Raw genomic sequence first — 111,564 nt, 5'->3', positions numbered from 1 at the left:
TGCATGAAATTACTCAAAATAACAGAAAAGATTTTCTCAGACATTATAGACGACAGTATTATCATTGCTTTAGGACATTCTTGAGAAGAGTTAAGAAATCAACATTTAGTAAAATGACCCACATTTTCACAGTTAATAATTAAAACAGTTGTCATTTTCTACAAAAATGCGAACTCTAAATGACATTCTCAAATAAGATCTTTATAGAATAAACCAAATGTGAGCATTTCACTCAAACCTGTGCCTAAAATCTCATAGAAACTGAGAATTGTCTTTTTCAAGTTGCATGCATGTATTTTGTCTTACCACATTAGGGTGTGTGCTGTCTGCCACAGTGTTGCGTATGACGTGATCCCGCTTCTCTCTGCTCATCCGGATGCACCGCACCACAGTGAATAAGGTAACAGCCAGCAGGATCAGACACACCCCTGCCACGCCCTCTGCTCTGCCTACGGTCTCGCGGCTGTATGGATGCCCCACCCCCAGTGGGCCCTGTGGGACTTACAATGCATTTGCTGTTTATTATTTATTACATTATGTGACAAACATTGTTTATTATAATGACTTGAGAAAACAACGTTTTGATCGACTAGTAAATTTGATTCTTTCAAAGACAAATTTTAAAATGCATCTCCTCCTAGAGCTTTCAAACTATGTCCTCCAAATTTGGGTCAAACTTGTGAACTGTTCTGACTTGCTATGCTATATATATTCTAACTGATCACATTTATGGCTTCCACAAATTATTTGATCGGATTTGTTCAGCAATGTGGAAGTAAACTCTTTTCTGGGATTTGTTTTATGACCTCTGATTCATTTGTCTATGGGGAAATGACTAGGAACTGCAGTAAACAATCAAACCACCTGCTCTACGAACATTTTACGACATTACATTGAAATAATATAATGGAGAAAATACCAGTTTGCAACATCAACCATCTTGATGAGCTGTTTTTCATGGATACAAATCAATGGAGGTCAATAAGGTGCTCTTACTTTTACATTTAGTCATTTATCAGAAACTTCTGCAGCTTACAATTGAATTGAATTGAAAGAATAAGGCCAATGGGGTCTTGAAACTTTTAAACATTTAGTCTTAGGGCTCTATCATACACCTGGTGCAATAAGGCGCAGGACATGTATGGCGTGATTTCTTGCTATTTTCAGACCAGCGCAACACTAATTTTCATGTTTTACCCCACATTGTTTAAATAGAAAATCCATTTGCCCCAGTTTGTGGACTCATAAGTGTGCCAGTCTATAAAGGAAATGTGTTAAGCCACATTGTTGGCGCGTTGCTATTTTTTAGGAACTGAAATAGACTGCACCATTGACCAATAAAAAGCTGGTCTAAAGTCCAGCGCAGAGCGCGTTAGTTATGCGCCTATGCGAGTCCAAATGCGTACACATTACTTAATACACACAGGATGTACAGCAATACACAAATATCTTTACATCTGAAAAAAAATGGATTAAAATGTTACAAAATTTTGTAAAGTTTGCTGGAAATTAAAACTGAATTTAGAAGATTTTCAAATCTTTGAGCTTAACAAATGAAATTAAATATGTAGGCTAATGGATGTCTTCAGTGGAGTGAGTTTCCACTATTTCCTTACTCCACAAAAGTAAAGGTGTAAAAGTAAAGAGGCTGAAAGGAGGAGGCTCGTTCTTTATCCTTGCGCTGCAGATGTTTTGTTTTCTCACTAGTAAAGCGTTCAGTTTTGCCACTTACAAAGTCCGCCAAGTAAATAGCAAATGTGTCACGGCGTGACGCAACTGACTCTTAAAGGGAATGGGAGATGAGACTCTGATTGGTTTAATACATGTTATGCTCAAAACACACCCATAACTCATTAAGAGAATAAGCGCAACCCTGTTAGACCATGTTCCACACAATCGATTTGTGTTAGGACGACATGAAGGAATCAAGTTAATTTTCATTTTTACAAATTTGAGTGTATTGAACATAAAGGAATTAAGTTGTCCCAAAAAATCTCAAGAATTGTGTTGATTCAGCTCATCTGAACAAACAACACAATTTTTTATTCCCACTTAAAAGATTTTGTTATACCTGATTGGCCTCTTTGAAGAACTTCCACATGCAATGTAGCTTTAACACTATCTCCTGATTCCAGGTCAGTGGCCAGAACCTGCAACACAGTTGTCAAAAATATGCAATTGTAGTAAAAATTATTATTACCACATTGCTTATGAATGGTGTTGGTGCCATACCTCTAGGAAGTATTTGTGTCCGGGGTGCAGCTGGCTGGTTTTAGCGATGAGCAGAGCTTCTTGTGTAATGTAAAAGAGCCGAGAGCTGTTGATTTGGGAGTTTAGAGAATACTGCAGTCTGGGATTGAAGCCCTTTAACCCACAAACATAAACAAACTCTATTTCTTAGGCTTAAACTGGAACATAAATCTTTATTTGATGCAACGAGTGTCAAAACAGTGGCTTTGTGGTGTTGAAACTGGATGTTGTCAGTGTGTGTGTGTGGTTTTGCAGGAACGTACGTTGGTAAAGTCTTGATCTGTAGCCTCTAGGATGAGTAATTTGTTGGCGTACGTCATGACGAGTGAAGCCGGACTTGTGCTCTTGCTGACGAAGCCACGATATGCTGAACGGCTGAATTGTGGTGGAAACTTGTTTTCTGCAAGAACCCTTACCAGAACTGTGGCAACTGCGTACTTCAGAGGGTCATCCGTCTGAGCTGCCTGAGCAGAAACATCACAATGCTTTCTAAATGTAATAAAGAAAACCATACTTTTTTATTATTATTAAAAAAATCTATATAAACGGTACTGTGCAAAAGTTTTAGGCCAACATTAAATCTGTTGTTTTACTGATGGTATAATGGATATATGTGATATGTGATATATATGTGATATATTTATACCCTTTACAATAAACCACTCATAAGTGTACATTTCCTTGTAAGTTTATTTAAAATTGAGATCTATACAGAATGAACAAATGATCTTTCAGTTGATGTATGGTTTGCTAGGATAGGAGTTAGTTTAGAGTTTGAATTATCTTGGTTTTATTGTTTAAGACTTGTGAAAGGCAATGTTGGAGAGAGGCTGTTTGTCCCGGTTTGAGCTGAATTTTTACCAGTGTTGTTAGCACATATGGTCTAAATTGATGGAATTGTGAATGTAGAAAAGTACAGATAGGTTTTAATCCATTATGCCATTCCTACTGGAAAGGACTTCAGTGGTAATAGTCTTAATTTTCAGCATGATAATGATCCGCTAACTGCAGTGAAATCCTATTTGGAGAAAGAAAACAGCTGATGACACACAGATGGTCATGAAATGGCCTCCACAGGGTCCACACCTGAATATTATATGAGATCACCTGGACAGAAAAAGAAAGATATGAGACTCTAAACCTAAAGAAGAGCCCTGGAAAGTGCTAAAAGAAGCCTGATACTGTGTGTGTATATATGTATGTATGTATGTGTGTATATATATATATATATATATATATATATATATATATATATATATATATATATATATATATATATATATATATATATATATACACTCACACACAAACATACACATACATACATGCATGCATACATATATACATACATACATACATATATATACAGCACATTATTTCAGAAAATGTCAGGACATTTAGAACAAAACAGTTCAAGCTGTGCTTGGTGCCGGGGGACGCCACATTAAACAGACTTTAGCTTAAAGAGGAAATGTTGTGCTGTTGTTGTTGTTTTTTTGTACACATTTCCTGTATTTTCTGTTTGTTTTTAATAAAGAGACTGATTGATTATATATTGTGCAAAAGTATTATGCTAACAAAGCTGGTATAGTGCTTAGGACTTTTGCACAGTACTTGTATGTACTATTATAAATGTTTTATTATTTTTTATTAAATGTATTTAAATATTTTCTTGTTGTTATTCTTGTTTTATAACATCTAAAAAGTTATATTATATATTATTATTATTAGGTTTGTTTTGCATTTTGTTTTTCCACTTTCTTTTTCTTTGACACACCATAACACGTAGTCTCAGTGTCGGGATCAGCAGCCTGTTCTTCACACATCTGGTTAACCTCACCTCTCCAGAACTACTGTCAATTACAAATCTGCCATTGTCTGCCCCTGTGTTACAACATACACACACACACAGATATATACACATTATGACTGTTATTTTTTTCAGGAGTTTACATGAGGATCATTAGTAGAGGATAGCCACCTGACAGGATGGTGTATTTTATTGGCGTTCGGAGACCCTCATCCCCATCCACAGCTTGAATTGGTCCCGGAAAGAAATCCAAGACGATGTCCTATGTGGTGAAATAAAACTTCTGTGGGTAAGTAAGGCTTTTATGCATTAATGCATTAAACTGGTTAAAAGTGACAATAAACAGATCCTATAAACCTACATCCATCCTAACAAATCCTACAAATAATTGTAAGTTTACATAAGTTTCTAACAGCAGAACAACTATCATTTAGATTGATAAGATTTTTTTCTCAGTCAGTTGAGTATGTTTTTCAAATCATTCTCAATCTGTTTAATCCCAATTTTTTTTTGCTATTTGAGATTATGCATTGTACTCCTTAACCCTTCCCCAACTTCACAGCTCCTTTGATATTATCTTGGTCAAAACAGTGACTGTGACTTAACTGACAGTGAGTGGTAAACATGCACACAGTAACATCTTAAATTGCATCGCAGTTCAATTGTTAACAGTTGAACAATTGTGACCATTCAAAGATTTCCATTTGTTTCGTCTACTAGATGTACAAGCAGAAAGTATGTAAACTGATCCTGTCATGTGACATATATAGTATTTTTTTTTTTCATTTAAAAGATGAATTTCTTGCCCAAGCCAGGATTTTGTGTGTATATATGTTCTATAAACAATATTTATATATTATTTATTACACAGCTCTCTGTCTGGAATACTTGATTCCGATTGATCAATCATAACATTTCAAGATAAGGTATTCTCTAATAACAACAAATGAAACTAATAAGACCGGCTTATCTGGAAATCTTAATCATCTTGATCAAATATAGCATATAGTATATGTATATACACTATATATTTAGGTTTATCTGTCTATTGGAATCTTAAGACTGATTAATAATATAACAATAATAAGTAGGGGGTGTCACAGTGGCGCAGTGGGTAGCACAATCGCCTCACAGCAAGAAGGTTGCTGGTTCGAGCCTCAGCTGGGACAGTTGGCGTTTCTGTGTGGAGTTTGCATGTTCTCCCCGGGTTCGTTCTGGGTGCTCTGGTTTCCCCCACAGTCCAAAGACGTGCTATAGGTGAATTGGGTAGGCTAAATTGTCTTAAGTGTATGTGTGTGAATGAGTGTGTATGGATGTTTCCCAGTAATGGGTTGCAGCTGGAAGGGAGATACTTTGAAAAATGTTGCAAACCTGTAACCATTGACTTCTATAGTATTTGTTTTACTATGGAAATCAATGGGTTTTCAGTTTTTCTTCTTTTGTGTTCAACAGAAAAAAAAACTCATGAAGGTTTGGAACCGCTTAAGGGCGAGTAAATAGTGAGTAAATTATTATTTTTAATTAATTTTAATTATCCCTTAAGATAAATTTTTCTTTCTGCAAGCATTGATTTTAATTAAAGAGCTAGTAAATGATTACACCTCCAATCAATGTTGAATGCCTAATTGTTTCTTTTTTGGTGTTTAGTTTTGTTTGTTATAAGCAGGGTAATGTACATCCAGCTGCTTGTTTCTTCAGTCTTTTATTGATTTATGATGATTATTTACATAAAATTCTGCACAAATATTTGCAGGTCTACCTGCTCGTTCTCTGTGATGTTGGCAGTGTACAGTGGGTTGGCACAAATGCGCTTGCTGTGATTGGCCGAGAGAAGAGTGCAAGGCTGGAATTGTGGGTACTGGTCGTCTCCATCTGTCACATTGATGATGACCGTTGCTGTTGTGTTGTAGTGCTCTTTAGTGTTGGTCTCCTAAACGCATCAATATTTGAGTTAAAAACAATTCTTTATCATCAGTGCCAAATTATTATTATTATATGTACAGTTGAAGTCAAAATTATCAGCCCTCCTGTGATTTTTCTGGGAATATTTCCCAAATTATGTTTAACAGAGCAAGAAATGTTCCACAGCATTTCCTATAATATTTTTTCTTCTGGATTTGTTTAATTTCGGCTAGAATAAAAGCAGTTTTAAGGTCAATATTATTAGCCCCCTTAAGCAATATTTTTTGTCGATTGTCTACAGAACAAACCATCGTTATACAATAACTTGCCTAATTACCCGATCCTGCCTAATTAACCTAATTAACCTAGTTAGGCCTTTAAATGTCACTTAAAGCTGTACAGAAGTGTCTTGAAAAACATCTAGTAAAATATTATTTACTGTCATCATGGCAAAGATAAAATAAATCAGTTATTAGAAATTAATTATTAAAACTATTATCTTTCGAAATATGTTTAAATCTTTTCTGCAATAAACAGAAATATATGAGGGGTTCATAATTAAGGAGGGCTGATAATTCTGACTTCAACTGTATATGTTTTACCACTGCATAAAGCGTCAGTCGGAGCTGCGTTTTGATCTCATAGTCCAGTGACTTGTTCAGAATCACTTTGCCGCTGTTGGGCAAGTCCACTCGAAAATACCTGGCGTCAGGCTGGAAATAGACAAACAGATGTGATTATCAAGTAGACTTTTTGAGGCAGAAGTATAGGACTAGCAGGATGTTTGTTTGGTTCACCTACTGATGATTCTTCAATGATGTATGTGAGTGTGTCTCCATCAGCATCTGTGGCCTGGACTGTAAACACTACAGAGTTCACTGCTGTCAACTAAACACACACACACAAAGCAGAAGAAGATGAGACACTCTTAGCAATAGAAAGTATATACAGTTGAAGTCAGAATTATTAGCTCTCCAGAATTATTAGCACCCCAATTTTTGTTTAACGGACAGAAGACTTTTTTCAACACATTTATAAACATAATAGTTTTAAAAACTATTAATAATCAATTCATTTCTAATGACTGATTTCTTTTATCTTTGCCATGATGACAGTACATAATATTTTACTAGATATTTTTCAAGATGCTAGTATTCAGCTTAATTTGACATTTAAAGACTTAACTAGGTTAAGCAACTCGTTGTATAACGATGGTTTGTTCTGTAGACAATAAAAAAAAAAGCTTAAGGAGGCTAATAATATTGACCTTAAAATGGCTTTAAAAAATTAAAAACTGCTTTTATTCTAGCCGAAATAAAACAAATAAGACTTTTTGTCCAGAAGAAAAAAATATTATAGGAAATACTGTGAAAATCTCCTTGCTTTTAAACTTTAACTGCATATTTAGTCATGGTCAAAAACACTCCCAAAAACGTTAGGTTATTAATTTGACCAAATTGTAATGGTTAAAAATTAGGTCATTCTTGAAGGGACAGTAGACACACTCCAAATATTTCTATATTTTTATTTCACTGGAAGGTTTGATTTTTGTGAATTTATTTGAACAAAAGATATCAAACATGTGCTAATTTATTTTCACAGCCCTCTTTGCTAATATTCATCTGCGGTGCCAATACTTTTGACCATGACTGTATATTGAACAATAGCATATCACTCTCAGAAATAAAGGTACAAAATCTGTCACTGGAGCGGTACCTTTTCAAAAGGATAATTTTTGTTCCTAACAGGTTTATAAAGGTACATATTAATAGCTAAAAGTAAAAATGTGTCATAGATATATACATTAGATGTTGTTTACGCTGTTGTTGTCTATTGGAAATAAGGCATCAATAGAGCCGCCATTTTAGTACAGGGTAGCGCTCCTTTGTAATGAATGCGGGATCAAGGTGCAGTGGAGGACTGGCCATCCAGAACCATAGATATATACACATATATACATATATCTATGATCAGGAGTTTTTGGTCAGTATGCAATTATTTTTTTTATTATAATTTGACATCACTTTTCTACATTGATGGATAAGTGAACGCAAGGGCATTGTTGGCAAAGAGCGCGTGTTTGTGTGCATGTAAATGTATTATCCTCCCTCCCTGTTAAATTTGATCTAATCCATGTCCTGAATCACACCCCCTCTCCTGCTTTCACTTTTCATGCTAACGGAGGGAGCGATTCGTTTGTGAATGAATCTCCGTTATGAACGACTCGTATGTCAATATCCCTGCATCTCAATGTGCTTATCCACCTTTCTGATCTAAATGGTATATAACATTTGTAATATTCAATAATTTAGGGTGGATGCACATTGAGGCACAGGCAATGTTATGTTATCAGCCACCCTTATATTCAAAAACTAGCTGCTACTCACTTAGCCGAAAAGAATAAAAAATTTGAATAAACATCATACCTATGAAATGTTATGCTTTGTTTGCTCGTTACTATACCTGTACACAGTGCTAAAGTCCAGCATCTTCAGATTGGCTTTAGTCTTGACTAGTGCGGTTGAATTACATTTGTGCTGGGAGAACTGTACAAATGTGGCGGCGGGATTGACACATGCTCGGGGTCCGTATACGATATCTAGTGCATATATCTATGCAAATGTGTACCTCATAGTACTTTAAAGGTGAATCTTAAAGGTAAAAAAGTAAATCTTAAAAGTATGAAAGTGGACCCTAAAGGTACTAATGTTTACCTGTATGGTACAAAAGTGTACTTTTTGAAAAGGTACCGCTTCAATGACAGATTTTGTACCTTTATTTCTAAGTGTGTATGCCAAGAAAATTGAAGAAAATCTATGTTGTTGTGTGTTTTGTTTGTGTTTTACCTCGCTGAGCTGCACTGGTTGTGTGGAGCTTTGTAGGAACTCAGGTTTGTTGTCATTTTCATTCAGAACCTCCACCATGATTCTATGTTCAGCCTGACAACAACATTACTTTTAGTTGACAAATGCAAATTGTATAGAGAAATCTTACAGATAATTAAACATACCTGTAGCACTTTATGTTCATAACACCTTACAGTTGCCTTTAAAACTGAGCCGTGTGTCTGTAATTTCCACAGATGATTTTAATAACTTATTCAATATCAAGGCAGAAGATGACAGTATGTTAGTATGAGATATAGTTACCTCTCTGTCAATAATCCTTGTTGATGTTGAATTCAGTCTGATGTTTTTCCCCTCCAAATAAAACCACCCAGCATCTTTTCCAGAAAGCCTTAAGTGTATGCGATTGGCTGATGGATCTGCTGTAAAGCTGAGGTTGGCAATAAATGTTCCCATCAGGCTGTTCTCTTTGACTTTGGCAAACACGTCATGACCACCATCACATTCACTGGCTGCTGAAAAGACATTTAAACAGCATTTCCATGTATTTATTAGAGCATTTTCTTCAATATAAAATTGATTGATTTTCATAAATTGTTTAAGTGAATTATAACGGTGTCGTTTTGGACTGTTATTATATTTAAAAAGATATATTTTAAAATAAATGTTCTTTTATTCATTTCAAGTTTAATTGTACAGCGCTTTTTTCACAATAATTATCATGCAAAAGCAGCTTCAAAAAAGGTGCACGTTATTACATTACAGTCAAATTCAGAAAACGAGTCTCCGCTGAGGCCAGCTTCCAGCCTCCGTCGCTGAGACTGCAGCTCTGCACAAGACGTTTGGCCAGCGGAGAAATTAAAATGGTCGTGCCCAACTGAGTCTGGTTTCTCTCAAGGTTTTTTTTTCTTCACTTTCGCCATTAGTGAAGTTTTTTCCCCTCTCCTCTGTCGCCACTGGCTTGCATGTTTCGGGATCTGTAGAGCTGCGCATCGTTAGATTTGCTCTTCAGTGTTTGGACTCTCAGTAGTGATTATTAAACCACAATGAACTGAGCTAAACGGAACTGAACTTGAACACTACAAACTGAACTACACTGTTCCAATTTACTATGACCTTTTATGTGAAACTGCTTTGACACAATCTACATTGTAGAAGCGCTATACAAATAAAGGTGAATTGAATTGAATTGAAAGAAAAGTTAAGGAGTTGTGCAAAGGGCTGGCGGTATATAAATGTATTTAACTTGCAGTTATAAAGTAAATACAGTGGGGAAAATAAGTATTGAACATATTGTCATGTATTTTCCTGGGAATAATATTTCTAAAGGAGCTGATGACATGGAATTGAACCAGTTTTGTGTAAAACCCCAAACAATAGAAACATAAAAATAAAACAAAACAAACAAATCTGAAAAATTTGTTATGTGTAATAACAATGATTTGACACAAGGAGAAAGTCCTGAACTACTGAAATGTATTTAATACTTTATATAAAAGGCATTTTTGTGATGGCCGCTTACAAACGCCTCTCATATGGAGAATGAAGTCATGCACAGTGAACATGCATTGCTCAGGTGTAAAAATCTTGTTAGTTCTGTGGGTCTCCTCTATCACATCTGATCTTTAATTTGTATTTTATATTGGATTCGAGTCAGGTGATTGGCTGGGCCATTCTACAGCTTGATTTTCTTTCTCTGAAAGCATTAGAGAGTTTCCTTGGCTGTGTTTTGGATCATTGATTTTGTTGAAATGTCCACTCTGGTTTCTTCTTCATCATCCTGCTAATGTAGATGTTGGACTGAAGCAGCTATTATTCATTTACATTGAAGAAGGGCAGGAGCTTGCTGAAGAACTGCTGAGACATTTCAGCTACTGTCCGAGCTTTCACTGCCTTTTCTACGCCTCTCTTTCTTCGTGTGTTCAATACTTTTTCGCTGCATCATTTTATTTCATTACACATAACTTCATTTGTAAACTAATTAGATTTGCTTTCTTTGCATATATGGATTTCTTTGGTTGTTACCTACATTTGGTGAACATTTCTAGTCAACGACACCTTTAGAAATAAGTTTTCTGAGGAAAAACTGTAATGTGTTCAATACTTATTTGAACGGGGAACAATGTCCCTATGGCCAGTCTGCCCCTGTTTACATACATGGAAGGTTTGTCCACACAACACTTAAAAATGTACTTTTGCTGCTTGTTCCATCTACTTATTTAAAATGGGTTGAATTGACGCAATTCTTTTGTGTTTTTTTTGGGCACAACTTTATTGTTTTATGTTCAATCCACTTAAATTTGTAAGTTTACTTAATCGATTTGCATTGGGACAAACTGAAGTAATTGTGTGGAACGCATCATTTTTTTACAGTGAATAATAGTAATATCTAATTTTATTTTTACCTTACACTGATATTTTTGGTCCATCTGAGGAAACCAGATCATTAAACTTAAACAGTGCCTTTGAAAATGTGATACTGTAGCAAAAAATAATATTTCTGTGAAAAATTTCCAGAAAACATGGAAACTCAATGTCTGTGTGATTTATTTATGTGGTTCACGGGGAAACAAAATTGTGTACTGCTTCAAAAAATAAAGGGAGTACTTAAAACAACAATGTAATTCCATGTGTGAGCAGTATATAATGACATGAGCATGATGACCTAGTTGTACTCGATTAAGGATGTTTACGACATTTCTTGTGTCCTTGTAATTCAAAATGCTTAAAAATCATCCTCAACAGGTTCTTTTGCCGTTCAAAATTAAATATTGCCACCGGGTTGTGTTTAGGGCTATGGTAAGGCCATATAGTAAGCGTTTTTTTTGCAGTATAAATGGCATTGCTCCTATGGAGAGTCATTGTAAACTATATGCAAGTATGTATGTGCATGTGTGTGTGTGTGTTTATACCAATTACAGAATTCCGGCTGACGGCAGAATAAAGGTGACAGAATATTAAAATCCTCCACAATGGCTGTTTCCTGAAGATCAACCTCAAAACCATCTCTCACTGCCAGGAGAAAACAACACAAGTATGTTAAAGATATTTCAATATCTTATTTATTGCATATTAAAGCTTGCAATGTTACTGAAAGCTCAAATTCATTATGATGACATTATATATTGCGTCATTACAGTACACTGTGAAAAATATATATAAATAACAGTTTTCATGTTTATTTTCTTTATTTATTCATGCTTTTGAATTGCATTATATGGCCTTGATCTTTCCTCCAACCAATAATGTTCTTTAAAAGTTTAAAAATGTGACTTTTATTGACATTTTTAATAATTTGAAGTGATATATGGTTTTAAATTATAATTCAGTATCTTTGTAATAAACTGCCAATGCTTTTTCTGTTATTTTACAGACTTAATTATATATATATATATATATATATATATATATATATATATATATATATATATATATATATATATATATATATATATATATATATAATTTCTTATACATTATATTATGCAAACTACTAAGATATCAATAAAAGTCAGAGTTAAATTGTCAACATCAGAAGTCGACTGAGAAGAAATCAACATCCCATAATACAATCCATAACTCTAAATAAACAGAAAACACCTGTGAATGACAAAATACAGAAATTGTTAATGAACAGTTATATTTTACAGAGTATAGCTTGTTTATTTTCCCTCAAAATAAGCACAGACATTGTTTTCATATTTAGGCACTCCGACATGGAGTAACATGAACTGTGAATGTACGACCCAAAGGAGGCTTTGACAGAAGGCCCTGCTTTTGTTTAAGGGCTGTAAATCTCCTAAAGAGGCTCCTGGCAGACAGTTAAGCCTCCTTATACCAACAAACACCCAAACACACTCTTACTTACACACTCAAGCTGTGCTAAACAATCTTCATTCATCCAGAATATATTTCAATGGGGAAATAAAGCAAACTTGAATATTTTTAATATGTAGGATAATTTAATATAATAGAAGTAATGAGGATGTGGTTATAAAATTAAAGTTTTACTGGATTTACTACTTTTTTTGTTCCATAGGGTTGTAAACAATTTATTTGTTTGTTTAAATTCAACCCATATAAATAGTTGCGACCACTTACCCATACATTTTTTTTCAGTGTATGGGGAAAAAAACTGTAGACCACATGAAAAATTCTTCATTTTTTTTTTTGGATTTACGAAGGTGTTTGAGTAAAATATTAATATTTGTTTTATACAGGTGCGATAACATGAAATATTGTCATTTATAGCTTTCTTTTCATGCTTATTCCACCACCTTTTGCTTTATTGCTTAACTTAAAGTTAAATCAATGCAATTGCGTTGTCTAAATGTGAGTATAAACATCTGAAAGCATGGCTTTTTTTATTTTGGACAATTATTATTATTATGCTTTAAACGACAAGATTTTATTACAATTTTTGAAGAAATGTCATCAGTTGTTTGCTGAACAGAAAATTAAAATCTTTTATTGTGTAAAGCAATTAACCATAAATCCAAGTGGAAATTGAAAAATGTATAAATGGGAACAATTCACGGTTCATTTGTAAATTTATTTACATTAGTTAAACGTATTGTTTAACACGAACTGACTTTAAAAAAAAAATAAAACATTTGAAGTCACAAATACATTATTATTAAAATTCAGAGTTGTATTCGTTAACGTGCGTTAATGCACTGACCTAATTTGAACTTTTTTTTAACAAAATTTTATGAATGCTTTAAATATATATAAATATATTGTTCATTATTAATTCATGTTACATATTGCATTTTGTGTGTGTGTGCATGTGTATGTCATAATTAATAATATTAAAATGGTAACACTTTATAATAAAGCTCCATTGGCTAATGTTAGTTAATGTATTTACTAAAATGAACAAACTATGAACAATACATTCATTTCAGTAATATTCATCTTTGTTAATATTAAGGAAAGAAAACAGACATTCATTGTTAGTTTGTTAACTCACAGATCATTAACTAATAATAACAAACACATTTTTAATAACGCATTAATAAGTATTGAAATATTAATAAATAAATATTAATAAAATGCTGTACAAGATTGTTCCTCCTTAGTTCATATCAGTAAATACATTAACTAATGGATCCCTACTGTAAAGTGTGAACAATAAAACAATATGTCACATCTTTCTGGTAGAACATTTATATATATATATATATATTTTTTTTTATTATTATTTACTAATAAACTATAACTTAATCAAATAATAATCAACCTAAATTAATATGATTGAATATAATACATTAATAAATATTCTCATCTTAAGCAAATGAAATCATTTAAGTAATTTGTGTACTACTGTATACACAAACTCAAAGCATGCAAAAACAAATATATATATAAATAGTAACAATAATTAATCATTTTATGTAAAACAATAAATAAATAAATACAAATAGTAAAAATAAATAACAAACTGCATTGAATCATTTTTTATTTAGTGAAAAGATTGACATAATATCTTCATGTAAAAATTACACTCCAGTTTTAAATAGTAAATTAATGTTAATATTAATAAAAATACATGTAATTAAAATATTTATATATTATATAGTATATTAAGGTGTACAGTGAACACACACATTTATAATAATAAAAAAATAACATAATATAATATAATATAATATAATATAATATAATATAATATAATATAATATAATATAATATAATATAATATAATATAATATAATATTGTTTTGTCCCAAGTTATACAAGACTATTACACAAGTCTTTTAAATACTCTTATTGACACTAAAAGACATGCCAAAAATAGATTTCAGCCCCATTTCAGCTTACAAAACCTGGTCAGGGTAATTATTGTTACTGTTTGGACTACTGTAGTGCCTATTAATAAAATGAGAAAGCATGTCAACTCACCAGTCCCATCTAACTGTATACGGTCCAGGTTTTCTCTCCAAATCTACATTATTAGCATTGGGACAGTTCTTTCGTCGGATGCGGGAGTGTAAAAGACAGCCAGGCCACAGAGTTGTGTGTGTTTTGCGTCGGAGGACGAGTGGATTAGTCTGAGGATCAGAGCCATGTGAAGAGGTCAAGTCAAATAGCACAGCCAGGACTAACCATCAGCCCAGGTCTAACCAATGACATCACATCCCTGCTGGCCAATCAAATTACAGCATTCTAAGAAAACTACCACATAGTCAATCGATGGAGCACACAGAAGTCTAAGGTCACAATGATCATTAAAAATGTGAGAATGAACAGAAAGATAATTAATTTTGAAAAATGGGTCTAATTATAATTGTTTAATTCTGCATAATGTCTAAATCTGTCTAAACATAGTAATGTTGTATGCTATAAATACAGCATAGAAACATAACATATTAAAACATAGCAAAGTCTTTTTGAAATTCATCTTCAAGTCAACTTTCAAATGGTTGTGCATTTAATACAATTTGCAATGACAAATTTTTATTTAAATATTAACATTAAATTTAAATATAATAATTATATTATTAAATACTTTCTTGTCTTATCTTTCAATCTGGAGTTTGACTTTATTAATTTTTATGTTTCCTGTCATTTTAATTTTAGTTCGAAATGCATGTGTGTGTGTGTCTGTACGTGTTTTTGTGACATAACAGGACACAAATCTGTATAATGACATAGGTATGACACAGGTATTACAAAAAGGAGGTGAAATATGAGGACATTGGTCACATCCTCATTTCTCAAAGCTTATAAATCCCACAGGATGAGTTTAATCAGAGAGTAAAGCTGCACACTGTCTCCTGTGATGGTTGGGTTTAGGGGTAGGGTGGGGCGAGGGCAATACAATATACGGTTTGGACAGTAAATAAATTGAATGAAAACATATGTAATGTACCCAGTGTGTGTGTGTGTGTGTGTGTGCGTGTGTGTGTGTGTGTGTGCGTGTGTGCGTGTGTGCGTGTGCGTGTGTGTGTGTGTGTGTGTGTGTGTGTGTGTGTGTGTGTGTGTGTGTGTGAGTTGACATTGCATGTCATGATCGCATTGTGAATATTACAGCTAAAGAAGTGAACAGAGGCACCTATTTTACCCCCTTTTCAAGTCTTTTGTGTCTCCAGAATTATTCAGATTACATCAGATTATTTATTATACCTTTCAGAATGTTGGAATTTTCTGCTCTGGACACAATATAGCTGTTTTTATTGCCTGTGTCTTTAATGCTAGTCTTTCCGGCCCACCGTTCCCATGTGCCTTTCAAAGTGTGCCTCAATCTCCGGCTGCGTCAGATAAACAGCACAGTGACAGACATGAAGGAAGCAGATCTCACTTAACGTTTGTGAGAGATACTACAGTAAGAACTTTCCCAATTATTATTTGATGTATTTGTTGGTGGAGTTGCAACGATGAGTCACACACAATGTTGTTACAAAGTTCATACACGCACACACAAACAGCGGACACATACACAGCGTGCACGTTTAACTTTGCACTGTTTTTGCACAGCAAAATATCCAGTTAATATCCACTGCTGTATGGATATCCGTTATGTTAATGTACAAAATAAACCTGATTTAACGTCCACAAACCGGGATTGAAGCATCTTTTATAATTGTACTGACATGCGGCTCTGCTGATTGACGGTAAAATTGCTGTAATTCATTACAAACATGCACTGTTTTAAAAACAGATTCTTGTCAAACTCATTCTTGAATACATTTGATGATGATTGATGATCACAGCGAGCTGAACTGATCTTGTAATCCCAGTTGCTCTGCGCATGCTCTGTCTTGTTGATATGATTATACGCTCTACTATGGAGACATGTTAATACGTGGCTGTCAATCAATTTGGTGGGCAGGGAAACCGCACTCCTACCTCACGTTGCAGTCAGCCTCAAAATGGGAGGGATTTGGATCCTATTTTAACGTTAGGAAGTTTGAAAAAAGAGACTCATTGTCTTTATATCACCCCAATATTTCAATAGTTCTGTTCAAACTGCTTTAAAAAGATGATTTTCATCATAGGTGCCCTTTAATGAGACTGTATGTTCGAACTGGTTTTCATCATTGAACAGTAATTCACATGTTTTGAGATCTGTCATTAGAGATTTCCCAAACACTTCTGATATTGTAGCTGTGGGTGAAGCATTGAAAAGCATTCTGATTATGGATATAGGCTGCTGTTTTGACGCATACATGGATTTGTGCTATTCAGAAAAAATGCTAAAATATCAACCATTAGCAAATGCTCTGAAATTGTGTGACTATAACACAAAGCGAGTTGCTTTAATTTATGGTAGTCTAGGACACGTTCATAAACTGTGTGTGAGAGGATTACAAATTGCTGGACCCTAAACAAATTGTCAAAAACTGCTCTGTGTCTGCAATAATAGGCAGTCTGCATGTTTGGAAAAGGCGATGTCATCTCTATCCTTAATTTAGAGATATCCCTTTATGTATTAATTATTTACTTCCTCGTGTAGAGCTGATTTGAGTGTTTTAATATTGTCCTGTAAAAGATATTCAGTGATTATACTTATTTGCACATCGCTTGCACTCTGAAACATAATGGGCTCTTTGTGATTATTTGGATGCTGTGTTGCTTTAATTATTATTAGTCATTCCAAATAATATAATCGTGTGTGTGTGTGTGTGTGTGTGTGTGTGTGTGTGCGCGCGTGTGTGTGCGCGTGTGTGCGCGTGTGTGTGCGCGTGTGCGCGTGTGTGTGTGTGTGTGTGTGTGCGCGTGTGTGTGCGTGCGCGTGTGCGTGTGTGTGTGTGTGTGTGTGTGTCTTTATTTTATCTTTAAAATAGAGTTTGATTTAAAAAAAATTAATTTCCTGTCATTTAATTGTAGTTTGTGTTTTGCGTGTGTGTGTGCGCGCTTGTGCATGAGTGTGTGTGCATGTGTCTGTGCGTGTTTGTCCTTATCTTCATCTTATCTTTCAAATTGGAGTTTGATTTTATTAATTTTAACGTTTCCTGTTATTTTAATTTTAGATTAGTGTGTGTGTTTGTGTTTGTGTGTTTGTGTTTCTTTAGTTTTTTTTATATATGAAATGTGTTCAGTTTTTGTTACATTTTGTTTTGATTTTTGTTTAGTTTGTTTTGGGGGCTTTTTATTTTTAAAAAATTAAAGTTAAAATACATTTACATTCTACATTTTAAAAAGTAACATTTAATAAATAATTAGTTTTCATTTAGTTTTAGTTAACTTTAACAAACCTGTCCGCTGACTACATTAAATGTGGAAATTTGCCAACAAATCAAACATGTTGTCAGTGTTTCAGGGTCCTGTTGGTAAAGTGTAACAGCATGTGTCTTGTGTGTTAATCTGGGCTATTTCTGTCTTGTCCTACAGTATACCTTATATGCTTTAATAAAACCTGACAGAGGAGCTCACACACACATACACACACTGAAGCACGCTGTAATTAAGACAGAGATTAGGAGGCTGAAATAGTGTCCTCGCTTTAACCAAGACATCGGAAACAAAGGTCATCTGAGTGATCTTTTACACCAGTGACACACAAACGAATTCAAGCTACTGAAATTACTCTGTTTATTTCAGTCAGATCTCTGTGTGTTGCTTTCTAATAAAATAGACTAGTTTTAGTAACTAGCAAACCCATATTCAAGATGTAATGCAGTATAAATGGTTAAGGCTTAGTTTATATACACTCACCGGCCACTTTATTAGGTACACCTGTCCAACTGCTCGTTAACACAAATTTCGAATCAACCAATCACATGGCAGCAGCTCAATGCATTTAGGCATGTAGACAAGGACAAGACGACCTGCTGCAGTTCAAACTGAGCCTCAGAATGGGGAAGAAAGGTGATTTAAGTGACTTTGAACATGGCATGTTTGTTGGTGCCAGACGGGCTGGTCTGAGTAATTCAGAAACTGCTGATCTACTGAAATTTCAAGCACAACCATCTGTAGGGTTTACAGAGAATGGTCTGAAAAAGAGAAAATATCCAGTGAGCGGCAGTTCTGTGGATGCAAATACCTTGTTGATGCCAGAGGTCGGAGGAGAATGGTCAGACTGGTTCCAGCTGATAGAAAGGCAACAGTAACTCAAATAATCACTCGTTACAACCGAGGTTTGCAGAAGAGCATCTCTGAATGCACAACACGTCTAACCATGAGGCAGATGGGCTACAGCAGCAGAAGACCACACCGGGTGCCACTCCTGTCAGCTGAAAACAGGAAACTGAGGCTACAATTCGCACAGACAAGATTGGAAAATCTGGACAAAATTGGAAAAACGTTGCCTGGTCTGATGAATCTCGATTTCTGCTGCGACATTCGGATTGTAGGGTCAGAATTTGGCATCAACAACATGAAAGCATGGATCCATGGTGGTGGAGTAATGGTGTGGGGGATATTTTCTTGGCACACTTTGGGCTCATTAGTACCAATTAAACATTGTGTCAACGCCACTGTCCACCCCTTAATCACCACAGTGTACCCATCTTCTGATGGCTACTTCTAGCAGGATAACGCACCATGTCATAAAGTGTGAATCATCTCAGACTAGTTACTTGAACATGACAATGAGTTCACTGTACTCAAATGGCCTCCACAGTCATCAGAACTCAATCCAATAGAGCTTTAAGATGTGGTGGAACGAGAGATTTGCATCATGGATGTGCAGCCGACAAATCTGCAGCAACTGCGTGATGCTATCATGTCAATATGGACCACAATCTCTTAGGAATATTTCCAGTACATTGTTGAATCTATGCCATGAATGATTAAGACAGTTCTGAAGGCAAAAGGGGGTCCAACCTGGTACTAGTAAGATATACTAACCGAAATATATATATATATATAAATATACTAATTATATTTTAGTAGGTGTTTTCTAAAAATCATGGTATGAATGTAGGATATTCATTATTGTTTGCTCAGAATTGTTTTTTATTAATTTAAATGAGATGCATTTAATGAACAGAGAGATATTTAAACTTTCTGCTTAAAACATCCAAAGTTACCACCGAAGACAAAATTGTTGGCCATTTTGTGAAATTGTAATTCTTTTTCAGATATTTTCTAAGTGATTTTTACAAAAAAAAAAAAAAAAAAAATCCTAAGAGGGCTAATAATATTGACCTTAAAAGTATTTCATATTTTATTTTTGCTATTTCTTTTAGTTTGGTTTGAAATAAACAATATTGACAAAAATATACTGCTAAGGTCAATATTATTATGTTTATCAGATTGTCTACAGAACAAACCACTTTTATCCAATAACTTGCCTAATTTACTTATAACCTACACTGTAAAAAAATATCTGTTATTTAAGAGTCTTCATATTATATGATTCACCAGATTCAAGTGTTTTCCGTTTATTTACAGTTGTGAATTGCATTATGGGATGTTGATCTCTGTTAACTTTTGATAATGAAAATTCAGTTCTACAGTTTAACAAAGTGACTTTTATTGACATTTTAGTCGTTTGAAATAATATAGAGAGAAATAAGTATTTTACAAGGTTTTTGTAGTCCAACATACAACACCAACCCAGACAATATATCACTTTAAACTATTAAAATATTCATAAAAGCCACTTTTTCTAACCTCTCAAGGTTAAAAGTTGTTGGAAGAAAGATCAAATTACCACAATGCACCTGAAAGACATAAATAAACTGGAAAAAAATCTATCTATCTATCTATCTATCTATCTATCTATCTATCTATCTATCTATCTATCTATCTATCTATCTATCTATCTATCTATCTATCTATCTATATACACACACACACACACACACACACACACACACATATATATATATATATATATATATATATATATATATATATATATATATATATATATATATATATATATATATATATAATTTATTATCTTTTTTATTATTATTTACATATTAGATATTTTTAAGAGTGTAGTTAAGCTTTTAAATTGAATCTTAAACTAAATAGTAACTTGCAAAATAACTAGTAAAATAATGTTTACTAATGTCATGGCAAAGACAAAAGTAATTAGTTATTAAAACTATTATGTTTAAAAATGTGTATAAAACAAATCTCATAGGGAAATATTTGTAAAAATCAACTATTTCACAGGAGGGCTAATCATTTTGTCTTCAGCTAGACTGTATATAGGCCACATATATGTTTGTATTGTTTTAATAATATTTACATAATTCATACCCAGCTTTGAACACGTGATATCTTGAGCATTTCATAGAAACCTTTAACATTTTAATGAAGCGGCTTTGAGGGCTTCAGGCACTCGAGGAGCCGGAAATCCGGAAATGTTCACAAGTTTTTCTTCATTGGCCGCAGAGGAGGAGGAGAGAAAAAAAGCCTCCCAACCTTCATTTATATCCGAGCGAAAGCAACCAAACTTTGCCTTGTTTTCGTTGGAAGCGGCAGGAAAACAGCAAAACCCCCCTCAGCTTCAGCCGAAAACAAGTCCAGATGTTTCATGTCTGAGGGTCGCTGTCATACAGACCAGACCCTTAGAAGCTGCCTATATTTTTTTTTTCTCTTTTAATGTATGTTTATCATTTACAGTATGTTTACCTCGGAATAATGAACGCGGATTCGTCCCTCCTGAAGACTGTGAGGCAGAAGTGAACTGTTGTGGCTGTGGAGAATGGAGTGTTCAGTTGGAGAGTTTCTCTTCTTCTTGAGTTTTCTCTGGAATGTTTGGTTTGTTCAGACTCATCTGGACGCGAATTTCCCGCGCGGCGATGACACCGGTGAGCAGCTGTCAATCAAACACGTCATATGCCGCTACTTCATTGATATAAGCCGCCGCTGCTTTCTATTACTGATGCGGTAAAGCGTGTGTGTGTGCGTGCGTGCGTGCGTGCGTGTTTAATGTTCGCAGTGTAGGTGCAGTACAGACTATGTGTAAATACGTTTGTTTGTCTATCTGCTTTTAATTTTGTATAATTATATAGGTAGTTTATCAGAATATGTGAGACAACGTGGTATGTTTAAATAATTGTCTCCATAGTACTAGTACTGTAAACTTAAAACATCTTTTATTATTATTATTGATATTATTATCATTATTATTATGGTGATGATGATCATGATTATCAGTATTATTATCATTAATAATGTTATTATAATTTTTTTTAAAGAGTAACTGTTATGGTTAGCAAAAGAATAAAAAACAACCATCAAATATTTGATTCTAGATGGTTAAATAATTATGGTTGTTACAGATTAACCCTGGACATCTTTTTTATTGTTATTGCAATATAAAAGCTTTTAAAATGCTTTATTTCTTTTGTATTTGTAATTTTGTCAATTATAGACAATTTTTTCCCGTACATTAAACGTTTGGATTAAGAATAATATTTAAAAAGTGTTTTATGTTATAGTTTCTTACGATTATTGCAGACTAACCATATTCATTATTTATTAATAATTAATAAAGCAAAATCTAAGTTTCATAATTATTTATTCATGAAAAGGACTCATCTGTAATGGCCATGCATACAAATGAAACTTAAATTTGAAAATAATAATTTAATTTAACGTTTATTACAGTTTTTATACGATTAACTTTTATCAATGGCATAATTATAAAAATAATCCTATGTTTACAGATAAATAAAAAATTATTGTTATCACATTTATAGATTAACCTTATATATTAGGACTGCACTATATAAGAATTACACATTGCAATATTTTTTATTTTGCGATTATATATTGCGATATAAATACAATTTCTATAGATAAGTTAGATAAATGTTTGTAGAGAATCTCTAATTTTAGATTGATTGGGAAGATTCTATAGGGAGTGCTTAAATGAGCAGTATCACATGAGTAGCAGTGCGATATGGCTGTATATAGGCACTGGTGGAAGGTGTGCCTTTACAGTATACCTTTATAAACCGAGTGCCTTAGCGTCCCAACGGTGTCTATATTCAGGAATATCACACTGCTACTAGTGTTTATACTGTTTATACAACAGTTTGATAGCATAATCGTGAATATAAAAAAGAAAATCAAACACGGAGAGTCTAAAAATCCTTTTGTATGCATTCATTCACATCTGCAGCTGACGTCAGAACAGCAGAAGCCGTTACTAATTCACCAATGTCATTTTAGAGCTAGTGTTTGAAATGTGCTAGTGAAATGAGCTAGTGTTCTAAAATAATGACAAAGCAGGTGATTTTGCTCACATTTTTAGATTATAAAGCTGAACGGCATGAAATGCCATCAGTCTACAGAGATTTCCCAGTATTTCTCTGTTGCAGTCTGTAGATCACAATAATAAACTCAGAAAAAGCCAAAGCAACGCAATCACTTCCAGATCACTGCTGTGTTTGCGAGAAGGAAAAATGCTAAACACATGCGGGCATTTCTTCTTTCTTTTTACTGAACTAGTCTGCAGTAATGAAAACAGCTGACCCATTAGAAACAAACAGATGGCCAACCAAAAAGTAACTCAGTGTTATTTAAGAGTGGCCAACACAAGTATGAGTCCCATCTCACACTCAAAACACAACAATTACTATGGTATAAACACAGCACTGCAACATAAAAAAGAGAGAGATCGACTTAAGCTGTGTCTCATTTCAGAGGCTTCATCCTCCGAAGGATGCAAACTTCAAAGGTGAGTCCTTTAAAGGCCACACAGGTGGAACCAAGCATTTATATAATAAGCAGTAATAAATTTTGTATTGACTTTTTTTCAAAGTGATTTTAAAACTTATTTTAAGAGATCTGAGGGCTAAACAAGGTTTACAGATCCTGGAAATATATTTCCTTAGACCATGCATGTACACATAAACATGTAAACTGACTATAAAATAATTTTTTAGCAAGACATGTCATGCTCTTTTTGTTTTTTTAACATGTGTTTAGATATCCAAATAAAATAAAACCTAATTCATACATTTAATCCAGAGTTTTCTTTTAAAAACGTCCTGGCGTTATCAGCGCGCAATGAATCTTGGGACATTCGAGGTCGCAAAGGAGCCATTGGCTGTGTCTTTCATTACCTGGGAAACGAAAAAGGCATTTTGAGGCTGCATTCGAAGGAGCCTTCGAATGTTTTTTTTTAAATGAGACAGCCTTCGTCGAGCCACGATAACACAGCACACTTTTAATGCATACTTTAGAGGATGCAGCCTCTGAAATGAGACACAGCTTTAAAAAGCCACTTACCAGTTTTAAAATGATTTGATCAGCTGTAGTTTGAAAATACATCGAACTTTTACATTTACATTCACATTTAGTCATTTAGCAGACGCTTTTATCCAAAGCGACTTACAAATGAGGACAAGGAAGCAATTTACACAACTATAAGAGCAGCAGTGAACAAGTGTCAGACAAGTTTCAGGTGTGTAAAGTCTAAGAAGCAAAGCATTAGTAATGTTTTTTTGAGAGAGAGAGAGTACAGTTAGTGGTATAGCCAGAGAGGCAGTTACAGATAAGGAAGGAAAGTGGAGACTAAATAGTTTAATTTTTAGTCGTTTCTTGAAGACAGCAAGTGACTCTGCTGTTCTGATGTAGTTAGGGAGTTCATTCCACCAACTGGGCAGATTGAATGCGAGAGTTCGGGAAAGTGATTTCTTCCCTCTTAGGGATGGAACCAGGAGGTGACGTTCATTCACAGAACGCAAGTTTCTGGAGGGCACATATATCTGCAGGAGTGAGAGCAGATAAGGAGCAAAGCCAGAGGTCGCTTTGTAAGCAAACATCAGAGCTTTGAATTTGATGCGAGCAGCAACTGGCAGCCAGTGCAAAGGGGTGAGTAGCGGAGTGACATGTGCTCTTTTCAGTTCATCAAAGACCACTCATGCTGCTGCATTCTGAAGCAGCTGAAGAGGTTTGATAGAATTAGCTGGAAGCCCGGCTAGTAGAGAGTTGCAATAATCCAGTTTGGAGAGAACAAGAGCTTGAACAATAAGTTGAGCTGCATGTTCAGATATGAAGGGTCGGACCTTTCTGATGTTATAGAGTGCGAATCTGCAAGAGCGAGCAGTTCTAGAAATGTGGTCAGAGAAGTTTAGTTGGTCATCAATCGTTACTCCAAGGCTTTTTACTATTTTGGATGCAGTAATGGTTGCCCCATCCATCTTGATTGAAAAGTTATGGTGTAGAGTCGGGTTGGCAGAAACTTCAAGCATTTCCGTTTTCGCGAGGTTAAGCTGAAGATGATGATCTTTCATCCAGTGTGAAATGTCTGACAGGCAGGCTGAGATGCGAGCTGGAACCGAGGGATCATCAGGGATCTTTTCGCCTCTAAGGGGTTATTATGCGGACTCTGTCGCCATCTTGTGGATGGACAACATCCTCTTGTGGATGGACAATGACAGGCTGATGTCTGCCGATGTGCTGTATCTCAGAAATTTTAAATATTTAAAATAAGCACTATACTTATAAATAAAATGCGTAGTTTCAATCTAAACTACTTCATTCTCACCTGAAAAAAAACCTGAAAAGTACATTATGTTGTCCAGCTGCAATATTTGTCAAACTGTAGTGAGTTTATTGATCTGCTGTCACTCTATGTGGGCGGAGTAATACACAAGGGGGATGAGGCTGTACGAGTTCTGATATTGCAGAATATTGCCTGACTATCAGCCAATCAGATTCGAGAACCAGACAGAACTGTTGTATAAAATATAATAAACATCTACAAGCACAGAGAAATTCAATAAAGAAAAACATGAAAGTTAAATAAATATTTTTATAGTTTTCCGACTGCATGGTCTTCGTTTTATAAACCATTCAATAAAATAATTGTTATTAATTTTTCTAAGTTAAAAATGGTACACTTTCTTATGCCTGAGTGCTTTTTGAACCCTCACACAGTCACAGGCCTCAAAAAACACTTGCAAAATGATCAATTATAATCCATACTTAGCATAGCGTATACTTGCGATGACACTATTGCGAATGATCACGTTGCGATATCCATGCTGAAACGATATATTGTGCAGCCCTACTATATATGTTATTTTGACTTCAAGCTTTTCCTCACAGGGAATTCTTGATTGTGATTTTTAGATTGAGGAGATGATTTTTGCCTTTATTTATTTGACGGTTTCTGCTTTCTGCCTCATGCAGGTTTATTTCGCTTGACTGCTGTTTTGAGTTTTGTGTGCGTGTTTGTGTGTGTGTATGTGTTTTAATTTTCAAAGGACCATCATACTTCACATAACCTTTGTTTTCATCCTTGTCTTTCTGTGTCTGTGTGCCCTTTTAAGTTCCTGTTTCTTATCAGTTATCTTATTCTGTTTGATTTCATACAGAAATACCTGAGATACAGATTGTGAGAGAGTGTGTTTGTGCATGCGTGTGTGTGTGTGTGTTTTGAGCTGCTTTGTCCTCAGGGAGGAACAGTTTGAAACTGTAAAGATCCAAGGAAAAGGAAGTCATTAAGAGTATTTTCCTCACTCGTCATCATTGCTCTGAGGGTTTTTCCCCCTACATATAATTACATTCTCATTTGTCAAAAAGCTTTTTATTTTTAATTTGTATTAATATGATAGTGGATTAATTTTATTGTAATTCATTTCTGTTCAATATTTGATTAAATATACTGTGAAGGATATTGTGAAATAGTGTTTCAATTGAAAAAGAATGGCTTTTAATTGTACTATAGTATAAAACCTAATTTATTCATGTGACATGAAGGTGAATTTTCAGCATCTTTACTCAAGTTTTGAGTGTTGTGATTGTACAGAAATCCTTCTGTCATTAGGAACCATTTATTAATTTTATTATTGTTGAAAACTTTGATGTATTGCAATCCAAAAGTTTGGGGTGAGCAGGATTTTTAAAAAGAAAGTCATTGTAATGTTTGTTTTGAAGTATTGTATCAGAAATTAGGGATTTCTATAAAAAAATATATCCCTTAAATCCCTTAATTGAAATTTTTTTAACCAAAAGGTCAATTTTTGATAATTCCTCACCACTTCGTGTCACTGTGCTGAAACCGTGTACACAAACTTACACAAGGCTCTAGTTGTCCAAACGCAGACCAATTTGGTTTAAAAACACTAAACTGCAGCAAAGAAATATTCTATAATATTAAAACTGTAAAATTCACAATGTTACTGGATGTTTAATTAAACTGAAGTGATACAAAAGAATTATTATTTTTATTTTTGCCTTACAACAGGATAGAATGTAGGCAGAAAGCAATGTTAGAGAGAGAGAAGCTCTTATTGAGAACTTAATGAAACATTTTATATAGGATAGCCATGGTGTCAAATACCACATTACTTTAAGGATTGATTACCGAAGATAAAATGTGCACTGTAATATGAAGCTATATGTAAAATTAACAAGTAAACTTTATATATATACTAATATATATATACTTATAATAATTAATATAAGTATATATATATTTAATTATACAAGTTAACTTTTTTCTTTAAAAAATCAGAACACCAGTTCAATTAACCTAGCAAATCCAAGTTCTGGCAGCTTCAAATGTTATGTCTATTATGTCGATTTAAGTCTTATTTACTAACATACACACAGGTGTCTCTCATTAACTTTTGCTGTGTAAAATCAAGCCAGAACTATTCCTTGATTATTAAGCCGGAAAGTGAGTATGATTCTTCAACACAATCTCACGGCAATTCATAACTTTTTGATTTAGTGAATAATTGGTATGAATTTGTACAATGTCATTCGTACGATTTAGTATGATTTGTGCATCCACCAATGACGGTTGGGTTTGGTGCCACGTCTTCTTTTAAAAAAAAATCATACATTTTCGTACGACTGAACTTGTATTAGCCACTAAATTGGCAAAACGTAACATAGTTATGTTTTCTCGTGCGATCAAGCTGAAATCTTAGCCATATCCACCAAGGCAATAGCAACTTTTCATTTTCAGTCGGTGTTAGTACACGATGTAACTACAGAAAAGTCGAGCTTTAAATAGGAAATTTATTGAAACTTTTTTTTTTTGAGCGAGATGCTAATGGTCTAATCTGATTCAATAATCTATGCTAAGCTAAGCTAAAAGTCCCCAATTTGTGCTTAGTGGAAGATTTTTTTCAACACATTTCTAAACACAATACCTTTAATAACTTATTTCTAATAACTGATTTATTTTATATTTGGCATGATGACAGTACATAATATTTTACTAGATATTTTTCAAGATACTAGTATTCATCTTAAAGTGACATTTAAAGGCTTAAATAGGTTAACAAAGTTAATTAGGTAAGTTAGGGTAATTAGGCAAGTCATTGTATAATGATGGCTTGTTCTGTAGACATTCGAAAAAAAAAATATATATAGCTTCAGGGGGCTAATAATAATGACCCTAAAATGGTTTAAAGAAAATTAAAAACTGCTTTTATTTTAGCCGAAATAAAACAAATAAGACTTTCTTAAGAAGAAAAAATATTATAGGAAATACTGTGGAAAAATTCCTAGCTCTATTAAGCAGAATTTGGGAAATATTTGGGCAATAAGCACAGGAGGGGGAATAATTTTGACTTCAACAGTAGTCACATTTTTAGTTTAATCCATGTATCTTTTGAAGTGATGGTTGTTGAGCCAACTAATCTTTTTTTATATCAGTGTGGCTTGTTAATGTCTTCACATCACTAATGTCATTCTTCATTTCATTCATTTCCTTTATTAGTAATCAACCTCCTGGAAGCTCTAAACATCACTCGCTCTCCTCATGGCGTGTCTAAAGTCAAAGGATCTGACCCAGAGACTCCAGCCTGGCGTTTACGTTCATCCACACATCTCATATTACCTCAGGACTTATCCAAAAAGCTCTTTAGCACGTCACAGGGCGTCCTGGGTTTGCATCTGGTGGGCCGACAGACCAAAAACTCGGAGGTCACCCTAATTTCAGTTTCCAATCAGCAGCATGATAGACGCCCCCTGCTGGAGCTCGTCTCTAATACGCAGTCAGACTGGCTGCAGATGCGGTTCAGGTCAGGAGACGGTCTGCAGACGGAGGTGTTGAAGCTGCCCGGCAGGAGTCCGTTTACGGGTGGAGGGTGGGTGCAGATGGCCCTCGGTGTGGAGCCCAGGCAGGTGCAGTTCTTCGTGGATTGCCAGGAGGCCGTGGTGCTCAAGCTGAAAGGAGGAGGACGGATACTAAGTCTGGATTTTACACATGATCTGCAGGTCACGTTCTCCAGCGCTGCAGGAAATAAAACCAGCAAGTTTAGTGTGAGTTTATTTTAAATGTATGTACATTACCTACATGCTTGAGTCTTTAAACAAGAAGAGTCTCCTTTTTCTGGACCACAAAACCATAAATTTGGAATATATTAAGATTTGTACATTAACTGAAATGTGAATGAATAAGCTCTCCATTTATGTATGCTTGTTGGGACAGGACGATATTTGTCTGACATGCAAGATGAATTTGAAAATCTAGAATTCGAGCTAGCAAAAAATAAAAAATATTGAGAAAATCACCTTTAAATTTGAACAAATAAATTGTTTAGCAAGGCACGTTACCAATCAAATTGATATTTTAGATATTAATGGTACAACATTTACAAAATATATTAATGGAACATGATCTTTACTATTTTTATATTTTTTATATTTAATTATTTATGGGATAAAAGGAAAATCAATCATTTTGACCAATAAGACAAATTTTTGCCAATTGTTAAAAATGTACCCTTGCAACACAAGGCTGGTTTTGTCATCCAGGGTCACATTTAGACACTTGCGTAAACGTAAAATTCAGCAATTTTTGAAGTTATCCAAAAGGTGAATTTTTTTAAATATGTGTCAGTCAAACTCTTTTTTTTTTTTAGACTTTCAACATCCTTTACTTTATGAGCCAGAATCAAACAGCATTATGTGAACTGTGTGGTTTTTAACACAGCCTTGTGTGTGTTATACCGTTTTGTTTCAGAATCAGAATCAGAAAGAGCTTTATTGCCAGGTATGTTCACACATACGAGGAATTTGTTTTCATGACAGAGCTTCTACAGTGCAAAAGGATTACAGAGACGGGACAAAAAACAGATAATAAATATATTAAAAAAAAATAGAAGTAGTGAGTGCAAATATACAGATTGACAAGTGTATACGTGTTTATTGCTATATACAACGTTATATGTGCAGCTGTTATGTGCAAATTGGCATGTAAAGTGTGTTGTTAAATAAGTGTATATGTGTATAAAAGTGTATAGCAAGTAGTGATGTTGGTTCCACACTTATTATCATCAAGTGTTCATGAGATGGATTGCCTGAGGGAAGAAACTGTTTCTGTGTCGGGCTGTTCTGGTGCGCAGTGCTCTGTAGCGTCGACCAGAAGGTAAAAGTTCAAAGAGGTAGTGTGCTGGGTGTGAGGGGTCCAGAGTGATTTTGGCAGCCCTTCTGCTCGCTCTGGATAAGTACAGTTCTTGGGGAGTAGGAAGGGTTGTACCAGTGATTCGCTCAGCAGTCCGAACTATTCGACGTAGTCTTTGGAGGTCGTATTTAGTAGCTGAGCTAAACCAGACAGTTATTGATGTGCAGATGACTGATTCAATGATGGAGGTGTAGAACCTCCATCATTGAACCTTTTCAGAGAACCTTTTAACAATATTTGAAATTAACAAGACATTAAAAACACATTCAGATGTTTTATTTGTTGATCCTGGAATAACTGAGGCACAAGCTGTAAAGGCTCTGCCCACTTTTGAAAAATAGAGGTCAGAAATAGCGAGCCTATTTGCAGATTTGCAGACGCACATGAAAACAGTGTGTTTTCTATTTCTAGCCATTTTAAAGTGTGGTATCATAACAAATTATCTGTAAAACATTATCTTTTTTAATGAAAACCTTGCTGACATGTTATGATGACACCTGCATAGCACTATTACATATGGTAAAAATAATACCATAAAAAATAAGAGTCTTTTTAATATAAAAAGTATCAATTCAAAACCACATTGCATCCAAACACCTTTTTTGTCTGTAGAAGTGTGCTGTTTTTAAGCTAAAATTTTCTTAGGCACAACAAGTCTGTATTTATTTGATCAAAAATAAAGTATCTATATAGTTGTCTATATATCAAACATGGGATTTATTTCTGTGATGCAAAGCTGATTTTTTTAGCATCATTACACCGGTTTTTAGAGCCACACGATTCTTCAGAAATCAGTTTTTAATATTCATCTAAGGCTCTTCTAAACATGTTGCTATGAGAATGAATTTGTAAAGCAATTACTGCTACATATTTTAGAGAAGCGATCAAAATCAAAACCAGCTGGAAAAATAACCGCATCAAACATTATCTGTGAGAGCTGAAACATTTTTTCACATTTCTCAGTTTTTCCTGAATTTTCTGACCCTTTCTGTTCCACCAGCAGGGGCACTAATCCCCAAATATTACAAATTATATATTAAAATTCAATTATGGTTAATGCTACAGTAGCTGTGCAATAACTTTGTGCAATACCTGTTTTGCGCAGCTTTGTTGCAGTTAAAGCTTTCTATAGTGATTGTGTGTGTGCGTGCGTGCGTGCGTGTGTGCATGTGTGCGTGTGTGTGTGAGAGAGAGAGACATTGCTTATGTGTTTTACGATGTTACTGTCATGAGTTTGCAATGCGTTTCCATGACTCCAAACTGACTGTATGTATTTTCTTGTTGTTTCAGGGTGCTTGGCAGATTGCTGAACTCTCCACAAAGACATATGAGAGACGTCCGTGGTTCTGTGACAACATTACAGGCATGAAATCTATCTAAAAAAACATTTTAACATCTGAATCGCATATACAACTGCAAAAATCTCAGAGGGTTAGAACGTTTTTGTTGTTAAAGTTAGCTAGTGTTTTTCATCATTTTTGGTATTTATTATTAGGGATTCTTTGGCAAATGATTTGCGAATTGTATTATTTATTCTATTTTATTTATTTTATTTATTTATTTTATTTATTTTATTTATTTTATTTATTTTATTTATTTTATTTTTTATCTTTTAATTTAATTAATTTAATTTAATTTTGTTTTGTTTTATACAACATTTTAAGAAAAACCAGAACATTCAGTATTAGGGATTCTTTGCCAAATGTTTTTCTGTTTTGTTTTGTTTTGTTTTGTTTTGTTTTGTTTTGTTTTGTTTTGTTTTGTTTTGTTTTGTTTTGTTTTGTTTTGTTTTGTTTTGTTTTGTTTTGTTTTGTTTTGTTTTGTTTTGTTTTGTTTTATACAACATTTTAAGAAAAACCAGAACATTCAGTGTTAGGGATTCTTTGCCATATGTTTTTCTATATTTTATTTTATTTTATTTTATTTTATTTTATTTTATTTTATTTTATTTTATTTTATTTTATTTTATTTTATTTTATTTTATTTTATTTTATTTTAAGAAAAAACAGAACATTCAGTGTTAGGGATTCTTTGCCAAATGTTTTTCTGTTTTGTTTTGTTTTGTTTTGTTTTGTTTTGTTTTGTTTTGTTTGTTTGTTTTGTTTTGTTTTGTTTTGTTTTGTTTGTTTTGTTTTGTTTTGTTTGTTTTGTTTTGTTTTGTTTTGTTTTATACAACATTTATAAAAAACCATAACCAGAACATTCAGTATTAGGGATTCTTTGCCAAATGTTTTTGTATTTAATTTATTTTATTTTATTTTATTTTATTTTATTTTATTTTATTTTATTTTATTTTATTTTATTTTATTTTATTTTATTTTGTTATATATTATTTTATTTTATTATTTACTTATTTATATATTTATTTAATTATTTTGATTATTGTCTTAGTGTTTCCTTTATACAAGGTTTTAAGAAAAAAACAGGCCACAAAAATGAGAAAAATTTCCTACAAAATCCTGGAGAGGCTGAATAAAGGATTCACTTCACACAGACAATTGAAAAAATGCATTTGTCAGATCAGCTCAAGGCACCCCACTTACTTAAAATTTCAGCTTAATGTGCAGTTTAAAGGCTTAACTAGGTTGACTAGGTAAGTTTGGGTCATTAGGCAAGTCATTATATAATGATGGTTTGTTCTGTAAACAATCGACAAAACAATATTGCTTAAGGGGGCTAATAATATTGACTTAAAAAAGGTTTTACAAAAATTAAAAACTGCTTTTATTTTAGCCGAAAAAATACAAATAAGACTTTCTCCAGAAGAAAAAATATTATAGGAAAAACTGTGAAGAATTTCTCGCTCTGTTAAACATCATTTGGGAAATAATCATAGCAGGGAGAATAGTTTTGACTTCAACTGTATGTGTTTGTAATACAGACTCTCTTCTGGACACCATCCAACCGACCCATCCCGCTGTACCTGCAGTCCCAGACCTTTCTATGATGCGTGATGAGGCGGGTCGTGGAGATGGCATTTTGAGCACAACCGGCCCCAGTGAGTCTGACGTGCGGTTTGGAGATCTGGAGAGAAACCTGCACGGCATCATGACCATGCTGGAGATGCTGAAGAGACAGGTACATGGAGGACACACTGCAAAATAAGCATTCTGGTACTGTGATTGTTATTTTTAACCTGTATCACAACCACACTGCAAAACAAATTAGTGTTGACAAATTTATTTAATTTAAGATCATTTTCACACAGAAATTGCAAGTAAACTACAAATAAATAACAAAGTAAATAAAGTGTCACGCTGTATTAAGCATGAAATTGTGAAGGGAAAGTTGAAAAATTTGAAGAAGAAATTATTTGGAAATAAAACACTTTTTTTAAAACAAATTATTTTTATAAACATAAAAATGTATCTGCACAAAATTAAAACAGCAGACATGCTGAATAAAAATGCTAATTCATTTTCTGCCTTCAGGTGGTGCTTCCTTGGTTAGTGCTTTAAATGAAGCTACACTAGATTTAATATGCATTAAACCAAGATAAGCGGCATGGTGGCTCAGTGGTTAGCACTGTTACCTCACAGCAAGAAGGTTGCTGGTTCCAGTCCCAGCTGGGTCTGTTGGCATTTCTGTGTGGAGTTTGCATGTTCTCCCCCTGTTGGGGTGGGTTTCCTCCTGGTGCTCCGGTTTCCTCCACAGTCCAAAGACATACGCTATAGGTGAATTGGATGAACTAAATTGGCAGTAGTGTATGTGTGTGAATGAGTGTGTATGAGTGTTTTCCAGTACTGGGTTGCAGCTGGAATGGCATTCGCTGTGTAAAACATATGCTAGATAAGTTGGCGGTTCAATCCGCTGTGGCGACCCCTCATAAATAAAGGGACTAAGCCGATGGAAAATGAATGAATGAATGAAATAAATAAAACTAATGAATTTTTATTTTATAAATAAAAATAAAATATTATAATTAATATTAAAGTAAATATAAACTTTAAGTTCCATTCTTTTAACTAGTCTAATAAAAGTAAGTAAGAAATGCAAATAAAAGTGTAATATGTATGTGTATATGTCATGTTGCCTTGGAAAAGTAATTTATATACCATTTATTCATTTTCTTTTCAGCTTAGTCCTTTAATTAAACGGGGTCACCACAGTGGTATGAACCGCCAACTTATCCAGCATGTTTTACACATCCCGCCGCAACCCATCACTGTGACACACCCATACACTCTCATTCACACACATACACCTCGGACAATTTAGCTTACCCATTTCACCTATAGTACTTGTCTTTGGACTGTGGGGGAAACCGGAGCACCCGAAGGAAACCTACGCCAACACAGGGAGAACATACAAACTCTATACAGAAATGCCAACTGACGCAGCCAAGGCTCGAACCAGCAACCTTCTTGCTGTGAGGCGATAATGCTGCCCACTGCGCCACCATGACGCCCTAATTTATATACATTTTTTATATATGTTTATATTTATATATAAAATGTTTTATTATATATGAATATTAAATGGTATATAAATTATTAAATAAAATAAAGATAATAGTACAACAACAAAAATAATATTAAATCAAATTACTTCAGATACCATCATTTTATCATGGCACTTTTTTGTAAGGGTAACAAATAGATTTCTTTCTTTCCTTCTTTCTTTCTTTCTTTCTTTCTTTCTTTCTTTCTTTCTTTCTTTCTTTCTTTCTTTCTTCCTTCTTTTCTTTCTTTCTTTCTTTCTTTCTTTTCTCTCTTTCTTTCTTCCTTCTTTTCTCTCTTTCTTTCTTTCTTTCTTTCTTTCTTTCTTTCTTTCTTCCTTCTTTTCTTTCTTTCTTTCTTTCTTTCTTTCTTTCTTTCTTTCTTTCTTTCTTTTCTTTCTTTCTTTCTTTCTTTCTTTCTTTCTTTCTTTCTTCCTTCTTTTCTTTCTTTCTTTCTTTCTTTCTTTCTTTCTTTCTTTCTTTCTTTCTTTCTTTCTTTCTTTCTTTCTTCTTTTCTTTCTTTCTTTCTTTCTTTCTTTCTTTCTTTCTTTCTTTCTTTCTTTCTTTTCTCTCTTTCTTTCTTTCTTTGTTTCTTCCTTCTTTTCTCTCTGTCTTTCTTTCTTTCTTTCTTTCTTTCTTTCTTTCTTCCTTCTTTTCTCTCTTTCTTTCTTTCTTTTCTCTCTTTCTTTTCTTTCTTTCTTTCTTTTCTCTCTTTCTTTCTTTCTTTCTTTCTTTTCTCTCTTTCTTTCTTTCTTTCTTTCTTTCTTTCTTTCTTTCTTTCTTTCTTTCTTTCTTTCTTTTCTCTCTTTCTTTCTTTCTTTCTTTCTTTCTTTCTTTCTTCTTTCTTTCTTTCTTTCTTTCTTTCTTTCTTTCTTTCTTTCTCTCTCTCTTTCTTTCTTTCTTTCTTTCTTTCTTTCTTTTCTCTCTTTCTTTCTTTCTTTCTTTCTTTCTTTTCTTTCTTTCTTTCTTTCTTTCTTTCTTTCTTTCTTTCTTTGTTTCTTCCTTCTTTTCTTTCTTTCTTTCTTTCTTCCTTCTTTTCTCTCTTTCTTTCTTTCTTTCTTTCTTTCTTTCTTTCTTTCTTTCTTTCTTTCTTCCTTCTTTTCTCTCTTTCTTTCTTTCTTTTCTCTCTTTCTTTCTTTCTTTCTTTCTTTCTCTCTCTCTTTCTTTCTTTCTTTCTTTTCTCTCTTTCTTTCTTTCTTTCTTTCTTTCTTCTTTCTTTCTTTCTTTCTTTCTTTCTTTCTTTCTTTCTTTCTTTCTTTCTTTCTTTCTTTCTTTCTTTCTTTCTTTTCTCTCTTTCTTTCTTTCTTCCTTCTTTTCTCTCTTTCTTTCTTTCTTTCTTTCTTCCTTCTTTTCTCTCTTTCTTTCTTTCTTTTCTCTCTTTCTTTCTTTCTTTCTTTCTTCCTTCTTTTCTTTCTTTCTTTCTTTCTTTCTTTCTTTCTTCCTTCTTTTCTTTCTTTCTTTCTTTCTTTCTTTCTTTTCTCTCTTTCTTTCTTTCTTTGTTTGTTCCTTCTTTTCTCTCTGTCTTTCTTTCTTTCTTTCTTTCTTTCTTTCTTTCTTCCTTCTTTTCTCTCTTTCTTTCTTTATTTTCTCTTTTTCTTTCTTTCTTTCTTTTCTCTCTTTCTTTCTTTCTTTCTTTCTTTCTTTCTTTTCTCTCTTTCTTTCTTTCTTTCTTTCTTTCTTTCTTTCTTTCTCTCTTTCTTTCTTTCTTTCTTTCTTTCTTTTCTCTCTCTCTCTCTTTCTTTCTTTCTTTCTTTCTTTCTTTTCTCTCTTTCTTTCTTTCTTTCTTTGTTTCTTCCTTCTTTTCTTTCTTTCTTTCTTTCTTCCTTCTTTTCTCTCTTTCTTTCTTTCTTTCTTTCTTTCTTTCTTTCTTTCTTCCTTCTTTTCTCTCTTTCTTTCTTTCTTTTCTCTCTTTCTTTCTTTCTTTCTTTCTTTCTTTCTCTCTCTCTTTCTTTCTTTCTTTCTTTTCTCTCTTTCTTTCTTTCTTTCTTTTCTCTCTTTCTTTCTTTCTTTGTTTCTTCCTTCTTTTCTTTCTTTCTTTCTTCCTTCCTTCTTTTCTCTCTTTCTTTCTTTCTTCCTTCTTTTCTCTCTTTCTTTCTTTCTTTCTTTCTTTCTTCCTTCTTTTCTTTCTTTCTTTCTTTCTTTCTTCCTTCTTTTCTTTCTTTCTTTCTTTCTTCCTTCTTTTCTTTCTTTCTTTCTTTCTTTCTTCCTTCTTTTCTTTCTTTCTTTCTTTCTTTCTTTCTTTCTTTCTTTCTTCCTCTTTTCTTTCTTTCTTTCTTTCTTTCTTTCTTTTCTCTCTTTCTTTCTTTCTTTGTTTGTTCCTTCTTTTCTCTCTGTCTTTCTTTCTTTCTTTCTTTCTTTCTTTCTTTCTTCCTTCTTTTCTCTCTTTCTTTCTTTATTTTCTCTTTTTCTTTCTTTCTTTCTTTTCTCTCTTTCTTTCTTTCTTTCTTTCTTTCTTTCTTTTCTCTCTTTCTTTCTTTCTTTCTTTCTTTCTTTCTCTCTTTCTTTCTTTCTTTCTTTCTTTCTTTCTTTCTTTCTTTTCTCTCTCTCTCTCTTTCTTTCTTTCTTTCTTTCTTTCTTTTCTCTCTTTCTTTCTTTCTTTCTTTGTTTCTTCCTTCTTTTCTTTCTTTCTTTCTTTCTTCCTTCTTTTCTCTCTTTCTTTCTTTCTTTCTTTCTTTCTTTCTTTCTTTCTTCCTTCTTTTCTCTCTTTCTTTCTTTCTTTTCTCTCTTTCTTTCTTTCTTTCTTTCTTTCTTTCTCTCTCTCTTTCTTTCTTTCTTTCTTTTCTCTCTTTCTTTCTTTCTTTCTTTTCTCTCTTTCTTTCTTTCTTTGTTTCTTCCTTCTTTTCTTTCTTTCTTTCTTCCTTCCTTCTTTTCTCTCTTTCTTTCTTTCTTCCTTCTTTTCTCTCTTTCTTTCTTTCTTTCTTTCTTTCTTCCTTCTTTTCTTTCTTTCTTTCTTTCTTTCTTCCTTCTTTTCTTTCTTTCTTTCTTTCTTTCTTCTAACACAAGAGTAAATATTTGGAAAGCCATTAATGTTCATAGTATTTTTTCCTACTATGGATGTCAGTGACAACTGATTTTCCACGTTCTTCAAAATATCCTCTTTTGTGTTAAAATCATAAAAGTATATAACCACCTAGAGTTGTGAAAATGATGAGTAAATTAGTACATTTTCATTATTGAGTGAACTATCCCCACAAGGATACAACCAAGTGTTGTTATCCAGATTATTCTGATATCGTTTTTTGTGTATGCAGAACACAGAGCTGCAGGCGAGGGTTGAGTTTTTGGAGACGTGTGAGTGTACGAAGCGTAAGTGTGTTTGGGAAGGCCGTCAGGTGGACGAAGGCCATCATTGGTCTCCTGACATCCGCACCGTCTGTTCCTGCTCCTATGGAAGAGTTCAGTGTAACCGCTCAAGTGGTGAGTAAACTAACATCCATTACATGAACACTAAGAAATCAAGTATTCATTTCTCATTAAACTGGTCTGTTGAATGCTTGATTCTGATTGTAAAAACTGCAAAACTTAAAATTGCTAAAAAGGTGGCACAATGGCTCAGTAGTCAGTTGGCATTTCTGTGTGGAGTTTGCATGTTCTCATTGTGTTGGCATAGGTTTCCTCCAGGTGATCCGGTTTCCCCCCACAGTCTAAAACATGCTCTATAGGTGAATTGAATAGACTAAATTGGCCATAGTATATGAGTGTGAATGAGTGTGTATGGGCGTTTCCCAATACTGGGTTGCGGTTGAAAGGGCATCCGCTGCGTAAAACATATGCTAGGATAGTTGGCGGTTCATTGCGCTTTGGCGACCCTTGATAAATAAGGGACTAAGTAGAAGGAAAACGCTATTGATAAAGTAATTGGAAAATTGCTAAAAATTGCTAACAAACTACAAACATGGCAGATGCTTAAGACAGATGGTTAAAGTCAGCATGAAATGGAAGTTAAGGTTGTTTATTCCCCCATCATGACGTATATCAAATTGAAATGGTTTCTGAAATGAGGATGAACAATGCTATATCATGGCAATTCTCAACGTTTTGATTCATTGGCTAATTCATATGAATTTGTACAATCTCAATCATACAATGTGGTATATGCACACAGACTTTTAATTTCAGTCAGCCAGCCTCAGGGCTTCTAGTTAATTGTCGTCCCATACAAAATCAATCTGATTTCTTAAAAAAACAGCGATCTTCACTGCCTGGCTGAGATGCAATATAAAGTGGGTATCAGACCAGACAAGAAGCCCTGCATTACATTATATATTTCCACGCCACGTCTTTAAAATATGGAAATGTATTTTACCCCTGTATTTTTGGAATTTCTATGCTCGCCTGCTGCTAATGACGGCGCTAGTGGTTACACCAGTTTACATCTCTTTTTACGCTTTAACAACCAAATGAAAGCTTAAGTCTATTTAACTGATTATATTTGAATGCATTACAACATCAATGCTGAAAAAAGAAACCTTATGAAATTGAAAATATTCACATATAAAGCTTTCACCGGAAGTTCATCATTGGCTGAAAAACACTAGCTGTGCATATAGCTCATTTAGTACCATTTGATAATCCCCCAATGGCGGTTGTGTTTAGGGGTAGGGTTTTGTGTCGCACATCCCTTTAAAAACCATATGCTTTTCGTATGACTGAACTCATATGAATTAGCCACTAAACTGACAAAACCTAAAATAGTTGTTTCCTCGTGAGATCAGGCTGGAAAGACATATACATATGCATTAAAAGAAGATTAAAATAATATTGCATATAATAAAATCTCTTCATAATACAGTTTTTCATAATCATAATCAGATTTGGTCTCAAACTTCCGTTCAATCCCATTTTCCACAAGGAACCCCATGAACTGCTGTTCAGACTCATTTCAGACATCTGATGTCTGGAACAGTCTTTTGAAAAATCTCTCATGAATACTCAGACATCTTTTTGAGTTTCTTTGGTAAGATTGGATCAGATGTTGGCAGGATATATGATTACACACACACACACACACACACACACACAATCACACACACGCATACGCACACTTGTCCTTTCTTTGGTTTATCTCCCAGGCTTATTTTCATAGGGGTTTATCTTTATATCTTTCCATGTCTCTGTTTGCAGAATGCAGCTTTCAAGGCAGCATCTACAGCGATGGAGACGTTTTCAGCCCCGACGACTGCAGCCGCTGTAAATGTGAGGTATGACATCTGAAGATTAGTTTTAGATCTTCAGTTTTCTCCTCTGCTTGAATTCATTTATTGTTTTGTGTCTGTGTGTGCTTGTCTTGTAGTACGGAAGAGTGGCGTGTGATGTGAACCCATGTCCATCGCAGACCTGTGAGGAACCGTCTGTTCAGAGACCGTGCTGTTCTGTCTGCCAAACAAGTCTCAGTAAACACTACATTTTTACGTTTTTGTGCATTTGGCAGATGCTTTTATCCAAAGCAATATGCATAGCATTGAAGGTGCACTTTTGATTAGATCTTACTTTCAATGGGAGTTCATCCCACATCCTTGCCGCTATAAAAAATGCTTTTCTTACTAAGAGTTTTTGTCTTGTTTCTAGTCCAAAATCTAAACATTCTTAAATCAAGAAGCATTTTCCAGACAAGTAAAAAAATGTTGCCTTGTTTTCAGAAAATTTTTAAGTGAAGTTTAGTTATAAACTAATTTCGAGAGGATCACGTGCTTATGATTGCTAGCGGCTGGATCCGCATTATCCAATTCTCAATGCACCAATCAGACGACTTCTAAGCTACTACAAATACCCTGGGTTACGTACCACCGCTATCTTTGTTTTGAAGAATCCCCCCATCCACCCCTACTCCTCCTCCTTCCTAGATGGGTGACACGGAGGCCCAGTGCTTAGCACTGTTGCCTCACAGCAAGAATGTCTCTGGTTCTAGGCTTTACCAAACCAGCAGACATTTCTGTGCTGAGTTTGCATTTTCTCCCCGTGCTCACGTGGGTTTCCCCCGGGTTTCCCGGTTTCCTCCCACCGTCCAAAAAAACATGCAACATAAGTTAATTGACTAATCCAAACCGGCACTATAGACATGCTCTTAGTAAATGGTTATCTCTCAAGAGCAATCACTGGCTGTTCATTGGTTATTACAGCGGGGGAGTTCTCGAGATCTACCTGAGCTCAAACTCCCTTCTCGCCTTGCAACGGGAGGGAGCCCCGGGCTCGAGGATCTTATGAGCTCAGGGCTCTCTCCCGGGACAGCATGCCAAACAAGCTTATAATTAATCATCAGCTAAGTGTGAACTCTTGAAAGTCAATTTTAAGCAAGTTTTTATTTTAAAACAAGCTAAATAATCTGTCAATGGGGTAAGCAAAATAAACTTGTTATTAGGTTATTTTACTTGCACTACTGGCAGATTATGTAGCTTGTTTTAAGGAGAAACGCACTTAATTTTGCCTTCTTTTTTCTGAAAATTTTGACTTGTCTGGAAAATGCTCATTGATTTAAAGGGCACCTACATTTGCAAGCTGTCTGGACAGAACTATGTGTAGGTATAGTGTGTCAACTGTCATACTGGAGTGATAAAAACACAATAAGTCTCTTTTTAATTTCCTGATGTTAAAATAGGATCCAAATCCCTCCCATTTTGAGGATATATATATACATATATGTATATATATATGTATATATATGTATATATGTGTATATATATATACACATATATATATATATATATATATATATATATATATATATATATATATATATATATATATATATATATATATATATATATATATATATATATATTTATGTATATATATATATTTATGTATATATATATATATATATTTATGTATATATATATATATTTATGTATATATATATATATATATATATATATATATATATATATATATATATATATATATTTATGTATATGTATAAGTATGTTTGTTTTTGTTTTTGTTTTTAGGATGTGAACATGAAGGTCAGGTCTATGAGAATGGTGCTGAGTTTGTGTCGAGATCAAACCCTTGCCTCAGTTGCATCTGCTCTGTGAGTCTCTCATTGCTGGGATAAAAAAGGGCTACATAATCATAATCTCACAATTAATCTAAAATATTCCAGATGTGATAGAGAAATATATAGTGAACATTATTGTATATGTATGAAATGAGGCCTTTTTTACAGTTTGAGCCTGATGAATCTTTGCACTAATGTAATATATAATAGGATATAATTTAAATTCATGTTTTTTAATTAATCTCAGTTTTATTGAATGCTCATTAATGAGTGTATGAACACAAAAATCAATGGTAACGAGAACAAGTTGCTTACCCAAATATTTCTTTTTTTATTCAATAAATGATGGCAGAATTTAAATCTTTGCATAAACTATCAATAAACAACCCCTTTGCAACAAGGAACATTCCCCTAACGCTAGTATTTGGTTTGTTTTTTAATTTATTTAAAGATTCAGAAAATTGGTTATATTAAAGTTTTATTTTGGCAACCATAAAATAATATCTACAGATCATTGCAGGGAGGTTATTTTTACATTACCTAAACGTAACTCATGCAGAACATCCACTATTGGTAATTTATTACTCTCCCAGATTGTTTTGAGAACCAACAATTGTCAGCTGAGTTTATAGATAAAGTATTTGTTGACCAAAAATTATTGACCACATTATTACAGTATTACCTTGTTATTCATTCATTCGTTTACGTTCGGCCAACATATCCAGCACATATTTTTCACAGCGGTTGCCCTTCCAGCTGCAACCCAGTACTGGGAAATATTTATACACACTCATCCACACTCATACACTACGGCCAATTTAGTTTATTCAATTCACCTAAAGCACTTTGGACTGTTGGGGAAACCGGAGCACCCGGAGGAAACCCATGCCAAAACGGGAAGAACATGCAAACTCCACACAGAAATGCCTACTGGCCCAGCCGGGACTCGAACCAGCGACCTTCTTGCTATGAGGTGACCTTTCCAACCACTCAGCCACCGTGTCGCCCTACTTGTTATTTATTGAACAATTGTTTAAAATATATAAAACACTTCCATTTGTGCTATTCTGGACAAAAACACTACTGGTCTTATCTAAATAGTAGATATATGATATAAACATGAGAAAAAAAAACATTTATTCAGTAATATCTTGAATTTTAGGCAAATATAAATGTATTTTGCTGGCTATATTACACATTCTTATCTTATATTTATCATTAATAATCAACTTACAACTAATAAAATAAACAATGTAAATGAAATGCCCAAATTTTAACAAGTTAATGTTAAAACATTAACAACTGTGATGCCTGTGTCTGTTTGCAGAACAGTCAGGTATCTTGTAACACCATTCAGTGCTCGTCAACCCCTTGTCCAAACCCCTACAGGAGACCTGGAGAGTGCTGTCCTACATGCTCAGGTACACAAGCACAGAAACTGCTCTGCTTTCGCTTTATTGTGATTTTTAACAATTCTGGAATGGTTTAAATTGTCATTTTATTGTGTGTTTTTCAGCATGTGATGTGGACGGTCGGCCGTACAATGGCTCTTTCAGCACCGTTGATGGCTGCCAGACCTGTACCTGTCAGGTGCTTCACTGTCACTTACGCTCACAATATACAGTTGAAGTCAGACTTATATATGTATATTTTTACCCCCCCCCCCCCCCCCCTCAATTTTTGTTTAACAGAGATTTTTTCACCACATTTCTAAACATAATATTTTTAATAACTCATTTCTAATAACTGATTTCTTTTATCTTTGCCATAATGACAGTACATCATATTTTACTAGATATTTATCAGGAGACTAGTATTCAGCTTAAACTGACATTTAAAGGATTAACTAGGTTTATTAGGCAAGTTGGAGTAATTAGGCAAGTCATTGTATAATGATGGTTTGTTCTGTAGACAATCAAAAAAATATTGCGTAAGGGGGCTTATAATTTTGACCTTAAAATGGTTTCTTTTTAATTAAAAACTGCTTATATTTTAGAAAAATAAAACAAATAAAACTTTCCCTGAAGAAAAAAATATTATAGAAATACTGTGAAAATTTCCTTGCTCTGTTAAACATAATTTGGGAAATGTTTGGAAAAGAAAACAAAATTAACAGGAGGGCTGATAATTTTGACTTCAGCTGTACAGAATATAACGAGAAACAATACATTTCAAACATGAGTACATGAAAACGGTGTTTATTTATTTCTAGACTGCAGGGATGTTTAGTACTTGTTTCTGATTGGCTGATAAAAATTCTAAAGTGTGCAATTATGTTCAAGGAATCACACAGGTAGCTAAAGTAGTTCCAGTTAAGTCTTGAGCGTGAAATTATGCAACATAAAAATGTATCTGCACAAAATTAAAACAGCAGACAGGCTGAATAAAAATGCTAATTCATTTTCTGCCTGTAGGTGGCGCTTTCTTGGTTAGTGCTTTAAATGAAGCTACACTAGTTTTTAATATGCATTAAATGGAGATTAGTGGCATGGTGGCTCAGTGGTTAGTTCTGTCGCCTCACAGCAAGAAGGTCACTGGTTCAAGTCCCAGCTGGCATTTCTGTGTGGAGTTTGCATGTTCTCCCCGTGTTGGCGTGGGTTTCCTCCGGGTGCTCCGGTTTCCCCCACAGTCCAAAGACATGCGCTACACTGAAAATCTTTTTAAGTTAAGTGGTTGTAAACAATTTATTTGGGCTGAATCTAAACAAACAAAATTAAGCTGAACTTTACTACATTTAATTTATTTGTTTAAATTCAACAATTCAATTTTAGTGTATAGGTGAAATAAATAAACAAACTAAATTGGCCATAGTGTATGTGTGTGAATGAGTGTGTATGTGTGTTTCCCAGTACTGGGTTGCAGCTAGAAGGGCATCCACTGCGTGTAACATATGCCGGAATAGTTGGCAGTTCATTCTGCTGTGGCGACCTCTGAAATAGAGCCGAAGGAAAATGAATGACTGAATAAGGGAGACAACATCTAAACTTTTCTGAAGATAGTGGGTTCGTTAAATATAAAATGAAGGTCATTTATAGTACTCTATAAATGTAATCTAGGATTAGATAGAAATTTTCACCAATTAAATAAAATTTATACAGATCTCCTAAATACGAGCTGTAATGAAAACTGTCCAAACAATAAAGTCTTATCTGTACGATCTTTTTATTTAATGTTAAAGACAACACATAGTTGTGTTAAGTATGAAATGAACATTTTAACTATAAATGTTATAAATTCTGAATATGTCTTTGTTGTTGTTGTTGTTGTTGTTGTTGTTGCTGTTGTTGCTGCTGCTGTTTACTCATACTCAAGGGGCTCAAGTTTCTTTTTTCTCTTCAACACACAAAAACATGATATTAGATATAAGAACATAATAAATCAATAGAAACATGAAATAATGTTGGAAAAAGTAACCATTGACATCCGTAGTAGAAACAAAAAATACAATGGAAGTCACATTTTCCAACATTCTTTAGAATATCTTCCTTTGTGGTCAACAGAAAAAAGAAATTCTAGTGGATAATGAGTAAATGATGACAGAATTTTTGGATAAATTTAATGTTTCGTTTACACAATTTGCACTATAAAATCAGATGCCCCATCAAATTGATGACCAACTAAACTTCTCTGACCACATTTCTAGAACTGCTCGCTCTTGCAGACTCGCAGTCTATAACATCAGAAAGGTCCGACCCTTCCTATCTGAACATACAGCTCAACTCATTGTTCAAGCTCTTGTTCTCTCCTAACTGGACTATTGCAACTCTCTACTAGTCGGGCTTCCAGCTAACTCTATCAAACCTCTTCAGCTGCTTCAGAACGCAGCAGCACGAGTGGTCTTTGATGAACCCAAAAGAGCTCATGTCACTCCGCTACTCACTCGTTTGCACTGGCTGCCAGTTGCTGCTCGCATCAAATTCAAAGCTCTGATGTTTGCTTACAAAGCGACCTCTGGCTTTGCTGCTTCGTATCTGCTCTCACTTCTGCAGATTTATGTGCCCTCCAGAAACTTGCGTTCTGTGAATGAACGTCGCCTCGTGGTTCCATCTCTAAGAGGGAAGAAATCACTTTCCCGAACTCTCACATTCAATCTGCCCAGTTGGTGGAATGAACTCCCTAACTGCATCAGAACGGCAGAGTCACTTGCTGTCTTCAAGAAACGCCTAAAAACTCAACTATTTAGTCTCCACTTTCCTTCCTAATCTGTAACTGCCTCTCTGGCTATACCACTAACTGTGCCCTCTCTCTCACAAAAAAAAAAAAAGCCATTACTAATGCTTTGCTTCTTAGACTTTACAAACCTGAAATTTGCCAACAGCACTTATTCACTGCTGCTCTTATAGTTGTGTAAATTGCGTCCTTGTCCTCATTTGTAAGTCGCTTTGGATAAAAGCATCTGCTAAATGACTGAATGTAAATGTAATGTAAATGTAAATGTAAAATAATTGCAGTACAGTTTATCTGCAAGTTTATGTTTGCACATGTTCCATGAAGCAGTGTTATGTTTTGTATCTGGATCATCAGGGTGGGAATCAGGAATGTGTGGACGTGCAGCGGTGTCCTCAGACCTGTCAGGATGGGTTAAAGCCACCATTTGGCTCCTGCTGCAGAGATTGTTCCCGCTGTAATTTCGATGGCCAAATTGTCTTGGACGGCGTCTCTTTTAAAGACACAAGCGACCCCTGCAAACACTGTGTGTGCAGTGTAAGGCTTTGCTGGAATTTTGGACATTCTAATAATTTTTTTCTGCTGTGTTTTACACTCCAAAAAATAATTTGCTGCTTGTTCAAACTACTTATTTAACTATGTTCAATCCACTTAAATTTGTTAAAATAATTAAGTTGACTTAATTGATTTGTGTTGGGACCACATGAAGGAATGGGGTATATGCACACAGACTTTTAGTTTTTAGTCAGCCAGTCCAAGCGCTTCTGGTGAATTGTCATCCCATACAAAATTGCTGCGTTTAAGATCTGATTTCTTTAAAAACCAGCAATCATCACTGCCTGGCTGAGATACGATATAAAGTGGATATCCAACCGGACAAGAAGCACTGCATTAAGTTCCATTTTCCGCGTCATGTCTTTAAAATATAGAAATGTATTTTACCTCAGTCTTTTCAATGTAGTTTCAATGTTCGCCTGCTGCTACTGACAGCACCTGCGTTTAAACTGTCTTTCATCGCTATTTACACTTTAACAACTACTGTGCTTAAGTCTATAATTACATTACAATATTAGCTGTGTTTACATCCAAAGATGCAAAATAAATTTATGTGCACAACTGGAATATTGCATAAAAGATGTGCGAATAAAGCAGCGTTTCCACCCAATGAGTCAAAGAGAACAAAATCGTCACTTCCTGATTAACTGGCACCAAATATCAACAGTAAAGACGGAATTTGCTGCAGTAGGAGAAGCTGCGAGAATCTTTTCTTTATTTAATAAATGACTTGCACCTCACAAGACGATGCCGACACCTAATGAACACGTGATGGCGTTTGAAGGCGTGAGACGGTCATTAATAATATTATAACACTAATACTGAAATGGTTAAGGTGTTTTAGAATGACCAAACAACATTTCAGATGCTTTACAATGTGCTCAGCCTGCTGGTTTGTCCATTCACACACATTTTTATCACCACATGATCTCTTCTAACAAAATCACATACATTTTTTAAAGCACGTACTGGAATTTGCTCGGTAAAAGTGTTTCCATTGTAGTTTATGCACATCTTTTCAGATCGAATAAAAAGTTTAACCTATTCAGTTAGGCACATACAGTTTTTGTTATGCACATTTTCAAAACTTATGCGCATCTTGGCACTTCTATCAACCGATTTTTATGCACATATCCAAAATGCGCATTAAAAATAGTTGGATGGAAACATAGCTATTGATGCTGAAAAAGGAACCTCATGAAATTGAAAATAGTCACATAAACCTTTCACCGGAAGTTCATCAATAGCTGAAAAACACTAGTTGTGCATATAGCCCATTGTGTGTAGCCCAGCATTTTTTATAGTGTATCTAGTTTTATTTATATGTTATTATTTTATTGTTTATATGTAATATATTGACCCTCACTGTCAAAGAAATGTTTTGGTAGTTTATAGTTGAAGGTAAAATGATTACACCTTCTGTGAAATTTTAATTATTTTCCAGATATTTTTCCAAGTGATGTTTAATAGAGAGTAAAGTTTTTTTAACACATTTTTTAAACTTAATATTTTTATTATAATATTTCCAACAGCATTGATTTGGTCACTGATGACAGTACATAATATTTAGCTAGTTTTTTACTATAAAGATACTAATATTCAACTTATAGTGCAATTTAGGTTAATTAGTTCAACTAAGCGAGTAAGGTTAATTAGTCATTGGACAACATTGGTTTTACCTTAAATATAGTATTTATTTTTATTCCCTCCAAACTAAAACAAACATCACTTTCTACAGGAGAAAAGATATTATCGGAAATATTGTGAAAATGTCCTTGCTTAGTTGAACATCACTTGAAATATTTGGAAAATAATGCAAATTTCACAGGAGGGCTAGTCATTTTGACTTCAGCTCTATTGAGTTTACTATTTGTATTTATAATTTATTTCTGCAAAAGTCTTTTCAGGCCCCCAAATTAAGAAAAGCCTGATACTTTATGATCTTTCGCATGTTTTCTCTTATAACTTAATGTTAAATAGTTAAAGCTTTACATTTGATATCAGCTGTAATTGAGCAGATTGTGTGTGTGTTTTTATCTGTTTTTAGGCTGGGAATATAGTGTGTAATCCTGAGTTGTGTCCTGAACTTCCCTGTACTCTGCTGGAGACTGTAGGAGGACAGTGCTGTCCCAGGTGTCGAAGTGAGTGTGTTGTGAGCCTTTGTCAACATTTAAAGGGACAGTTCACTCAGAAATGAATATTTTACCTTAATTTACTAATCCTCATGCCGTCCAAGATAAAGGCGGCTTTCAGTCATCAGTTGAACATTGAAACCTGCGCGATACCAAAATTTTCTGTTAATTTTTTGTGAAACAACACAATTCTTGAGTTTTTATTGCGACAGCTTAATAGATTTATGCTCGATCCACTTAAATTAGTAAAAGCTAATGAGTTAAATTATTACTTCATGTTGTCCTTACACAAATCGATTGTGTGGAACCCAGCTGTTTTTTACAGTGTAGTGAGAATTGGTTCTTAAGCTAAAGAAATGTTACTGTTGTTTATTTGTACTCTGAAAGTGCTGGTTGCTGTTGACATGTCAAAGTATCCTTTTTGGAATATATTATTTAGAATATAAGTTTTCACCAAAATAGCAAAACTACGGTGGCCGAGAGAGCTTAACGTGCTACAATTTAAGAAAACACATGCAATTACAAAAAACACCAGCAAACTGAGATGAGATCCGTTTGAAAGAAATCTTGCTGCAAATCTTCACAACGCAAACACATAAAACAAATGCACTACATTTTCTCACAATGCAAGCAAATTAATAAAATGGGCTGCGTTTTCTCACAACACTTTCAAATAGCTCGAACACAACGGAAATGTTTCAAGAGGGCCCTAAAACGAGATGAACCCGGCTATTTAGGTTATGGTTATTTAGGCTAATAAAAAAAACAAAAGCCAAGAGAATCAGGATGTTAAACTAAACAAACAAAAATCTCACCTTTTAGAGATCACCTACAACTTCACTGAAACATTGAAACATTCCTTCCTTGAAACATTTCTGTTGTGTTCCATTCTTTTTGCAAGTGTTGTGTGAAAATGTAGCACGCTTTCGTAAATTGTTTGTGTTGTGTGAAAATGCTGTGTGTTTTTTTTATGTGTTTGCGTTATGAAGATTTGCAGCATGTGTGCTGTCAAACGGATGAAGATCTTTTCTTAATTTGCTGGTGTTTTTTTGTAATTGCACGTGTTTTCTTAAATTGCAGCACGTTAAGCTCTCTCAGCCACCGTACAAAACCCTTTCTAGGTTTTTTGTGTAGGCTTGAATTTTACAGTACTGCGAAAATACTCAAAAATGTCTCTGTCAATGTTTTCCAACAATTATATTTGATTTACCAAAGTCACACAAGTGCCAATTTCACATCTGTCACATCCATAACAGAGAGACGTCACATCCATAACCAAGCTTTTCCCTCATGGATGCAAAAATGTCAAATAAAATCAAAGCAATCATTTTTGTTTAATAGAGAGCTTATTATATATATATATATATATATATATATATATATATATATATATATATATATATATATATATATATATATATATATATATATATATATATATATGTATATATATATATACAGTTGAAGTCAGAATTATTAAACCCCCTGAATTATTAGCCCCCCTGTTTATTTTTTTTTCCCAATTTCTGTTTAACGGAGAGATGCAAGATGATTTTTTGAACACATTTCCAAACATTATAACATTAATAGTTTTAATAACTCATCTCTAATAACTGATTTATTTTATCTTTGCCATGATGACAGTAAATAATATTTTTCAAGACACTTCTATACAGCTTAAAGTGAGATTTAAAGGCTTAACTAGGTTAATTAGGTTAACTAGGCAGGTTAGGGTAATTAGGCAAGTTATTGTATAATGATGGTTTGTTCTGTGGACTATCGAAAAAATATATAGTTTAAAGGGGCTAATAATTTTGACCTTAAAATGGTTTTAAAAATTAAAAACTACTTTAATTCTAGCCGAAATAAAACAGATAAGACTTTCTCCAGAAGTAAAAATATTATCAGACATACTGATTTCACATTTCTGTGTGGAGTTTGCATGTTCTTGCCGTGTTCGTGTGGGTTTCCTCCACAGTCCAAAGACATGTGGGATAGGTGACTTGAATAAGCTAAATTGGCTGTAGTGTATGTGTGTAAATGCAAGAGTTTATGGGTGTTTCCCAGTGATGGGTTGTGGCTAGAAGGGTATCCACTGTGTAAAACATATGCTGGATAAGTTGGTGGTTCATTCCGCTGTGGGGACCCCTGATTAATGAAGGGACTAAGCCAAAAAGAAAATGAATGAATGAATAAACAGATGTTACAATATAATGTTTACATATACTTTCTCTGTGAATTTTGAGTTTTTACTGCAAATGCCTCATCCATAATGCTGGAATTGCTCGATTGCTTAATTTTAAATTAACGTCTTCTGTTTGATCTAAAGGTTGTGTTCAGGAAAATATTTGGCATCTGCACGGCTCTCAGTGGAGGCATCCGAACGACCGCTGCTCAACCTGTACCTGCACAGTGGGTCATCATCAGATACGGATCACATTGCAGTCGTCAAATAGACAGATATTATATTTTATACACTTTATATGTGTAGTCATTCATTTCTGTTTATTTGATGATTAGTCTAGTTTTGGCCTATTCTCAGACGTCTATTAGATTTTCACTGACAGCCCAAATTTACCCTTGTTTTATCCAAGATGACGATGTTTAGACGTCTATTAGACATCTATTCGACATCTTTTAAAAACAAAAAATGCTTGCTGGGTATAAACATGAAAGGAGACACTGAAAAATGATATAGAGAGCAACTACACTAAATTCTGTGGGCTAGAATCAAGACCGGTAAGAAAAAAACCTGGCTAATGCATTTAACAACACATTTTTAAAGGTCCTGTGAAAGTTTTTTAGATCTTATTATTGGTATGTTTGTTTTAAGGATGTCAATAATCTAGTGTGCTCCAAAACAGTGACAACATTTGCATATAGAAGATATAAACCTGATATAAAAGTTTGTAGTTTGTGACTTCCGCCTAAATGAATCAATGATTTTTTTTTTTTACATCACCTCATACTTCAGTTGTCAAATCTTCTGGCCAATCAAATGCTCTCTGCTATCTGACATGCCCCGCCCCCCTTGAAGATGCTTCTCATTTGCTTTTTATTTGACACGCTTGAGCTCAACCACTTCCACTGGCAGAGCTGTGATAAAACAAAGCACTATTGGCTGTTTTTTAAAAGGGGGAGGGGCTACACTTTGTCCCACCTTTTTTTTATGTTTCATTTGAGATTATGTCAAACATCGAATTACAAAAATGCACATTTCAAAGCACTTCACGGGACTTTTAAGATCTATATTGGATTATAAGATAAAGGTTATATATTAGATCTGTAGATTTAAAGGAACCTATTATGTAAAATCACATTTATAAGTAGTTTAAACACAGTTATGTGACAACACGAATATAACCAGCTTCTAGTAGTAAAAATGTATTCAGTTTATTTTTTGTAATCACACTTGATAAAAACAGTCTGCAGAAACACTTTGATTGACATTTTCCCTTTATGCATGTCATCAAAGAAGGAAAGCCCCGCCCATTAGTGGCCATCTCTCCCTTATTAGCATAGGGAAAGCCCCACCCATTAGTGACAATCTCTCCCTTATTAGCATGGGACATTAGTCTTGTTTTTGAATCTGCCACTTGCTGACACGTAGACATTTATAGCTCCGCCCTCTTTTGAAGAGAGCCCAATCTCATTTGAATTTAAAGCGACAGTCACCAAATTAGGACAATTAGGATCAAAGCCTAAAGGGGGCAGATTAAAATAGTTATAAAACATTATTAGTGTGGTATTTTGAGCTGAAACTTCACATACACACTCTAGAAACATCAGAGATTTATTTTACATTTTGAAAAATAGGGCATAATAGGCGCTCTATGAAGGATGTGGCCTGTTTGAATTTGTTAAACTGCATATTTAATAGAGTGTTAATATTAATACAGCAGTCCGATGCATTAATGCATTTTCAACTACTTTAGTCAAATTATCAAAAGGGGACAAATTTAGAACATTTCAGACCCATTTTATACTTGTGTCAGATGTTGTCTATTTAGGATCAGATTGACAAAATGCATCTTAATATCAGAGGTAAACAAAGCCTTAGATGTATCATTGACTGTCAGTGTTTTTATGTTTAATTGTCGTTTTTTTCCTGTGTAGGAAGGTAAAATTCAGTGTGAACGTGAACGCTGTAATGTCCCGTGTAGAAACCCTGCTTCTCCACCTCCGGGATCCTGCTGTCCTGTTTGTGAAGGTTTGTAGAGCCTTATTAAATACAGAATTTATGAATAATATGAACTGAACTGGAAGCTTCCTATTATGTTTTTTGTGTGTTATTTTATCTTATTTTATTTTAAATATAGTTTTTTATTTTATTTTATTTTATTTTATTTTATTTTATTTTATTTTATTTTATTTTATTTTATTTTATTTTATTTTGGATCCTGCTGTCCTGGTAGTGACGGTGTGTACAACCTTATCAATATAGAATTCCTGATTAACATTAACTGGAAGCTTCCTGTTATGATTTAAATATTCTTATAATGAGGGGTGGGGCTTGATTTTTTTATTTTTTTTTTACCCTTGTGAAATTGATTGGATGATTGTGGTTCATTATTGGTGGATCTTATGTGAGTGACCGCTTGGTCCCGCCCCATGCCAGTAAACACTAATTAAAGAAGAGGAGAGGTGTCATTGAAGTAAGGAGGGGGAGGGGGAAGTCATTTGAATTAAAGATTATGGAGACACAAATTGAAAAATCTAATAATATTCACAGATAATTCATAGCAAATTCTACAATATTCCATTAAAAAACAGAACAACACTTACGACTTTATCATTTAAATCTGTTTAAAACATATAAAAAAGCATTTGAGAACATCCAATTCAAACTTTAACATGATCTGTTTATATATTTATATACATTTTCCAATTGTAGTGGATCACATTTAGGGCATATTATTTTGTTTGAGGCTATGGCTATGTTGAATTGGAGAGACATATGTACTAAATGTCTAGTTATATTCGTATGAGTTTCATGCATATTTTTCTCACAGGCTGTAATATCAATGGATTAGATGTCCCAAATGGCATGCATCTGCCATCTGGACCTGTGTGCGAGGGCTCATGTAGATGTGAGGTGAGATTGCATAAGAATTTAATTTAATTTAATTTAATTTTTTTTAATTTAATTTAATTTTATTTAATTTTATTTAATTTAATTTAATTTAATTTAATTTAATTTAATTTAATTTAATTTTATTTTATTTTATTTTATTTTATTTTATTTTATTTTATTTTATTTTATTTTATTTTATTTTATTTTATTTTTTTTTATTTTTTTTATTTTTTTTTTATTATTATTTTTATTATTTATTTTTAATATTATTTTTATTTGTTTTTATTTTATTTTACTTTATTTTATGTTTAATATTTTTTTATTTAACTTAAATTTATTTTATTTAGATTATTTTTATTTGTTTTTATTTTACTTTACTTAATTTTATAGATTTTTATTTAGATTCATTTTATTTTATTTCTGTATTTTATTTTAAATATAATTTTTATTTTATTTTATATTTAATGTTTTAATTTTACTTACATTTTTATTTTACTTTACTTTGTTTTATTTTATTTTATTTTATTTTATTTTATTTTATTTTATTTTATTTTATTTTATTTTATTTTATTTTATTTTATTTTATTTTATTTTATTATTTTATTCTCATATTAATGTGTGCACTAATATTTTTATTTTATTGTAAATCACTTTAACAAATATGCCAAATAAATAAATATAAATCTTGTGATATAAATTGGTTCAGAGGAAATGTGTTTCTAAAAATCAATAAAATAACAATAAATAAATAAATTAATTCTTGAAGAAGATTGTAATACGCAATTTTTTTTCAGAATGGCAATATTATTTGTGATCGATTGCCCTGCCCGCCGACCCCCTGTTATAATCCAGTCACGCCACCAGGAGAATGTTGCCCACGGTATTAACATTCCAGAACGCTTTTAGCCAAAAGAGCAAATGAGGTAGACATTTCACTTAAAACACTCTGCATTTGGCCTTTATTGTGTGTGTATTGTGTTCAGATGTACGGAATGTGTTTATGAGGGCGAAGTCTACGAGGATGGTCAGACCTTCGTATCCAGACAGGACCCATGCTTGAGGTGTCAATGCTTGGTGGGTCACTTTAAATAAAAGTGTTGACTAAATATATACAATTGAAACCAGAATGATTCACCCTTCGGGGAATTATTTAAAAAAAATATATTTCCTAAATGATGTTTAACAGAGCAAGAAATTTTTCACAGTATTTCCTATGAAATTTTTTTCTTCTGGAGAAAGTCTTACTTGTTTTATTTCAGCTAAAATAAAAGCAGTTTTTAATTAAAAAAAAAATTATGGTCAATATTATTAGCCCCCTTAAGCAATATTGTTTCTCGATAGTCTCCAGAAAAAACCCTAATTATATAATGATTTGCCTAATTAACCTATTTAAGCCTTTAAATGTCACTGAAGACTAGTATCTTGAAAAATATCTAGTAAAATATTATTTACTGTCATCATCGCAAAGATAAAAGAAATCAGTTATTTCTGAAAAAATCTTGTTTCGGGTAAACAGAAATATACAGGGGGGCTAATAATTCAGGAGGGCTAATAATTCTGACTTGAACTGTACAAACATGAATGTATTAATGTGTGCATTTTGCGATACAGGATGGACAAGTGTCATGTGAACCCCCAAGATCTTCATGTCCGCCTCCGACTTGCACTCATCCGACAAAACCACCAACCCAGTGCTGCTCTACTTGTAACAGTAAATACATTAATTCTCTCCCTTTCTCTTTTTAGAGTGCTCATGAACTGAGAAATTAAAATAAGTTTGATCCTTGGCTGTATAAGAGGTCAATAGTGCACTGTAAAACATCCTGTGCTTTTTTCAGAACCTAATTTTTCATAAAAACCTACAATGTAGAAAATATCTGTCAATTAACAGTTTCTGTATTTTGTGATTTGAAGTGTTTTCCATTTATTTGCAGTTGTGAATTGCATTATGGGATGTTAATCTCTGCCATGTCGACTTTTTTATGTAGAAAATTCAACTCTACAGTTTTAGAAAGTGACTTTTATTGACATTTTAGTAGGCAAACTTTATTTATAGTGCGCAATTTTACACAACCATAGCTGATCCAAAGTGCTGTACGATAAAACAAAATGTTTAATAAATAAAAACAAATAAAACTTGTATTAAAAATATAAGAAAAGGAAGAAAATGATATGAATAACTAAAATACAGATATGAAATAACATACATGCATCACTCAAAGGCAAGGGAGTAAAAACAAGTCTTTAAATTAGATTTAAAAGCATCTAATGATGGAGAAATCCTGATGTTCAGAGGGAGACTGTTCCACAGCCTTGGGGCCGCAACACAAAAAGCTCGATCACCTTTTGATTTGCAGCGAGACCGAGGGACAGACAAAAGAAACTAATCATAGGACCTTCATGGCCTACAAGCTGTATATGGCCAAATAAGTTCACAGATATAGACCGGGGCAGAATATTGCAATGCTTTGGGGCCCTATCATACACCTGGCGCAATAAGGCGCAAGACGTGTTTCCACGACGTGTTGCTATTTTCAGACCAACACAACCTTAATTTTCCCGTCTTCCACCACATTGTTTAAATAGTAAATCCATTTGTGCCACTTTGTGGACTCATGGGTGTTCTGGTCTAGAAAAGAGGTGTGTTAAGGTGCATTGTTGGCGAGTTGCTATTTTGTGGAACTAAAGCAGATCTAAAGTCCAGCGCAGAGCGCGTTAGTTGTGCGCCTCGCTTAAACATTGCTTAAAGCACACAGGATGTACAGCAATACGCAAATATCTTTACAATTGAAAAAGAATAAAAGGAAGAAAATATTACAAAAATGATTACTTTCTACATAAATATAAAAACCACAGCCTCCTTGCCTTCTTTACCTCGAGGGGCTTTTTTCAGTTTATTCATGAAAACTTGCTTTTGTATAATGTTATTATTATTATTAATAGTATTATTTATTATACGCATATTTATATTTGTTTTATTAAAAACAAGTTTATATTTGTCCATCTGTCAGGTTTTTGACCATATGGGGCATAGGATGTAGCTTTGGATATAACTGTTTGACCACTCTTTGTTATTATAGTTCATTTATTCGTTTGTTGGAAATTAGAACTGAATTTAGAAATAGTTTTGAAACAAACCTTTGTGCTTAACAAATTAAATTAATTATGGAGGCTAATGGACATCTTCATTGAGTGCTTCCAACATGTTTCCTTATCCATGAAAGAGAGAAAGTGAAAGTAAAGGCTAAATAGAGGAGGCTCGTTCTTTATCCTCGCGCTGCAGATGGTCTGTTTAACTGTATTCTCGCTAGTGAAGCGTTCAGTTTTTACACTTAAAAAGTCCGCCATGTAGGCTAAATAGCAAATGTGCCATGGTGTGACGCAATTGACTCTTAAAGGGAATAGGAGATGAGACTCTGATTGGTTTATTTTCACACCCAGAACTCATTAAGAGAATAAGCACAACCTTGTTAGACCATGCATTGAGGCGCAGAGCGTATTTTTTCGTCCTTAAAATAGCAAATGTGGATTTGGACACGCCCTTAATGCTTTTGCACCCTGCGCTTTAGACTTTGCTCCTAGATCGTTAAAATAGAGCCCTGTATGTGTAAAAAGATCAACTCTGCGTTTTATAGGAAGTCAGTGCAATGAGGCAAGGACAGGGGAGATATATAGTAGTTTGACTAGACTATACAATAGTATAGTATTGACTAGACTAAAGTAGTTTATTTTAATCTTTACCATAAACTAGAGTGTTTATAAATGAATTATAAACTGTTATCCTAGTACTTCTGTGTTATTTGATTGTTTGTAACTTTGCAACTAACTGAAAAGGGTAAAAACTGAATATTTTTCTCAATTAAAATGCAGATATTAATGCAGCACATCATAGATTGATTAATATGCAAATCACAATCATTTATAATTTCGCTTGCGTGGCTGTTTGAATTGAGATCCTGATCTTTTACTGATAAACTGTGCAGTTATACAATGATTGCAGAAATGCAGGCCAAACAAGTAATGACAGAAAACACTTTTAATAACCAAAGAAAGCATTTAGGTGCCACCGTTATATTTTATAGGGAAATGCTTTCATACATGCGAGTTAAATGACGCGGGAGGCAATCCATCTGCGAACATTACAAATGTAATAGTTTATGTACTGAATCGTAAACCATCAATTGTGATCCGTTACCAAACAGTGTTCAGATGAAAGATTCAAAAGCAGACAGAAAGTAACATGTTGGTTCTAAATTGTGATGTTTTAATGTGATAAATGGACCTCAGAGTACAGGACAAATTAAGCAAAAAGGCAGATCATTACCCCTTTTAATATGCGTGTAATAGCAAAAAAAGTGAAATGTATTTTCTGTTTTGCAGCGTGTGAATATGAAGGAAGGATTTATGAAGATGGAGAAGACTTCAGACCGCCTGGTGGTGGTCCGTGTGTCCTGTGTACATGCAAGGTGAACCATTCATATACAGCTGAAGACAAAAGCATTAGCCAAACATTTCCCACAAGTGTTGTTATCCTCTGAATTTGACAAAATAATGTGATTTTCTACAAATAAACCATGAGCACACATTGCTTTGCACCCCATAAACACAACCAAGCCTTAAATACACTCTGGATCACCCCTTTAAGTTCGAAAATTGGTAATGTGCTGTCTAAAAATAAATAGTTAAATATTTGGATAATACACCTTTTTAATTTGATATATTCATTAAAAATATTGCTCAGCCACTAAATGAAGACATTTTATTTTAAATGCCATCAGTGTTTTATAGAGAAAGTTCATTATTATAGAAAAATAATAATAATTTATTAATAATTTTCAACATATTTTTCAACATAATTGTTTTAATAATAACCTTAGCAGTTTATTTTTTTATTCCAGCCAAATTAAAAGAATTAAGACTTTCTCTAGAAGAAAAATGTCATTGGAAATACTGTGAAAAACGCCCTTGCTTTGTTAAACATCACATGATAAATATTTGTAATGTTATACAAATTTCACATTACTTTTGTCTAAAACTCTATGTATTAAGATGCATTTTTGTCAATCCAATCACAAGTGTGTAATGCTAAATACAGATGTAAGCCAGTTCTGAATTGTTTGGATCTTGTTTACCTTTGGCCACTTCCAGAAGTACAGTAGTTGATAATGCATTCGATTTGACTGCGTTCATGGTGTAAATGCTCATGTTTTCTAATTCATTTGAACAGTAGGTAGACTTTCTCTACCTATCATTGTAATTCTTAAACATTGAAAGGATATTTGATAACTTTATTTGAATTTATGCATATTTATATTTGCATATGTGCATATTTAAACTTTGCACGACTCGTCATGATTGGTTTGATGTCACTGAAGTCATTGATTCTGTGTTTTGTTAAAGGGGGGGAATGTAAGGTGTCACCAGGAAAGATGCCCACCTACTAATTGTCCAGTTCCCACTCCTGCGCCTCCTAACCAATGCTGCCCAGCGTGCAGAGGTGAGGCACACAGTATATAAAATAAAAATATTAAACTATAAAACATTTTTATATTTTTTTAACTGTTACTAACTAAATTGATGACAAGCGACAGTGAAGTCCTTTGGAATGTAACAAAAGATTTATATTTACATCCTACATAAATTTTTGTGTCTTTTAAGTTGACTGAATTTAAATTTTGAGACTTACAAATGAAAACAGTTTAAGTAATATTGAAAATATTGAATTCATTTCATACTTCCTAGCTAGTCTAATGTAATGCAATATACTATATATAGAATTATATGACGAAAAATGGAAATAGAAAAAGGATTGTTAGTATAAAAATGTACCTAAAACAGTATTGAATAGATGAAGAGTGTTGGTATTTAAATGTTATATAAATTAGCAAAGAAAATTTGTTTTTATTTCTTCAGAAAATACTAAGCACAACTGTTTTTAACATGAGTAATCAGGGTAGACGCGGGGTCTTAAAAAGCCTTAAAATGACCTAAATTTCAAAAACTAAAAATTATGCCTTAAAAAGTCCTAAATTCTCTAAAATATTGGGGTTTTAAATAGGCCTTAATTTTCCTTTTTCCATGTAAAGTTACCCAATCGCTACAACCAATAGTCCATCTAAAAAAACATGTTAAATTGATTAACTCTGTTTTACAATGTGGTTTTTCAGTAGTTCAGTTCAGGCATTGTTTAGTTGTTTAGTTTTAAGACAACTTTGATGAAAGGTGATGATTCACTTTAAATGTTGACTACTGGTTACATTCAGAATAGATTTTAAAGTATTATTACTAGTCTATAAGTCACTAAATGGCCTAGGACCTCAATACATTACAGATATGCTCACTGAATACAAACCTAACAGATCAATCAGATCATTAGGATCAAATATATGAGAAATTCCAAGACTTCAGTCAAAGCAGGGTGAATCCGCCTTCAGCTACTAACAGCGCCCCCCCACTGCTGGAATCAGCTTCCAGAAATGATCAGATGTGCTCCAACATTAGGCACATTCAAATCAAGACTGAAAACACATCTGTTTAGCTGTGCCTTTATTGAATGAGCACTGCTACGTCCAATAGATCATACTATTATGTCTTTTTTTTCTTTTTCATTGTTTTATAACCTGTTTTTAATCATTTTTAATTCTTTTTATCATTTTTATTTTCTTGTTTTTTTTTCTTGTTTATGTAAAACACTTTGTGTATGTGTATGTGCTATATAAATAATCTTGCCTTGCCTTGCTCTGCCCTGCCTCACTGTAAATGTATATAACCATGTTTTGACACATTATTTAAAATATGTGGCTAAGAAATCAGTGAATTTTAATTTTAACAGGGAAAATAAAAAAAATGTACCACTGGCCATCACAAAAACTCCTTAGCATTTTGCTCTGTAAGTCTGAAATTTCATTCATAATGGTCTTAAAAAGTCTTAAAAAGTCTTATATTTGACGTGGTGAAATCTGCAGACACCCTGGTAATAATAACAGTAAGTTTTTCTTGAGCAGCAAATCAGCAGAATGATTTCTGAAGCCCGCAGTAATGATGATACTGAAAATTAATATTTAAATCAAAGTAATCAATTAAATGTTAAAATATGTTAGAATAGTAAACAATTATTTTACATAATAATATTACATATTATATAACATTTTACATACCTATACATACAATTTTCACTGTATTTATCAGATGAATGCATCATTGTGTGTGTGTGTGTGCGTGCGTGCGTGCGTGCGTGTGTGTGTGTGTGTGTGCGTGCGTGTGTGTGTTGATTCTGTGCCTGTGTTTGTAGGCTGTGTGTGGAATAACAATCAGTATGAGGAGGGATCCACATGGGCTGACGGTGAACAGACGTGTTCCTGTGTTGAAGGACAGGTGACGTGTCGTCTGAACTGTGCACCGACTCCTGAGTCCTGCTTGGAGCCTATAGTGACAGGTAAAGAGATGCAGAAGAAGAGAAAATAGATAAAACTTATTTTTTTATTGTCTACTGAACAGATCACTGTTTTCCAATAACTTGCCTAGTTAACCTGATTAACCTAGTTAAGCCTTTAAACTGAGAACTAGTATCCTGCAAAATAAATACAAAAATATTATGCACTGTCAACAAAGCAATTTCTTGTACTAACATCGGTCACTGTACATCCAAAAAGACAAATAACTTTCCAGATGCGTTGTATAATTGTAACTGATAATTGTATAACAGGTGGTGACTGTGGCCAGTGCCAACATGGAGAATATGTGTATGAAAACGGCCAATCATTCCAGGACCCGCAGGATCCCTGTGTGACGTGCACCTGTCAGGTAAAAAAAAAGTACAGAAATAATAGATATTGCACTTCATGAATGTTTGCTACCAGGCTTTAAATTCAAGTCTGAGCTCAAAATATCCCATAGGTAATTCATTATATAATGCTTTAAATGTCTCTTTATGGGTGGAAGCAAAAATATTCGGTATTTGTGTGTGTCTCTTTATGTAACGAGGAGACTGACACGGAGGGATCCATTATGCAGTATTTATTAGTCACAGTCAAACACAAACATCCTACATGCACTAAAGTGTGAACACACATCAACAATAATCAATAATGGTCTTGGGGCTGGCGGCTGACAGACACAGAGTGATTTACCAGGCATAGATCAGTGGCAGGCGGAGTGGTTCGGAATCCGTTAGACAGGCTTGGGTCGAGGGCAGGCAGCGTGGTTCAGAGTCCATGTATAAAGCAAGGGTCGTGGGCAGGCAGAAGGCAACTCAGAGTCAGAAACAATCCGGGGTTATTCTCAGAAGATCAGACAGGAAAGAACACTCAGTAATGCTGGCCGGGGCTAAACAAGACTTCGCAATGAACTGGTGTTTGAGTGTGGCTTATATAGGAAGCGTGGGTCGTTAACTAGATTCAGTTCAGGTGTGTGCACAATCAGTTTAGATGGATGATGTAATGCTTAAAAGTCCGGGGATGGTGACCTCTGCTGGCCAGTGAGGGGAATGACTGGGACCGAGTCGGTAACACTTTAAATGCAAATGAGCTGGGTTGGGGTTAAGGGTAGGGTTAGGGTGAGAAGACATATTTATTACACCAATGGAGAATTATTATGTTATTTGTGACATATCAAGACACACATGTTTGTTTTTGTAAAGTGTGGTGATATTTTATAGGTTTCCAATGTTTTTATAATGTGCCAATTGCATTTTCTATCTCACCACTCTAATGCTATCCCTAAACCCAAACCCTCACAGGAAACTGTGTGCATTTTTACTTTCTAGGAAACCTCTTTCTGTATGATTTATAAGCCTTTGAAATATGGGGACATGGGAAGTGTCCTCATAAGCCACCTTCTTTTTGTAATACCTGGGTCATTTCCATGTTATTATATGAATTTGTGTGTTTGTACTTGTTTCAGGGTTTTTTTGAGGCCACTATATTGTTTAATGACATGGGTATGGCCAAGTTGTACTCTATTACAGTGGTTTATGAAGACATTTGTTGTGTCCTCATAATTCAAAATCATACATTTGACTTTTGACATTGAAAATCTTGCCACAGGGTCAGGGTCACCGTAATTAAGCTTAGGGTCCTGGAGAGTCCCAGCAATATATTAGTTAGTAAGAACAGTGAAACATAAATAAGACATAATCAATACTAAAAGGCACCAAGGTAAGTTAGGATACAGTTTCAACCCTTTAAATACATTTACATTCCAGCATATTTACAGGTGATTTAAGGTAGAACTTAAATACAACTGTGTGTGCGTGTGTGCGTGCGTGTGTGTGTGTGTGTGTGTGTGTGTTTTTGTGACATATCAGGACACAAATCTGTATAATGACATAGGTATGACACAGGTATTACAAAAGGGAGGTGAAATATGAGAACGTTGGTGACATCCTCATTTTTCAAAAGGCTTATAAATCCCACAGGATGAGTTTAATCAGACAGTAAAGCTGCACACAGTCTTCTGTGATGGTTGGGTTTAGGGGTAGGGTGGGGTGAGGGCAATACAATATACGGTTTGGACAGTATAAAATGAATGGAAACCTATGTAATGTACCCAGTTTTCACAAAAACAAGTGCGTGTGTGTGTGTGTTGGCATAATGGAACCAATTTCTCATAATTCTAGAAATTTAAGTGGAAATAGAAAATGCTTTAAATAGTGATTATTCAATACAATGACCTAAATGATTATTATATTATTTGTTTTATTACTTCACATTATTATTTGGTTATTATTACACTTTTTAGGGAAGCTTTTTATGACCTTTACAAATATGGTCCTTTTAAACCATGATGTGTACGTGTGATCTTTGAATAGCGCAGGAATAGGTACTGCACTGAAATACACATTTGTGCAAATCTTACACAGTTTGGTGTTTGTGTGTGTGTGTAGGATGGTCAGACAAGGTGTGTTCTCCCAGCATGTCCTGCAGTGACGTGTGTTAATCCGTACACTCCTCCTGGAGAGTGTTGTCCTCGCTGTCCTCCAGGTAAACGCTCACTAACTGACCCCTCATTACTTCATCTCAGCTCTGCATGCTAACAGTTATTATCTCCTCTGCTCAATTTCTTCAGTTCAGGACTGTGAGTATGATAACCGCATCATTACTAATGGAGACACATTCCCAAATCCTGGCAATCAGTGTTTGGATTGTGTTTGCGCTGATGGACGTGTGGATTGTGGGAATCACGAGTGTCCGAAGCCAAACTGCAACTATCCCCGACCCGGGACCTGCTGCCAAAACAACTGCAACGGTGCTTGAATTACTTTTGGTTAAATTTGTGTTAATGTTTTACTGTTAGGAGGGCATATTTTGGCTTGACTTAAAAAATGTGTGACTAAATAATTTTGTGTGCTTGCCTTGCCTTTTAAAATCCTTTAATTTTGCAGACATGTTAACATGAACTTGAGTTTTGATAATTCGGTGCTTTAAAAATGCAGCTAAATCAACATTAATATTTATGACAGTAAATTTAATAATAATAATAATCTCAAAATATGATGCATATGTATGATGGGCACTTGGGATGGGATTTTTGAGAGTATTTAGGATCACAGGTTTATTGCTGCATGCTTGTATTTTAATTATTTTTTTTTTTTCATTTTTGTAAAAACTTTTCTTCTGTTCTTTAAAGTACTATAGTTCTTTAAAAAGACATGTCCAATTGAGTTAAGCCAGGAGACCTTAAAATAAATACATAGAAGTAGACATAAGAGAGGATAAAGCCGGGACTCAAACCAGCGACCTTCTTGCTGTGAGGCCAGTTTTTAGGTTTTAAACATATTGTCCAAAGTGCAACTTCTGAATGTCCTCTTCCTTCCATCAGGATGTAATTATGCAGGTACTGAGTATCCAAATGGAATGGAGTTTCCACATCCAGTAGACAATTGCAGGACATGTCGTTGCACCGTAAGTGCCTTTTTCCTTTACAGCTTAGTTTAATTTAATTTCAATTTTTTTATTTAATTAATTTAATTTTGTTTAATTTTATTTTATTTTATTTATAAGTGAAATATTATTACTATTACAAAACTTTATTTGTGTGTGTGTGTGTTTTATTTTATTGAGTTGAATTAAATAGAATTTTAATTTATTTAATTAAATGTTATTTTATTTATTTACATTTTTATTTATTTAATCTAATTTTAATTTATTTTATTTATTTTATTAAATTTTATTTTATTTATTTAAACTTAATTTAATTTAATTTAATTTAATTTAATTTAATTTAATTTAATTTAATTTAATTTAATTTATTTTAATGAAATACTATTACAATTATAAAACTTTATTTGTGTGTGTGTATGGGTTATTAAAAGCTTAATATTTTTGTGGAAACCTGACACATTTCATTTTATGTATTTATGATAAATAGAAACTTCAAAACCTGCAAATTTTTACAAATAAAATCTTTTGTAACATAATTTATATCTATAATATATATATAAATATTTCCAAACGTGACAATACTTTATTTCTTAATGCCTTTAACAAAATGCTGTGGTCAAAGTGATTTTTAGTTAAAGAAACGAAGAAATAAAGAAAATTGCAATATTAAAAAATTAATGTTAGTGTTGATCAACCCACATTAGACTCATACCATACATTTTTGTGTTTTATAGAATGGAAATGTCCAGTGTCTGATGAAGAGATGTCCAGCAGTTCATTGTGAAAATTCATTCGTTCAGGCAGGAGAGTGTTGTCGGCAGTGTCCAGGTCTCACAATAACATATGCATCATGTTATGTATTTTCAAGTATTTGTGTATATGTACTGTAGACGTAAATGTGTTCAACTCTTTTCTTACAGCGCCCCCTGCTGACTGCATTGTTGAAGAACAGTCATACAGACACATGCAGCACTTCAGTCATCCCACTGACAGCTGCCAATCATGCTCCTGCACCAATGGGACGCCGAGCTGCCGGCGCAGGCCCTGCCCCTCCGCCACCTGCTCTCACCCTATTATCCAAGAGTGCTGTCGAACATGTGACGGTGAGAAATACATCATCAACTTAATATATGTAAATACAGTGATCGCTTCATTTTTTTTTTCATAGCTGTATTGAAGTCAATTGGAGATTTGAATGAAATTAATAATTGTTTTTTATTCAGTAAGAATGCATTAAAGTGATCAAAAAGAGACAATTATGATATTATAAGGTTAAAATATTATAAATGCTGTCATTGTGTTTGGTTGTTTCTATTCATTAAGCAATCCCGGAAAAAATATTTAGAATAATATAAGTTAGAAACCAGGTGCTCTGGTTTCCCCCACAGTCCAAAGACGTGCGGTACAGGCGAATTGGGTAGGCTAAATTGTCCGTAGTGTATGAGTGAATGAGTGTGTGTGGATGTTTCCCAGAGATGGGTTGCAGCTGGAAGGGCATACGCTGCATAAAAACGTGCTGGATAAGTTGGCGGTTCATTCCACTGTGGCGACCCCGGATTAATAAAGGGACTCAGCCGAAAAGAAAATGAATGAATGAATGAAATAATCAGAAATAATTTGAATATTTTAATAATTTGAATAATATAATATAAAGATTATATTATTAAGATATAATATAACATCTAAAATTCCTGCTCCCTGTCAAGGACACCTGTTGGACTCTACAGGTTTACACACACACACACACACACACATACACAGCACAAATAGACAATCACTCCTTACCCCCATACCCAACGCCTTCGTGTGCTTTCACCCACTGGAGGGGGTAGGCGGGTCTGTGACCAGCGCCTCCATGGCTGCAGGACCAGATGGCTGTCCGCCCTTACCAGACTATATCCACACCCCCTGTTCCCATCCCCTGTGGCAATGTTATGTCTTGTCTGTGTGTTTTTTGTGCTAGATTGCTGGGGCTTTTTTTTTCTCCCTGATCTCACACTGCTCTAACTCAAGAGCAAGGTGGGAGGGAGTTTTTTTTGCCTCTCTCTCCTGTGACCTGTCTTCCCCTGGAACTGTGATGTTTGTGTACGGTCGGGGGGGTTCAATTTCACTATACGAAAGTGTATGTGACGAATAAAGGCCTGATTTGATTTGATTTTTTGATTTTGATTTGATATAAAATAATTTAAATTAGATTAAAATAATAATATATGCTGCTTAAGCACCAACATCAGAATATTTGAACAATTTCTTTAGGACCACTTACTGTAATTTTGACTATACTGTACTTTTGTGTGTGTGTGTGTGTGTGTGTGTGTGTGTGTGTGTGTGTGTGTGTGTGTGTGTGTGCGTGTGTGTGTGCGTGCGTGCGTGTGTGTGCGTGCGTGTGTGTGCGTGCGTGCGTGTGTGTGTGTGTGTGTTTTTGGTGTTTTTGTTCATTGTTTTATATTTTAAAATGGCCCCTCATTATTAGTGAACTTCTAAATAGTATACTAGTGCACTTCTAGCACATTTAACATGAGGAAAATACCAACTTACTGAAGAATCTAACTAAGGATCTGAGAATCCTTGTAGCAAACCTATATGTGTGTTGTTTCAAGAAAACAACCATTCATTTGTGAATTGTTTAATTTTCATTTGTTTATATTCATTTATTCTTCATTTAAGTATTTTATTAATCATATGATCATTAGTCATTTAGATAATTCTCGTTATATAATTTTATTGATGGCGACGCGGTGGCGCAGTAGGTAGTGCTGTCGCCTCACAGCAAGAAGGTTGCTGGTTCGAGCCTCGGCGGGGTCAGTTGGCATTTCTGTGTGGAGTTTGCATGTTCTCCCCGCGTTCGCGTGGGTTTCCTCCGGGGGCTCTGGTTTCCCCCACTGTCCAAAGACATGCGGTACAGGTGAATTGGGTAGGCTAAATTGACTGTAGTGTAGGAGTGTGAATGAGTGTGTATAGATGTTTCCCAGAGATGGGTGGTGGCTGTAAGGGCATCTGCTGCGTAAAACATGTGCTGAATAAGTTGGCGGTTCATTCCGCTGTAGCAACCCTGGATTATTAAAGGGATTAAGCCAACAAGAAAATGAATGAATGAATTTGATTGATTATTAGTTAATGATTTAATTATTATTATTATTAATGATTATTATTTGTCATTTTATCAGGTTTTTATATTTTATTATTACTATTTTCTTATAAATATTGCTTCATTATTATTTCATTTTTCCATATTGTTGTAATCTTTTGACTGTGTGGATTCAAGCGACACTTGTTTTCATGAGTAAAAGATAAGAGAATGTCTCCATTTCACGGTCTGTATTGTCACTGGACAGTGTTGTTAAGTAGTAATTTTTCATTGCTATTGCTTGTGGTATATTAACACTAGTTGGATTTATCCTGGTCAGACAAAGTCTAAGCATTGAACCATACGCAACTAAGATTATTCAATAAACTCTGCTCTTTCTTTATCATCATTACTTCGTCTCCTGCTTCGGCTCCTCTCTTGCTTTCTCAGTCAAGTCCTATATTGATAGGAGATTGTTAATTCAGTTTTATACTGTTTAAGAGGTTTAGGTATTGGGCTGGCTTGTTGTCTGAATACCCTGAGAAACAGACATTTTCTGACAGGATCTGGCATCCCGGGCTAGATCTTATTTATCTGGCATGGAGAGTGTGTTCTAACATTACAGTCAGAAAAATATTGTAATTATTATATATTTCTTTCTGTGTATCCCCTCAGGCTGTCTGTATAATGGAAGGGAACATGCCAATGGTGCCACATTCGCAGACCCATCAGACTCATGTAGGACGTGTGTTTGTCGTGATGGGACAGTTACGTGTCACAGTAATCAGTGTCAGCGCATCGCCTGTCCTTTTCCGGTGCAGGACCAGTGCTGTCCACACTGTAATGGTACTGTATCTGCATTTGCTGAAATACATTTTAATTTGAATAATGCATAATATTCATTCCTTATTATAATATTGAGTTCTGTGTTTTTAGGTTGCATGTATGCTGGCGTGGAGTATCTGAATGGTCAGGAGTTTGCAGACCCCTCTGATCACTGCGCTCATTGCATATGTTCCAATGGTCATGTGAGCTGCAATAGAAGGCCGTGTCACAGCCCTGGATGTACTTACCCCACCACCCGGCCGGACCAGTGCTGTCCTGTGTGTGACGGTACTGTATGAGCATGTCTCTATCTACGGACATCATCACACTGCTGCAACCTGTAGTTATAAAATCTTGTATTCAGTACATTCACTCACAGTTTATTTATTGTACATTAAGTAGATATGCGTTATTTATTTAGTTTTACTATAACTAGTGTCCTTCATTAACAGTGCAATTTCTGCATAATTTAGTTTTTTTGTTGCCTCTATTTTAAAACATTTGTGTATTGCTGACTCATCCTGCACTACAAAGATTTTTGTCCAATCACATTCTTTCCTCTCACAACTTCAGGAGGTGACTTTTGAGATTGGAGTTCATGACTGAGACAGACTAAAGCTTATGATGCTCATTTTAATTAAGCTAATGATGTGTATGTGTTACACAGGCTGTCAGTTTGACGGAAGAGTTTATGTTGATGGTGAGTTATTTACATCACCTACATCATCATGTGAGGAGTGCAGATGTTCTGTAAGTACACTTGTCTATCTATATCTATCTATCTGTCTGTCTGTCTGTCTGTCTGTCTGTCGTTCTACAGTTTTATCTATCATCCATATATGCAGCAATCCATCTATCAATTGTTATTTTCATCCTTCCGTCTACCCATCCATCTGTTCATCCATCCATCCATCCATCCATCAATTGTTGGTTTCATCTATCCATCCATCCATCCATCATCAATTGTTGTTTCCATCCATCCATCCATCCATCCATCCATCCATTCATCAATTGTTGTTTTCTTCTATCCATCCATCCATCCATCCATTCATCAATTGTTGTTTCCTTCCATCCATCCATTGATCTGTTAATTGTTGTTTTCATTCATCCATCCATCCATACATCCATCAATTGGTGTTTCCATCCATCCATCCTTTCATTAATTGTTGTTTCCATCCACCCATCCATCCATCCATTTATTCATCAATTGTTGTTTCCATCCATCCATTCACCCATCCATCAATTGTTGTTTCCATCTATTAATCCATCCATCAATTGTTGTTTCCATCCATCCATCCATTCATCAATTGTTGTTGCCATCCATCCATCCATCCATCCATCCATCAATTGTTGTTTCCATCCATCCATTCATCCATCCATCCATTCATCAATTTTTGTTTCCATCCATCCATTCACCCATCCATCAATTGTTGTTTCCATCCATCCGTCAGTTGTTATTTCCATCCACCATCCATCCATTCATCCACCTTTCAATTGTCGTTTCCATCCATCCATCTATCCATCAACTGTTGTTTCCATCCATATTTTCAACCATCCATCCATCCATCAATTGTTGTTTCCATCCATCCATCCATCCATCCATCCATCAATTGTTGTTTCCATCCATCCATCCATCAGTTGTTGTTTCCATCCATCCATCCATTCATCCATCAATTGTTGTTTCCATCCATCCATTCATCCATCCATCCATTCATCAATTGTTGTTTCCATCCATCCGTCAGTTGTTATTTCCATCCACCATCCATCCATTCATCCACCTTTTAATTGTCGTTTCCATCCATCCATCTATCCATCAACTAACTTTCCATCCATATTTTCAACCATCCATCCATCCATCAATTGTTGTTTCCATCCATCCATCCATCAATTGTTGTTTCCATCCATCCATCCATCCATCCATCCATCCATCCATCAATTGTTGTTTCCATCCATCCATCCATCCATCCATCCATCCATCCATCCATCCATCCATCCATCCATCAATTGTTGTGTCCATTCATCCATCAATTGTTGTTTCCATCTATACATCCACCCATCAATTATTGTTTCCATCCATCCATCCGTTCATTGTACTGATTTCTGATGGTTAAAAAGTGCCTTTTCCCATTTTTGAATTGTCAACATTAATTGAAAAAAATTTGATTGTTTTAATAGACCTACTAATCACTCTGTAAAGTTAACATAATGATGCTGCCATTTTAAAGCCATTTTGCTATCCTATAATTTGGCTCCAAATCTCAAGTGGAAATTGCCATTTTGACCACTCAACTGTTGTCGACTGCCAATATTGACTTCTGTATCTAAATGGCCAAATCATTGAGCTAACCTTCATGATTTTAAAGCTTAGGCAAAATACATAACATATCACATATCATAACATAATATATTAATATTATGTCAAAAACACCCTGGCATTGTTGTGCAAATATAAGCGGCAGTGTAATATACTAGTGTTTGCTGCATGTATATTAATGCTGGGGTGTTCATGTGTCTGTTCATCAGAGAGGAGAAGTTGAGTGTTCTCCTAAAAGTTGTCCCATCGTCTCGTGTCCTCATCCTGGACATGACCCCTGCGCGTGTCCTGTGTGTGAAGGCTGTCAATTCAACGGTCGGGACTGTGGAAACGGAGAGAGATTTCCTGATCCCAATGACCCCTGCAGGAGCTGTGCTTGCCTGGTACATAAACAAACACTAAACTGTGACTGCTGTGTTGTATTATTTTGATTTAAAAAAGGTAGATATTTTTTCTAATGTAATGTTTTGGATTTTTGTGCATTTTAAAAGTTCACATCAATGCACTTTTATTACCCTGGTAAGCACCTCTAACAAACTACCTATGGAAAAAATGCCAGATTTTTTTTACTGGCTGATGAACATTTTAAGGTGTGCAATTATTTTCAGATAAACACACACAACAAAAATCTGATGAGATGTGTTGTTTGAATATACTTAAAAATATATAAATAAATAAATAAATAAATAAATAAATAAATAAATAAATAAATAAATAAACATAGTATAAGTAAAATAATTGCATTATTTAAAAACTACGGTCCATTTAATTATTTAAAAAGTAAATAACCAGCTTGGGTGTGCAAAATTTTCTAATAATTTAAGTGCCCTTCATAAATTTTTACATAGGCGTCGTCACAATAGCATTTGACCGTCGTTATGACTCTCCGTAACAATACACAAACCGACGTTAAACAGACTCATTCAGTCATTGCAGAAGGTCGATCTGGATCCACATTTGCTGCTCATGCAGTCAGATTGCATGAACGTGTACGCCTGCAAAGATTGACCAGTTTTAAGCCTTTCTCTTTTGATGCACGTGATGCTGCAAGAAAAGTTGAGCGTGAGAGGAAGATGAAAGAAATGCGCCAGATACAAGAACAAGTTTGCTGTTCAAGTTTTAGAGCTCATCCAGTGAGAAGATACAAACCTCTGAGTAAGCCATCCGTATAGTCAGAGACCTGTTCCCAGAACTGTCAATAATGTGTAGAATTTGTCTTTTAAAATATTTTTTTAATAAAAATACTCCATTTAAAAAAAAAAATAATAATAATAAAAAATAAAAAAAATAAATAAATAAAAATAAAAATAAATTTTTACATAATTATAATCAGGGCTTGACATTAACTTTTTTGATCACCAGCCACTGTGGCTAATAGTTTTCCAACATTACTTACCACTCGATATTTTCACTAGCCACAATTTTGTTGTTGGGAAAATATATTTTATTTGCATAAATTTGACTTTAAAATGACTTGATTTAGATTTTGTGTTATGTGCACATGCCTTCTTATTCATTTCACTTTTTGTGTGTCGTGTATGAGCTTTCTCAATAATCATGAGCAAATGGGTCATGGTTTCATAGTGTCGTATTACAATTAGTTTTTATTTCACAAGACTTTTCAGAGCTCAAAATTAAGGACGAAATTTTATTATTTACCAAATTTATCTCTGACCACACCAAACATAAATAAATAATTAATTCTTATCCACAAATTTTAAATGTGTCAAAACAAGCAAAATATAGCTGGATACTTTTTATTTAACAAAACATTTCTTTAAAAAAATAAATAAATAAAAATAAACAATTGACATTAAAAAATAATTATTGTCAAGTATCTAAAACTATGCACAGTAATCTGTCCTGGCTAAAAGTCCCAGATCACCAGTTAACTACACATAAATGGGGAGTTAATCTCCCATTTAAGCAATGTTGTTGTGAAAAATTATAATTAAAACATATTAACAAAAATAACTGTAAGCAAAAGAAAGCAGATGAAAAATATACCGTGTGTGATAATGAAAGGATGAACACACACACAAGGTTAACTTTAGGCCAATTAATAATCTGTTCAATGAATGGTTTAAGCGAAAGCAAATGGCCCTGCTTACAAACAGACAAATCTGGAGCTCTTGAAAGCAGCAAGACTGTGGGTGCACGGGCATAATTTTTTTGTCTAGTCTATTTGAAAGTGGACCGATCACACCTGTTGCGTTTATAGGTACGGTTGCTTCACGCAAGGAAACGGGAGCTCGCACGCATTTTAAACAGTCGTGCGCATCACATCAGCTGTTAGCGCAAGTGATCATCCTCTCATTCGGTATTCAACTGCTTTCTTTTGCTCGTGAGAACACAATTAGTTTTGTCTGTCGTGCTGCTTCTCGATTTCTAAAATCGCATTTGCACACATACTGGACCATTCTTATTGTCGAACCCTGCTTTAAAGAGAACTACAATCTAAACATTATTTTCAACCAGCCAAAGTGGCTAGTGGCAGTGTCTGTCTAACCGGCCACAGGTGAAACCTACCCGCATTTGGAGGGTTGGCGGGTGTTAATGTCAAGCCCTGATTATTATAATAATAATAAATATTATTATTGTTGTTATTATTATTAATTTATAATAAATACATTTTAAAAATCCATATATATATATATATATATATATATATATATATATATATATATATATATATATATATATATATATATATATATATATATCCAAGGGGGTATCTTGATGTCAAAACACAAAAAATTTATTGAAGCATTCAGATGAACTTAACTTTTCCCATTATAATATTTTTTGTGTCATTAATTTCATAAGTGCATCATTGTGTAGATGTCAAATATATGTCAAGGTTTTGACATCAAGCGATTTAGTATTTCTGGCATGTTTATGGATGCCTGCTAGGCTTAACAGAAATAAATCATTAGCAATTTACAAGGATAAAATGTTAAGATATAGAAGATGTTTAAAAAAGCAAATGAAAAGGGTTTTGTGGATATAAATGTAGAGAATCTTCCCAGAACTATAGAGAACGTATTTCTTGAAATATAGAAAAAAAACTGTATTCTCCATAGGACTTTGTTTAGCGTACATTGGAACAAGGATTAAATAAACATACATCTTTGCCAAAGTGATATTGCCAGGACTACAACTTATTTAAAAAACCTCCCAACCCAAGCTTGAGAATCTCACAAATACAATATTTTTTGCGCTGACAATAGTAGTTTTTTTTATTATACATAGCACCGTTTTCTGTTAAAGAACTGTATTTTTTTATTCTTTTTGACAGAAGGTTGGAGACCGAAGGACTTAAAGTGCTATTTACAGTTTTACAGAATTATTAGCCCTAATTATTAGATAAATTCTTTTATCTTTGCCATGATGACAGTAAATCATATTTTAGTAGATATATTTCAAGGCAAGGCGAGTTTATTTATGAAGCACATTTTATACACAATGGTAGTTCAAAGTGCTTTACATAAACAGGAATAAAAGAGACGACTATAAGAAAATAAAAACAAAGAATAAAAATGATTAAAACAGATTCAAACAGATTCAATTGTGTTAAAACTGGTTTTAAAGGAATGAAAAAGAAAAAAAAGATAAAATAGTGTGATCTATTAGACGTAGCGCAGTGCTCATTCAGTAAAGGCACAGCTAAACAGATGTGTTTTAAGTCTTGACTTGAATGTGCCTAATGTTGGAGCACATCTGATCATTTCTGGAAGCTGATTGCAGCAGTGAGGGCGCAGTAGCTGAAGGCAGTTTCACCCTTCTTTCACTGAACTCTTGGAATTTCTCATTTATTAGATCCTAATGATCTGAGTGATCTGTTAGGTTTGTATTCAGTGAGCATATCTGTAATGTATTGAGGTCCTAGGCCATTTAGTGACTTATAGACAAGTAATAATACTTTAAAATCTATTCTGAATGTAACTGGGAGCCAGTATAAAGACCTGAAGACAGGTGTGATGTGCTCTGATTTTCTGGTTCTAGTAAGAATCCTGGCCACAGCGTTCTGGATGAGCTGCAACTGTCTGACTGTATTTTTGGGAAGGCCAATGAGGAGGCCGTTACAGTAATCCACCCTGCTGCTGATAAAAGCATAGTATCAAGATACTAGTATTCAGCTTAAAGTGACATTTAAGGGCTTAACTAGGTTAATCAGGTAAGTTAGGGTAATTAGGCAGGTCATTGTATAACAGTGTTTTTTTCTGTAGACAATCGAAGAAAAATATTGCTTAAGGGTGCTAATAATATTGACCTTAAAAAAATTAAAAACTGCTTTTATTCTAGCCGAAATAAGACTTTCTCCAGAAGAAAAAATGTAGGAAATACTGTGAACAATTCCTTGCTCTGATAAACATCATTTGTAACATATTTGAAAAAGAAAATACATTCACAAGAGGGTGAATAATTTTGACTTCAACTGTATGTGTGTAGGACGGAAGTGTGTCCTGTTCGCCAGTGTCATGTCCAGAAGTATCCTGCAAGCGTCCCATTCGTCCTCCAGGCGAGTGCTGTCCCGTGTGCAGTGGGATGTGTGAGCATCTGGGGCAGGTGTATGAGGACGCCTCCACCTTCGCCCCAGCTGATGACCGCTGCTCTACCTGCACATGCCTGGTGAGATCGCTGACTTTCAGGAGACCTGTAACTTTGTAATATCACTATATTTATAATATAACGCCTTAATATATAGTAAAATAATTATAATAATTTTTATTATGATCTTCAAGCAGTTGATTCCTTTCTTTAAGTTTGTTTTTAATTGATGTTGTGTATTTGTTTTGTGTTTATGTGCTTAGTTTTACTGTGGCACTTTGGGTTTAGTAAAAGCGCATTACAAATAAAAATCTTTGTTGTTATTATTATTATTATTATTATTATTATTATTATTATTATTATTATTGCTGTTATAATTATTATTATTATTATTAATATTATTAGTAGTAGTATTATTGCTGTTATTATTATTATTATTTTATTATTATTATTGTTATTATTATTATTATTATTATTATTATTATCATTATCATTATCATTATTATTATTATTATTATTATCATTATTATTATTGCTGTTATAATTATTATTATTATTATTAATATTATTATTAGTAGTAGTATTATTGCTGTTATTATTATTATCATTATTATTATTATTATTATTATCATTATTATTATTGCTGTTATAATTATTATTATTATTATTAATATTATTATTATTAGTAGTATTATTGCTGTTATTATTATTATCATTATTATTATTATTATTATTATTATTATTATCATTATTATTATTATCATTATTATTATTGCTGTTATTATTATTATTATTATTATCATTATTATTATTATTATCATTATTATTATTATTATTATTATCATTATCATTATTATTATCATTATTATTATTGTTATTATTATTATTATTATTATTATTATCATTATCATTATCGTTATTATTATTATCATTATTATTACTAATATTATTATTATTATTATTATTATTATTGCTGTTGTTGTTGTTGTTGTTATTATTATTGTTATTATTATTATTATTGTTATTATTATTATTATTATTATTATTATTATTATTATTGCTGTTATTATTATTATTATTATTATTGCTGTTATTATTATTATTATTATCATTATTATTATTGCTGTTGTTATTATTATTATTATTATTATTATTATTGCTGTTATTATTATTATTATTATTATTATTATTATTGCTGTTATTATTATTATTATTATTATTATTATTATTATTATTATTATTATTGCTGTTATTATTATTATTATTATTATTATTATTATTGCTGTTATTATTATTAATAATAATAAAAATATGTAATGTAATGGGTATTTATATAGTGCATTTATCATGTATGGCCATACACCAAAGTGTCTCTAATAAAATAATTCAAATAAAATTAATAACAATAAGAATAATAATAATAAATTATAAAAATTATTCTTATTCTTATTATTATCATAATTATTATTATTGCCATTGTCATATACAGTTTTGTTGTTTACTGTTTGATCACTATATTAGTTATATCATTACATGCCGAAAAATAAAATAAAAATAATAATAAAATAATACATTCAGTTTAAATAAAATTGATTACGTTCACATTATTGTAATTTAGAATCTTCATTATTATATGAGGATAATAATTATAATAAATTAATTTAATATTTTGTTTTTGTTAAAATTTATTTATTATTAATTAAAGTATTATTAATGATAATAAAAATTATAATAAAATAATTTTAATAAGAACAATATGAAATTTATTTATTAATATAAAATTGTATATTCATTAATATAAAAAATATTATTAATTATTATTATTATAAATTAATCATAAAATCTTATGATGATGATGATGATGATGATGATGAAGCCTTTATTTAAACCCCATCTACCCCTCCCCCCCAACCATACAGAAACAACACTCATTTCAGGGGAAGATGGGTCAGAGGAAAGGTAGCTTTTAGAAAGAGGAAATAAGCTACATTTGGGAAAAGGGAGGCGAAAAAGGTCCCCTCTCAGACTATCCTCAAAGTAGGGCAGTGTGAGATCAGGAGAAAAAAAGCCCCAGGCAGCAACCAGCACATAAACGCATTGACATAGACATAACATCGCAACAGGGGATGGGAACAGGGGATATAGTCCCATGAAGGCGACAGCCATCTGGTCCTGCTGCCAGACCCGCCTACCCACACCGGTGGGTGAAAGCACACGAAGACGTGGGATGCGGGGCTAAGTGGTGATTGCCTGTTGCTGTGTACGTGTGCAAACCTGTAGAATGTAGTTATGTAGTTATATTCAATCTTATAAAAGCAGAACTACAGTGTACTTGTGAATGTGAAATTCCAGATTACTTCATAATGAGATTACGATAAATTAAATGTAATCAGTTTTATTTATATTAAATTTTATTTTTGGGCATGTAATACTAAAACTAACATGGTAATCAACCAGTAACAAACAAAGCTGTATATGACAATATGATATTTCCATCACTGCACCCCAGGAGCATCAGTTTTAAAGGTCCCATGAAATTAAAATAAAGTTTTTTAGATGTTTTTAGAGTATCAGTATTGTTAATTTTTAAGATATCTATAACTAGTGCGCACCAAAGTAATGACAAAATTTTCGTTCAGAAGATATGAAACTGATATAAACATGTAAAGCTTGTAGTTCGTCACTTTCCCTTAAATGGATTAATGATTTTGTTTTCATCACCTCATGCTTCAATTTCTCATCAAATCTTGACCAATCAAATGCTCTGTAGTATCTGACATGCCCCGCCCCCTTCAACATGCTTCTATTTTGATGCTCTTGAGTTCAACCACTCTCACTGGCAGAGCTCTAATAAAACCTGATTGGCTGTTTTTTTAAAGGGGAGGAGCTACACTATGTCCTGCCCTCTCTCTGTGTTTCAGTTGAGATTAGTCAAACATCAAATAACAACGCACATTTCAAAGCACTTCATGGGACTTTTAAGTGTACTATCCTTGTGTTTTCCAGAGCGGAGTGGTGTTGTGTGAGAAGAAGTTGTGCTCTAAGAAATGCACTCATCCGGTGCGCACTAGACTCTGCTGTCCTGTGTGTGACGCCTGTCTGTACGAAGACAAGAAGTACAGAAACACAGAGTCGTTCATTGACCCATGGGACCCCTGCAGGACCTGCGTGTGTCGGGATGGCTCTGTTTCCTGCTCTGCCATCACCTGTCCTGCGGTGTCCTGCCAGAACCCCTTCACTCCAGCGGCAAAGTGCTGTCCAGAGTGCAGAGGTCAGGGATGGTTTTTGGATTTTAGAACACTATGATGCCTTATAAGCAGTGTTGGGCACGTTCCTTTAAAATAGTAATTAGTTATAGTTACTAGTTACTTCTCACTAATAGTAACTGAGTTACATCATTATAAAAGTAACTAATTACAAGGGAAAGTAACTATTGCATTACTTTAAAACAAAGTCCAGTGTTTACCAACCCTGTTCCTGAAGGCACACCAACAGTACACATTTTCAACCTCTCCCTAATCAAACACACCTGAATCAATTTATCATAACATCAGAAGAGACTCACACCTGAAGTTAATGGGTCAGAAAAGGGAGACATCCAAAATATGTACTGTTGGTGTGCCTCCAGGAACAGGGTTGGGAAACACTGCACTAATCTACACTATTTTAATGTTGTTGTGGGACAATGAGAGAGACAACAGCAGCATGTCTTCAACTATATATCTAGATGTTATTTTGATTAATTCTGTCTGAGTAATAAGTGTGGAGAAAAATGAAGCTTTATTTGCTTCGTCTCCTCCTTTGGTAGCAGGGCTTACATTATCACCTGCGTAGCCACTAATTTTGTAGCGGCATGTGACGCCATGAGGTGCATCATTAGATCAGAATTACTCGCCACCGACACAGAGAGACTCTTTTTTTTCCTGAGCATACGTCGCACGATACATAAACATTCCTGCCTTTCACCTCAACGAGGGAAAAGTAGTGCTTATATTTCCAGATTGCAAACGCTACCTTTGAACTTGTTGGATTTACCATCGTTCTGACTCCTGGTCGTTGGTGTGTGCCAATGACTGTGCGTGTGCTTGTGTGTGAACACCTGCACTACACTGCTTCTGATTGGCTAACGATGGAAATGTACTCTGTCTAAGCTAATCATCACGTTCTGTCACACAACTTTCACAGACAAACCAATCATCATCACTGGCTGGTTATGTGTCCCGCCCCAGCCCCAAACACACACACAACCAACCCAGAGAAAGAGAGGTCCTAAGGCTGAGAGAGACGCTGCTCACAAGAAAACTGCTTCAGTGTTCTCGATTATAATTACGTGCATTTTATTGTCAGTAACGGTAATGGTGTTGTAACAGGCAAAACAGTAATTCATCTGATTACTCGTTACTGAATAAGTATTGCTGTTAGTAACGCCGTTTATTTATAGCGCCATTATTCCCAACACTGCTTATAAGAAACAAAAATGCAGGAAATTGTCGGAGATTTGTAACAACAACAACAAATACAGTATAAAAAGTTAAAAAGAATGCAATGGTGTAGAAATAAATGTAGTAACAAAAATGTAGGACAATAAAGCTATAAAAAATATAAAATAATAGTTCAACATTTGGTTTTTTGGTAATTTATGGTTTTATGCTTTCATTGACAAATCAAGGTATTGTAATGACACATTTCTCTAGTCAACAACAACAAAATACAATATAAAGAATAAACAAATGTGTACAAAAATCTAGTAAAATGAAAAAAACAAAATAAAAGTTCAACATTGTTGGTGATTTTTGGTTAATAATTTATGATTTTATGCTTTAACAAATCATGGTTTTGTAATAACACGTTTCTTTTTAATCAACAACAACAAAATACAGTATAAAGAATAAACTAAAATGTATTAGTGTAGAGGAAACTGTAGGACCAAAAATGTAGGAAAAAAAACAAAAAAATACAAAATAAAATACAAAATAAAACATTGATGGTGATTTTTGGTTAATAATTTATGATTTTATGCTTGCATTTATGCGTTAACAAATCGTGTTATTACAATACCATGATTTGTTAATGTATATTTGCAAGCATAAAATCATAAATTATTAAGCAAAAATCTCCAACAATGTTGATTTTGTATTTTTTTGTGACATTTTCCTGCTTTTATTTCCAGATTTTTTAAATCAACAATAACAACAACAAAAATACAGTAAAAAGAATAAACTAAAATGTAATAGTGTAGGGGAAAATGTAGGACAATAAAATTAAAGAAAATACAAAATAAAAGTTTAACTTTTTTTTTTTGGTCAATAATTTATGGTTTTGTGTTTGTAATTAGGCATTAATAAACCATGGTTTTGTAATAACACTTTTCTCTTGTCAACAACAACAACAAAATACAGTATTAAGAAGAAACAAAAATTTGATAAAATAAAATACAAATCTTTTACACTGTTGTGAAGCAAAACAAAAAATAAATTAGTAACAATGGATGCAATGTTTTTTCAATGTCAGAGTTGTGTTTTATTTTATTTAAATTGTATTAAAGAAGAATCCGAGATTCATTTAATTAATTTTTTTTATTTAATTGAAAATTTGAGGCGTCACAATCGCCTCACAGCAAAAAGAGTCATGTTCTTCCCCGATTTCCCCCACAAGTCCAAAGACATGCGCTATAGGTGAATTGGATAAGCTAAATTGTCCGTAGTTTGTGTGTGTGTGAATGAATGTGTATTCGTGTTTCCCAGTGATGGGTTGTAGCTGGAAGGGCATCCGCTGCGTAAAACATATGTTGGATAAGTTGGCAGTTCATTCCGCTGTGGTGACCTCAGATTAATAACGGGACTAAGCCGAAAAGAAAATAAATGAATGAATGAATGAATGAATGAATTGAAAATTTTATGTTAATAAAAAAATTATTTAACATTTAATTTAATTTATTTTTATTTAATTTACTTTAATTTAATTTAATTTAGTAATTTAATTTAATTTAAAATTGTTGTAAAGAAGGATCCTAGATTTAATAAATTTAATAACATTTATTCATTAATTTGTTTTCCTTCAGCTTAGTCTCTTAATATTTATTTATTTTAATTTAATTTAATTTTAATTAACATTTTCTTTGCATGGGAGTCTCTTACAAGGAGGCTAAAGACCATGACCTGTAGTGTCTGTCGCTAGAGCAACTTTAGAGGTCAGAAGAGTGAGGTTTAACTGCATAGCACTTCGCTAGCTGAACTCCGTTACACTCAGCCCGTTAAACCTCTCTCCCATCTCAGACGAGCCCCCATGTGTAACCCACCAGTCCTACTGCACCCAACCCGGTCTGAGCTGGGATCGAACCGGCAATTCTTTGCATGGGAGTCAGTTGCTCTATCAAGGAGGCTAAAGACCTCATCTGTCGCTAGAGCATCTTTTGAGGTCAGAGGAGTCAGGTTTACCTGCATAGCACTTCGCTAGCTGGCCTCCGTTAAATAAATAATAAAACAGGATATGCAATGTAAATAAAAATAAAATGAGTGAGAATATAAAGAAGAATAAAAAACAAATAAAGCCAATTGCAAAACCATTGTTTTTAGATATGTACCATGGTATGTGTTCTTTCTGGAGTATACAAACTCATTCAGGAGTATACCATACAAATACCATAGTATGATAATATGCAAATGTACTATATAATGATGTAAACATAAGGTAGTAACCCAACAGTAACATGATGTATGAAAATATACAGCTTTAATCTTTTCTAAAGGCTCAGCACTGTATTGATTGTGCGTGTGTGTGTGTGTGTGTGCGTGTGCGCGTGCGGGTCTGATGTGGTGTGACCTTTGACCTGACAGTGTGTGTTCAGTACGATCAGGAGTATGTGGATGGAGAGAGTCTGACTCTACCTGCTGACCCCTGCTTGAAGTGCACCTGTGTGGTATGAAACACATGCACACACATATTCAGCATGTGGTCCTCCTCGTCCTGCAGACTCAGATGTGACAGAAAGGTTGTGTGTTTGTGGTGTGTGTTTCAGGCTGGTGAGGTGAAGTGTGTGTCTCCTCGCTGTAAGAAACTGTCCTGCGTGCATCAGCTCACAGATCCCGGCTCCTGCTGTCCCCGATGCAGAGGTGCAACACATTACACATTTACACACAACTACACAATTGCTTGAGTGCTTTTTTTTGTCATCATATCACTTCGACCTAACCAGGTATTATATATAATTTTTTATTTATTATTATTTTTTTTTTACAAAGTAATTATGTTATATTGTTCCATGGCCAAAAATAAAATTATAAAATAAAGTTTTAATTGGGAGGGGCTTCACTTCACACAGAAAAGTACTACAGCATACTGTACACTCACCGGCCACTTTATTAGGTACACTTGTCCAACTCCTCGTAAACACAAATGTCTAATCAGCCAATCACATGGCAGCAACTCAATGCATTTAGGCATGTCGACATGGCCAAGACGATCTGCTGCAGTTTAAACCGAGCATCAGAATAGGGAAGAAAGGTGATTTAAGTGACTTTGAACGTGGCATGGTTGTTGGTGCCAGACAGGCTGGTCTGAGTATTTCAGAAACTGCTGATCTACTGGAATTTTCACGCACAACCATCTCTAGAGTGTACAGAGAATGGTCTGAAAGAGAGAAAATATCCAGTGAGAGGCAGTTCTGTGGCGCAAATGCCTTGTTGATGCCAGAGGTCAGAGGAGATTAGCCAGATGGAGAATGGCCTAGTTGGAGCTGATAAAAAGGCAACAGTAACTCAAATAACCACTCAGTACTACCGAGGTATGCTGAAGAGCATCTCTGAATGCACAACACGTCCAACCTTAAGGCGGATGGGCTACAGCAGCAGAAGATCACACCGGGTGCCACTCCTGTCAGCTAAAAACAGGAAAACTGAGGCTACAATTCACACAGGCTCACCAAATTTGGACAATAGAAGATGGAAAAACTGGTCTGATGAGTCTCGATTTCTGCTGTGCCATTCGGAGGGTAGGGTCAGAATTTGGCATCAACAACATGAAAGCATGGATCCATCCAGCCTTGTATCAATGGTTCAGGCTGGTGGTGGTGTAATGGTGTGGGGGATATTTTCTTGGCACACTTTGGGCCCATTAGTATCAATTGAGCATTGTGTCAACGCCACAGCCTACCTGAGTATTGTTGCTGACCTTGTCCATCCCTTTATGAGCACAGTGTACCCATCGTCTGATGGCTACTTCCAGCAGGATAACGCTCCATGTCATATAGCGTGAATCATCTCAGACTGGTTTCTTGAACATGACAATGAGTTCACTGTACTCAAAAGGCCTCCACAGTCAGCAGATCTTAAACCAATAGAGCACCTTTGGGATGTGCTGGAAGGGGAGATTCGCATCATGGATGTGCAGCCGACAAATCTGCAGCAACTGTCATTGTCCATGTCAATATGGACCAAAATCTCTGAGGAATATTTCCAGTACCTTGTTGAATCTGTGCCACGAAGGATTAAGGCATTTCTGAAGGCAAAAGGGGGTTCAACCCGGTACTAGTAAGGTGTACCTAATAAAGTGGCCGGTTAGTGTACATTTTAAAACGTTCAACACTGTCTCTCTCTCTCTCAGGCTGTATTTATGATGGCGTGGAGCGTCAGGAAGGCAGTACCTGGTTTGCGTCCGCTGGTCTCTGCATGTCCTGCATGTGTGTGGACGGAGTGACCACCTGTTCAGAGGTGCACTGTCTGTCCACCTGCATCAACCAGATCACTGTACCCGGAGAGTGCTGTCCAGTGTGCGCAGGTACAGTTACAGTCCAAACACACAAATGCTGAATTTTGCTGTGGAGTCTGAAGTGTGTGTAGGGCTGTAAGATATGCTATGTTGAGTCTGAAATATTGTTGACCAGGAGCCATGTGATTTGTAGAGTCACTGCTAAGTTTAACCATAATAGAGTGAAGGTTTATAAATTTCATGATGGAGGTGTAACAAAGATTTATTGTATTCAATTATTTATACAGAATTGATACCTGTAATGTTATGGAAGTTATGGAATTACAGTGATTTTACGGTCTTTATCAGCACAGCCGCTTGTCAGTACAATTATAATAGAAGACACTTCACTTTCCAGTTTGTAGAAGTTAAATCAGGTTTATTTTGTACATTAACATCACAGATATCCATACAGCAGTGGATATTAACATGTATCCTGTCACATTTGCTGTACAAAAACAGTGCAAAGTTAAACATGCGCGTTGTGTGTGTGCGCATGAACTTTGTAACAACATTGTGTGTGACTCATTGTTGCAACTCCTCAATAAATAATCATTGGGAAAGTTCTTACTGTAGTATCTCTCACAAACATTAAGTGAGATCTGCTTCCTTCATGTCTGTCACTGTGCTGTTTATCTGACACAGCTGAGGCAGAGATTAAGGCCCAATCCCAATTCTATTTTTGTACCCCTTCCCCTTGTCCCTTAAAAACGAGTGTCAAGGGGAAGGGCTTAAAAATGTACCGATAAGAAATGGGACAGCACTACAGCACCTGCACACGTCATCATATGTCATCGCGATCTCTTGCTTCATATGAGATCAGACGATCGCGACTGCTGTAGTGATTCCAGTTGTGTTATTATTTGGTATTTATCTTCAGGAAATCACTGAAGGCATATATTATGTTATCATAATGATCTAATGTGGCAATAAGATCGTAACTATACTGTGCATTTACACAGTGGCCATATTCATCTATGTAAACACACCAAAAATAACATTGACATTATAGCAGACACTGTAAAAAGATCATTCCCAGCAACTAGACATTACTGACAGGGTATTCGAGTGTCAGAATGTTGTGGGACTGCTGTACAGGAGTTATTATAATGGATTATAGATTAAAAAATTAAATAAAACATTTAGCGGTTTTAGTTTTAACGTTTTTTTTTTAAAGCATGACGGTAAAACACGAACGCGGTTATGAATATAATAAAACATGTGTTTGTTTGTTGGAAAGATTCATAATAATGCCAAAAAATACTAATTTGTGGATCTTCTTACTTCTGGGTTCAGCTGTGGCTGGTGTATTCTGAGAAATTTTCTTACCCCTTGGTTTCAAGTGTGGTCCTGAAAAATCTTTGTTCGAATGGGTATCTACCCCTTGCCCTTAGCCCTACGCCTTCAAGCTAAAGAGAATTGGGACACCAAACAAGGGGTAAGGGGAAGGGCTAAGGGGTAGAATAGGGATTGGGCCTAAGGCACACTCTGACAGGCATGTGGAAATGGTGAGCGGGGAGAACTAACATTAAAGACACAGGCAACAAAAACAGCTACATGATTGTTCAGAGCAGAAAATTACAACATTCTGAAAGGTATAATAAAAATCTGATGGGTGTATTGAGCTGAAACTTTACAGACATATTCTAGAGACACAAAAGACTTAAAAAGGGGTATAATCTGTGCCCTTTTAGGAAAAACTATTAATTTGGACGTACTACTATAGGTGAAAAAAACTAAATTATATTTTTACTTGATCTAATCTGATCATCGATCTGCTTATTCAATTTCTATTGCAGAATACTGTTCGACTTCACAGAAAACCGTCAAATAGTGCAATTCAAACCATCTTGTGAAACTGTTTTTATATTGCAATATTTATAGCAGAAAAATAAAATATGGCAATATCTGATTTTTCCAATATCATGCAGCCATAAGGGTGTGTGTGTGTGTGTGTTTTCTGTCAGACTGTGTGTTTGAAGGCAGAGTTTACAGTCCTGGAGAGAGTTTCCAGCCGTCTGAAGATCCTTGTCAGATCTGCACCTGTGAGGTACGGCAATATTGATGACTATATTTGCATTTTTTTGCCTTTCCCATGGTGACAGTACATAATATCTTTCTACTTATTTTGCAAGATACTAGTATTCAGTAAAATATTATAGTAGATACTGTGATCATTTCTTTGGTGTGTTAAATATCATTTAGCAATTTTTTGACAGAGCATCATAATTTCACAGGCTGGATAATAATTTTGACTTCAACTCTACATCTGTAGATGCTACATTTGACCACTCATGTCTGCCAGTTGGAAACATTAAAATGTTGTCACTCAGGAAAAAAAATGAATGACTTTTCCATTCAGGTGCCATAGTGTAATATTTTGTTCATCTAGAAAAAGCCTTATTTCATTTGGTTGTGCTGGAATAAAATTAATATTTACAGATTTTTAAGCTCAATATTATTAGCTCCGTTGAGAAATCATATTTTTGATTGTCTTCTGAAGTTACTTAGCTGCTTTGATTGGCTACTAAGTTAACATAATTAACCAAGTTAAGCATTTTCATTGCACTTTAAGCTGAATACTAGTATCTTGAAATATGTCTAGGCAAATATGATGTACTGTCATCATGAAAAGTAAATCATCATAAAAGAAATGAGTTATTAGAAATGAGTTATTAAAACTATTATGTTTAGAAAATCTCTCCATTAAACAGCAAATAGGAGATATTTTTAAACAGGGTATCCGCGGGGTCTTAAAAAGTCTTAAAATGTCTTAAATCTCAAAAGCTTAATTTTAGACCTTAAAAAATCTTAAATCTACTGAGATATTGTGTTGTAGGTCTTAAATCTTTTTAAACAGGTCTTAATTTTCCCTTGTTCATGTATAGCTACCCAAACACCCATACAATCACCAACAGTCCATCTCAATGAAACTTTTAACTTGCTATTTTAAAATAGCATTAAATAACTTTCCTTGCAGTACCATTTGTTTAAATGTTCTCCATTTATTTACTGCTGAGGATACTGACCTGACCGATATTTTATTATTAAATTACTATTATTGTATTATTAAATTATAATCATTTTTTGATAGGTCAAGTGAAAAACATTTCCAACTGGGATATTCGAAAAAAAATAATCCTTAGCATTTAGCCCTGTATAAGTCTAACATTTCTTAATGGTCTTAAAAATGTCTTAAAACGTCTTAAATTTAACTTGGTGAAACCTGCAGAAACCCTGTTAAAGATTTGCAATTTCACAGGAGGGCTGATCATTTTGACTTCAGCTTTGCATCTGATTTTGTGCTCAGTATTTGCTGACAGTCTGTTTATGTGTTGTAGGTGATGCCGGATGGAGAACAGCACTTGCGCTGTTACAGAAAGCAGTGTCCGAGTTTAGTGGACTGTCCTAAACACAACATCCTGCACGGCAGCTCTGATTCCTGCTGTCCTGTCTGCGCACGTTAGTATGAACAGATATCATGCATCGATTTTCTGAAAATAACCATTGATTGGATTTACTCAATGTTTTTAAGTTAAGTGATTGCAAGTGATTGTTTATATGGGCTAAACTGAAACAAACAAATTAGGTTGAACATGAGTAAATTTAATTTGTTTGTTTAAATTCAGCCCAAATCAATAGTTTGCAGTCACTTACCTTAAAACAATGAAGTAAATTCAATGAATCATTTTTATTGTAGTTTCATTTCACTTGTATAGTTTCTTTTTCTGGTGTGCAATGTTAGTTGATAATACTTTACAAAATCTCTTTATTAAAAAAATTGCAAATCGCTAAATAATTATTTGTTCATTATTCATTCATGGCATCACGGTTGCGCAGTGGGTAGCACGATCTCCTCACAGCAAGAAGGTCGCTGGTTCGAACCTCGGCTGTGTCAGTTGTCATTTCTGTGTGGAGTTTACATGTTCTCCCTATGTTGGTGTGGGTTTCCTCCAGGTGCTCCGGTTTCCCCCACAGTCCAAAGACTTGCGGTATAAGTAAATTGAATATGCTAAATTGTCCGTAGTGTATGTGTTTGAATGTGTGTATGGATGTTTCCCGGTACTGAGTTGCAGCTGGAAGGGCATCCACTACGCAAAACATATGCTGGAATAGTTGGCAGTTCCTTCCGCTGTGGCGACCCCTAATAAATAAGGTACTAAGTCGAAGGAAAATTAATGAATGAATAAAAGTTGTGGATTAAAAAAAACTACAGTTCTGGAAAATGATCAAATTTGCTTTGTTAACAAACTTAAATGAGTGTCTGAGGTTGAAAATAATAATTGAATTTGAACAATAAAATTGCAGCTGAAATAAAATAAAAAAAATCTTTTTAATTCAATTATTAATTTAATTTTAATTATTGTAAAACCTGAAAACTAAAATAAGTAACTAAATAACTGATTTAAACTAGTAAATGCTATAATATTTAATATAATTATTATTTTTATTAAATTGTATTAATATAATTAATATAGATGTCACGGTGGTTAGCACTGTTGCCTCACAGCAAGAAGTTTGCTGGTTTGAGTCCCGGCTGGTTCAGTTGGCATTTCTGTGTGGAGTTTGCATGTTCTCCCCGTGTTGGTGTGGGTTTCCTCCAGGTGCTCCGGTTTCCCTCACAGTCCAAACACAAGGAGCTATAGGTGAATTGAATAAACTAAATTGGCAGTAGTGTATGTGTATATATGTGTCAATGAGTGTGTATAGGTCTTTCCCAGTACTGGGTTGGGTTGGAAGGGCGTCCGCTGTGTAAAGTATATGCTGGATAAGTTGACGGTTCATTCCGCTGTGACCTGATAAATAAGGTACTAAGCCGAAGGAAAAATAATGAATGAATACAAATTATGGATTAAAAAAACCTACAGTTCTCGAAAATAGGAAAATGATCAAATTAGCTTTGTTAACTAACTTAAATGAGTGTCTGAGAGTGAAAATAATAATTGAATTTGAACAATAAAATTGCAGCTGAAATAAAATTAAAAAATATTTTGATCCAATTATTCATTTAATTTTAATTATTTAAATTAAAACTTGAAAACTCAAATAAATAAATAAATAATTTAAACTAGTAAGCGCTATAAAAATTAATATAATAATAATTATTATTTATTTGTATTAATAGAATTAATATAGGCTCGGTCGGTAGCACTGTCACCTCACAGCAAGAAGGTCGCTAATTCGAGCCTCGGCTGGGTCAGTTAGTATTTCTGTGTGGAGTTTGCATGTTCTCCCTGTGTTGGCGTGGGTTTCCTCCAGGTGCTCCGGTTTCCCCAACAGTCCAAAGACATGCACTATAGGTGAATTGAATAAACTAAATTGGCCATAGTGTGTGTATGGGTGTGTCCCAGTACTGGGTTGCTGCTGGAAGGGCATCTGCTGCGTGAAACTTATGCAGGGTAAGTTGGTGGTTCATTCCGCTGTGGTGACCCTTGATGAATAAAGGGACTAAGCCGAAGGAAAATGAATGAATGTATAATTTTATGTTTTTCCGGGATTTAATTTTTCATTTATTAATGATCTTGCTATGTTTATTTCTCATTTTAAACGTAGTCAAGTTTTTCGTTGTTCTACTCTAAAAGAAGGGCAAACGTAAATGTTGACAAAATAACATCATTTCAAATAAATGTACTCAAGACAGACTTTAAGGTATGGTGTGTGTTTCACAATACGATGTACAACTCTGATGTCATTTACAGCTAAACAAAACCTGAAATTCATATCTGAACATGCAGCTCAACTCATTGTTCAAGCTCTTGTTCTCTCCAAACTGGACTATTGCAACTCTCTACTAGCCGGGTTTCCAGCTAATTCTATCAAACCTCTTCAGCTGCATCAGAACGCAGCAGCACGAGTGGTCTTTGATGAACTGAAAAGAGCACATGTCACTCCGCTACTCACCCGTTTGCACTGGCTGCCAGTTGCTGCTCACATCAAATTCAAAGCTTTAAGGTTTGCTTACAAAGCGACCTCTGGCTTTGCTCCTTCTTATCTGCTCTCACTTCTGCAGATTTATGTGCCCTCCAGAAACTTGCGTTCTATGAATGAACGTCGCCTCGTGGTTCCATCTCTAAGAGGGAAGAAATCACTTTCCCGAACTCTCACATTCAATCTGCCCAGTTAGTGGAATGAACTCCCTAACTACATCAGAACAGCAGAGTCACTTGCTGTCTTCAAGAAACGACTAAAAACTCAACTATTTAGTCTCCACTTTCCTTCCTAATCTGTAACTGCCTCTCTGGCTATACCACTAACTGTACTCTCTCTCAAAAAAACATTACTAATGCTTTGCTTCTTAGACTTTACACACCTGAAACTTGTCTATAGCACTTATTCACTGTTGCTCTTATAGTTGTGTAAATTGCTTCCTTGTCCTCATTTGTAAGTCGCTTTGGATAAAAGCGTCTGCTAAATGACTAAATGTAAATGTAAATGGATTTAAAGTGAATACGTTATTAGTCCAATCCTTAATTCGCCAATAACTGTTCTTATAGGATGATGGTTTAATGGTGTGTGTTTCAGAGCCCCTCAGTAACTGCACAGCTACTCTGATTGGTAATGAAGTGCTGGCCACTGATGACCCGTGTTTTACCTGCCAGTGCAAGGTATCTACTGCACCACTGTGTTATCAAGTCATCTGATTTGATATGGAATGATGATGTTTGTGTGTGTGTAGGATTTGACGTGGACGTGTGTTCACCGTGGTTGTCCTCCGCTGAGCTGCTCTCTATCTGACCAGCACACTCCTCCTGACTCCTGCTGCCCCGTCTGTGATGGTACAAGAGTTTACCTGTCAGAAACATTACACTGTGTGTTGTGTGTGCGTGTGTGCGCGTGTGTGTGGGTGTGTTAGTGTATGTGTGGGTGTCTGTGTGTATATATATATATATATATATATTTGTGTATGTACAGTATGTATGTGGATGTGTGTCTGTGTATGCGTATGTGCATGTTTGTGTATGTGTGTGTATGCTGATGTGTAGGCATGCGTGTGTGTATTTATATATAGTGTGTATGTGTGTGTGTGTGGGTAGGTATGACTATATGTGTGTATGCGTATGATTGTATGTAAATGTGTATGCGTATGTGTGTATGTGTATTCATATGCACTTGTATGTGTGTGTATGTGTGTGTGTGTGTGTGTGTGTATGTGTGTGTGTGTGTTTATTTATGTCTCTGTGTATAGGTGTGTGTGTGTGTGTGTACTTGTTTATGTGGTTTACAAGGACACACACTGTATAATGACATGGGGATGACCTATTTGTACTGGTGGTTTATGAGAACATTTCTTGTGTCCTTGTGATTCAAAACATCTAAAAGTCATACATAAGGGGTCTTTTCGTATTTAATATTTGCTACAGGCTTCCTACTGGGACTGGGTTCAGGGGTAGGGTAATGCCAAATAATGTGTTTTTTACACTATACAATACATTACGCATATGGAGTGTGTGTGCGTGCCTTGTATTCCTTACATTGTGGGTACCAAATGTCTTCACAAGCATAGCAATACTAGTTCTGTTTGACCTTGTGGGGACTTTTATTTTAGTCCCCTTTAGGAACACAGCTCATAAATCACACGGAATGAAGTATTTTGAAAATATAAAACTGCAGATTGTTTCCTGTGAGAGTTGTTGGGGTAGATGGACAGAATATACTATTTTTACAGTATAAAAATGATTACGTCTATGGGAAGTCCCCATAAAGATAGCCGTATAAGTGTGTGTGTGCGTACATTGAGCTGTAGATGGGTTTTTTCAGAGTGTGTATTAGAGGGCAGCAACATCCGTGTGCCAGATGGCCAGAGATGGACAGACAAGGAGAACGAGTGTACAACCTGCATCTGTAATGTAAGGACAACTAAAATCTTTCTCTCTGTCTGCTTTATCTATCCATCCTTCAATCATTTCATCTATCTATCTAGCTATATCCACTCATCCTTCGTTCTTTCCATCTATCCATCCATCCATCCATCCCTCGGTCTTTCTATCTTTCCATCATCCATCCATCCATCAATCTATCCATCCATCCATCCATCTATTGCTCTATCCATCGTTCTATCTATCCATCCATCCATCTATCTATATCTATCCATCCACCTATCCATTTCTCTATCGTTCTATCCATTGTTCTATCCATCCATCCATCGATCCATCCCTCGTTCTATCTATCTATCTGTCTATCTATCTATCTATCTATCTATCTATCTATCTATCTATCTATCTATCTATCTATCTATCTATCTATCTGTCTGTCTGTCTGTCTGTCTGTCTGTCTGTCTGTCTGTCTATCTATCTATCCATCCATCGTTCTATCTGTCCATCCATCCATCCATCCATTCGTCTATCTATTCATCTAGCTATCCATCGTTCTATCCATCTTTCTATTTATTTACCCATCCATCCATCCGTCCGTCCGTCCGTCCATCGTTCCATCCATCCATCTAAATCCATCTATCAATTATCCATTACTCTTTCTATCATTCCATCCATCCATCTATTCATTCATCCACCCATTGTTCTATCCATCCATTCATCCATCCAATCTATCTATCTATCCATCCATCCATCCATCGCTCTATCCATCATTCTATCCAATTCAATTCAATTCAATTCACCTTTATTTGTATAGCGCTTATACAATGTAGATTGTGTCAAAGCAGCTTCACATAAAAGGTCACAGTAAATAGGAACAGTGTAGTTCAGTTTATAGTGTTAAGTTCAGTGCAGTTTAGCTCAGATCAGTGTGGTTTAATAATCACTACTGAGAGTCCAAATACTGAAGAGCAAATCCAACGATGCGCAGCTCTATAGATCCTGAACCATGCAAGCCAGTGGCAACAGCGGAGAGGGAAAAAAAAACTTCACTAAATGGCGAAAGTGAAGAAAAAAATCCTTGAGAGAAACCAGACTCAGTTGGGCACGACCATTTTAATTTCTCCGCTGGCCAAACTTTTGTGCAGAGCTGCAGTCTCAGTGGCGGAGGCTGGAAGCTGGCCTCAGCGAAGACTCGTCTGTCTCTGGAGCGTCACAGGAATCAGTCTCACGTTCTCCACTCCTCCATGACCATCACAGTAGCTGCTCAGGATTCGGCCAGGTCCAGGATATAAAAAACCTTGGGATCATCTCGTCGTTGGTCTTGGATCGAATCAGTGACTCTGCATAGTCTGAGGGCCTCGGGAAGAGTATCCCCAGGTGGAAATGGAGAATAAAGAAAATAATTAGCGTAGCTGATGTTCACAGTGTATATCAACAAGATGCATAACCTGTGTGGAAGCCCCCAAGTGGTGCACTAAGTGTATGCTATGTGTATCCATCCATCTATATCCATCTATCCATCCATCCATTACTCTTTCTGTCATTCCATCCATCCATCCATCTATTCATTCATCCACCCATTGTTCTATCCATCTATCCATCCATCCAATCTATCTATCCATCCATCCATCCATCCGTCTATCCATCCATTGCTCTATCCATCTTTCTATCCATCCATCCATCCATCCGTCCATCGTTCCATCCATCCATCTATATCCATCTATCCATCCATCCATTACTCTTTCTATCATTCCATCCATCCATCTATTCATTCATCCACCCATTGTTCTATCCATCCATTCATCCATCCATCCATCCATCCAATCTATCTATCCATCCATCCATCCATCCATCCATCCATCCATCCATCCATCCATCCGTCCATCCGTCTATCCATCCATTGCTCTATCCATCGTTCTATCCATCCATCCATCCATCCATCCATCCATCCATCCATCCATCCATCCATCCGTCCATCGTTCCATCCATCCATCTATATCCATCTATCCATCCATCCATTACTCTTTCTATCATTTCATCCATCCATCTATTCATTCATCCACCCATTGTTCTATCCATCCATCCATCCATCCAATCTATCCATCCATCCATCCATCCATCTATTGTTCTATCCATTCATCCGTCCGTCTGTTCTAAATGTTTCCTTTTTTATGTTTGTCATTTTTTAAAGTCCTTTATTTTTAATCTCAAAAGTTTCATTTCATGCTTTTAAATGTGAAGCAACTCTCACCTAAACCAACCAAACCAAATCCAATTCATGAAACACCTGTGCAAAAAAACACTCTACTACGCTCACAGATATTGAGTAATGTAATACGAGTGTCTGTGTGTTTCAGAAAGGGCACATTGAGTGTGACCTACAGGAGTGTGCTCCTCTCCACTGTCCGGATGGATCCGTTAAAGTCAAGAACCCTGGGAAGTGCTGCCAAGAGTGCACAGACGTGGTAGATGTGGCGTACATATACCCTAGTGCAGAGTGTGTGTACGAGGGACAGCTGTACAGACACAGTGACCAATGGGACGTGGACGAGTGTACGACCTGCACCTGTGTGAATGGAGACGTGCACTGCCAGACCCAGAGATGCCCGACGCTCACGTGTGCCTCGGTGAGATGAGAATAAATGCACATCTGTGAACCTGGAACACAAAATCTGACAAATTAAGAGTCATACATGTGAAATTTGAATAAATACACTCTCCATTGATATTTAGCTGTTGATATTTGATATTGATATTGATATTTGATATTATAATTCAAGAATTTACAGCTTTTTCAATAAAAAAACTGGAATTTGAGGGTTAAAAAAATCGAAATGCTGAAAAAAATAGCATTTAATGTTGTCTAAATTAAGTTTTCAGCAATGCACATTAGTAATTAGTAAATCAAAAATAGTGTTTTGATATATTTACAGTAGGACATTATAAAATATCTTAATGTAACATGATCTTTACTTAAAAAACCCCTATTATGAATTATGAAAGGTCATATTTTGGTTTTGGGGGTCTCCAACAACAGGCTGAATATGAATGCAAGGCCAAAACATTGTCTTATATTATGTATAAATATTACACTGTCTTCATTGTCTTATAATATGCATTTATTTTCACCTAATTATCCTAACGACTCCCTTATGACTTGTTCAGCGATTTACTTTTTCCAAACCCTTACTTTGCGTGACGCTAATCTGTGATGATTGGTCCGATGAATTATAGATTTTTTTTTGAGAATCAATAGTTTTAAACAAGGTGCACTTACAGATTTAAACCTCAGCTGGATGTTTTCATTCACTTAGAGCTGTGTTACATACTGCATGGAAGGTACTTTTTAAAACCCCATAATAGGGGCTCTTTAACATTATATTGATTTTTGGCATAAAAGAAAACTCAATAATTTGACCCATGTCTCTTGTCAAATATGTTCCTGTGCATTATAAGATTGGTTTTGTCATCCAGGGTCACAATTATAGATTATATTAGCGAGTACTTTATGGGTTATATGGTTTTGTATGTTATATAATCTAGTAGTACTTCACATAGCTGTCTGTTTTTCTCTATTGTTGTGAATGAAACAGCGTCTTGAAGAAGACAAATGAGAGGCACTATGCAAAAAATGCTTTCTTTGTGTTAGATTTTTGTCTTGTTTCTAGTCCAGATATCTAAACATTCCTAAATCAAGAAGCATTTTCTAGATGAGCAAAAAATATTGCCTTGTTTTAAGAAATAATGTGTCAAAATTGTTTCCTTAAATTAAGTAAAATAATCTACCAATGGGGTAAGCAAAATAATCTTATGTCAAAAGAAAAAACAAGATTCTGTTTAAGTCCAAGTTTCTTTCTTCTGTTGAACACGAAAGAAGATATACTGAAGAAAGCTGATAACATGTAACCGATTAAAACATTTCTTAAAATGAATCTTCTAATGATCATTAAAATTCAAATAGTTTTTTTTTTTCAAAATTAAAACTAGCACTGACACACATCTCTCAGTATAAACTTAAAACAAACTTTGATATCCATGTCAACACACATGCAAAATTACAATTACATAATGCTTAATGCGTTAAAGCAGCATACAAGGAAATGTGGATTTTTTGCTTCAAAGTCCAAAACTGTAAAAATGTGCCAAAATACAACAAATGTGACTCTTCTTTTTGTGTATTTTCGATGGCTAATATCAGGCCTGTGTTGGTAGATAATTTTTAGGTGTCATTTTAAGTGTACAAAATATTAAAATATGATACTTTTATGATGTGATGTTTTTTTACACATTTGTATTCTCTATTAACCTATGTGTAACCTTTTTTAATTGACACACAAGGACTAAAACTATCACTGTTTGACAGATTTTGAACTTGTGCAGTATAATTGATCTGAGCAGATGGGGCTCTAGGCTAGTTTTGAACAGCAGATGGCACTCAAGGCTAGTTTTGAACGGCAGATGGCGCTCTAGACTAGTTTTGAACAGCAGATGGCGCTCTAGGCTAGTTTTGAACAGCAGATGGCGCTCTAGGCTAGTTTTGAACAGCAGATGGGGCTCTAGGCTAGTTTTGAACAGCAGATGGGGCTCTAGGCTAGTTTTGAACAGCAGATGGCACTCTAGGCTAGTTTTGAACAGCAGATGGCGCTCTAGGCTAGTTTTGAACAGCAGATGGCGCTCTAGGCTAGTTTTGAACAGCAGATGGGACTCTAGGCTAGTTTTGAACAGCAGATGGGGCTCTAGGCTAGTTTTGAACAGCAGAAGGCGCTCTAGACTAGTTTTGAACCGCAGATGGCGCTCTAGGCTAGTTTTGAACAGCAGAGGGCACTCTAGGCTAGTTTTGAACAGCAGATGGCGCTCTAGGCTAGTTTTGAACAGCAGACGGCACTCTAGGCTAGTTTTGAACAGCAGAGGGTACTCTAGGCTAGTTTTGAACAGCAGACGGCACTCTAGGCTAGTTTTGAACAGCAGAGGGTACTCTAGGCTAGTTTTGAACAGCAGATGGCACTCTAGGCTAGTTTTGGACAGCAGATGGCGCTCTAGGCTAGTTTTGAACAGCAGATGGCGCTCTAGGCAAGTTTTGAACAGCAGAGGGCACTCTAGGCTAGTTTTGAACAGCAGAGGGTACTCTAGGCTAGTTTTGAACAGCAGAGGGTACTCTAGGCTAGTTTTGAACAGCAGATGGCGCTCTAGGCTAGTTTTGAACAGCAGAAGGCGCTCTAGACTAGTTTTGAACAGCAGATGGCGCTCTAGGCTAGTTTTGAACAGCAGAGGGCACTCTAGGCTAGTTTTGAACAGCAGATGGCACTCTAGGCTAGTTTTGAACAGCAGATGGCGCTCTAGGCTAGTTTTGAACAGCAGATGGCGCTCTAGGCTAGTTTTGAACAGCAGAGTGCACTCTAGGCTAGTTTTGAACAGCAGAGGGTACTCTAGGCTAGTTTTGAACAGCAGAGGGTACTCTAGGCCAGTTTTGAACAGCAGATGGCGCTCTAGGCTAGTTTTGAACAGCAGAAGGCGCTCTAGACTAGTTTTGAACAGCAGATGGCGCTCTAGGCTAGTTTTGAACAGCAGAGGGCACTCTAGGCTAGTTTTGAACAGCAGATGGCGCTCTAGGCTAGTTTTGAACAGCAGACGGCACTCTAGGCTAGTTTTGAACAGCAGAGGGTACTCTAGGCTAGTTTTGAACAGCAGATGGCACTCTAGGCTAGTTTTGAACAGCAGATGGCGCTCTAGGCTAGTTTTGAACAGCAGATGGCGCTCTAGGCTAGTTTTGAACAGCAGATGGGACTCTAGGCTAGTTTTGAACAGCAGATGGCACTCTAGGCTAGTTTTGAACAGCAGATGGCACTCTAGGCTAGTTTTGAACAGCAGATGGCGCTCTAGACTAGTTTTGAACAGCAGATGGCGCTCTAGGCTAGTTTTGAACTGCAGATGGCACTCTAGGCTTGTTGTTAACAGCAGATAGCGCTCTAGGTTCGATTTTAACACTAGATGGTGCTCTAGGGTAGTTTTTAACAGCAGATAGTGCTCTAGGCCAGTGGTTCCCAAAGTGGTGGTCGGGACCCAATGAGGGGGGTTGCTTGGTGATTTCCAAAAATCGAATTAATTTTATTAAACTATTAGAATTACCATATTTTATCGATAACCTAAAGAAAAAAATTGTAGGTAGTAGTTATGTTTAAAAAACAACAACATACAAATAAAAAACCATCAGCCTTTCGATTTTTTTGCAACTCCTGGGGTGATTACATTATATTAAAGACACAGCGTCAGATCCAGCACATTGATTTCATGGCACCAGATTAAACTTTCTGACGCCTTTACGGCATTCACGTTTAAACGATAAATAGACTTGGGCCTCTTGTATGCGCCATTTAATACAAGGTTTATATATTTATAACCACTTCAGACGATATTGGGGGTCACAAGTCACTGGCGTTGTAATTTTGAGGGTCGTGGGCTGAAAAGTTTGGGAACCCCTGATCTCGGCTACTGTTTAACAGCAGATGGCGCTCTAAGCTAGTTTTTAAACAGCAGATGTTGATTTAGGCTAATTTTTAACAGCAGATGTTGGTAAGATGTTGCTTTAGGCTAGTTTTTTAACAGCAGACAGCCGTCTATGCTAGACTTTACATCAGATGGCCCTCTAGGCTACTTTTTAACAGATGTCAAAATATTATATATTGAAATATGATACTTCAATAATTTTTGACACATTTATGTTCCCTGTTAACCTATGTGTAATCTTTTTAAAACTGACACAGAAAGACTAAAACAAATCACTCTCTGACAGGTTTTACTGTATTAGTGAGCACATTTTCAGCTCGTGCAGTATAATTGATCTGTTCATTTGTGTTTGTAGGATGAAACGCCAGCTCTGGTTCCTGGGATGTGTTGTCCTCACTGTATTCCTCATCCTGCCACCTGCATTGTGTTTGGAGATCCTCACTACCGAACATTTGACGGAAAGATGGTGCATTTCCAGGGCACCTGCACATACGTTCTGGCTCAGGACTGTGAGGGCGGAGACTTCAGGTGCTCTGTGTATTTACTCGCATCTACAAAGTGTTAAGCAGCACATTTGTTTTCAACAATAATAATAATAAGAAATGTTTCTTGAGGATATAATATAATACGTGATTTCAGAAGGATCATGTGATATTAAAGAGTGTAGTTTTAATGCTGAAAGTTCAACCATCTAAGAAATTTATCGTATTTAAAAAGTACAGTACTGTGCAAAAGTCTTAGGCCACAACCAGCTTTGGGAGCTGGTTGAACTACTTTTGGGTGAACTATACTAGACTAGCATCAAATGTCTGTGTTTAATGTGACCTCTTTAGCACCAAGCAACAGACTCTTATTTTTTGCTATGTAATATCAAGCATCTTTAGCATTTAGCATGTTCTGTCTTTCTTTTTCTCTCCAGGTGAATCACATAGTGCCTATAATATTGCCTATGTGTACTGTATATAATATTCAGGTCTGGACTCTGTGGAGGCCATTTCATGACAGTCTTTGCTTCATCAGCTGTTTTTCTCTGCAAATATGATTTCATTACATTAGCAGTGTCTTTGGGTCCATTATCATGCCAAAAAACAAAACTATTACAAATGAGGTGCTTTCTAGTAGGAATTACATGTCGAATTTAAATCTGTCTGTAATTTTCAGCTCTAATGCCAAGTTCAGACTGCAGGAATTTTAAAGTAGTCGTGTCACAGATGTTTTCACACTGCTTGACTATCTGGGCTAGCGTTCTGTCTGTGCTGTGTTTACACTGTAGGATGGATCGGCGACAGAGGGTTTACACTGCGTGACTTTACAATAGGAGAATCGCCAACAACTTTGTCTCAGTCCACAAACTATGTTTCATAACCAAATGCACGCAAGAAATAACATGGGAACAACGCAGTCACGTAGTATATCTTTTGTTATGAACTACATAATGAGAAAGAAGCCTTTAGTGGGGTAGAAAATGTAGTTATATAAGTAATAATTTATATAAAATATTTAGCTCACCTGGGTTTTGAAGGGAATTAGCAATTTCTCCTCAACTTTTTTTTTCTTTTTGGACCCGGTTGTGATATTGCTCAGATGACACTTCAAACAACCACAGGTGCTCCTGCCAAATTTACACTAGTTTTTCCTCCATTTCTTGGGTCCAAATAGACTGAAAATGAGCGCTTTTAACTTCTGCCCCAACCTCCCGCTGGCCTGCAGGTTCCCACACTAGTGGATGCTGCTCTCTCATTGGCTGTAGGTAATCAGCGATGTTATTTTTAATCAGAACACATTTCACATGGCATAATTTGAATTGCCGACAGCTCCAGATATATATAGCATGCCAAATATCTCACGGGTGTCGGCCACTCATCGGAGATTCTCTCAGATTGTGTCTTTGATAGTTCACACTGTGTGATTGTTTCTCACGTGAATGAGCACCGATTTGCATGTGATTTCAGGCATTTGTAGGCGATTTCTCAAAACCTGTCAGCGAGTTAAAATCGGGGCTAAAATCATGCAGTCTGAACTCGGCATAACAGAAATACAGATCGAGCCAAGACAGAAACTCCAGTATTTTTTATTCATTCTTCCATCTTTCTCTAACTCTTTCTTTCATGTCTTAAACAATTAGCCCCAAATAATCCAACTAGAACCTGTATTTTCTGATTATATTTTAATGAAAGAATGAGAAGTAATGTATAATGTCATTATACCCTCACTAAAAAAACCCGTAAAACTGTAACTGGGTGTCTGAGACTTTTGCACACTACTGTATATTAAAATAGCAAACCAGTTCATTTGAAATGCTATAATATTTGGCTGTTTTTTCATGATTAAAAAGTGATAAGAAACCAACTGTTCCCATTTTAATGACCAGGGTCTGATCAAAATTCAAAAAGCATCATGAAAGCAGCACAAACTCTATAAGGACATAAAAGATCGTAATTATGAGTTGAACAGACATGGATGTAACCATACATTTATAATTAAATGCTAAATGCTGACATTTGTGTGTATTTTAGTGTCCATGTGTCTAATGAGGACCGGGGACGTAAAGGAGTTTCTTGGACTAAAGAAGTAACCGTGTTTATTGGGGATGTTGTGGTACAGCTTTTTCAGGACTGGATTGTCAAGGTAGTAGGTTTTTACATTGTTGTTTTAAACCTTATTAGAATTACATTTTAAATCATTATTAAAGGGCCATGAACCCCCCCCCCTCTTTCGGTTCAAGTCTACCGCAGAATATTTTCAAACAATGCTTCATAATGAGAGTGGAGCGCTGAGAGCAGAGGGAGGAGTGGGCGTGGCCAATAGAGCAGGGGAAAAAGGGGAGCGAACAACTGTCAGTCGGCTCACTAAATGAGACACAAGCCATGAGGAGATGCATGACTTTAAAGTTTACAAAATTAAATTAAAAAAAATAAACTAAGTAATTTAATGCCCTGATACATTTGTTATTCATAATTTTGTATACACCTAACCAAAATTTGTTATTACATCATGAAGATAATCGTGTTTATATAAACACTATAAAAGAGGAGGACTTCTCCTCCTGAATCCCTGGGTCTGAATGCAGACACAGTGGATAGCAGTGCAGCAGGTCTCTATCCCTGTCTATTTCAACTATTAACCCTGCCGGTAATCTGGAGGATTTTAAACATAGGCGAACACGGCAGCAGGGATACAGGCGATGTGTCTGAATAATAGTGAACTCACTGATAAAAGACAAAGTCCACCATTCTCCAATTCTCGAACAGCTCTCCTGACAAATATGCTTGCTGCAAACCAACAGCTTTGCTGTATCGGGCCTGACAGAATCACAGGGAAAGCCATACAACAAACCTCGTGGATCATGGAAACAAACACATACGACCTGTGCCGTCCAGACGCGGTCTCACCCAGTCATTGGGTCACAGCTTGGCAGGTCTGCCTTGCCTTCGGAAAGCATGTCCTCTCAATGATAATTAAGGAGCAGGGTCTTCTCATAGGATAAGAAAACTCCGCTTTGAATAATAATGAGAAACCTACGCATCATCACTCCACTAGCAGATTCGCGCTACGTCACCGATTTTGATCCCGCCACAAAAATTATTTTAAACCCGGAAGATGAAATTAGCTGACAAAATCTCAGTTATCCAGTTTTCCCCATGAGTAAAGCTGACAGGTGCTAACATTGTCTAAACTGATGCTCAACACACACATATCTGTTAAAAATGTTTTTAAAAAAGTACTCCAGGGTGTCCTGAACCTTTAATATTCTACTAATAATCATGATGTCATTGTCATATTTGAATGATAGTTTGATGTGATTGGTCTTCTTTTCATTTTTCTTTTTGGTGATTTTGGTGTCATATGCAGCTAAACTGGAAATGTATGATTTTATTAATGCGTGTTGAACATTGACAAATTTGTAATGATTTTTATTTTTATTCATCATTTCTCTAATCCTACAGGTTGATTATGAGCCGGTCTCCCTGCCGTATCTTAAAGAGCCATATATTTATCTGGAGCGCAAAACCAACACTATCCTACTGAACACCAATGTTGGGTTAAAGGTACAGTCTGTGCATATATTTACTCTGGGTACAATCACCAAATATTAGAAATTAACATCATAATCTAGATCTCAATATCTTAAATGTTTCTTCTTGGCATATCAGTCAGATTAAAGATAGAGTAAACTAAGAGGTTTGGAGACATCTCTTGTCTTTTAGATTGTCCTCTAGAGAAGAACATATAGAGCTGTGGTAAAAAATGTTCGAGAAATTGATTCTGTGATTATTCTTTCTCTTATCGATTCTGAGATTAGCTTTGAACAGCAGATGGTTATCTAGGTAAGTAATAAACAGTAGATGTTGCTTTAGGCTAGTTTTTAACCAAGAGTCGGTGCTCTATACTAGTTTTGAACAGCAGATGATGGAGTTCTATGCTAGTTTTTAACACCAGACAGAACTCTAGGCTAGTTTTTACGGCACTCTATAGTTGTTTTTAACAGCAGATGGCACTCTAGGCTAGTTTTGAACAGCAGAAGTCGCTCTAGGCTAGTTTTTAACCACAGATGTCACTCTAGGCCAGTTTTTAACAGCTTTAGGCTATTTTTTTTTACAGCAAATGGTGCTATAAGCTAGTTTTTTACAACTTTAGACTAGTTTTGAATTGAATTGAATTTTGAACAGACGTTTCTTTAGGCTAGTTTTAGAAAAAACAGAAGTTGCTCTAGGCTAGTTTTTAACACAGACAGTGCTCTAGACTAGTTTTTAACCACAAACAGCGCCCTAGGCTAGTTTTTTAACAGCAGACAGCGGTCTAGGTTAGTTTTAAACAGCAGACAGCTATCTAGGCTGGTTTTTAACATCAGGTGGCACTTTAGGCAATTTTTTTTAACAGCAGATGGTGCTATAGGGTAGTTTTAGGCTAGTTTTTAACAGCAGATGGTGTTATAGGCTAGTTTTTAACAGCTTTAGGCTAGTTTTTAACAGCAAATGGTGCTATGGGCTAGTTTTTAACAGCTTTGGCTTGGTGAGTTATGCAAGTTGGCTTTTATGTCACAGGCTTAATGTTAATACAGGTCACTATGAGCACTCTTGTAAGCATACAGCTGCTGTTAAACTGCTGTTAAAAACTAAGCTGTTAAAAACTAAGCTCAGAATTGATTCAAGAGAGCTGTTAAAAAGTATGCTCAAAATTGATTCAAGAGTGAATAGCGATGCATTTTGAAAATCTCAGAATCAATGCAAAATCAATTTCTCAAAAAACTTTTCATCACAGCTCTACTCAGACAATTTAATGTGAATTCAAGTTACTAATACAATTCTTCCCACACTAGATTACCTATATGTCTAGCCAGCTTTCATTCATTTTCATAAGCAATTTGGATGTGATAGGACTTTCAATTTGACTATACAATGTTTGTGATTTAAGGTGTTGTGGAATGGCCGTTCCCATCTGGAAGTCAGTGTTCCCGGTACATACAAGAACCACATGTGCGGTTTATGTGGCAACTTCAATAATTACCCTCAGGATGATATGAAACTACGCACTGGACAAATCGCCACCTCTGAAGCAGCATTCGGAAACAGCTGGAAGGTTAAAACAATAAAAAATACTTATACCTATGCATATTTATTTGCATGTGGGTTTGTAGTTTATGTAGTTGCATGAGTAAAAATTGTTGGTAGAGAATGCGGGCAGCGGTTGTTTATATTGAAAAACATTTTTTTTAAATAGCTCTGACATGACATCTTTAATGCATTGAATTAAAGTGCCCCGCTTACTCTTGTTTAGATATTGCACATGATGTAGTGTTTAATATGGTTGCATGTAACTTTATTTATAGTTTCCCTAAAGAATGAACCAATTCTAAGCTCCTTGAAAGGAGTAATCAGAATTTCCAGCTTTATTTTCTGGACAAATCTATCTGGGCTTGTCGCAAATTTGCATAATGCCATAATGCCAGCCTTTGCCACCATATATTTTGCATAATGCCACCATATGGTCTTCATTGGCTCCCCAGGAATTTGACTCTCACTGTAGAGGCCTGGAAAAGTTTAATTTGTGTTGACAGGATATTATCTTTACTGTCTTGATCAAAGTGAGAAAGAGCTGAAATTCAAATAAGGTAGTTGGTTTGTGACATGCACTGTAAACAGTCGACCAATTGCAACACACTGGGCCAAATCTGACCAATTAGATTAGAGTGGGCTCTCAGGAAGGCGGGGTTTAGAAGGACCAGATATATAAATGCTGCTTTAGACACTGAGAGAAAAGACCTGATGCTGCGATGTATATTTGGTCCTTGTCCTTGGATGCACTGTAAAAAGTGATTACTTACTAAATAAAAGATAAGCAAACCCGTTGACTTAAAAGCGACAAGTTGACTTTACTTAAATATGTGAGTAAACCCATTGTAACATGGAACTGCTACGTTGATTTAAGTTAATATTAATAATTATGCACATAGTTTATTTGCTTAAAGATGTTAAGGCAACAGGTTTATTCACTTATTTTAAAGGGCCATGAAACCCCCCTGTCTCAGCAGGGTGTTTTCACACCTCTAGTTTGAAAAAAGTCAGGAAAGTGGGTAGGGGTGTGAACCTCCACTGGTCTCACAGTTCGGTTTGGTTATGATTATCATGCCATCGAGTCGGTTCAATTCGATATTACTGTGCATTACGATGCATTGATGATGCTTTTCATACAATTATATATTACTTCTCAGCACAACAATTCTTGTATTAAAATTAATAAATATATTTATATGTATATGTTATTTGTAATACAGTTTTGTCCTTCAAGACAAGCAGTAAGATATATGAAATGTACCTTTAAAAACTCAAGTACATGCACCAAACAACATGAGCATTTATAGCTAATAAACAAATGTAAATATCCCACCAGTTCTTATACCCCTATGATTGGTCATGCACTCGAAAGAAAGGGCTGCGACTGGCTGTAACGCTCTGGCGCTGTTCACTGATGATAAACACTGATAAACGGCAGCGGCGATCATAGCTGATCCATGACAGATGCGGAAGAAAAAACTCACTCTACAAACGCGCTCATGTCTGTATCGCTGTAACAGTCAAGAAGAGAAGAAAAGATACCTCACGCCAGCAGGTCGAAGGTCCACAGTGAAAGAGAGAGCGAGCGAGCAAGAGAGAGAGAAATGGAGTTTACTTTCATTTTTCTCCTCAGCAGTGAAATAGCTTCTGCTGTACCTTTAGTGTCAGTGAAAGACTGTCCAGCAAACACACACGCAGTGAATTATGCAGAGTTTCTGTGTTTTAAGTAGTAGGAGTGTTTTAATTACTCGCGCTCGCCTCCCTCGCCATATGCTACCGCAATATAGCGCATGTGAGATAAATGACATCAGTACGTAATAACCAGTTATGATTATTACTAAACCGATACTGAATTGTCTGCGTCTGCATTCTGGGGCTCCGAAGAAACAATTAATTTTGACACCCCTAAAAGTGTGTGAGTCCAGCTTTGTTTAGGTGGGATTGTCGAGTGGCGAAAGAGGGAAGGGTTTGCATGAAAACGGGAGTTTCATTACGTGCACACGCTGATTTTCACAGCGCAACACAAACACAGATGCAGGGGAGATAGATAGTGATTCGGAGAGAAGCATTTAAAGCATATCTGAGAGCTTTGTGGAAGTGGAGGATTTTCAGTCCATAATATTGTAGTGATATTACTTGAAACTGAATAGTAACTAAATCATTTTGACTAAGCCATGTCTTTAAAAACTGAAAGAGTACTCCTGACGATACGAACTAACTTTGCCATCTGAATAAACATAAACAAAGAACGCTGATCACACACTTACCAAACTTGTATGGACAGGACAATCAACACGAACTGGAACTGTGTCTATTTTTTAAAAGAAGACAAGTGGCAAATCCGGATTTCACCATTTCCAGATTCGAAAGGCTCTCAGGTAAAAAATTTCCTAACAAACATATTGTTGTCGCTTGCTAGCAGACCACTGTAATCCACGCATGTGAGTCCACACGCAAGCTGTGCTCTCATCGTGGGGGAATAAAAACAAAAATCTTCGTTGCGGCACATTCATAAACGCAACACTGGCGACCCGTGTCTCCAAGCAATTCTTCTACTACTTGCTTGAATTGCAGTTGGCAACACAACGTGGCGTCTCTCTGAACACTGTAACAGGTAAAAAGAGTCTTTGAATGTCATGCATATTAATGAAGTTGCATCTCGGGCACAACAGAGCGCGCTGATTGGTTCTAACCAAGCCTTTCTCATGAATCAATAAACATACTGTATGTGCTGGAAACTCAGTGATGTCACTTTGTACTGGCCGTTACAGACAGCCAATCTCCACGCTTGAATTTACACAATGATCTCATCAATTTCTTTGTAAACTTAGCTAAATATATGTGTCCTAATAGTACTTTTAGCAACATGGGACATATATATGACTGTCAACATCTCAAAAATGTGTTTAGGTGTTTCATGACCCTATAAGTAAAGTCAATTAATCGTTTTAAAACCGGTTTACTTACTTATTTTAAGTACTGTCAACTAATAATTAAAAAAATATATTTTCTTTTGCAAACAACATTTAAAATTAGGAAGCTTTCAGTACAGCATATTAATCCTTCATTTCAAATGTTTACCATTAATATTAAATATGAATCTCCTTTCAGGTGGGCAATGGAAATTCAAGTGTTCAGTGTCCTGACGTGAGGAACATTAGCCCGTGTAAGGAGGCCGGATACTCTGCTCGTAAGACAGCAAACTCTCGCTGTGCAGTGCTGAAGTCTCCTGTGTTTGAGCGCTGTCATAAACTGGTGCTGCCCGAGATGTTCTTCGCCTCATGTGTGTATGATCTGTGTGCCTGCGGGTCCAACATGGATGATTGTTTGTGTGACGTGTTGGAGGCTTACGCGTCTGAATGTCGTGAAGCTGGGATTATCCTGCAGTGGAGGACGCCCACGCTCTGTGGTGAGTAAGATAAATGCCTAATTAGAGGGGACGTTTCATAAACTTATGTGTTTAAGTATGTTTTAGTATAAGAATTTTTAGTACAAATACTCTTAAAGGTCCCGTGAAATGCTTTGAAATGTGTATTTTTTTTTTATTCAATGTTTAACCTAATCTCAACTGAAACATGGAAAAGAGGCCGGGACATAGAGTAGCTCCTCCCCTTTTTATCACAGCTCTGCCAGTGAGAGTGGTTGAGCTCAAGCGCATCAAATGAAAAGCAAATCAGAAGGGTCTTAAAGGGGGCGGGGCATTTCAGATACTAGAGAGCATTTGATTGGTCAGAAGATTTGATGAGAAACTGAAGTATGAGGTGATCCAGAAATCTTGATCCATTTAGGTGGAAATGACAAACTTTGGATGTTAATATCAGGTTTATATCTTCTAAATCTTCTAAACTTTAAATAGGACCTTTAAGTGTTAAAACACTGTATGTCAAGATTGATTCTTGCCATGTTCAGGATTAAACTGAAGAGCAATTTTAGCTGCAGGGTTGAAGCGATTGCCCGTTGAAATTCTCCTTTCATGCATTTGTCTTTCATGGATGACTAGTCATTTTTGGGTCACTTGAATGACAATGTAAACACGCAGTATTGTAGAAATCACAGGTTTGGAATGACCTTCTGTTCCTTTGACTGAAATGCTTATTGTTTTGGTCTTCATCTTTTTAATATTAGTTAATGCATTTACTAACATAAACAAACAATGACAACGCAGGCTCATTCTGAAAACGTAGCCCTACAGACGTTTCTGGAGACCGCGAATTACGTAGCCAGAGGTACGTATGGCTGCATTTCATTTTTTTAAACGAACGTTCTGGGGCGTATGACGCCATTCGCTTACCAGCTGACCACTTACCTCCTTATGGACGGCATTCCGGCTGCAACCAGTTAGTCCTGTTAGCGCGCCATGTACGTCGGCAGACTTGAGACGCAGAGAGGAGTTGACCATGACTAAGGGGTTCGAGTCTGGTGAAGAACAGTTCCAGAAAGCAGGTAAGACAAAACCAGAATCCAAAAAATAAAATAAACAAGTGAATAGCAGGGTGAGAATGTGGTCAAATCTGAATACGTGGTAAAAAAAATCAGACGAGGGCTTTTCTTTTTTTGGATTGCTTTTGAAATGTGTTGGTTGGGTTTAGGGAAGTGGGTGGGCGGGTCAATCAATAAAATTGGTTGGGTTTAGGGAAGGGGGAGGGTGGCTCAGTCAGTCAAAAAGTCTGTCAAAAAGTCAGTCAACAGCGGCCTCTGGTGGCTTTACGCGAGAACAGCAGGCACGAATGGCACTCGTGAGGGAAATTTGAGATCTCAAATAGCATACACAGCGCCCTCCCGTGCATTCGCGAAAACAAAAACTGCAGAAAAACATGCCGCTGGGACATATTTCACGGTCTCCAGAAACGTCTGTAGAGGTACGTATTTAGAATGAGCCTGCATGGGTTGCACAATGAACAGTACATTTATTAGATAATTTATTATTCTTTGTTAATATTAATGAAAATAAAGGATTACACTTTATAATAACTACACACTATGAATCATTTATTATCCATTAGGAAATAGTTATTTTATGATATGTTAAGCATTAACTCTACATTCATAGATGTTAGTAAACAGTTTATAAACACAGCTACAAATGCTGTAATCTTGATTTATAAGCACATGTATAATGTATAATTGTCATTTATGAGGGATTTATAAAGCATAAATAGTCCTCACTAGATTAGATCACAAAACTGGGTAACAATTTATAATAACTCCACACTATGAATTATTTACAAACCAGTTATTTGAGAGAAGTTTCTGGTTTTTAAAGATTATTCAGAGTCCATAGGTAAATGATTAATAAACAATTCAAATTAACATTTATATATCTTATTATCCAGGCATATAATAGTAGTTAATTTGTATGTTAACACATGCTTTATTAACTTAACTTCATCCAGTTTTGTGACCTAATCTATAGTGGGTATTATTTATGCGTTATAAATCCCTAATTAATAATAATTAAAGGTTTAGTTATATTCTAAAAAAGAAAATAAATTACTTCTGTTCATTTGAAGAACCACAAATAAAACTGTATCAAATGAAAAATAAATCTTTGCAATCTTAACTAAAATAAAATTACTGTACAGTTTAAACTGCTAAATAACTTTGAAATGTATCATATTATATTTTGGTTGTTTTTTATTTAATTTTCTGTTATATTTTGGCACTCCTGTTATTCAGCAATGTTTAAACTTTACAGTAATTTTACTTTTTAGATAAGATTGCAAAGATTATTGTTCATTTGATACTGAGCCTTTATTTGTCATTTATAAGGGATTTATAAAGCCAAAATAGTCCTCAATTTAGATTAGGTCAAAAAACTGGATGACGTTGTGTTAGTAAAGCATTTATTCACAGAAACAATTAACTATTAGTATATGCCTAAATAATATATAAATGTTGACTTGAACAGCTTATTTTTAAGCAGATTAATCATTTACTAACTCATTCTGAATGTTCTTAAAAACCCCAAACTACTCTTAAATACAAATGATTTGTCAATAATGCAATACTTAATTTAGTCATGAAAAATTAACCATAAAAACAATCATTGCGCACATTATACATGTGCATTTAAGCCAAGATTACAGTATCTGTAGCTGTATTTAAAAAACGTCTATGAATGTAGAGTTAATGCTTAACAAATAATGAATTAACTATTTGCTAATGCTTAATAAGTGATCATAGTGTGTAGTTATAGTGTTACCTTCATTAGTGTTGTTTTATATTAGTTGATGTTAGTAAATACATTAACTAATGAAACCTTATTGTAAAGTTTGACCATTTTTCATACTGTGCTTCATGACACAGTTTCCTGAACTCTTATTTACGTAGCTTAGAATGCAAATAAGCAATGATCTTAAAGTTTAAGAAGTTTAAGAAGTATCTCTACTTTGTATTCCTTATTTTGGGATTTATTGTGCTGCAGTCTGACATTGTCTTTTCTTTTTTCCACCCCTGCAGCGGTGGGATGCCCGCTGGATCGCGGTTATGTGTTTGACGAATGCGGCCCGCCGTGTCCCAAGACGTGTTTTAATAAAGACGTGCCACTCGGCGTGATCGAGGCTCACTGTTTTAAACCCTGCGTCCCAGGATGCCAGTGTCCCGCTGGACTGGTGGAGCACAACGCCCACTGCATCACCCCCGAAAAATGCCCGAAAATTATCCACGACAACCTCTGAACATCCTGTGGAGTCAAATCAGTTTGTCTGCCAAGTCTGAATTGGATTCAGTCTGGTTTTTATTCATTAATCCTGATCAAAACAAGAATTTAAAGACATCCTGACAAATTGAGGCACTGATCAAAATAGTTCTTGCAGATTCATTAGTACACATATTTTTTTAAATATACTACTTTTCAACTACTCTTAATACTATCAACAATACTTCGAATATCTGATTCAATCCAGTCATCTGCTGATGGATAAAAAGGTATTGTGATGGGGAGAGCGGGGACGAAATTAATGTAGGACGAAAGTAACAAATCGATTTTCTCAAATCCCTGACAACATTTGCTTTCCAGGCTATAACAACACTTTCAGCATGCGGCTCTTGATGGAGCTGCCAAATATCAGCTAATTTTGGGACCATGTCCTGCAGTTAGCTTCGAACTTCAGTTTTTATATGCAGAAAGTAAATGACTGTAGCGGTTCTTGTTTCCTTATTACAAGTTGTGTTTCTGTTTTCATGTGTCACAGTAATGATCAATCTACAGGTTATTTAGTGCAATAACGTTTGCAATGTCTAAGTTTTTCAGATTAAAGGTAAATCAGGTTTAAACAGCAAGAGTTCCTGTGGGGATGAAAGTAACACTGTTATTTATGTCCCACTGCTAATAGCCAAACCTTATTTTTCACTTCCACATTAGAGTTTTCAGTGTTTTGATTGATAAGTTTTATCAAATTAATGCATATTGCTAATAATAATACAACATATTGAAAGATTTTAGAACATTTCGACATACTGCTTTGTTGTTTTGATGGAGCTGAAATGTCAAATGAACATGCAGTTTAATGTTTTTTACAAAAATAAAGGACAAAATATGTTTTCAGTGAACATCAGCAAGGTCTTAGTCAGATATATTCAAAATAAACAAGATTTAGCCAGTAAATCTGCACTGTAAAAAATGAAGGGTTCCACACCATTCATGTCGTCCCAACACAAATTGATTAAGTTAACACTTCTAACAAATTTATGTGGATTGAACATAAAAAAATTAAGTTGTCCCAATGAAATCTCAAGAATTGTGTTGTTTCAGCTCATTTTAAATAAATAGTTTGAAAGAGCAAAGAGATTTATTAATGAGTGCACCAAATATTGCTGTGTGACTTTCTTCCCTACTGACGAGGTCAAAAGT

The 111,564-nt window shown here is 35.0% G+C and overlaps 2 protein-coding genes across 2 annotated transcripts in view; one reads left to right on the top strand and one right to left on the bottom strand.

Annotated features, from left to right (window-relative positions):
- LOC130245357 (cadherin-related family member 5) overlaps nucleotides 1-11,814 on the bottom strand; it is a 16,789-nt gene extending 4,975 nt beyond the window's left edge. The window contains exons 1-13 of the mRNA XM_056478023.1: nucleotides 11,721-11,814; nucleotides 9,112-9,323; nucleotides 8,973-9,029; nucleotides 8,809-8,901; nucleotides 6,764-6,850; nucleotides 6,565-6,675; nucleotides 5,820-5,990; nucleotides 4,232-4,322; nucleotides 4,028-4,134; nucleotides 2,514-2,714; nucleotides 2,233-2,364; nucleotides 2,072-2,150; nucleotides 307-500 (exon numbers count right to left, since the gene is read on the bottom strand). Coding sequence (XP_056333998.1) covers nucleotides 307-500; nucleotides 2,072-2,150; nucleotides 2,233-2,364; nucleotides 2,514-2,714; nucleotides 4,028-4,134; nucleotides 4,232-4,322; nucleotides 5,820-5,990; nucleotides 6,565-6,675; nucleotides 6,764-6,850; nucleotides 8,809-8,901; nucleotides 8,973-9,029; nucleotides 9,112-9,323; nucleotides 11,721-11,814 — 1,629 coding nt within the window. The remainder of the gene's footprint in view (nucleotides 1-306; nucleotides 501-2,071; nucleotides 2,151-2,232; nucleotides 2,365-2,513; nucleotides 2,715-4,027; nucleotides 4,135-4,231; nucleotides 4,323-5,819; nucleotides 5,991-6,564; nucleotides 6,676-6,763; nucleotides 6,851-8,808; nucleotides 8,902-8,972; nucleotides 9,030-9,111; nucleotides 9,324-11,720) is intronic.
- Nucleotides 11,815-21,115: 9,301 nt separating this feature from the next.
- kcp (kielin cysteine rich BMP regulator) lies at nucleotides 21,116-111,343 on the top strand. The gene is made up of 48 exons (XM_056477804.1): nucleotides 21,116-21,524; nucleotides 28,409-28,953; nucleotides 31,388-31,460; nucleotides 32,979-33,175; nucleotides 37,787-37,952; nucleotides 39,660-39,736; nucleotides 39,829-39,928; nucleotides 41,480-41,562; nucleotides 42,857-42,950; nucleotides 43,046-43,119; nucleotides 46,054-46,233; nucleotides 48,299-48,392; nucleotides 50,713-50,795; nucleotides 52,500-52,593; nucleotides 53,396-53,478; nucleotides 54,252-54,337; nucleotides 54,441-54,531; nucleotides 55,069-55,168; nucleotides 57,838-57,923; nucleotides 58,858-58,954; nucleotides 60,749-60,892; nucleotides 61,163-61,260; nucleotides 63,341-63,437; nucleotides 63,523-63,702; nucleotides 64,276-64,358; nucleotides 65,072-65,165; nucleotides 65,258-65,440; nucleotides 68,080-68,250; nucleotides 68,341-68,517; nucleotides 68,897-68,979; nucleotides 70,753-70,926; nucleotides 74,996-75,175; nucleotides 78,101-78,365; nucleotides 81,931-82,013; nucleotides 82,113-82,206; nucleotides 83,696-83,869; nucleotides 85,807-85,889; nucleotides 87,181-87,301; nucleotides 90,362-90,444; nucleotides 90,516-90,615; nucleotides 91,598-91,686; nucleotides 94,011-94,280; nucleotides 98,513-98,685; nucleotides 100,674-100,785; nucleotides 102,105-102,206; nucleotides 103,573-103,737; nucleotides 106,824-107,121; nucleotides 110,172-111,343. The coding sequence occupies exons 1-48, from the start codon at nucleotides 21,419-21,421 to the stop codon at nucleotides 110,387-110,389; spliced, it is 6,603 nt and encodes a 2,200-aa protein (XP_056333779.1). The 5' UTR covers nucleotides 21,116-21,418; the 3' UTR covers nucleotides 110,390-111,343.
- Nucleotides 111,344-111,564: the final 221 nt, after the last annotated feature.

This window comes from Danio aesculapii, chromosome 18, assembly GCF_903798145.1.
Source record: "Danio aesculapii chromosome 18, fDanAes4.1, whole genome shotgun sequence".
Classification (NCBI taxonomy): Eukaryota; Metazoa; Chordata; class Actinopteri; order Cypriniformes; family Danionidae; genus Danio; species Danio aesculapii.
Note: the sequence above shows the minus strand (reverse complement) of the source record. Positions and strands in the feature narration are given on the sequence as shown.

Excerpts from the sequence above, each read along its gene's own strand:
- kcp (XM_056477804.1), top strand. The coding sequence starts at position 21,419 with ATGGAGTGTTCAGTTGGAGAGTTTCTCTTCTTCTTGAGTTTTCTCTGG. Across the intron at positions 50,796-52,499 it reads GCTCAACCTGTACCTGCACA|GAAGGTAAAATTCAGTGTGA; the intron begins GTGGGTCATCAT and ends TTTCCTGTGTAG. Across the intron at positions 53,479-54,251 it reads AGGGCTCATGTAGATGTGAG|AATGGCAATATTATTTGTGA; the intron begins GTGAGATTGCAT and ends ATTTTTTTTCAG.